This window comes from Pleurodeles waltl, chromosome 6 (genome assembly GCF_031143425.1).
Source record: "Pleurodeles waltl isolate 20211129_DDA chromosome 6, aPleWal1.hap1.20221129, whole genome shotgun sequence".
NCBI lineage: Eukaryota > Metazoa > Chordata > Amphibia > Caudata > Salamandridae > Pleurodeles > Pleurodeles waltl.
In genome coordinates this window covers 989,794,794-989,938,972 of record NC_090445.1, presented here as the reverse complement: position 1 = coordinate 989,938,972, position 144,179 = coordinate 989,794,794, and the positions used below count along the sequence as shown (strand labels likewise).

Below are 144,179 nucleotides of genomic sequence, written 5' to 3'. Positions count from 1 at the left end.
ACAGATTATTTCCTGGACTTTACTTTCATAAATGCCACATTCAAGCCTTTAATGTGTCAGATGCTGATTGATCAAACCACTTTTTCATTCTTTTTAAAATCATGACCTTATGCACATTCCCCATGCTAAAACTGAGAAGAAAATGGTAAAAGCTAAAGCCCTTAAACCCAATGACAATGAGCACTGTAATGCCAACAGGTCTGGCTTTACTGTAGCACGCACAAATGCACAGATAGTATCTGTTCCATGTATCTTTGAAACATGTCTCTTTCTTTGCCACCTATGTCAAAGCCACTATTTTGTATTTTCTAAACTTGCACAGCTGTTGTTTTTCATTACCAAAGCTTGAGGTGCTGGTGCATGCAGTACCACTAGCTTTGGAAAAAAAAGAAAATAAGGCACATACACAGGAGACAAAATGATACAGGTTGCACAGAGACGTGACAAATATTCTGTGTGTATTTATGCAATAGGGCAGTGGTTCTCAAACGTTTGACTACTGTGGACTCCCATATTATCATTATTGGACCCCCACCAAATCATTATTGGAATTCGGGGACCCCTCCTCCACCCTCCACTGAGTTATTATTGGAAGCCAGAAACCCAAGCCTAAACATTGTTGATGATTTGAACAATACTCAGAAAATACAGAAAGAAACATTCAAACATATACACAAATAACACATTTTATTTAATTTGCAAACTAATATACATAAAACACTTAACAGTAGGATTGGAGATTCTCTAAATGTAATAATTGTCCATACTATATTCTGTTTAATGCATCCACACTGCTCTTACCTGCACTACTCCCATAAATCAATCTGAGGACACTAATTTAATTTTTAGTTTCCATTTTCAGATACATTGACATTTACAGTACGTTTTAACATTTTCAGTTGTACATCTAGCCACTTTATTTATATATATTTTAGTAACCTGTTAATATTATTTATTTTTCTAAGCAGTCGTGGATCCCCTGAGGAGGCTTTGTGGACCCCCAGGGGTCCCAAGACCACAAGTTGGGAACCACTGCAATAGGGTGTTTGTAGGCCTAAGAACATTGGAACAAGGCCTACTGGCTTGGCCAGTGGTTGTCCATGGAGTTAGCCATAACTTCTCAACACATTTATTCAGGACAGCCATTTCGTTAACAAAGGACAGCACCTTTCTATAGCCTAGTTGTATGGTACACTACAATAGAAAAATGGCAGCAAATAAAAATATATACACGCACAAATTCCTTATATGTAGACCACCACACTGTCAGATCTGTACGGCGTGTGCTTTAGTATAACACACTTTACATGTAGCTATATCAGGTGAGGCATTGCTTGACTCCATGCTAGTCTATGGTTTCGCTTGTTGTCAGTTCGTGCAGAGAAATTACTACTTTAGTAGTACTTTAGTAGCTCTGGCTTTGCATTAAAAACTATGTTTTTGTACTTTCCTTCCCAAAACATGCCCCTTTTGTATAAATTAAAAGGGGGCTACAGCAAAGCCGTTTTAGCATTGAATGAAGGTATACTTTTGGCCCAAAGCAGCTTATACCTGTGAAAGTTAATTGATGCTGTTGCATGTATCCATGCAAGAACACCAGCGCAATTGTTTAGTAATCTGGGACAAAGCACATACTAAAGTATTGGTAATAATAGGTCTCCTTCACACCTAAAGTCGTTTGATGAAGACCTAAAACCCATGACGTGCTGTGCAAGTGCTTCAGGGGGCTGCAAATTCATTCAATATTTGAGTAGTCAAATTAAGTATCTGCTGACGAAAAACACATGAACAGTACAGGCAGATACACAGTTACTATATTTCAGCACTACATTGAAGCGGTCACTTTCAGTCTTCTGCTGATGAAAACAACTTTGTTGCAAATGCTATAAAACATTCTTCTGAAAGACAAGTTCGGAATTTCAGCCACTGTCCAAATCCAATCTACGCTAAAGACATCAGTGTTCCAGAGAACGGGAAGAATGAAATTAGAACTCTCCCAATGACGAGAAGAATCTTGGCACCTTTGAGCTGACTTCATCGTTCATTGAGTATTCATGCCAAAACTTACAGTAATAGCAGATGTTTTCATTGACACCATACTTTTCAGGAATAGACATGGCAGCTACGGTTTTAAAGGTGAGAAACTGTAACTGATGTCGTTAAGAGCAACATCATCACTGAGATACAGAACGATTCAATGTTTATTTAAAGTTGATTCTTCTGCCTGCTGTCACAGTACTTTTTTTGCTCAGCTCCAGGCAACTTTAGGTGTTTTTTGGCCAGAACTACTATTTCTAATATACAAAGAAGAACTATAGATAAGCCCCTTTCTCTTTAATGCTGGGCTTTGTTGCCTTTTTCGCTTCTGAGCCCTTGGGTCATTTTTTTCTTCTCCAGATTCTTGTGGTTGTCCTGCCAATGAGCTTATCAGGCTCACACTGTTCTGATTGCTTGAATTGTATCCCTCCGCTGCAAATGTTCTTTGTATTCAGGAAACTACTTTTTCTCTTATTTTTAGCACTCCATGGAAGTACACCAGTTATATTGCTTTCTTCCTCTTCTGCTGTTTCCCTCTTAAAATTCCCTTAAAGTCCTCACTAGCTTGAATGTTGCTTCCCCACCCCTAATTGATTTTAATTTTTTAAATTATATATATTTTTAAAATTATGTCACCTCCGTCGTACCCTACATGCTCTTGCTGTTCAGTGGTGTTTACTTCCCAATTCTTTGTCTGCCCTGCCATTCCTCCCCTGGAATATCAGTTGTTACAATACTTCCCTTTATAATGCATGTGTTTATCAAGCATATATTACAACATGTAGATCTTCACATCACATTGTTTTACATCTTTGCATTTTACAATGCATGATCTGTTGTAAGAACTTATATGATATATATTTATGTGTGTGTGTTTATGTAGATATTCTATATCCACATATGTATATATATATATATACATATATATATATATATATAGTTTCATTGAAATACACAAAGGTTAAAGTTGAATTACACGCATGTCTAGTAATAACAAAAAAGCTACTATTTAAAAACCAAAAAAAAGATTGAAATTCACTAGTTATACACAATTGACATAAGTATAACTTGCACCACCGCAGATATCCCTACTATACCTCCTGTCATACCTTTTTTTTTTTTTATCTGTTTATTAACTTTTGTTATATATAGTGCAGTGTTTACAAGTATGATCATGATAGTACAGCAGGCTACATTATTGGCTTTAGTCATTCTGTGTACATCTTAATACTTTGGTAGGTTAATCGCCTTATCAGATTCCAGACGAGTACGAGTAAACATTTTGTTTCTGCACTGCAATAACGACTAGAGGGGAAAAACAGAGAAGGAAGAAAAGGGTCACCTTGAAGATATTTTTGAGGCTCTTTTGGGCATCGGAATGCTAGTCAGCACAGGGAGAGGGGCTGTTGGAGAGAGGTGAAGTATTGATCATTGCTCCTATTGTCCAATAGAGAATGTTAGTGTGGAGTATGGGGGGTCTGTGTAGTTCTGTGCGTTGCAGCTACGGTATTTGTGCATGTTTCGCGCATTTTCCATGTCTGGGTAGGTTTTCTGTTTTTGGTATAATTGTGCTGTTGCTCTTATTAGGTAAGAATCATGCCGTTTAATTTAATGTGTGTGTGTGTAGTTCAGGGGGGCGGGTATCATCTTTCTCTTCCAGTTGTTCTATGAATGCTTCCCATGTTTCCACTCCCTTTACTATTATTCCCCTGTCACAGAGCGCGCAGCGTTTGTATCTCCGCCACCGCCCATCGTAGTAAGTCCGATGCCCAATGGCATACGCTGGGAGCACTCGGCAATTTCCAATGCGTCGCAATAAGTCGTTTTAATATAATGAACGTCAGGTCTGCGCATCTCTGTTTCTGTTTATCTTTTCTGCGTCTTTTGCGTATCCCTAGGATGCAGGACTCGGGGTTGGGGATAGGGGCAGTCCGGTCAGGAGTGCGGATTGTTTGGTTACATCTTGCTATACATGTAGTATTGGTGAGCAATCCCATATCATGTGGTAGAAATCAGCTGGTGAGTGACCGCACCTTGGACAGTCAGACCCTGCTTGCGGAAACATGCATTGTATTCTGGCTGGTGTTAAGTACGTTTGAATTTTGTATAACGGAAGCGGGCATTGCGTGACACCTCGCGTGTAGTTGTGAGAGCCATGGTCCATGCTTGTGTGCTCAGAGGTGTACGTATTGCCTCTTCCCATTTCATCTTGGCCTGTGATTGTGGTACCTCTGGGTTGGCTTGTAGGGTCTTGTATAACCAAAAAATATCTGATTGTGTTCCCAATCCCTGGAGTAGGACTGGTGATGTTTGTGGTTCATTATTACTGCTTCTCCATGTCCTCCTGTCATACTTTTTTTTTTTTTTTTTTCATGACTCACAACTCCCATAATGGCAGCAACAACATTTTTCTTTATGGCAACCAGCCAATAACATCACTCAGTACCATGGATATTCCACAGGATCAGACACTCTTTTTTATCATTTTTTCTGGGAGCGATGCAGCAACGTAAATCACTATTTTTTAAACCATAATTTCTCTAAGAAAAGTTGGGCAGATTCACATCAAATTCCATAAAGTACGCCTTCTGAGTATTTCTATTCAACTGTTTACTTTGTATCACTGTTCAATTTTCACTATGGGAATTGCATGCAGGAAAAAAGGTTTTGAGACCAACCCTCATTTTTCTTTGCCCCGACTTGATGGATTACATGAAGTTTTTGAGGAAGGAGCTGAGGTGGATGAACTTTTGTTCGGAATGTTTTGTGAAGATTTGTCAAACAGTGCCACAGTTATTAGCAAAAAGAAATGTTCTTCCCATTGATATGGAAGCTCTGACTCCCCTATAAGATTTTCAAAACTAGTTTGCCACTCACTTCAGCTGCTGTCTGGAAAGGTTTAGGTCTGGGGAGGGGGGCTGCGTGCCCCACTCCCCCATAAATCCACCAGTGGGGCCCGGAGGATGGGGTCCTTAGGGTAAAAAATGACCAGTGTATCACCCTTCTCTAAAAACAAAAAACGTGCCAGGTCCCAGAGAATGGGGTCCCTAGGGCTGAAATCAGCTGCATGCCTCCCTCCCAGGTTTGCTGTCTTTGGAAGGGGCTGGCCACAGACCAGGCCTTGTGAATAACCCACTACTGTGTACAGGTGAGGGCCATGGGTGGTGTGGGGTTGGCTGCATGCAGGGTGTTGGCCAGGCCCTAAGGCCAAGCCCTCATAGAAGGCCATGTGTGGCGGCGGTTGGATTAACGTGTGGTAACTAAATATTACTTAAAGTTTTTTAAAAACCTAGAACTTCACTGAAAACAAAACAAAGGTTACAGGGACGTTATAGTTATGAAATAGCATTAAAAACATAGAAATTCACTGGAAAAAACAAAGGTTACAGGTATGTTATAGTTAAGAAATAGAATAAAAAAATCTTAAAAATTAATCACAAAAAAATGGGAAATTCAGCAGTTATAGTTATACTTATCTCGAGAAACTATAACTCATGTCCTAAAGTAACTATAACTTGTGCCCTCGCCTTGCACTGTTAATTTTCCCACTTTACATCAGTTCTGACATCTTCTATGACATCTTTGATACTATCAAAATTACTGATGAGAAAACTGTGCATGGTGGGGGCGCAAGTTACAGTTACCTTAGAGCTCTAGACTGCTGAATACTTGAACCTAACTATAACGTCTTTATAACCTATGTTTTTTTAATGAACCTCTACGTTTTTTTTATTTCTATATCCCAACTATAACATCCTTTTAACCTTAGTTTTTTTTTCAGTGAATTTCTACATTTTTTAATGCTATTTCATAACTACAACGTCCTTCAGCCATGTGCGCCGGGGGTTGGCAGCAAGGCCTGGTCTGCGGCCAACCCCTTACCATCTCCTAACACCAGCGCTGTGCACACCCTTTGCCTGTGTGAGGCGGGAATGCAAACACCTTCATCAAGGTTTACAGATAACTTTTAAAGCTCAAAATGGAGAGGAAAAAAACATGGTTTGCCTTCACCATGTGCAAGAAATATGGACGATTAGTACTTTACAGAAGTGGAGCTTTAACCTGAGCACCTGCTGTGTGTAAATAGTTCCCAGTGAGCTTTTTTTCTGTGAAATGAACATTGTGCCACAATGAATCCTGCCCTGCACATTTCTCCAAGAAGAGGCCAGCATTTGTGGAGAATGCCTATCCAACTGCCTACCCAAATGGAGTACTTTCTACTGGCTAATAATAAGCGCTACCTCATTGAGAAAATGTATAGTACATCTCCTACACTACAGCTCAGTAAAAGAAGCAGAGGTAATGTCTCCAGTGAAGCTGTGTGTATGTAAATCTGGCACTGTGATTGTTACTCGAGTGTCTTCATCAGACATGTTTACAGGGCTGAATCACAAGGAAAACATACTTGGAAGATCTGTACTTTACAGAAGCAGATGCTTCCATTTTTCTTTTTAATGGAAGGACCGCAGGGTGAGCCTCAAGGGCCCCACGGTCCCCCTGGATTCCGTCACCTGCGGAAGTCGGCACTGCTCCCACATATAGGGTGCTACTGTAAATAGCAGGTGTGCGAGAGCAAAAATCTCATCTCTTTCCCTGCCCGCATGACAGCAGGCAGGGAAAGAGATGAACCAGTCCACACCTTAGCACTGGTTAACTTTATTGTCACTCTCATATGCTTGCTTCTTGTTTGATGGCTTTCATTCATTCCTTCTTGTGTTTGCCCTTCCATCAGTTCATAGCTTTTTTACTATCGTTTTGTTTTTTTAAAGCATTCGATATGAGTGGAACTGTTTTCCTACTCTCTCCCTTGTGTGCTTCTTCCCCTCTCATAGAATCAATCAATTAGTTTTTTTAAAGTACGGCTACACACCTGTGAGGGTCTCAAGGCGCTCTCCATTACCCTCTTGCGTGGTCTTTTTGCTCCCTCTTCCTCATCCTTTGCTGCTCCCACCCAGTCTAATTTTGTTTTTTGTTTTTGTTTTTCTTTCCCCGCCTCAGGCTTCCTCATTGTTCCCCCACTGACCTCATCACCCATTTCTCAGTTGCTCTAGATCAGTGGTTCCTAACCTTTTGACTTCTGTAGACCCCCACTTTACAATACGGGACCCCGGGTACCCCCTACTGAATCATTATTGGAATCCGGAGACTCCTCTATTGAGTCATTACTGGAGGCCAGGGACCCAGGCCTAAACATTGTTGATGATTTGAAACGCTAAACAATACACAAAAAATACAGAAACAAGTGTTCATCAAAGACATGCACAAATAATAACATATTTTAGTTTTCAAGCAAATATAAATGAAAAACAAAATTCAACAGGAAGGTTGGAGCTTTTCAAAATGCAATTGAAGCCACACATCATACATAATATACTCTGTTTGATGCCCCCATGAATCATTGAGGATACGAATTTCATTTTTGTATCCAATTTTAAAACCTTGAGATTTACAGTACTTTTTAAAATTAGTTGTTCATTTAGCCACTTTATTTATATACACTTTATTAATCTGTTACTATTATTTAATTTTCTAAGCAGTCACGGACCCCCTGAGGAGGCTTTGAGGACCCCAGGGGTGCCTGGACCACAGGTTGGGAACCACTGCTCTAGATGCCCCCTGTCGCTTATAGAAACGTTTTTTAACAGTTTTTTTTATGTCCTGGTAGCAGCTATATACTGCCGGGCCTCTCCATTTTTTAAAAGAACGCCTATTTAATTTTATGTTTTTTAATTTATCACTCCAAGTAGGTCTCGCTGTCTTGGACCAGTAAATAATAAAAGAAACATAAAGGTGGCTGCGCGGACTGTACGTCCGAACCTCCATGGTGACATTGCGCACGTACGCCATCCTGCTATGCTGATAAAGCGTTATAATGCCTCCATGCACTTGAGTGAAAGAGAACACTTCACCAGAACATTTTTTTCTTTTTTGCTGATGCTGTAAAGCAAAAAGCTTTTCTGTTTTTCCCGGTGTTGCACAAGTTCGGCAAACTCAATCAGTTAAAAAGGCGAGACCTATTGGTTATTTTATGCTGGTTTATTTTGACTCATCTATCCACATATTTTTATGTATTCCCTCAAAGGCAGTCCAAGCGTTCCCTTAACAGAGCACTACCAACATTCACTTAGATGCCCTTTAGGTGATGGGGTGAAAGAGGCAGTAGGAGATAATATGTTTTTAGGAGATTTAGACAGAATTGTGGTAGTTGGTAGTACACAATAAAGCATTCATTTGAATCAGGAGAATGGATAGCGTTTGTGAGACCTGGCATGTTTTGTCAGTTGAAAGGCACATTTGGAGAGGGTGGCCGATGTACATTTGTTGGGGAATGAGAAGCAAAGATGTGGGCCACTTTATGTTAGTTAGAGGGAAGCTGGGATGTGGGGTATTAAGCGGGAATGGTGAGGGGGAGAGACAAACATTGTCAGAAAACATGGAATGACCATATATCTATTTTTAAAATAGAATACAAGTACGGTGGGGCGGACAGCCACAGAGCAGAAACTAAAATGGTGCCATGGCAAGTGAATAAATGTTTTTTTCGGATAAAGTAAGTGAGATGTGGCAGGGGAAATTACTTTTCTTCTGACAGCTCAAGAGAAGGCCCCTTTTCATCAGAAGCTTTAGAAGCTGATGAAGATGTGATAATGTAAACGAATTCAACGTTTTTTATACGGCACTTATCTTTTTCGTTTTGTGACGTTGGTTGAATCAGTTCTTACTACAATAATCTCATTCAGATCACATCACAATGATTCATTTTATGTTGCAATGATTTGCATTCCAACTTAAATATTTACCTCATGTTGAAAACACCATCTGTGAAAATATCATTTGACAACCAAAAACAAAAACTCGTGCAGCTCGCTAGGATCCAGGCAGCTGAATATAGAAAGGAAGCAGAGCAGGTTAAGTGGACACTATTCACTCTCTGGTGGGATAAGGGGAGGAGATTTTTAGAGGCTAACTTTGATTTGTTAACCCACGACCCTGCTGACACTCAAAGGTGCCTTCAGATGGCTCTGTCACCAGTCAGCCCATGCCTGAGAGAATAGCTTTGTGGGCCAGAACCCTACCATGAGCTAGAGTCCCAGTCTGGACTCCTGATGGTTTACGGAGCTGAAAGCAATACTACGCGATCTTGATTCAGTCGACATAGAGTGAACCTGGCTATCTTGAGGGCTCCCGTTACTGAGGGAGGGCTAGGAGCCCTCGACTTTGAGGCTTTATATTTAAGTTCTCACCTACAATGGCTGTCTAGGATTTTGTAGCAGCAGGAGCTTCCTGATATAGTTTTAATGTTGGGTAGTTATTACTTTAGAGTATTGTTACCTTTCCTGCTCAAGCACACAATTAAATACTCTCAACGCCATAGGCTTGCCAAGGTGGCAATTAGGTGTTGTAAAAGAGGTGTTTTTAAAACTAAATGTGCCCACCCCTTTCCCCCAGCTATCCTGTAATGTGAGCAGCTAGAAAGAGGTTTCCTTATTTTGAATCTGAGCATGGCACCTGTAAAGGATAAAACTACCAAGAGCACATTGACATAATCGCTTAAAAAACATACAGACAATGGGGCTCTGAGTGGGATTACCAGTTCCAGAAGAAGGTACTGATAGAAATGAAAAATTATTTACAACCAGTGTGGCAAAAGAGACACCTGCTTCTGGTGAAGGAGAGAGCAGTGACAGGAACTGCTAGGCGAAAGACACCCCTCCATCTTCTGCATTACCTCCAGCAAGAAGCCCCACAACTTCTTTAATCTGACTTTCAGGTGATAATTTTAATGATCAGGGAATATGGGTCTCTGAGACAAGAAGGAAAACGAAAAAGACGTTTCCTGAAAGCCCTTTGGTCATAATTGATGCTGCTGGTGGTTTGCTTTGCACAAAAACTCCTCTTGTGAAGCCAAAGAAAAGAAAAGCAAGGCACCCTGACTAGCAAAATATGCTGGGAGATATCTGCACATTGAGCACCATTAAGAGGTGGCATTGAAACGACCCTTGCGTCCCAAGATGCTACTGTGTCCATAGTGGATTCTTCTGGCACGCCTAACACCTAGCAACACACTCATTTCAATCTCTAGTCACAGTATCAGAAAAACATTACTAGTTAAGGATCAGTTTCTTGCTCCTCACAATTTCAGGAAGATCATAGTTGCATTGCAATCTGCATCATTCGCAACAAAAACTGCACTGCAGTAAGCTAGGGTGGTCTTGGCACCATAGGCTAACATGAAAGCTAAACATTGATACAAATATGAAATCCACTTAAAGAAATGGCAAGCTGGGGAAGCTGCTGGTTTAACTTCTTCAGAATTCACAGTACAGATGGTTGGAAATGTTGGCTAAGAAGAAGATAAAGATGGTGCACATGCTGTAACATCACTTTCAGTTATTGGGGCACACACTTTGTGCCAATGGGAGGTACTGGTGGGTATCCCCAATCCATCATGAGCAAACCTTCTCTATTATCTTTTAACTTAAGATCAATGCAGTCCCTAATAGGTCTTCCCTGATCTGTGTCTAATGCCCCTCACACAGCCATCAGATATCCGGCAACCTCATCAACAGTGTTGACCTCTGTCAACTAACCTTTGCAACCAAAAATCCTGAACTATCGACTTAGTAGCATATTGGACTATGATTGCCCATTGAGACATTTGTCCTTGCACGATTGGCCACTGAGTCACCTGTTTCTCAAACTAAACTTGATGCTGTTTAATCCTATGTGGTATCTTTACCCTATTAACTGAAAGTTGTAAACACACTCTTTACGAAAACAGGAGATGCAAACCCTGGCACTGACAATATTGAGCAGTTCTTCCAGTGCACTTACCAAACTCCACTGAATTACTTGTCAGTTTGGGGTCAGTGCCAGAAGGAAGAGTTCTGATGTGATACTGGAACTGTAAAATATTGAATATGAAGGAGAGGGTCCATGAATGGCTTTCCAAATGATCACAGAACTTTAAACGATATGTAGTTTTGCTCTGTCTGTGCTGTTAATTTAGCTCTATATTTTGAAATATGCTCACATATTTTAAGTCCAAATTCGATCCAAAAGGCTCGGTTTTGCAATGCCTGTATCATGATAATATCTTTCTGTGGGACATTCAGATACGTTGCAGCACAATAAACACATTGAAAAGACCACTGTGTGAATCAGCAAGTTAAGGGATCATTTGGCTCAGAAAGGGGCCATTATTTGGATAAATTAATGCTGGAAAAAGGGCACTTCAGTACCAGTGAAAGTACATGCAGGTCAAAGCGAACCTTCGAATTAAAAACAACACACAGACTTGTCACCGATTGAACTGGCATAGGGGGAGTTTCCCACATTGATGGGCTCTCAAATCCTAACGATGTTCTATGATCTATCTCCAAAAGTAGAATTTCTATTTTATGGAGTAGTGTAACAAAGGCCCACGTGGTGCGGGGAGAGGGGGCGAGCTCCAGCGGGCCCCCTCAGCGCAGAACCCTGGCCTGAGAGCTCCTGAGTGAGTTCAGAGGGGGTCCATGTTCTTTGCAGGAGGGTGGAGGGCTCCAGTTTCATTAAGCCACTGATTTTATGCAGTCAGTGAAAGATCATAAGAGGTCACCCAGATCTTCACAACTTGTAAACGGTAAGTAAATAATCCAGTGGTCACATGAAGACTCACTTATATTAACCAGGATCTGGGTATTTTAAAGGTAAATTTAAAAATACAGACAAGGGCTACCATCAACGGAGCCGGGGGGGAGGAGGGGTGGCAAGAAAATGTTATATAGCAAGGGGATAGGACTGATCTCTGAAGGATGCTGCACGTTAAGACTGGAGAGCCAGAAGCAAAAGTACCAATGAGAGCTTTTAGGAAACACACTGCCAAAAAAGACTGAATCCAGTGTCCTATTACCTGACCTTCTTCCACCAATTACACAACAACCCGTGATTCTCATGACAGTAACCGCAGCATACTGTTCAGTGAACCATGATTGCTCCAGGACCCGAAACAAATGCAGCTGTATGTTTGCCATTTAGATTCCATGTGCATTATGTCACTGCTGACCTTTTACCCTGGAAAGCTGTGATCATTGCCAGGCAGCTGTGTTTAACTAGTACCAAAACACGTTCACCAGAAATCATTTTTTTTTAAATGCTACATTTCTAATATATCACGCAGTCTCTTTATCATCACAGTCCTTTCTTCATGATCGTAATCACCTCAATGTGAGAACTTTTCATTTAGATGGAATTAGGCAACAGGTTTTGAAGACCATGGAAATGGGGATTCAGCGATCTATCGAAAAACACAGCAGTGCGAAAAACAAAATCACAATGCTCTATCTGACAGGAAGCTCCTAAAGAAGGCGCAAGATAAAACAGCATAGCACGCGGAACCTCGCCAAAAGTTGTACGAAGCAATAATTCCACTTTTTTGTGTGAAGTGACCACACTTCATGATTAGTAATTTTACAAAGTGTGGAACTGCACACAATAGTATCACCTGCTGGTCACATTGTCTATCTGCTAGAAGCAGACCGTGGGGAAACCATGCGGCAAACGGCAGTAATTATGGAGCCCAGGTGTTATTAATCATTCTATGCCGCAAAGTTGCCAGCAAATAGGATGGGAATAGGTCCTGGTGACGTTAATAAAAGGCTCGGTATGACTACCCTATTTTACAGGGCAAAACCTAATGGCGCCAATAATAGTAGGCCAGGTGAATGGCATAGTAAACTCTTGCATTGCATTTCCAAATGGACGACAACGCACAATGTGTGTGGAGATAAAGACACTACTTTATGCGGGCTGGGTTCTGACCTTCTGATGTCTTTAACATGGTAGCTATGAAATGCCACTGGTGTAGTCTTACGCTTTACAGTTAGGGTCATGGTGCCCTAACTTGTCAACATGCATGCTTCTGCCGCTGATGTAACCTCTTACCGTTAAATAGTAACAAACCAGATGCCCGATTTAGAAGAGAGAGAGCAGAAGCGTGTGGCATACACACGTAGCGAATAATTTTCTTAAATTAGATACTTGCCTTGAAGGGCTGATTTCGTCAAAACAGTACTAACAGTTAAACAACAAACGCAGATCTGTGTTATTCTGAAAATACGTTTTACAGTGCGTGTCAGATTCCGACTGCTGTTTCCCCCGCGTCAGCCATGAAACATACAGTGTAAGCGCCGTTTAACTAAACGTTCCCACTTTGCGCCATGCCTGCAAGGATAAGAATTTCTGTCTAGTTCAAAGGTACAAACGTGGCACGGTGCACAATCATCTTCAAGAGTTGTTTGCTTTTCCGAAGGATCCCCTTTGCCACTAAATTACATAAAGAAAGTACTTCGGCAATGCTCAATATGGTGGAATTTCCACACTCACCAACCAGTTCAAGGTAGAAAGATAGGTGAAAAAAGACAAAACTGTATATCTGTGGGCAGTGGCGCCCTCATGAGACAGAACATGCGGCGTGTGCTGCGCTTGTTTAATGCACAGCCCATTTCATGCGCTCCACCTACGTCTGGGCTCAGAGAGAGGGGGCCAGCACTTTTTCAGTATCTTCATACACATCAGCTGCTAGTGTTGTTCTGATAAATATCTTTTTAACAAGTCCGTTTATTTTTTCTAATTAGTGTTAAAGTTAGCCCATTTGCAGTCATTCGCTAATCTGCATTTCAATTCAATTCAATTCAATGAAGTCTTTATTCGATATTTCATCATAAAAGACATGCTACACATCATAATACTTATAAAATTATCAGTGCTAATGATTATAACAATAAATACAATATTTCATAAAAGCTACTAAAAACGTATTAAAACTATCTAATGCATCATTTGTTAAATATTATGACAAATTAAAAAAAAAGAGAGTACATTACTTTAAAAACTCAGTTCTAAAATTCAAGATAGTTTACTTATCTAAAACATGTAGCTGTTTTAGTAATTCGGAACGGATTATCCATGCCCACCCCAGGAATTTGGCCACCCCTATAGATGTAGTAGGGGAAAGATCAGTTTTAAGGATCCTACAAGCAGTCTCGGCCGATTGTGTGCCCAGACTTTTGCATAGGGGTACCAACCACTTCTTCCTTGGGGCAGCATATAATGGACAGACAAAAAACAAATGGCTCACATTTTCCCGCATTTCTGTACACAATGGGCATTTATCTGGGCCTCCAGTGCCCCAGGTTGAGGTTAAACACCTTAATGGTATTGAGCCCACTCTAACTTGGTGATATAATTTGCGGTCCATAGGTTTTGTGATAACATCCCAGTACTTTTCAATTGCAGAGGCATCTTTCACGTGTACAAATGTTGTTGTAAGGGAACTACCTATAAGGGATGAGTGTCTTATGCCTACCACCCATTCCCAATATAGTTGTTTCAGCTCTTTTTTTGAAGGAAAAGTAACTGAGTCTGGGTTGAGCCAAAGGGCACCTAGACCCATGGCACAAAGGGTGGTTCTAACACCCTTGACCCAACCAATCTTATCGGATCCTAGGGTGTCCCTTACCTCGAGGCATGCTTTTGCATATGATAACAGCTCTGGGGTAGACCACAACCTCCGCCAGAAGGCCAAGGGCCGAAATCTGGCTTGATCTTCCACCGGTTGGAGCCCAAGGTCATAAAGGAGCGGGATACGTGGGGATGATCTCGGAAGACCAACCGCCCCTCTTGTAAATCTGTTTTGGGCCAACGTCAGTCGGTCCAGATTGCTATAACCCCAAAGCTCTGCCCCATACAAGACTGAGGGAAGAATTTTTGACCCATAGATTTCCATGAGTGGGGACATCGGGCGGGTAAATGATCTTTTATGTTCCTTAAGAAGGGCACCGCCTAGTTGAACATGTTTGAGTGCTTGGATATCAATCTGGGGTTTCCAACTAAAATTATCACTAAAATGCACACCCAGATATGTAAATTCATTAGTTTGCTCAAGAATAGCACCACCCATTTTGACCCTTGCCACAGTTTGTGTTCGACCTCTTAGTACCATAAATTTTGTTTTAGAGACATTTATTTCTAGCTCATGCTCGTCACAATCTGCATTTCAAAGGCTCTCAGTGCTCTGTCATGGGGCAGCCTACAAGGAAATTCCGAAAATCAGGGGCTAACGCTGAGTTGCATTTCAGAAGACTGATAATTGGCACCTTGAATTACGCTTTTCTGTTGCTGCAATGTTTTCGGCCTAATTATGGATTTTCCTGTTGTGCCTCATTAACTACTATGTTGCATGATTATTAGATTTCACGAAAATGGACATGTTTTTAAAGTTATTACACAAAAAACACTACATGTAACTCTGAGCAGTGGCAAATCCCTTGCAAAGTTTATCTGGTGACCTTTCAGTTGGTGATTGCTGTATTTTAGGTGGTAAAGTGATACTAATGTTGTGCAGCTTTGCTCACATGCTTTAAATAATTGCAAATTGTCAAAATAAATACAGAAGCAGCTAATGATTGAGTAAGGTTTTGCAGCATAATTTGCCTTTCCTAGCTGTATAATTTAGTCGACCCCAATAATTTGGCTCGCCACTGCTGCATAATCCCAGTTGCCCTGTGTACAAAATTGGGTTACTAGTTGAGAGGTTTGAGAGCGCCCCTCAAATAATAAACATAATCCTTGTCAGGATGAACCACAAAAGTCACTAAATAAATCCATGCAGAACTCTGCTAGTGTGTCTGCAAAGAAGTCAAGATTAATTGAGAGGCATTGTGTAAAGTATCTATGCAGTACTCAAACAGTAATACAGTGAAAGTACAACACAAGAATAATCCCAAGCCAATGCAGACCAATAGAGTACATGTTACTAAAGAAAATGACACAAAAACCACAAAAATCCAATCAGTAGAACTGGATTTAGCAGTTATTCAAATTTTAGGTAAAAATAGCTCAAAAAGGTGCCAAGCGCTAACTGCGAGTAGCTGGTTGTGCTAGATTGGGTCAAAGTCAAAAGTTCCGACCAGCCACAGTGGAGTGGTGGGTCAGATGAAGGGACCAGGTTAGTCCTGGTGGCAGGCTTACCTTCCGACTTGTGGAGGTCATAGATTGCCAGCGATCCCAAGCAGCAGACTGGGTCTGAAAAGGGGCTTGCTGGCGACAGAGAGCTGCTGCACGAGGTCCCAAAGTCACTCAGGGGCTGCTCAGAAGGGTTTGGAGTTGAAGCTGGGGAAGCCAGTGATCAGGTATCAATCAGTGTCAGAGATGATGCAAAAGTTGATCAGGTGCTGCTCAATGTTAGAGTTGGTGAGGCTGTTGATTGGGTGCTGCTCAGCATTGTCTGGTGAAAACCTTCAGGTGGGCAGAATGGAGTACACTGACTCTAGCCAAGGACCCGGGAACTTGGGGGCCAGGACTCCCTTCCTCAGAGGCCACCAGAGGGGGCCCGGTCAGGTCAAATGGGGTCTGGTCAGCTGGAAGCAGGAAAGGCTTCTTGAAGCTCGAGTCTCCACGTGTTCAACAGTGGTCTGCTAAGAGGTTCTAAGCCTGTCACTTTTATACTCATCACACTATGGAAGAGCCATTAACAGTCAATTTACCCTGGAAACCGCCACAGTACATATGTCCTCCGTTTTAAGTACCATTCACCCTGCCCTATTAGCCTTTAGCCCCTTCTTTGGGGGTGGCTTATAAGTATTAAAAGGGTAGATTTAGGCCTGGCAAAAGATTATTTTTTTTACCTGGTCAAAATGGCAACTCAAAACTGCACTACAGGCTGCAGTGGCAGGCCTGAGACATGTTTTACAGTGCTACTTTAGTGAGTGGCACAGTGTGTGCTGCAGCCGTCTTGTAGCATGTAATTTACAGGTCCTGGGAATAAGTAGTACAATTTACTAGGTAAAGTATGAAAATTAAACATGCCAATTAATAAATTGAACATGCAGATTTGGCATATTCAAATTTTACCATGTTTGAAAGGAAGAGTACATGCACTTCACCACTGGTTAGCAGCAGTATAGTGTGCAGAGTCCTAATGTCAACAACAACAGGTTCAGCAAAAATAGGACGAGGGCACAAATATGGGGTAATACCACACAAAAGAAGGCCATTTCCAACACTTTGCATATAACGCCATCTGCCATTCCTGGATTTTCAACCAACAGGATGGTCCATTCTGGTGCTTATAATTTTGCTTTTAATTCTGTCATTATGGGCACAGATCCTCAGCATGCAAAGCGCTATTGACTACAAAATCTGAAATGCCCCAAGATGTCATGCATTGCATTAAACCACTATCAGCTATGTTTTAAATTTTTACAAAGTTATCTGGTCCATTAAAAAAATAATGCTTGTTTCACACATAAGTGATAGCAAACTCTGTTCACTCTTTCATGCATTACCACAAGCATTTTCAAAGCAAATCAGTTTGTCTGTTGTATAATGGAAAGTTTAACGGTGTGCTTCACATCACAACAAAGGTAAACCATGGTCAGCAGCAGAGCTACCTTCCCTAACACACATAATAAGCAAAAACAGATTTCAGGAAGGATTTCACATGGCTTTCTCGCACGTACAGAGGAAGTACAATACAGTTAGCTAGCACACTAAAGGTGGAGTGAGAAGTGTTAAATGACTGTTGTATGCTCTCATAAACAGACAAACCTACTAGTACAGCAATCCTGAAGCAACAGCAAAACCTTTAAAACTACTGTAAGAAATTGGGTTACTGGTTGAGGAGTTCAAACCTTTCTAAAGCAGCAACCACGATTCTTCTCAGGACGAAGTCACAAGCAAACCCTAAATTAACATGCGCTCAACCCTCTGAAAGCTTGGCACAGAGCAGTCAGGCTGAACTCAGAGGCAATGTGTAAATTATGTGTGCAACATTTCCAACAGAAAAACAGTGATAGATGTGGGGAAAATCATTTCTCTGCTGTTCTGGGCTTCCCCCACCTTGTCCCTTCTGTCTCTAAATGTCCTTGTTGTTGCTAGATATTTCTTTCTTTGTTTCACTTTCTATCTTTTATCTCCTTTCCTATCTTTTTTCCAGAACATGGTGCATGGAAATAGCTTCACAACTTACAAAAAAAGCAATAAAAGTAGTTAAAAACTATGATCTTCACTGGAAATGCTCGGAGCCCAGAGGAGGAACAACAGAGGTTGTTGTTAAGACAGTCTACAAATGAAAACAAATGATCGTTACTCTAGAGGGTTCTGCAGTATCCTCACCAGAACAGGCCCAGGTCAAATGCCTCCGACATGGAAAAGCGGAGCTGTTCTCACCCTTAAGCCAGATGAGCAGTATGATGACTGCCCTATCCATTCAATTATGCCCTCCAATATTTTATTAATATAGGTACTGCCCACGCACGCCCACCCATCATCGAAGGATGAAAGTTTGAGCCAGTGGAGAGATGGATGACAATGTATCTTTTGCTCTAAAAGGTTTGCATTGCTAGTTGTACATCACATACATTTTTCGTTCTACTTTTACTTCCCGTACCACCCTCTAATATTAGGTTCTCAGTATAGTGAGAGTAAGAGGGGGACCTGTCCTGGCAAATACCCCTGGCCTAGCTGAGCCTTCACTGCGGGCAGAAACATTTTACTGACTGAAAGCATTCCACAGAACTTTTAGGAAACTTGCTTTAACCATGCAAAGATATGGTGAACTATAAAGTGAATCTTATGAATTATCTCCTCCAGTGCGTTTTTTAAAATCTCAGTTTTTTTTTGTTTGTGGAGTAACACCGTGATGTAGTCTTACCTCACAAAAAAGAATACAATAAATCCTCTACCCCACTAAATAGCCCATACTCACCTGTGCCGTTGGTAGTAGCGAGGAGATGTCGGCGATTTAGGATGCCACCGGAAGTAGGAGAGTAACTGTCCCTTTTAAAGAAATGTCTCGACATGAGGTTTTGTGCGTAACCATCACCATTTAATAATCATCTTTATGTCTATTTGTTTTGGTGGAAGTGAAGACTGTAAGAACCAAGACAATTTGGACTCCCCAATATATTTTTTGTAGTATATAAATATTGGCAGGTAGGATGGGATTATTCACCCAATATTCCCTCTTCCCCCTCTAAATCCGGCTAGAATATGTAACTGTAAATCATTGTCCCACTCACCACAAACCATGCTCTTTTGCTCCCTTTCCCTGGCTCTCTGTTCGTCATCATACCCTAAGCATGCAGTACCCCTAAAAGTGACGTGCACGTCATGTTATGTCCATGTACCTCCACAGATGCAGTGCGTGACAGTTCTCTATCACATATTACACTGGCGTATGCGGTGGACGGCTGTGGTTCTGTTTCCTACCGGTCGCCTTGTCACTTACCTTCGTCTTCTTTGGACATAATCTTTCTGTGCAAGAGTTTAGAGGTGTTCTTTGGCCCATATATCTGTCTTTTGTAGTCAACATTAGGCGGGACTCCACACGGTTTGTCAGGTCCATATATACGTTTAAAATCCTTTCCACAATGTCTTTCCCTTTGCCTAATGATGTAATTTCGACATCTCTTTTGCTCATTGCTTAATTTGTAAATAAAAAGGTGCTGGTGCCCAAAGCCCTCTTCTTAAACATGCAGCTGCTGCAATTAAATATGTGAACACGGAATACTGAGGCAGCGTAATCTTAAAATCATCTCGGGCCTCTTTAATCCATATAAAGCCGCTCCCTGACACTTCAGCTCACTCTAGCAGCTTTCTCCTTTCTCCCTTTGTGACGCTTTTTCGTTTTTCCCTTTCTCCATCTTTCCCATATCTGTCTTTTGCTCGCAGCAAATGCTTGAAGCAGAAGAATAAGCCCCGGCCTTCAAAAATAAGTGTCGGTGCTCAGCACCGGAAACAAGCACAAATTAAGCACTTCTTTTGCTTATATCTGCCTCCTCAATACTTGCCACTCCGAACAATTCTTCCTCCAGACGTATTTTCTTTACCACTTTTCTCATTCATCATTGCCAATGCTTCCCCCTCTTGTTCTGTAACATTCTCGCTCTTTAACAAATCTACCTGCTCCTTTATTTCCCCCCACATGCTCTTTCAAGACTTCAGCCAAACACTAAATCCACCTTTCTTCTCTCTCCCGTTGCCCCTCTCGTTGCTGGCTGACCTTCTCCCACTCGCATGTCAATCTACCTTCACTTCTGTTCCCTCCTCCATTACTACGGGCTACTGTCCTCCTCTTAACTAAATGCATCGCCTCATCTATCATCATCCATTCAAAACCTTTGTCTTCACTCTCAACATCTCTGCATCCTGCTATGAACTCGCCTCTCACTAACCATCCTCTACTCCTGTCCTGGATTCCTTCCTATAAACTTCTCTATCTGTTCCACCATAACAGTGCTTCCCCTTCTGTCTTCTCTTGATCGCCTCCTCAAAAACAAAAAAAGCTTCTAACTCCCCATCTCTTTCTTCCACATACTCTTCTCCTTGCCGAATATCCCTCCAGTAGGTCTAAGGAGCTCACCCCTGGGTCTCTCTGGCCTCTATTCATCTATCTCTATCAAGACCGCCATTCTCCTAGGATGCCAGCTGCACAAACCACTGTTAATCAGTGTTTTTCATCTACTCATTCCCGCTATTCCCTCCTTCTCTATTTCCCTTAATCGATTCTTCTTTAAATTATCTTCTCTCCTGTTGCTCTACTCCACCACCATTCACTCCGTCGACGATACTTCTGTCCTGAACTGTAGACTTTCCCCTGGAGTTGCCATCCCCTGTTCTGCTTTCTCACATTTCCTTCCCCCACTTCTTTGCACCGGTTACCCTCCGACAGAGGCTGTTGTGTAGGATACTGCATTTTTGGAATGCTCCTCAACTAATGTGGATGCTGTGATGTTCAGGTTTGCAGGGTTGCATTATGCGATTAAGCACATTAGTTGATATCCGAATCACCCCAAATTTCCATTTCAGCTATGAGCAATTGCCAGCACGCAGTACCTGTGGCTTCATTGTATCTAGATCAAGGTCCGCAAAAGATATTAATTGAGAAAAATGATCTGACAGATATTTTAGACAAATTAATTCTTGATCTTCTTCAAGGGGGACCAGCTGGAGGATACGGTTTCTTTTAATAAAGCTCTACACTGTTTAAACAATCAGTCGTCTTGTCATAATCTGAAGATGTGGGACAGCAGAGTGGTCAATTGTGCATCGTGGATTAGTCAATCTCTTCAAAGAATTCTGGTACGTCCCTTTATATCTCCCGAGTTAACATCCACTGGCCTACATCAACTAGAAAACAGGTGCACTAGTATAAAGGTGGTCCTACTAAGTTGATTTTATTGGCCTGGCACAAATGTAACAGCCTTCCATTAGTGCCATCTTCCCCAATTTAGGTCACGTCCCATCTTTTTCAAACACCATTGTCTGAACGTCAAATGGGTAACACTCTTTTCCAAGGGATGTGGTGTTAAACACTCTGCTGATCGGAGCATGGGAGGGGTGCTCCGAATCACCCAGCTGGCAGAATGCTGAAGTGCCTGACAAAACTAGTGAGGAAATGATATTAATCTACTCTAAATTTACATTATGAATATATTCGTGCATCTTGGAGGAGAACGAATGACGGGAGGGGTGTGGGGTATATTACATAAGCCCATGAGCTACTGTAGCTCATATTTGTTTAAAAAAAAACAAGCCTATTGATTCAAAGCAATTAGGAAATACTGGACTATCCAGGGAGGTAAATCATATAACCAATGTGAACCTACTGAGAGCAACCATTACTTGTTGATTGCATTCATTACAGAACTATTGATTTACATACTGGAGTGTTGCTGGAAATAAGGGAAAATTATCCGATGACTGTATACATTTTGTAACAATGCTGAGGTTCTGGGCTTTCAGTAAAATGGCTGAAGCAGTGGCCACATGTAGATTGGTTTAAGATGAGTTTAAGCGAATTTTTATTAAATCACATATCAGGCCAAGAGGTCCCCCTCCCCCAAAATTGTTGGGAATCTATATATCATCAACTTTACATTGTGCATGTCCTGTGGTCAAGGCCAACCCAAAAAATCTTTCAGAATGGTTATAGATGTTTGGCCATCAATTTCACAGCAATGTCGCAGCGTAACGAAAAAAATACACACATTAATGAGTATTCAGCTACAAGCCATCTATTGGCTTTAGGCAAATTTCACACCACCAAGAGTGACTTAGCCAAGCTCCTATGGTGCCGCCCAATATCTATAGTATCTTAGCAGACAGTAAAGGTCATGGGCATTAATCAGGCACAGGTGCAAGCTCACTACAAAGCTGCCAGCAGCTAACACGTTAAGTAACCTGTAGGACAGTTCTTTCAGATCTTGAGCAAAAATGTTCACACTGGCAATCATCCTCCGAAAGGTAGGCTTATCTTTAGGAATTCAAGATGCACTTACTTTAAGAAAAAAGAAAAAAACACCTGTTTCTTTAAGTAGGGAATGGACCTTGAAAGAGGTGGGGCTTAATGCGGAGCACAGCCTTGGGCACCTTTATCCAACTCCCCACTGTAGAGAAACAAAAACGTCTTAAGCTTGCCACTGATGTCCTGGGGAGGTTTAACACCCGATGTGGTATGCAGGGTCTCCAAAGAGGAGAAGGAAACCCTGGCTAGGAAGTGATTTTTCAGCTCATCTTTTGTGCCATCAAATATCGTCTATTCACCTGGAGACCGTCTGAAGGGAATAGACAGGTGCTACGTGTTGGCACGATTTGAGTTCTTCTTCTAACGTTAGGTTCTCTTGTTTGCTGGGACATGGCTCGGTGCTGAGATGGGTTCTGTGCTCTTCACGGTTCCAACATTAAAGTCTTCACTAGCGGGTGAAGGATTGGTGGCTGCACTCTCGCTTCTCAGTTGAAAGCAAACAGCGCAGCAGCTCAGGTCAGCAAATGCTCGTCATCGCATGCACAGCTTCTAGGCCATGGGGTAGATCTTACACTATGCAGCGTTGTTGATTATGCAAGTTGCACTGCATGGTGAGGCAGTGGCTGAACAGGTCCCAATGGTTATGCTGCAGGAATGGGAGAGGTCACACTGTTGCTCGAGTTGTAGATACGTTATTTAGTTTATCGCATGATTGACACAGGGAGACGAGGTGACTACTAACAGCTCAGCTTGGCTCCTGCTGCAAGCTGGCAATTCTTGATGCTCCAGTGGCCAGGAATACAGCAGGGCCAGGTACTCTCCTTTCTCAGACTTCTAGGTGCTAAACAGAAAGAAGATCCCTCCCCCCACCGCCGGTCCTTCAGCAAGTTGTACAAAATTAAGGTGATGTGCCCTCACCTCTAGCTGTCATGCAGACACCAGCCCTGGATCATGCAGCTCATTTGAGTACTCCTCAAAGCGCTCCTATCTTTGGTAAATAAGAACTTGCAAATGGCAATTAATTAGATGGTTTGGATTCTGCCTGTTTGCTCATTTTTCAGAAAGAGGACGTTTATCCACTATCTAAAGTCTCAGAACCGGAATGGGTGGTTCCCTTTTAAATGTCTTTCTGGCTGCTGCGCAGATTCAGCCACAGAAAAAAATAAATTGCATAAAATTCATTTAATTGTCCTGCTGTGGTGTACATAAATGCCCTTAATGCTGGTCTAAAACACTTGTCACAGTAAATGTTCATGGAATCCCGTACAAACAATACACACAACATATTCAAGAGGGGCATGAATCTAAATATTTACTGCAAGATTGCGGGGCCAGCTTTCCCGATAGCCTCCTTAACCCCTTTGGTGCGGGCGTCGGCCACTGGCCTATGCCCACACTACCGCCCAGGTGCGGGTCACGACCGGTGGCCGACACCAGGGAGGGGTTAAAAAAAAAAAAAAACGGGAGACACGGAAGATCTTCAGTGTCTCAACCCCCCCCCCTCACCCGCCCCTTTGTTACGGCGGCACGCTGACGTCACAGTTTTGTTTTCCCCACTGGAGCAGGAAGCGGCCACAAGGCCGCTTCCTGCTCCAATAGGGAAAACGGCCCCAAACAGGGAGACTCTCCCCTTTCACATGAGGCCTTCCTGAATGTGTTTCTGCGATCGAGGGCCAGGAAACACCACTAGACACCAGGGATTTCACTTGGGGGGGGTCGCCCCCTCAGAAAACGGGCCACCCCGGGGGCATATTGTTTTTACATAAAGGTAGGTGTCACCTGGGGCTAGATGTAAATAAAATAAAAATGAAAAAAAAAAAATAATTGACAGGCGGTCGCCCGTGGGGGCAATACTTTTTTTTTTGTTGTAGGGTTTCCCTGGGGGGCATTTTGGCCCCCATGGAAACCATACAACTACTAAAAAAAATATATATATATATATATATCTATATATAGATATATATATCACTTTTGTCAATGCATGTGTGGTTTCCCTGGGGGTTGCGATCAGCCCCCAGGAAAACCAGACCCACATATAAAAGTGATATACACCAGTTATCTTGCTGTTGCAGCTTGCATCTTCAAAGCAATGCACATACATCAACTGATGCATTTCAACTGTAGCTTTTAGGCAGCAATAAAAAAAGTCAAGTAAGTCTTGTGATTATATTCCTGTTACAAAAGGTTCAAACTTTTGTCTAGTGGCAGTTTTGGTGCCATAAAAAAGCGCAGAAGTTTTATATACCTACTGCAAAGAGCAAATCTGTATTTTATGTAAATAGCAGTGTACATTAGTAAAGTCAGCAATTACCTGCGCTATAATACAAATGAAATGTGTGTGCGGGGGGCTGCTATGGAGAGATGAAGGACACTTTTGCTGGGTGGTAATGAGGGAATTCAAGGAGGAGGACATGGGAGTGGGAGCACCAATAATGACTATTGGACTGGGCGCTAGAGGTGCTAAAGACTGACGATTGGTATGTGACAAGGTGTTTTTTGAGTGTCTGGAAAGAACGTGCTGATTGAGGGAAGAAGCGCAGGCAAGGTGACCTCTATTGTTGCACCTATCACACACACACCAGCATTTTTGTGATTGTCTACGTAGGTTAGTGTTTTAGAGCAACAGTTTAGCAAGTAGCAGAGGTGGCATTCCATTGGATGACTGCTGCTCATGCCCTCACTCGGGTTATAGAGGACAGCTCTGACATAGGATCAGAGACTGAGACAGCAGATACTGAGGCAGCATCTGAGGGATAGGACAATGGCACAGACTCTGGGAGTGATTTTTCAGTCTTCGGAGTCCCATTCGATAACTCCTCTTCTAGTAATTATGAAGGAGGTGATGAAGACAGTCCTGCTGTCCCTTCGCAAGCAGTCTGTGCAACGGGACAATAGCGAGTTAGCCCAACCCAGAGAGCAGGCGAATGCAGCGGAAAGCACAGAGAGAGAGAGTGCTCTCTTGAGAGCGCCCCAATTTAGTTCAGCCCCAAATTCCACCGCTCAAATTGTAATGTGGAGACATCAAAATTATCTATCACAAAACAAACTGGTTTTGTATGGCAGGCACCTGTGTTTTTGGTCCTGGGCTCGGCGGCCATATAGGGAATCATACTAAGCCCAGACATTTCTGGAAACTAGACATCCGGGGGAGTAGTCCACAGAGGTGTGACTTGTGTGGATTCCCCAAAGTTTCTTACCCAGAATACCCTGCAAAGTTGAAATGTTGAATAAAAACTATTTTGCTTGTATTTCTGTCACACAAACTACAGGACTATGCTGGGATCCACAAACTTCCTACCACCCAGTGATTCCTCACCTGTCCTGCTAAAACACTACCCCACTTGAGTGCCTGTACCTAGTGCCTGCGTCAAGAATGGATCACCCCAGGGTCAACAGTTGCCTCATGTAAGAACCAACATTGACCGTTGTGTGATCTATTCCTGTTGTGGGCACTAGGCCTACCCACACAAGTGAGGTACCATTTTTATTGGGAGACTTGGGGGAACGCTGGGTGGAAGGACATTTGTGGCTCCTCTCAGATTCCAGAACTTTCTGTCACCGAAATGTGAGGGAAAAGTGTTTTTTTAGCCACATTTGGAGGTTTGCAAAGGATTCTGGGTAACAGAACCTGGTGAGAGCCCCACAAGTCACCCCATCTTGGATTCCCCTAGGTGTCTAGATTTAAAAAATGCATAGGTTTGGTAGGTTTCCCTAGGTGCCGGCTGAGCTAGAGGCCAAAATCTACAGCTAGGCACTTTGCAAAAAACAGGTCTGTTTTCTTTAGGAAAATGTGGTGTGTCCACATTGTGTTTTGTGGCACTTCCTGTCGCAGGCGCTAGGCCTACCCACACAAGTGAGGTACAATTTTTCTACACTTATAGATTTGGACAAACATCCATACATTTTCAGTGAAAGTACAACTGCATTTGTATCGCCTACCTGCGTGAAATGTACTAGTCTAAGATCTTTAGGGTGTGATATTTTCACTCTGCTCCTCTTCATAAACTAAATCTGTTTAGAGTACCCACATCAGTGAAAGACACACACAAAGGAGTTTTAAATCTTGGCCTGAACGTTACTTTACTACTGAGAACTAAAATTGTTCATTATCATGAGCACTTGAAGAGGTCTTTCCCTGTTCAAGCATAATGACATATATGCCTTAAGGAACTAATTAAGTCTCCAAGCTTAGGAGCTGAAATGAGATGGAGTACTGTCGCTGGCAAACTCATGGGCCGTCTACCTGAATTAGAAGGCAGGCTGAAATCAAGTTGATTACTGAGCCCACACGGGCTCAGTCGCCAACATACTTCTCTTTCAGCGCTACTACTACTGTTTCAGCTCGACTGAGTTTGGGCTATCAGATGTTAGCCATCCGACTGCATGCTCAATTTACAATGGGCGATCAAATGGCTGTCACCACCAGGTTTTACTTTTTTACATGGCGGTGAGGGGCGGTATAAAAAAAAAAAAGAATAATCCCCACAACATGGCAGAAAACGCTCATGGTGTCCCAGGTCAATAGTTTTTCCTTTTTCAAACACAAACTCCTGCTTTGGGAGCTTATTTTTGAAAAACAGTTCTCTGTAAAAGTTTGACGTACAGCAGTCCTGTTTGCTGGAACCATTCATCAAACGTTTAAAACATTGACAGGACCCGCAGTGATGGCAGCCCCTGGAGTTGTCTGGGGAACTACTGGGCAAGTCTAGATTTGGCAGGCACAGGACTCTTGGAACCTCCCAAACCATCCAGACGAAGTACCCTACGTCCGCCAAAGTCATAATAAGTCCCTATATTTCTGGTACATGCATAATCTTCTCACAATTTCCTCTCAACCATCATTATTCTCCTAGTAGCAGGTACTGTGACTAATTAGGATCTCAAAGTATGCATACATATGTGTTCTATTAGTCACAAATTCTCTCGGTTCATCTATGCATGCCTCAATGGGGTATGGAAATGCACCAGGCATTGATGCTAGCATGCCGGTTGAAAATGAGTACACCGCAATCGCATCGTATCCTGCGGAAGGAGTCACAACCGAAGAACATAGCGCCACCTAGCAATGCTGGAGAGCAGTTGCTGGGGGAAAAGTTTCCAGACCAGCCTGGTATGTGGAAAGCATACCCTAGGTGAGAAATCTGTGAGAGGATGTTTCAATCAGAAAGAAAATTATGGCTTCAAATTTCACACAGAATGGACCAACTGATAGCTCAATAAAAACAAGTTAAGGTAAGTGAGTGGAATGTTTTTTTTAGATTTATTTACTTTTTCACAAAACAAAGTAATAAGAACAATATGTCGAATTGTACAAAACAAATATTTCTTGACATCACTCTGCTTCTGTCTTAGCTCTTTTGCAAACCGGAATACTTTCACCTTTGTCCTGCTCTGGAGTAGGTTTTTTCTTTGTGTACACGATACCAAATGCGGTTTGTCTTGTTTCTGTATCAATGAAAACATTCAAATAACAGCATTAAAATTGGAACGACCCAATATGATAATTAGACATTTTGCAAATCATTTAGAGTAGGCCAATGAAGAGGACACTGTGCTGTGGAGGAACTTGTTTATATTGCGTTTGCCATTTCACTTTCGTAGCACATTCAATAACTTGTCATTACATTAACTTGAGTAGTATTCAACTCATCCACATTTGAAGATTTAAGATTAAGTCAGCTTTGCCAGAATTTACATCTGTGCTTAATTGTGTTCTGAAGTTGGAACAAAGACCAACATTATATTTAAATTAAATAAGAGGCGTCTACTGTAATGCTTTGTAAAGATAAGGACAAAGAAAGGAATGTCCAAAAATGGCACACATCCCGTCCCCTTAGGGGCTGTTCACTGATGTCAATGGCACTCCAAACAGAGCTGATGGGACATCTACCACGTTTTGGCGGATGTCAAGCGTTGCCCAACTCTAAATAAGGCTGATAGTTATTACCAAAGTTTGTTTTGATATATGGCTTTGTGATGGAACAAATACCGCTGACCTAATGGTTAATATGAAATACTGTAATGCAACTGTTGATCTGGGACATTTGTTAAGTGCTGTCAAATATTTAATAGGAATGCAAAGAATGACGTGTTTTTATATTTCGATACTGGAATGCAGATTTTAGGGCCTTCATTTGAATAAGTTACCTTCATATATAGAGGATGAGGTGACCCAAGACGACATATGTGCCCAGAAAAACATTGCTCAGTTAGTGAAACCCCAATAGGTTCCAAGCAGTAATTGCTAAAACAATGCACCGGCAAATGGTTTGGTGAAGATATTATTTCAGTCTAATAACCATTTTTTTATATCTGTAAACAACTGTGCACAGCTGGTGTTTCTGGGTGGAATTCCAAAGAAAATACCCAGTTCTATATAAAGTAACGCAAATCCAAAAAACAGCGCAGGTGCTAATGCAATATTCATAATCCAAAGAGCTTAGATCAAAGCTTGAGACCAATAATACCTCAATAAAATCGCTGAAAGGTGTACAGACACTGCCAAAATGTATGTCAAATTAGGAGGACAAACAGGGTTTCTTAAACAACCAGATAGGATTTGGCTCTGCAGGGTGGAAGCATTTTTGAGTAAAGGCGATGTGTACATCCAGCTCCAAATACTTTGATTATCTACACAAAAAAGGAGTTCAAAAGGAAACCCAAGCAAAACCAAATTGTGCCCGACATTTTACTGCATCATTCATGCGGAACACAATATCCCAAGCAGGTAGAGCAAGGTTGGCGAACTTCAGAATTCTCAGGAGAGGGTGAACTGATCACCATTTGGCATCCAAGAACACACTTCTTAAATCAGCTAGGATTACAGATTGCAACATTAGGATACCACAGATGGCAGATTGCCTGGAAGTTCACTCTGGATTTTGGGATGAAGGCCCCATATAGCTGTTCAGAGGGGATCCACTACAATGTTGAAAGTAAGAGCATAAATGAAAAACAATTAGGTGACACTACAACCTTAACCGAGAGGTAGGGCAAAATGGCTAGTTGCAGTAGTGATCTTGTATGCAGGACCATCTAGCAGAGATATTTTTTTTTTTGCAGCAGTATACATGGTCGGACCTCTGGCGTTACCAAATAACCAGGGTCAATTTTATCAGCCTGAAAATCCAGTGTATAAAATTACAGTAGGATTGGACAGGGGCTGCAGACACAAGGACCATTAGTCCGCATGAAAAAATAGAATTCTGTGCATAATCTGGCTCACATTAAAACGGTTTGCATGGTTATTCCTAATTCCTTGAGGCACGATGGGATGGCTGCAGGACTTATCTTATATACATGACCAGCTGGTGGAGATTTGCTTTAATGGAGCAGTTGACATACTAGCCTCTGGTGTTCCCAAGTAACTGAGATGTAAGAACACCAGGCCCAGTTTTACCAGTCACAAAATCCAGCCTTTAAAACTAAAGTCGGTGGGGAAGGGACTGTGGACACAAATACAGATCGCCCTCTTCACATCTAAACAGCAGGAGCATAGATAACTTCCTTTATTTCTGGCTTCAGTCTTCCCAGTCCCCCATTATCTTTCTACTCCCCACACCCTCCCAGAGGTTTAAATAGGGAAACGTGGAAGGATATACATCCCTGGCCTAGTCTACATGAGTTGATGTCAACACTGTCAGAAGGCATTATTTTTCCATTATAGCTTTGGATAATTGCCAAATCACTGGGTAGATTCAGAGGAGAAATGTAAACATTTGACAACATTTGGGGCTCCTGGAGGGATTCAATTATGTAAAATGCCATTTGGGTTAACAAGTGTGAAGAAAGAGCCCTTGGAAGGACTAAATGGTGCGGTGGGTTTCGAGAACGATATTCTAATATCCAGGAAGGATGTAAATGAGCATAATGAGTATTTAAAAATGTTCCTTAGAATAAAAAGTAGTGGCGCTACAGGAGTCCAAATGCAAATTCAAATGTGATGAGATAGAATATTTGAGACATCACATTACCAAGAGGCAAAAGGCCCAAACAAAACCATGCCCAAGAGATCTTGGACGAGCCTACTCCTCATAATAAGGAATACTTATTATCTTTCCATGCTCGAACGGAGTTTTCATTCTAAATATGTTGACAATTACATGATGAAAGCTGAACTTCGGCTTCATCTGTTAAATGGAAATGGACTGTTTGTATGAGGTATGGAGAACCAGGGGGTATTTACACAGTTTAAGTGTGAATTGGTTAGAGCTCCCGTTTTAAACTTATTTCAGATAGGTAAGGGTGTGTGGTTGCTAAGTTCCCAAGTGTGTAGGATCTTGATGTAGTGTTACTACAGTAACATGGAAGGAAAGAATAGTAATTACTATAGGCTTCAAAGTAGCTGAAAACATTGGAGAGAAATTATTAAGTGATTGAGAAGGCGTTATTAGTGGGTGCATGCAATGTCGATTCAGGTTATTTCTGAGGTGTACTCAATTTGTTCTTAGAAGGGATTACAAACCACTTGTTAATATTTTCTCACCTGGAGGAGGGAGGTCCTTGACAGCTAGATTGGCTTACCTACGTGCTAAATTACAATCCTACCATTTTAAAATGGAATACATATTCCATTGAAGGAATAATATTGCATGCTGATGGCATGTCCTATTTACCTTTGAATTTGGTTTTTATTCTCAGGAAAGAAGAAGATTGTAAGGTGGCATTCACAGTACATGATGCCAATAATTACAGTATACAAAAGAATTCCACCACCACTATATCCAAGGACTTATGGGAAAGAGACGACTGAAGAAATAGACATGGAAAAGGTGCTTGACTATCTAGTTACACAAAAGAGGAAGCTCAGTGGCGATTTGGGAGCTGCTTTTTTTTTTTTAAAGATGAGGAGGAATTAACTGCTGTAGATGGTGTTGTACCTACCTGTGATACATCTGTAGTGAGAGTGATTTGAGGCACAGGGTCTTGAAAGGGACGCCCATTGGAGAGGTTGATGGGATTACACCTTGGAGTCTGGAAGTCCAACAACACTGGATCCTGGAGATGACCCTGTGACTGAGACCATTGACGAGATAGACACTGCTTTAAGGGACGCATGTGTAGTCTGACATGAGATACGATGGCAATGCATGAAGCCATCATTCGTAATAGCTGCATAACTACTCTCACTGTGTAAGTGTGGTTCCCAGCTAATTGAGACAGAATTGTTTGAAAGGCTTGAATACGAGCTGGGTTTGGATATGCCAACCATTGAGCGAGTATTAAGAATTGCTCCCAGATAAGGCTGCATCTGTGAGGGTTGGAGATGGGATTTGAGAACGTTGATTGTAAATCCCAGAGTGGGTAGAAGATTTACTGTGTACGGAGTATGATTCTGACATTTTTGGATGGTATTTTCCTTGATGAGCTACTTGTCCAATATGGGAAGACATGAATATGTTGTCTTTTGAGGAATGCAGCAACTACTGCAAGACATTTTGTGAAAACTCTGGAAGCAGTTGTTACCCCAAATGGTAAAACCTTGAATTGATCGTGTTTTCCCGCAATGACAAATCTGAGGTATTTGCGATGTGGTAGATGAACGGGAAAGTGTAAATATGCATCCTTCAGGTCTAAAGCTGTCATAAAGTCGCTATGCTACATTAGGGGAATGACATCTTGGAGAGTGACCATATGGAAATACTCTGAGAGAATATATAGATTGAGTGGTCTGAGATCTACAGCTTGTCTTAGTGACCCATCTTTCGTTGGGATAAGGAAGTATAGGGAATATACTCCTAACCCTTGCTATGATAAGGGATATAGCCCCTTTGAGGAGAAGGGAATGTTCCTCTTCTTTCAACAGAGTAACATGTGCGTGTGAACGTTTGTGAGTGTGAGGGGGAATATTTGGTGGAATGGAGATGAGGCCTTGAAAGTAACCATGTTGGATAATTAATACTCACGGATCCTTGGTGATATTGTGCCATTGTAGACAGAAATGTCTTAATCGTCCCCCCTACTGGAGAGTTGTGAGCCGGTGGAATGTGTAAGCAGTCACTGGTGTGTATTTGGGGTGGATCCTCTAGAGCTAGACACCCTAACTCTGCCTTTGTTTGCACCTCTGTATGAACATTAAAGAACTTCTGTGATAGAAATGGTTTCCTTGCTTAGTTTGTGAGGTGGAAGGCTCATTAAATTAGGATTTAAAGCATCCCCTGAATTGTGGGTGGTGAAAATTACTCCTTTGTTGTGTAGTGAGCAAGGCCCCCATGGCCTTTGTTGTTTCTGAATCGTTTTTAAAATTTTCTATAGTGGCGTCGACCTTCTGCGCAAACAAATGCTCTTTGTCAAAAGGAATGTTAAGAACTACATTTTGTTTTTCAGGCTTGAAACTTGAACAGCTGAGCCAAGAATACCTCCTGATAATAATGCTGTAATGCTATATTCAGCTGTGTCAGCTGCATCAGTGGCCCACCCAATAGCATTATTGAAAATAGTTCGTCCCTCAGAAACAATTTCTTGTCCCCTTTTACTATGTTCTTCTTGGAGATACTGGAGAAGATCTTCTATCTCGTCCCAGTGGGCCCTCTCGTACTGTGCTAGAAGTGCCTGGGAATTCGCGATACACTAATGACTTGCTGCTCGGGCAGCCACCCATTTTTCTGCGGAATCTAGTTTTTAACATTCTTTGTCAGGGAGAGGTGCATCTCCCATTGACTGACTGTTGGCACATTTACGTGCTGCACTAACAATAGAATCAGGGGGCAATTGTGACCGTATGTATATAAGGTCTGTAGGAGCGGTCTTACATTTTCTTGCCAACCCTTGGTGTAATAACTCAGGATCTAACAGGCTCTTTATTAATGTCGGTAGCATGTCTATGCATACCCTGGCTGCATGGGCAGAAACTGACTCTTTATGGGTGGTAGTCAATGTGTCAAAAAGAATATCTTCCTCAATTGGGTCAGAATGTATTTGCACATTATGATATGTAGCTGCCCTTGATATGATCTGCTGATATGATGTTGCGTCTTCAGGACGTGAAGGACGTGCAGGGTATAAATCAGGGTAATTTGGAAGTATGGGATCTGCATCATATGGGTCCTATAGGTATATGTACTGTGGAATATCCCCAAGTAATTTCTCTGAGGTGTCGGTGAACCTTGTGGAGAGAACGGAGGCTCAAGAATGGATGGAGGAGATTGTGGAGGAGTAAGAGGAAGCACATGAGAGTGTGGTGGAGAAGGCCGAGGTTGAACTGGAGCCTTGCCTTTGTCTCTAGAAACCTTTTTAGTGGAGGAGCAGTGTCTAAGGTTTCTTGGAAAGTAAGTTTCCTCTGATTTTGGAACTGGAGGAGAAGCAATAATTTGTCCTGCTCTCTTTTGAATACGGAGCTGGTACTGACAAGTGTCCATTATTTATTGGATTGGCTCCACTGGTAATGCTGCTCCCGAAGAAAGACTGGAGTCTTTGAAAGTGGAATTTTCAGTTCAAAAGCTTTAGGAGCAGAAGCCTTGTGCCGACTGGAAGCCGTCGGCTCCGAAGCAGACGTAGATGGTTTCTTGCTTGGAGCCGAAACACTTGGGTAGAAGCTTCAACTCGATCCCGGGGCTGATTGAGAAGGTGTCGAGCCAGAGGTCGATGTCAAAGACATTTTAGTCTTGGCTATTTTCGGTGCCGAGCCCGAAGGTGGAGCATCCAAATGTAATTTTTGGATCCCACCATGACCTGAAGGCAGTGGTAGGCAAAAGACATGTTTGTGTTTTTTTTAAAATTTTTTAAATTCTTTACGTGGGAGCTTGGGGTTGATGTACTCACAGGTTATGCCGAAGTAAGAGGCAGACTTTCAATATCCGACTGAACATCTGACTTCAAATCTTCTATGGAGAATGTCTCTTCTTGTTGGATCTACTGCAGCGCATGCTCTTCCCCAATGATATCAGGGGTATCATCCTACGTCTAGGACATCTCCAGTCGATGCATTCTTCAGTCTCAGAGGGTCTTTCTGGATAGAATAGACCAACAGGTGTTTCAGGTTTTCTTCTATGTGGTCCGGGGACAAATAGAGCTTACACACCAGGTGATGATCAGTGTGTGGGAATTTCGAACGGCAATCAAGGGCAAAATCGAAAAGGAGTGCGTTCCATCAGCCCAGCATTTCTCAACACCATGTGGAGTAGTAGGCCTGAAGCAGGCTGTTAACCGACCCTCGATGTCGAAATTCAGGTTGATTGTGTTAGATAGTGAAAACGCGATCGAAATACAATACCGTTGCTGAAAGAAAGACGAAATAGACTGAGCCAAGGAATACCGGAGCGAGAGGAATACACGTCCGAACCCGACGGCGGAGAGAAAACAATCTAACAAAGGACTCAATGCCCATATGCAGTATCACTAAGAGGAGGAGTCATTCGATCTCGCGGCTCAAAAAGACTCTTCGAACAAAAACAACTTGCAACACTCCGAACCCAACACTAGATGCGGACTTATGCAAAGCATGTGTACCTACAGCCACACATGCCATTGAACAAAGAATTTTAATACAAGGCACGGAAGGCATATTAGAATGTCAAGCAGCAAATTTGTTTGGTGGGCAGAAACTTACATACTGGTGGATGCTTGGGTATGTGACTGTAGTGTGTTCTAGCAGTGACAAATCAACCAAACCTTGTGACATCTGTGTTTACCAAAAGTGTGTGCTTCAGGAACTTGGAGAAGAGTGGGAAACTGAAATTCCAGGTCCATTTGAAGTCATTCCCAATAATGAGGCCTATGCTTTGGTTTTAACTGATTTCTCTAGATGACTAGATTTCAGGATGACTAAGAATATTAATACTGAAGCTGTTCTCAGTGGATGTGTTGTGCGGGGAGGAGATACCCGAAGACAGTGGTTTGGTTAATGCCTCTTGATTTGTAAGCAAATAGTTTGAGGCCTAGTTTCTCAGATGTGGTATAAAAAGAACAGCTGATTATTATCCACAATTCAACAGCTAAGTAGGGAAGCTTAATCGGACAGTAAAATAATCCATGCAGCTGGCAGTGGAAAGTGGATTGTCATGGAGGAGGGAGTTACATTGTTAACATTAAGTGCTGTACACCATTTGGTGATTGGATATTCACCTTTGAGCTGCTGAGAGGTAAAAAAACTAGTTTCCAAACTTGCCTCTTGGTGACTTATAAAATAGTAAAGTTAAAGACGAGATGGTTGATTTTGGACAATTCAAGGAAAGGGTGGGGAGATACTGTAGGGAACTGTGTTCCAGGATGAGGGGGTGAAACTCTACTCAGCAGCAACCACAATTCTTGTCAGGTTGAAACACAGGCCCACCCCATGTTAGCCTGTGCTAAACCCTCTAGTGACTTGGCACAAAGCAGTCAGGAATAACTTACATCTAATGTGTAAAGTATTTATGGAGCATGTCAAACAGTAATAAAGGGACAACACAAGACAAGAAAAATCCCACATCAATTTAGAAATACAGAGTAACATTTAATACATTATTTGACACCAGAATGACAAAAATCCATTTAGTAGAACAGGAGATATGCAGTCTTAAAGGTTTTGGAGAAACCAACTGCTAGGAAGCAAAAGGCCCAAACCGTGGTTATCCAGTCACGGCAGACTAGATCAAAGTCACAAGTTCAGACAGACCACGATGGAGCACAGGTTGGATATAAGACTGAATTCAATCTGATGTTATGGCAGGGTGTCGATATGTGAACTGGCATTGAGCTATTAAAGATGATTTGCGATGCAAGGTTCGGCATCATGATGTGTCGCACAGCAAGGGAGACAATGATAGTCGACGAAAAGCTGCAATGGAAGGTCCTGGGCATCGTTGAGGTAAAAAGTTGGGTTTGCGGAGACTACTGCTGCCATGCCTCAGTGCAGGGGACTAAATGCGTTATGCTGGGCAGTGTCAAGGTCCAAGAACCCACCGGGGCTGCGAGATGAATTGCGTAGTGCTGAGCTGGAGCAGATGGCTGGCTGCTTCATGCTGCACTGAGATGCGTCAATGTAAAACAAAAAAAAAAAGTTATGCCCCTGTGGCTTGAACAGGGGTCCAGCTGACTGACCCTTGGAGATTCCTGGAGTCCTGCGGCCACACAGGCAGGCTGGATTCAGCAGGGCAGCTCACAGCAGAAGAGTCCTGGTGTAGCACATCAGTCCTTCAGCAGCAAAGCAATCCTTGGTTAGCAGGGCAGAATTCACAGCTGGGTTGTCCTTCCTCATGGCCGAGTCCACAGTGATCTGAAGAGTTGGCCTGAGGTTCTACTACTTATATCTGGTGCCCACTATGTCTAGAATTTCCTTCCTCACTGCCCTGGCCCCAGCATGTTTAGGGGCACAAAAGGCTAGCGTAAAACCCTTTGTGAGTGTGCTGAGGAAGAGTCTTTGTGATGTGAAATGTGCTGGGTGACTGCTCCTCCAACTCATCCTGACAGAGATGGCCACCTATTCCCGCTTTGTCATATTGACTAGGAGTAATACAAAAAGACCAACTGCTAGTTACGCCTATTTATGTGAACCAGGATACAGGCTGCAGGCACCAACTGGCATGGACAAGAAAATGCCAATTTTCTTGAAATGGCATTTTCAAGATTCTGACTTAAAATCCAACTTTAGCATTAAAGAGAGTTTTAAATTACAATTCTTTAGAAACCAAATTCAACTTTCCTACTTGCTCCAATTGAAAGTTATCAGTCACTACATGTAAAAAAGGTACCCCAGTATTATTCTATAAGAAAGGTAGGCCTTCCTGTAGTGAAAAACAAATTTAAGAGTTTTTCATTACCATGCTATATAAAGGTCAAAAGTACAGGGCCAACTTTTTAAATACACTGCATACTGCCCTATGGGCTGCTTAGGGTCTAGTGTGGGGGTGATGTATGTATTAAAAAGGATATTTTAGGTTTGGCCAAAGGTCTACTTTGCAGGTCAAAATGGCAGCTTAAAACTGAATACACAGGCTGCAATAGCAGGCCTGAGACAAGTTTAAAAGGGCTACTTAAGTGGGTGGCACAATCAGTGCGGCATGCCCACTAGTATCATTTAATTTACAGGCCCTGTGTACATGTACTACCACTTTCCAAGGAACTTAAAAGTAACATGAGGAGAACACAGGCACACAGCTCAAAATACGTTCAGTTGCAGCAACAAATGACTGTCCATCAAATTCACATTTTATGAAAAAGGAATATTCATATACCAACAAAAAGTAAAAGATGGCACTCCCAAACAATACACAAAGTTCTTCGAGGTCAGGGCTCTAGTGTTCTAATAGACAGATTCCTGAGTTCCACTTCCCTCTGGCTAACGGTAGTGGTTATTCCTCATTTACTATTGGCGACATTCACGTAAAGCCTGACTATTAGTCTCAGGACTCCCATGTCAACTCTTATTTAAGTCCACAAAGTCAAAACTGTTCCTGTGCTAAAGTACTACACGGCAGACACGCCTCTACTGAAGTCCCTGAGTACACCCCCTGCGCGAGTGAGGAGGCGGCAGCACCTGTCGCACATGTAGCCCTGTGGGGACACAACCCTGGTGCCATCACTCCTCCAGTGACAGTAAGGTATCCTTGGATCCTCTCCACAGGTGTGGGGGGGGTGCAGGAGGCATGGAGAGGAGGGTATTCAACTCTCCTGATGCAGATCCTCAGTCAGGGCTTGGGGCAGCACGGGTTGCCATGGCTCCTCTACCTCCTGACCACTACCCCGACCAGACCACGCTCATTATACTTTCTCCCAGCAGACCCACCTGTCATACAGGGTCATTGATTTCTCTCCATACATTGGCTTTGACCAATCGGCACAACAGTAATCTTCACGGCAACTCTGTCTGGCATACAGGGTCACAGACTTCCTTCTGCATAGGGGCTACAACCTAATCGGTGCAAAAGCATTCTCCTCACACCTCACTTCAGAGATCCAATCTCAAGGATCTCCCACTGGACCTCTATCCCTCCAGCCCTCTTCCCTGCCTCACAGGATGCACTGGTCTTGGCAAGCAGGGAGGCACAGGTGCTCCAGGAACAGGTGGTCTTGGGTTCCTTGGGTGATGTCCCTCTCACCCAGCAGGGAGACTGACAGGCCTTAGGCCTCAGTCCTGGTAAGAGGCAGAAGTCCTGCAGAACTTCTCCTCGCAGAGCCCGTCCAGCTGATTGACAGTTGACAATTTCTAGGGCTTCAAGCTTCCCTACTTATAGTCCACTTCCAGACACTAGATGTGATTTAGGGTTCAAGTCTTTAAACTTTATGTTGGGAGTCTGCTTCCTTTTTAAGTGCCCTCAGCTCTGCCCTTCCTCTAAAAAGCAGTCCGTCACAGCATCAGTGACTACAAATCTGCAAGCCCCACAACACAGGCCATGGTAATGACTAGAGGTTTACTCCTGATATCAGCCACAGTGATGTGTATCAAAAGGTTATCCCAGGGCCTTAGCCCTACTCTTTGGGATTCTCTTATCAGCCCCATTTCCTTCGTGAGATGTGGCCAGGTCCCTTCCCAGTAACCTCTCTCTGAATCAAAGAGCACCCTCTGAAGTACACAAAGGGGCCTGGCTTTCCCTATTGTGTCCAGCCAGCACACAGGAATGAACCAATCCACAAATCTGTCTGGGGCATTTCTCTACCTGCTCATGCTCCTCCAGTTACGCCTGGGTCTCCCAAATTGGAACCAATAATCTTCCATGTATTCGCAGGCACACATACATCCAGCACATGCAGATAACACACACACTACATACTAACCTGATCCGAGTTAAGCACACAGCAGCAGAACTTTACATGATTGAGTCTGTAGGCCTCACTCCAAATACAGATAAAAAGGCCTGTTTACTTCTACTGATCACTACATGGTATACTGCCACCACTGTGCTGCTTAACTCCTGGCAAAAAGCAGTACCCTTTCACCCCTATGTAGGTATTGCTTTGGGCACCCCTCCCAGTCCTAAAAGACCATGATTCGTGAGACACGTATAGTTAAGGAGCACACAAATTATCAGTTTTTGCCCATGATAAAAAAAAAAAAAAAATCAGCACCAGCGATCAGACATAATTGAAGTTGTGGCAATCAGGGAAGGGGTACACGTCCATCATCATGCCAGGTATATTTCCATCTAAACAATGGCTATTCCACATTATCAAAGGATTTCGAATGTTGGGGTGTTCTGTACTGGGCCGCTGGGAAGGTTTCATCCTGATGCAAGGATGACTGCCCGTTTGCTCCAGGTTGTTTAGAAATACACGATTAAAGCATACTTAATAGTGCGTCCAGCCGCCTCCTGTACCTCACACTTTAGGTCACAGAGAAATGGAGAACAGTTGGCTAAGTGCAGCAGCAACAGTGAGGCACTAAAGATTACGAACTCTAGGGAAAAAAGAAAGAGGAAGATTCAGCACCTTGCAAAAAATCAAGAAGCAAAGCTTGAAAGTGAGTATCAAAGAAAGGCAATTCCAGGCCTTGAGGTGAGGTATGATTTGCCTCCTTTAGGCACTTTGTGAATGGTCGGAATGGAGAGAATAAAGCCTCTAAAATCCCTGAAACGTTGGGATGGGCTGTGTCCCAGAAAGCATGATCTGAGCAGTGTTGCTGAGTCTTTATATTTCACCACTTTAGGAGGCAGGCTTGTGTGGAACAAAGCAGGCTGCAAGTACGAAAATACCAAGGTTTGAAGTTTTCGTGACTAAAAAGGATGCCCTAACCAGTTTGTGGAAATGAAGGAACAATATGACACAGCAGAAGGGAATGCAAGGAAGGCTAAGTCAGGCATGGCGACGCAGACATACCTTTTCCACTTCTGAATGGACGAGGATAGTAGCTAATAGCAACCAGTATTCAAGAATTTCCTCTTCAATTTTCAGATGTTACCTTTCCATAGTCATGAGATGATTGGTTGATAGATTATCAGACTCCCTGTAGAACCACTGCACTCTTTAGGAAGCCACATATCAAAGTCTTACAAGTGCTTCACTGATGTATACTAAGCATTGAATACAAAATAAAATCTGTTCTAGAGATTACTTTGCCCTCAGGGCAATGGAATAGTTGGGTATATTTGTAGTGTTTAAACAACCTGAACTGGTTGTTCTATAAAAAGCGTGCTCTATCACGTTTTTCATTCATGAAGTCACTAGATAGAAGTGCATACATTTTCCAAATCTATCAATTCCCTAAATTACATTGTATACTACATGTCTTACATATGAAAACCTAATCAATATTATTTTCAAAGAACCAATCAAGATAAATTAGGGATTCCATTTAACCCCTTGCGGGCCACGGACGTAATGGTTACGTCCATGGCTGCACCTCTCGGGGGCCGCGGACGTAACCATTACGTCCGATTTCCAGCCCTCGCCGGCCCTCAGGGAAAGTGCTGGCACTCCCCCCGAGGGCCGCTCCCCCAACCCCCTAGGTCAGGGCTGGAAAGGGAATCACTTCCCCTTCCACCCGACCCCACCGTGACATCTGATGACGTCAGCACGCAATAGCGTGCTGACCTCATCAGGTCACCTCCCATTGCACTGGAAGCATGCTTCCAACGCAATGTGGAAGAGAAATGCAAAAGTATTTCTCTTCCGCTCGGGAGGAGGGGGCCAGCAGAAGCATGAAAGGAAAGGCCTTCCCTTACCTTTCTTGTCTCTACAAGCATTTCTGCTGCACAATCGAGATGTGATCGGGCAGCAGAAATGCCCACTAGACACCAGGGACATTTTTTTTGTTGGTGAAAAGGACATGAGGGGTGCGGCCCCTTGGGCAAGGGACGCTTCCTAGGGGGCCAAATAATTTTTAGACCATTTCTGCCCCCCTGGAGGCAGATGGGATCTGCCTCCAGGGGGGGCAGAAAACCCCTAGACACCAGGGATAATTTTTTTTATATGTGGGGAGCAACCCCTTAGGCAAGGGTTGCTGCCCTGGGGGGGGAGGGGGAGGATTATTTTTAGGTCATAACTGCCCCCATGGGGAGGGGGTGGTGGATGGGACAGAAGCCACTAGACACCAGGGATTTGTTTTTTATATACTAACGCAAAAGGGGAGCGGCCCCTTGGGCAAGGGTGGCTCCCCAGGGGGGCCAAGATATTTGTAGGGCTTTTCTGCCACCCCCCCTGGAGGCAGATGGGCCTAATAGAATTAGGCTGATCTACCGCCGGGGAAAGGGGGGGTACAGGGGCGCAGAAACCTCTAGACAGCAGGGATATATATATTTTTATTTTATGTTTTGATGTATGGGGAGCGACCCCTTAGGCAAGGGTCACGCCCCACGGGGCAAATTGTATTTAGGCCATTTTGCCCCCCTTGGAGGCAGATCAGCCTATTTTTGTTAGGCCAATCTGCCCCCAATAACCACTAGACACCTGGGATTAGTGTGTGTTTATGTGTGTGTTTTGTTTGTGGGGGCTGCCTCTTGGGCAAGGGTCACTCCCCATGGGGGCACATTACTGTTGGCCATATCTGCCCCCCCCACCCCCCTTGGGGGCAGATCGGCCCATTTTTGGAAGGCCCATCTGCCCCCAAGGGGGGCAGAAAGCCCACCAGAGGCCATGGAAGACATTTTTTCAAAATAAGTGGATGGGGATATGGCCATACCCACACCACAAATAAACGGGGCCAAAGTTGTTCTGCCCACCAATGGGCAGATGGGGCAATTACCCCAGATACACACCGGCGGGGGGGGGGGGGCAGAAAGTCTACTAGATGGCATGGAATAAAAGTTAAAAAAAAATAAAAAGAAAAATGTGGGGTGGTGGCTACCAACCAGTATGGGCCTGGTTATGCCCACACCCCAACTGAAGGGAGTAACAGTCTTTCAGCTCTCTTGCCGCACACTAAAACATCTTATCCCACAGCAAGCAAGTGGGCATTTGATTATTTTGGGTTTTGGTATTACATTTGGGCCATGAGAGCTTGGTAACTCTCAAAATCGTCCCACTTGGAATGGTTAGGGCTGCACTTTTTTTTTTACTTTGGGATGCTGCCATGCAAAGAAATCCACAAGACCCAGACACATCTGAAAACTAAACATCTGGTTGATTCCAGGGTGGTGTGCTTCACATGCACCCTGCACCATTTTCTTACCAACATTGCCCTGCAAACCTCCAACTTTGCTGGAAATCACACATTTTCCCCACATTTTTGTGATGGAACCTTCCGGAATCTGCAGGAATCCACAAAATTGCTACCACCCAACATTGTCTCATCTATACCGATAAAAATTCTGCTGCACTTGTCAGCCTAAAAATGTTTTTTTTCAAACTGCCCTTTTGGACTCGCTTTGGTTCCCCCTCAATTTCCACATGTTTTTGTCTTTTCCCTGTCACAGGCACTTGGCCCACCTACACAAGTGAGGTATCATTTTTACCGGGAGACTGAGGGGAACATTGGGTGGTAGGAAATTTGTCCCAGTGCGGTGATCCCACTTAGAAATGTGGGGAAAAAGTGATGTTTTTTAAGCTAAATTTGAGGTTTGCTGAGGATTCTGGGTAAGAAAACATTGGGGATCCACACAAGTCACACCTCCCTGGACTCCTTCGGGTGTCTAGTTTTCAGAAATGTCTGGGTTTGGTAAGTTTCCCTAGATGGCTGCTGAGCCCAGGATCAAAAACGCACCCCCCCCAGGAACAGGTAGTTTTGTATTTGATAATTTTGATGTGTTCAGATAGTGTTTTGGGGCATTTCCTTTCGCGAGCACTAGGCCTAACCACACAAGTGAGGTACCATTTTTGTCAGGAGACTTGAGAGAATGCTGGGTGGAAGGAAATTTGTGGCTCCTCTCAGATTCCATGCTGTCACTGAGATATGAGGAAAAAGTGCATTTTGGGCCAAATTTTGAGGATTGCAAAGGATTCTGGGTAACAGAACCTGTTCCACAAGTCACCCAAGCTTGGATTCCCCTAGGTGTCTAGTTTTCAAAAATGCACAGGTTTGTTAGGTTTACCTAGGTGCCGGCTGAGCTAGAGGCCAAAATCTACAGTTAGGCACGTTGCAAAAAACATGTCAGATTTCAATGTAAAAATGTGATGTGTCCATGTGTTTCCTGTCACGAGCACTAGGCCTACCCACGCAAGTGAGGGACCATTTTTATTGGGAGATTTGGGGGAATACAGAAGAGCAAAACAAGTGGTATTGCCCCTTGTCTTTCTCTACATTGTTTCCTACCAAATGTAAGACAGTGTGTAAAAAAGACATGTATTTGAGAAGTGCACTGTAATTCACATGCTAGTACGGGCACCCCGGAATTCAGAGATCTGCAAATAACCACTACTTCTCATCACCTTATCTTGTGCCCATTTGGGAAATACAAAGGTTGTCTTGATAACTATTTTTCACTTTTTATATTTCAGCAAATTAATTGCTATATACACGGTATAGAATGAAAACCCACTGCAAGGTGCAGCTCATTTATTGGCTCTGGGTACCTAGGGTTCTTGATGAACCTACAAGCCCTATATATTCCCGCAACAAGAAGAGTCCAGCAGACGTAACAGTATATTTGTTTCAAAAATCTGACATCGCAGGGAAAAGTTACAGAGTAAAACGTGGAGGAAAATGGCTGTTTTGTTTACCTCAATTTCAATTTTTATTTCAGCTGTTATTTTCTGTAGGAAACACTTGTAGGATCTACACAAATTACCCCTTGCTGAATTCAGAATTTTGTCTACTCTTCAGAAATGTTTAGTTTCTGGGATCCAGCATTGGTTTCACACCCATTTCTATCACTAAGTGGAATTGTAAAAATGGGGCATGTACCAGTATAATGCCAAAATTGTGTTGAAAAATTGGGTTTTCTGATTCAAGTCTGCCTGTTCCTGAAAGCTAGGAAGATGGTGATTTTAGCACCACAACCCCTTTGTTGATGGCATTTTCAGGGGGAAAAAAAACAGAAACCTTCTTCTGCAGCCCCTTTTCCCATTTCTTTTTTTTTTTTTTAAATAAATTTTCGTTGTATTTTGGCAAATTTTTTGGCCTCCTTCAGGGGAACCCACAAAGTTTGGGTACCTCTAAAATCCCTAGGATGTTGGGGGAAAAAAAGACACAAATTTGGGGTGGGTAGCTTATGTGGCCAAAAAGGTGTGAGGGCCTAAGCGCGAACTGCCACAAATAGCCCAAAAAAGGCTTGACACCTGAGGGGGGAAGGCCTGGCTGCAGAGGAGTCAATATCCTGCAATGACAATATGCACGAATTCACATGAAAAACATGCTTACATTGTTCTGAACCTGGTGAAAGATATGCCAAACACAAATTATGTATTTTATTTAATTCCTTCATGTGGATACATGGAATAGATCACAAGGCTCTCTTCCTATTTGACTTAGGAATCTCGCAATGACGGATATATACGGTTAAATCATCAAATGTTAGCTTCCATGATATATCTGGGAACCGTTACAGAAACATATTCTACAACTGTCCTTTGTGGATAAACAGCAAGTACTGTATTTTTTTTTTTAAAGGAAAATGTGCTACTAACAAACGAATATGCAGGAAACATCAAAGTAAGCATCTCCAAGCTCACCTCCGTGAATAAGTGCAGATCGACAGTGAGTAGACACAGCAGCTTTGGCTTCACCATCTGAGAGACCAAACAGCAAACCTCTGAAGCAACTTTATTAAGGATTACACAATAATTTAGGTGATAAAACATGCTCCCTTTTAGTATAGCAATTACCTACTCCAAAGCACATGCAAAACATCAGAAAATCAAATCCAATTGTTGAAGAAGGGAAACTTCAGTCAGTTAAACAAATTTTAAACCTAGATAGCCCCTAATTAACAAATTTCAGTACCTAACTACATTTTGCTGCTTTGAAGACGTTTAGTTAAGTGACGCTTAAGAGTTATTTGACAATCTTGGGTGATCCTGCTTTCGCTGACTAAAACTGTCATTGAAATGTCCATTTTAAATGGGACATTTGTGATGTGTATGGCAGCTCTGAAAGTCACAAATGCACTTCGAAGTACTGCTGGGTTTGAAAAGCCTAAGAAACAAGCATTTACAATTCAACGGGTCTCGCGTTTGCTCATGTTAGAGCTGATCCCGTTGTAAACTCCTAACCCGACTTTTCACCTATCGGGCAAAAGTGCATTTATGTACATAACCCGAAAAAGTGAAATTAACTATGTAAAGCGCTCGACTTCTGCCAAGCGAGATCGCGCTCGTAAATTAGAGAAAACTAAGTCCACGAGCCCGATGGAAAACAGCGAGCCTCGCATGTTTTCTGTACTTGGTAGCTGCGCTTGAGGAGGGCTAGCCACAAAAGGCATGACGTATGCGTGCCTTCGACTAATGAAGGCAAGCAGATTTTATTAGACAAGCCTACGAACCAATAAAAAACACTGACGTGAAATTGACAGGGTTCCGAGCCCTTTTCTAAATACTAAAGCGTCTCGCTGCGATACGCATGCGCGAACGCATGCAACACAGGCTCAACTCTAAAAAGGGAACCACAGGGTCCAAATTACCCAGTTATTTGCATGTATAAATGCAGTTTTCAAGTTCATTTTAAACAGGTTTAAAACCACTTCTGACATTCACGAAAGGTAATTCTGCACCTGTAAAACATGCAATTGAGCAAATGTTTTTGTGCGAGTAAATCAGAAACTAGATATTCAAAGACAGGAAAGCCATGAACGACTGTGCAAAACAACAAACGCAATTTTTTTTCCCTTATATATTTTCACCCTGGAAACGATGGGAGATTTACTTTCAAATGTCCTTTCAGAGTGGTAATCGACAGGAGACACTCCCAAAATGGTGGAAGTGCAAGGGAAGGTGTTTCTTCACTACCACAGAGAGAAATAACATCCCAGTGGAGTGAAAAGCTATCAGACATACAGGTGTGTATTTGTTCATTCCCAATAACATATCATAGCAGTAGGTCGAGAAAATCAGTCACTGCTTCCTAAGAGTACTCTTGGAAACCTTTGATCACCACTATAAATTCCAAATCCCCTCCCCCCCAAAAAAATAATAATAATAATCAATCAGAGTGAAGAAAGCATGGATTACTCAAAACAAAAAAGAAAATCTATGGCAGTAAATTTATGATTTTTGTGAATTTGGTTCCATGTGTGTTTTCATGAACACATAATGTGTCTGTCGATTAAGCATTACAAAAACATTTGTCTGAGATAAAGCTCTATTACATTCTTTATCAAGTGAATAAGGATCAGCATTCCTATTAAAATAGCAAATAACATTAAAAAATAAATAAAACAAGCACTGAAAGCCAATAAGTCTCGCCTACATGTGCCTAGTAAATGACAGGCGTTTTTTAAAAACCTTTTAGTTACCAATCAGAGTTCGGTCCCTAGTACCATATTCCCGTTATCCTGCACTTCCCTTGAATTCTTTAAAGGGATGCTCATCATTGCTAGCACTCTGTCAAAGAGCTGGTCTCAAGTCTAATCTACTCATTAATAAAAATCCTTTCTTGCTATGTATTGCATATACCTAGCTAGTAGACTGCCATGAGCTTACCCAACATAAAGTAATTACAACAGGCGAGAAGATTAGAGGCAGTGTATTAAGAGCCATACAGCTGAATGCAGTTCTGTGCAAAGTGACAGTGAATGTCCTACTCTCCTTTCTCTTTATAAAGAAAGTTGTATTGTATTGTCACATGCGCAAAAACTTTCTATATCTACATCAAACACTAAGCTGACCATTTTCATTGAGTTCAACACCAAGTTCAAAAGATCTTACATTGCATCACTAAAAATCAGCTCCCTGGTCTGCTTTCTAGATGGGTCTCTGCTATATAAATACCAGCACATACATACATTTGGAGAGATGTCTGGATAAAGATAGTGATTTGCAGTGCCATACACCTACCCACATAATAATAATATTGTGGATTGTATTCCAAAGGAAATCCAAGGCTTTTGCCTTTTTTAAATAACGATGCCTCGATCTGTGCCATTCTAAAACTATTTCCAGGAATTGATTTGACAGCTTCTTTGTGTTCTTGGTAGCAGTTTTGCACTGAAAAGCAAATGGCAAAAAGGAAAAACCTAGAGTAAATGCAGAATCTACAGATAAATCATGCATTGACAAATGTGGTAGTAAAAATGCAGTGGATCATTTTACAGGGCAAAAGACAGTCAACAAGTGACAGGGGTGGGGGGCGTGGCCAACATGGCGGCCAGAGCTGTCGCATAAAACTGAGCTCCGCTCTCGGCCCGAATAAAAATCCTTTAAAAGACGCCTGCGGTGCTTAAACACGGTAGGCGCCGAACGTGCTGCCACCGGTACCTTCCGGCGGCCCTGAAACACACCTTGGACGCCACCGAGAAGCGGTATCGTGACTGCGGAGACAGGCGCGATGGCCAATCGTTAAGACGGGCAGCGTGGCCACGCGAGGACCCAGACTACGTGGCCCCAGCTCCCCGGACAGAGGTGGAGCTGAAACGAGGACAGAACCCGCGTGCGGGCTAAAGGAGCTAGCGAGGAGGCAGAAGCGGCAGCACGAGATCCGAGAGACAGGTGAGAGCTCCTGAGATGGCAAGGAGAGACCTCGGAGGCCTCCCGGACAGGCCATGGCGGCCTAAGATGGCGGACCTGTCCCCGACAAGCCAATACACAAGGGGCCTGGCCTAGTCAGAGGCGCATCCAGCCCACGGTTAGCAGCAGCGGCGTAGTGCGAACATAGAGGCAGGCAAGTGAAGCCCGAGCTACGCATCAAATATTTAACGCTTGTAAAAATTCTTCACTCTGAGTACCATAACTGCGTGCCCTATCGGCGGCACTGACCGGGCCGCAGGGCTCCCCAAGGCGCATCAGACACCACACAGGTGACTAGAAGACGCAACAATTATCCCGCAACAGCGCGGTGTCTGTAAAGACACCACATAATGCACCGTGGTTGTTCACATTAAGCTTCGCACCAATATTCAATGCTTGTAAATAACCTACACCTCGAGGAGCACAACGGCGAGCCCCTCCAGCGGCACTGAACGGACCCCAGGGCCCCACAACGTGTATCAGACACCAAACAAGTGCTTAGAAGACGCACTATTGATCGCACAGCAACGGACTGTCCGTTAAGGTACCATACAGCGTACTCCAACAACAACTGCCTGCTACAAAATAAAATGTACACCGTGTGCGCAACATACAAAAGCATCAAAAAATTCTACATAGGGTAGACTCTGAAACGCACCCTCGATGCCCCTGAGAAGCGGTGTCGTGATTGCGGAGACAGGCGCGATGGCCAATCGCTAAGACGGGCAGCGTGACTACACGAGGAGCCAGACTCCGTGGCCCCAGCGCCCCGGATGGAGGTGGAGATGAAACGAGGACAGAACCCGCATGTGGGCTAAGGGATCTGGCGGGGAGGCAGAGGCGATAGGTGAGAGAACCCGGCGAGGAGAGACCTCGGAGGCCGCTCGGACAGGCCATGGCGGCCTGAGACGGTGGAACTGTCCCCAACCACCCAATACATGGTACCAGCGACGTAGCGTAGACATAGAGGCAGGCAAGAGAGGCCCGAGCTACTCATCAAATATTAAACACTTGCAAAAGTTCATCACTCTGCGTACCATAACAGCGTGCCCCATTGGCGGCATTGACCGGGCCGCAAGGTCCCCCAAGGAGCATCAGACACCACACAGCTGACTAGAATAACTATTCCCCAACAGTTCGGTGCCTGTAAGGACACCGCATAACGCACCGCGGCTGCCCACAGTAAGCTACGCACCAAATATTCAACGCCTGTAAATAATTCACACCTAGTAGAATACAACTGCAAGCCCTTTTAGCAGCACTGATTGGACCCCAGGACCAAATAACGTATACCAGACATCACACAAGTGCCTAGACGCACCAACTGTCCCACAGAAACGGGCTCTCCACTAGGGCACCATTCAGCGTACTGCGGCTGCCCACATCAGGCAGCTTCCAACAACTACTGCTCGCTACAGAATAAAAGTACACCGTGTGTGCAACATTCAACAGTACCAAAAACTCTACTAGGGACAGGCCAGATCATCATTACTGAAGTAAAAACCTGAACTTAACGGAACCAGAAAAACATAGACGAATTTGATCAATACTGCTCTCGGACCGACCTATAAGTACCGCGCCAATTCACTAGCAACGAATCAAACTAGACTCGCTCCCTTAATGGGCAAACCAAAGACCCCGCGAGCGCCACCAAACAACATGGAATCAAACAAGCCTAATCCACCGCCGGAGTCCTCGGTCACACACCAGGCACTTCAGAAGCTTGAGACAACCCTACAGTCGCACACTACGCAATTCGAGAAAATATTACAAGCCATCCTAGATACCAAATCTACATTGGAGGCAAAAATTGGAGCGATCACGGAAGATGTTAACCTTCTACGCACGGACCAAAAAGCACTGGCGGAAAGAGTAACAACGATCGAAAAAGAAACGACACGGTTAACGCCATCGATAAATAACCTTCGGCAACACCTAATGACAGTAACAACGGAAGTTGAAGTCCTTAAGCGCAGAGCCGAGGATGCCGAAGGCAGATCACGCCGGAACAATGTCCGATTCGTGGGATTTCCAGAACGGGCCGAAGAACCCAGCGCAGAACTATTTATTGAACAATGGCTAACGAACACAATATTACAAAATAATATTCACATTTTTTTTTCAGTGGAAAGAGCACATAGAGTGCCTGGAAGAACACCCCCTCCAGAGGCCCAGCCCCGTCCGCTTATTGCAAGACTCCTTAACTTCCGTGATAGAGACCTTATCCTGCAACTGTTCCGTAAATCAGGCCCTGTAAGCTTCGAAAATGCAGAGATCACGGCCTACCCAGATTTCACTGCGGAAGTGCAGAAGAAACGCAACTCCTTTTTTAAGGTCAAGGAAAGACTGCGTGAACAAAACATAAAATATGCCCTTCTGTTTCCTGCAAAATTACGTATCCAAAGTGACAATCGCACTCTCTTTTTCAATACTCCTGAGGACGCCTGGACTTGGTTACACGCTAAAGGCCTGGCCGATCAAACGAATTTGGGAAACACAGCGGAAAAATGGTCATCACCTAAGTCTAGGCGCAAGCCACAAAAGAAATAGGATGTTAAACCTTCACCTGAACAATCCCAAGCAGAACGCTCTTCATTATTACAGGCCACAACACGCTTCATCAACACATCCCCAACGTCCCAGTTCATCCAAAACGAAGGCGAGCCAGACCTTGAAAAACAATATGATTCCACAGACTCCAACCGCGGCCCTAGCCTGACCCCGCGCACTGCAGATGATATTTGCTAAACAGGAAAGTCCAAAATAACTTTACAGTCAGGAACAGTTTTCCTCACAGTGTAAAAAACCCACCTAGCCTGATGACTAGCAAGGAAGCAGAGAATTGCCAGGCCTGGACCTGCAGCCGCCAGAGGTGCCCGAAGGAACGCACCAATACAGGGAGCAAAACGGGCCGAGAAGCTCAACAACTCGGATACATTTGTCCACAGCGCCCCCCACTCCATATGGACAGATTCTTTAAGAAGGCAGACACAGGCTTTATTACAGCCGTGTTGTATGCACAGTTACAGTTATATATAGTTGTTGTTTCAAACATTATTAGATGTGATTCACTCAAGGCACATGTCGTAACCCATGATTGTAGCAATAGGCGTGGTAAACAATCATACAAAACAAATATTGTACTCGTTGCTAAAGTCGGTAATATCTTAACTATAAAGCACAGTCCGAAATGCTGGGTAGAGCGCAACGCACAGACAATACATCACCCTAACTTAGCAAAACAACACACATAACATGGCACACCAACACAACTTAAACACTCTACAATATAAAATAATCACATGGAACATCAGGGGCATGGCAGCTATACGTAAACGGCAACAAATTTATGCATACCTTAAGCGACATCGGATACACATAGCCTTGCTGCAAGAGACTCACCTCAACCGGGCCTTACTAGAAAACATGAGCGCAAAATGGCGGAGCCAAATATATGGCACCATTTTTTCATCCTACGCCCGAGTGGTGGCGATATGGATAGCACCAGGGGTCCCGTTTGTAATATCCTGCACGCAGAATGATCCAAACGGAAGGTATGTGATATTGGAGGGGGAACTAGATGGTCAACCATTAGCAATAGTTGCTCTATGCACCCCGAACACAGGCCAACGCGAATTTTTATGGACACTCAACAACAGCAAACTCAGAGACCCATTTGAGCCTAGTATATGGGGTGGGGATTTTAACTCTGTGTTAGACATACACATGGATCGATCAATTCCCCCACTGATCACTGCACCAGCCAGGCGCACAACTGCCGACCTAGTAGAATGGGCTGCAAATAATGGCTTGAAAGAAACATGGAGGGCGGGACATCCCACGCATCGCGAATACTCTTATTACTCATCAGTACATAAAATACACACAAGAATAGACATGCTATTCGCAACACCTGCCATAATTCATAAAATAAATAAATCAGAATACCTAGCTCGCACTATCTCGGACCACAATCCACTGCATGTCACAATAACCTGGGGACGCACACATACCCGTATTCCAACTTGGCGCTTACAATCAGAAGCCCTCACAGACCCCTCCTTCAAAGCAGAGTTATCCAAATGCTTATCAAATTATTTTACGGTAAACAAAGACACCGCCTCAACACGCGCTACTGAATGGGATGCCCATAAAGCTGTGACCCGTGGCCACTGTGGCCACTGTTTAGCGGCCACAGTAGGAGTCAGAAAAGTGCTTACTAAAGAACTACAGGAATTAGAAATTAAAATGCGCAAGGCGGAGATCGAGCTCTCAATAAATCCATCCACACTGCAAACACTGAGTGATCTCAGAGCAAACTATAAAGAAACAGACACCAGACTATGCAAACACGATTACAGACACCTACAGACGAGACAACACGCAGAGGGCGACAGATCAGGAAAATTATTAGCTTGGTTGGTTCGTCAACCAATACAGACAGCACCCATAGGAGCGATTAAACTTCATACAGGCCGTGTCGTCAACACCCAAGTCCAAATTAACACAGCCTTCCATACGTACTACTGCACTCTTTATCAAACCTCTAATCCCCCTCCTAAACAACAGCTTGCTACACTATTAACATTGATTCCCCAAAACCCACACATAATAAGCAACTCAGAAATGCTAGACGGCCCCATCACAATAGAAGAGCTACAAACTGCTGTTTCACAAATGGCAAGCAACAAGGCCCCAGGCCTTGACGGATTGCCAGTAGAATACTATAAATCATACCCTAACCAATTATTACAACCCCTTCTTGAAGTGTTTAATGAAGCACACAACAGAAAGCAACTTCCAGATTCCATGCGAGAAGCATTAATAGCCGTGCTCCCAAAACCAGGCCGTGATCCCTTAGACGTCAGGTCATACAGACCCCTATCGCTTATTAACTCGGATTGTAAACTCCTAGGAAAAATCCTGGCAAATAGACTTCTCCCTTACCTGTCGGAGCTAATACACTCAGATCAATCAGGGTTGATACCAGGTAGAAGCACCTTCTTAAATATTAGAAGACTGATTCGCTTAATGCATGGCACTAACGGGACGGAAGCAGTAGCTATGTCCCTAGACATAGAAAAAGCTTTTGACACACTCAGCTGGGAGTATCTCTACAGTACATTAGAAGCATTCAGATTCCAGGGAGGCTTCATAAACTGGATTAGGACGTTATATCACAAGCCCATAGCAAGAGTCAAAACAGGTCAAATTATATCCGAAGAAATCCCAATAGACAGAGGCACCCGGCAAGGCTGCCCACTGTCCCCCCTATTATTTGCCATTGCAATGGAACCACTGGCAATTAGACTTCGTAAAGACGCTCACAAATGGGGCATACTAGAGGTGGACCAACATCATACTGTGTCACTATACGCCGACGATGCCCTAATCTACCTACACCAACACACAACATCTATCACAGAAATAATGCTAATACTAGATAGCTTTGCACAGGTTTCGGGACTACATATAAATTGGTCCAAATCATGTATCTTTCCCCTAACACCCATACCAAATGAACAGCACAGCAGTTTACCCCAATATCAACTACCCTGGGCAGCCTCCACCTTTAAGTATTTAGGCATACAGATCTATCACTCTATGAAAGACCTAAAGGAGGGTAATCTAGACCGTCTACTTAGATCCACCCGGAGCTCCCTGACATTCTGGATATCGCTCCCACTATCCCCCATGGGCCGTACCGCAATAGCTAAAATACTAATCCTACCTCGTTTTCTGTACTATTTCACAGCCCTCCCGCTGACATTACCACGTACATTCTTCCATAAACTGCATTCCCTGCTAACTGAATTGCTATGGGGCAGAGATAGACGAAGGGTATCACTGGCTATTGCACAACACTCACAAGCGGAAGGTGGTTTGGGTATGCCAAACCTGGAACTGTCTTATGCAGCGGCCCAACTACAGTGGATGGCTTCATGGTTTAACAACCCAACGTCCCCAGAAAGCGTAGCAATGAAGGGATACACAACATCGCAAATGATATTAACAACATTGTTAGCGGTGCTCCCTCTCCACCCAATAGATCCCCAATATTGGAAGCTACTAAATTTTGCTGGAAAAGATATGTTCAGGGCAAGTCCAACCTTCCCTCATATATATATATATATTCACCTACAATACCCCTATCACAGATCCCGAAAATACAGAATTTGGCACTATATCGTGATATACGGGAAACGGCAGCCCTAAATGTGGGCGATCTATACTCAGGCGGAGCTGGGAGTAATGTACACCGGAGCTTTTTTAATGTATGGGGCCATCACCAAACTGATACGTGACCTATGGGGCAATAGTAATAACGAACCTGATGAATCTGGGTTGCTCACAACGCTCCTGACAATAGGCAACACTAAGGGTACTATTTCAAGGATATACAAAGACCGAACAGCAAATGCCCGTGTAGACCTAACACCAGCTAAATCTCGATGGGACACCGCACTAGCTGATCCAATCTCCCAAAAAACATGGGAAATCATTCTAGCCACGGTCAAAACGGTATCACAATACACCAGACTGAGATACACTCAATTGAATTATATTCATCAGACGTATTTATCCCCAGCACGCATCAACAGAATTTACCCCAATGCCAAATCGGAATGTCCTAGATGTGCAGCATCCACTGCCAATTTCTACCACATGGTCTGGGAATGCTCCTCAATAAATGCAAGCTGGCAGAAAATCACAGAAACTACCTCAGAAATTGCTGATCATGTACTCACCCCCTCCCCAGAATCATGTCTCCTAGGAATCCGCCACCGCACCAAAGGTGATAAACACCAACACAAATTCATAGATCTAGCGTTTTTAGCGTACAAACGCCTGATCGCTATACATTGGAAGGCACCCCAAACTCCTCCTTACATAACCTGGCTGCACGATCTATATAACCGTACACAAGCAGAAGCCCATACACTGAAACAAGCACAACAGACGGCCAGCCACAGGAAGGAACCGAAATATGGGACAGCTTTGTGGTTAAAATAGAAACTAGAGATGACTTATTCCCCCCATGACTCCCTACATTTTCTTCACTAATAAGCACCCACAATAGAACATTCAATGGTCACATAACCTAAAGAACTAGCTAGATTCATCAAGACAACATGGCCATAAACTCCCCCAAACGAATATGCATATGCCATGCCCACGCAAGAACATGCACCTTTATTTAAAACCTGTACCCACATCAACTGTGCACCTTCACCCCCCCAGGCAACCCAACGACAATCCTAATGTTCAAACGCCATTATGCACACATGCAAAAAGATATAACCAGAGTGAACACAGTTATATAATGTATAGTTCCTTTTTTTCTTCTCTTTTTTTTAACTTGATGCACATTATTAAAAGCTTCTTATTGTTTGAGCTAAGAAGCTGCATACTCTTTTGAAACAGCTGTATTGCATTGACAGTTTCTATATCTTGCTTAATAAACAGATTTAAAAAAAAAAAAAAAAGTGACAGTGGTGGTAGCTGGTTTGTGGGCTGTTACTGCATTGTGATGGCTTATTCTTTCAAACGGAAAGTATTCTGCGTTTTCCTAAATTATAGAAGGGTTAAGGTCGCCCTAATGAATACAGAAAAAATCGTTCCAAATCCTAGGTGCACAGGTGGAGAAGGCATGTGGCCTTGTTTCTTCTTTTTTGTACTTTGCTGAATCCAATCTGATAGTGTCCTGGCTGCAGATGTGCTGAGAACCACTGGAGATGTTGTGCTTGTCAGCAAGGTAGTCTGGTGTATAGATGGAGTTGATTGTTTTCCCTCAAGCTAATTTAGGAAAACTATTTTAATTTACTTTACTTCCAAGCTATAAGGCAAGAAAATGTGAAACTTTTGAACAGGAGGGAGAAAGTATCTTTTGGACTGATTTATCTTGCATGTCTGGTGAACTTTATTTTGGGCGTTTTCGTTGTAAGAAAAAGGATACAATGTAGCGACATCATATGGTCCCCTCAGGTCCAAAGGCTAAATAATGAAAAGACAATATCAAGTACTGACAAACATATGGAATACAAAGGACATTAAAGTGTAATGGTTATGGTTTTATATTATACAGAGCAGTAGTATGTAATATTACTAGCATTCTTCATGGTTACAAGACATAGGCACAGATTCATACCAATTCTATTTCTGAATATTTATAATTTGGCATTCATTGTTAAACAAAGCATTAAAAAAATAAAAACGCGCCCCACAGTAACCATAAGTTTTGTAAATAGCTATGCTTTCAGTTATTTATAGCATTATGTTGAAAGCAAACATATGCTTAGCCTTTTCTAATCTTTGTGGGGACATGCCGTGTGGATGGTGAGGATAGTGAACCTGCACCCAAAGATTCGTCAGTCTGCGGTGGATCATCCTTATATTTTAGGCTTTTGAATTCAGACATTTACTTCTAGAAACAGGTTTAAATGTATATGTACTTCACTGCTGAAGTTAGTGTGTCTGTATTCACAGGGTATGACTGGGATGCAAGTGTGTGAATAGGGGGGTAGGGGGAAATAGGGGGCTAATGAGTTATCTCAGGAGAATGATAAGGATCAAGAAGTAGGGCAGAGAGATGTACCATCCTGTACTACCTCCCAATTTCCAGCTCTTAATTTGCTCGTTGTTATTGTCAAGAGATGAAATTGTGCAGGTGTGGAAAGGGCTTCTAAGCCCATCCCAGAACATTTCCTTCCTCAGAAGCACAGGTGAGGGTCAGGAAGCGATGCTTGGAAAGGTTTAAATGACTATGACGGCAAAATAATACATCCCATTGGCATGTCCAGTTTATAGATAAGGACACTAATCACAAATGTTCTGAACAGTGCTATTCAAAGTGCTATCCCCTCTTCATGGTTAATGGCAATAATCGTCCCGATCTTCAAAAAGGGTAATAGGCTTGACCCCCTTTGCTATAGACCCATCTCTCTTATTGACTCCACGGCAAAGATCTTGGGGAGTGTCATTTTGACCCGGCTTGAGGATTGGGTTGTAAGGACAAACATTCTATTGCCAATTCAATATGGGTTTAGGCCTGGATTAGGCACAGTGGATCATGCCCTAAATTTACATCTTATCCTTAGTAATGAAAATGTCACTTACCCAGTGTACATCTGTTCGTGGCATCAGTCGCAGTAGATTCGCATGTTCTGCAATAGCTCGCCATCTGGTGTTGGGCCGGAGTGTTTTTCTTCGAAGAAGTCTTTCGAGTCACGGGACCGAGTGACTCCTCCTTTTGTCTCCATTGCGCATGGGCGTCGACTCCATCTTCGATTGTTTTTCCCCGCAGAGGGTGAGGTAGGAGTTGAATTGTAGTAATAGTGCCCATGCAATGGAGTGACTAAGTATGCACCTATTTAAGGTTGAGATGACACATATATAAATAATTGAAGGTAACTTCCAAACTGCTACAGGCTCCCGGGGAGGCGGGTGGGCACATGCGAATCTACTGCGACTGATGCCACGAACAGATGTACACTGGGTAAGTGACATTTTCAGTTCGATGGCATCTGTCGCTGTAGATACGCATGTTCTGCATAGACTAGTAAGCAGTTATTTCCCCAAAAGCGGTGGATCAGCCTGTAGGAGTGGAAGTAGTCTGAAATAATGTTCTTAATACAGCTTGACCTACTGTGGCTTGTTGTGCGGATAACACGTCTACACAGTAGTGCTTGGTGAATGTGTGAGGCGTAGACCATGTGGCTGCCTTACATATTTCTTGCATTGGGATGTTTCCTAGAAAGGCCATGGTAGCACCTTTCTTTCTGGTTGAGTGTGCCCTTGGTGTAATGGGCAGCTGTCGTTTAGCTTTAAGGTAGCAGATTTGGATGCATTTAACTATCCATCTGGCTATACCTTGTTTTGAAATTGGGTTTCCTGCATGAGGTTTTTGAAATGCAATAAAGAGTTGTTTAGTCTTTCTGATGTTCTTTGTTCTGTCAATGTAATACATCAATGCTCTTTTGACATCTAATGTATGTAGTGCCCTTTCAGCTACGGTATCTGGCTGTGGAAAAAACACTGGAAGTTCCACTGTTTGATTTAGATGGAACGGTGAAATAACCTTTGGCAAAAATTTAGGATTGGTCCTTAGGACGACTTTATTTTTGTGTAGTTGTATAAAAGGTTCCTGTATAGTAAACGCCTGAATCTCGCTTACTCTTCTCAGGGAAGTAATGGCGATGAGAAATGCCACCTTCCAGGTTAGGAACTGTATGTCGCAGGAGTGCATGGGTTCAAAAGGTGGACCCATAAGTCTAGTTAGGACAACATTTAGGTTCCATGAAGGAACAGGTAGTGTTCTTGGTGGTATAATTCTCCTAAGGCCCTCCATGAATGCTTTAATGACTGGTATTTTATATAGGGAAGTTGAATAGGTAGTCTGCAGGTATGCAGATATTGCTGCAAGGTGAATCTTAATGGAAGAGAAAGCTAGGTTAGATTTTTGTAAGTGAAGCAAGTAACCCACTACATGTTCTGGAGTTGTGTGTAATGGTTGTATTTGATTAATATGGCAGTAGCAAACAAACCTCTTCCATTTACTTGCATAGCAGTGCCTGGTGGATGGCCTTCTTGCTTGTTTTATGACTTCCATACATTCTTGGGTAAGTTGTAAGTGCCCGAATTCTAGGATTTCAGGAGCCAGATTGCTAGATTCAGCGATGCTGGATCTGGGTGTCTGATCTTTTGGTTGTGCTGTGTCAACAGATCTGGCCTGTTGGGCAATTTGATGCAGGGTACCACTGATAGGTCTAGCAGCGTTGTGTACCAGGGTTGCCTTGCCCAAGTTGGTGCTATCAATATGAGTTTGAGTTTGCTTTGACTGAGTTTGTTTACCAGGTAAGGAAGGAGAGGGAGAGGAGGAAAAGCGTAAGCAAATATCCCTGACCAGTTCATCCATAGGGCATTGCCTTGGGATTGTTTGTGTGGGTATCTGGATGCGAAGTTTTGGCATTTTGCGTTCTCCCTTGTCGCAAACAAGTCTATCCGAGGTGTTCCCCAGAGTTTGAAGTAAGTGTTCAGAATTTGGGGGTGAATTTCCCATTCGTGGACCTGTTGGTGATCTCGAGAGAGATTGTCTGCGAGTTGATTTTGTATCCCTGGTATAAACTGTGCAATTAGGCGAATTTGGTTGTGAATTGCCCAATGCCAAATTTTTTGTGCTAGCAGGCTTAACTACGTGGAGTGCGTCCCCCCCTGCTTGTTTAGATAATACATAGTTGTCATGTTGTCTGTTTTGACGAGAATGTATTTGTGAACTATTATTGGTTGGAAAGCTTTTAGTGCTTGAAAAACTGCTAGAAGTTCTAGGTGATTGATATGCAGTTTTGTTTGATGTACGTTCCATTGTCCTTGTATGCTGTGTTGATCGAGGTGTGCTCCCCACCCTGTCATGGAAGCATCTGTTGTTATTACATATTGTGGCACTGGGTCTTGGAAAGGCCGCCCCTTGTTTAAATTTATGTTGTTCCACCACAGAAGCGAGAGGTAAGTTTGGCGGTCTATTAACACCAGATCTAGAAGGTGACCCTGTGCTTGAGACCACTGTGATGCTAGGCATTGTTGTAAGGGCCTCATGTGCAGTCTTGCGTTTGGGACAATGGCTATGCATGATGACATCATGCCTAGGAGTTGTAATACCATCTTTGCCTGTATCTTTTGTGTTGGATACATGCGTTGTATGATGGTGTTGAAATTTTGAATTCTTTGTGGACTTGGAGTGGCTACTCCTTTTGATGTGTCTATTATGGCTCCCAGGTATTGTTGTACCTTGCGTGGCAGAATTTTGGATTTTGTGAAATTGACGGTGAACCCTAGTTTGAAGAGGGTTTGTATGATATGATTTGTGTGATTTGAGCACTCTATTAACGAATGGGCCTTGATTAGCCAGTCGTCTAGATATGGGAACACATGTATTTGCTGCCTTCTTATGTGTGCTGCGACTACCGCTAGACATTTGGTAAAGACTCTTGGTGCGGTTGTTAATCCGAAAGGCAGTACCTTGAATTGGTAATGTATTCCTTTGAATACAAACCTTAGGTATTTCCTGTGCGATGGGTGTATTGGTATATGGAAATAAGCATCCTTGAGGTCTAAAGTTGCCATGTAGTCGTGCAGTTTTAGCAATGGCAATACTTCTTGTAGTGTGACCATGTGGAAGTGGTCTGATTTGATGAAAGTGTTCACTACTCTGAGGTCTAGGATTGGTCTCAGTGTTTTGTCCTTCTTTGGTATCAGAAAGTACAGTGAGTAAACTCCTGTGTTTATTTGTGTGTTTGGCACTAATTCGATTGCATTCTTTTGCAATAGTGCCTGCACTTCTATCTCCAGGAGATTGGAATGGTGTGTTGTTAAATTTTGTGCTTTTGGTGGTATGTTTGGAGGGAATTGTAGAAATTCTATGCAATAACCATGTTGGATAATTGCTAGAACCCAAGTGTCTGTAGTGATTTCCTCCCATGCATTGTAATAATGACCTATTCTTCCCCCCACTGGTGTTGTGTGGAGGGGGTGAGTGACCTGTGAGTCACTGTTTAGTAGTAGGGGCTTTGGGGCTTTGAAATCTTCCTCTATTTCTAGGGAATTGCCCTCCTCTATATTGTCCCCGAAAACCTCCTCTATACTGTCCCTGGTAACTGGACGGTGTGGCTTGTGAGGTGCTGGCTTGTGTGCTTTGACCTCGAAACCCCCCTCGAAAGGGCGTTTTACGGAATGTGCTGTAATTCCCTCTGCTCTGCGGGGAGTAGAGTGCGCCCATGGCTTTGGCAGTGTCCGTATCTTTTTTGAGTTTCTCAATCGCTGTGTCCACTTCTGGACCGAACAGTTCTTTTTCATTAAAAGGCATATTGAGAACTGCTTGTTGAATCTCTGGTTTAAATCCAGACGTTCGGAGCCATGCATGCCTTCTGATAGTTACGGATGTATTAATTGTCCGTGCAGCTGTATCTGCAGCGTCCATGGAGGAGCGGATCTGGTTGTTGGAAATGGTCTGTCCCTCCTCAACCACTTGTTTTGCCCTATTTTGTAAGTCCTTGGGCAGATGATCAATGAGATGTTGCATCTCGTCCCAGTGGGCTCTGTCATAGCGCGCAAGTAGTGCCTGTGAGTTCGCGATGCGCCACTGGTTTGCAGCTTGTGCTGCGACTCTTTTACCAGCTGCATCGAACTTGCGGCTTTCTTTATCTGGGGGTGGTGCATCTCCAGATGTGTGAGAGTTGGCCCTTTTCCTAGCTGCTCCTACAACGACAGAGTCTGGTGGCAGCTGTGTAGTGATGAAAGCCGGGTCTGTAGGAGGCGCCTTATACTTTTTTTCCACCCTTGGTGTGATTGCCCTACTTTTGACCGGCTCCTTAAAGATGTCTTTTGCGTGCCGGAGCATACCAGGGAGCATAGGCAGGCTTTGGTAGGAGCTGTGGGTGGAGGAGAGTGTGTTAAATAAGAAATCATCCTCGACTTGTTCTGAGTGGAGGCTTACGTTGTGAAATTGTGCTGCTCTAGCCACCACTTGAGAATACGCGGTGCTGTCTTCTGGTGGAGATGGCTTTGTAGGGTATGCCTCCGGACTGTTATCTGACACTGGGGCGTCGTATAGGTCCCATGCGTCCTGATCTTGGTCACCCTGGCTCATGGTGGTGTGAGCTGGGGAGTGTGATGGAGTTTGTGCTGGTGAGACGTTAATCACAGGCGGAGGAGAGGGTGGTGGGGTAACTCTTTTCACCACTTTTGGTTGTGGTGTTTGTTCCGTCTGGAACTCCAACCTTCTCTTTCTCCTAATGGGGGGAAGGGTGCTTATTTTTCCTGTCCCCTGCTGTATGAAGATACGCTTTTGCGTATGGTCCACATCAGTTGCTTGCAGCTCTTCCTCAAACCTATGCTTCTGCATTTGGGAGGTTAGCGAGTGCTCTTCTGTATAAGAGCCTGAAGCTGGGTCGCTTGCAGTTTGTTTCGGCATCGAAACCCTGTCTGCGTGTTTTTTCGGCTCCGAGGTGACTTTTCTTTTTCGGGGCCGAAACCTCTCGGCGTCGATCTGTTTCGGTGCCGCTGTCTCGGCGTCGAGCCGTGTCGGCACCGGCATCTCGGTGTCGAGGCTTGTCTCCAGCACTTTCTCGGTCCCGAGAAGGCTGCGTGCCGGTGTCTCGACCGGAGTCGGACGATCTCGGCACTGTGTGGGCCTTTTTCGGTGCCGACGGGCGGTCACCGAATTTATGGGTGGAGCCATGGCCTGGTGGCAGTGGCGTCCCCTGGGCCTTGTAAATGTTCTTCTGAGTGGATTTCGACGTCTTACTCACGGTTTGTGTATCGTCGAATCCTTCGGAGTCCGAGTCTTGGATCGAGAAGGTACCTTCTTCTTCCTGTTCCTCGAACTCCCGTTGGGCTGTCGGTGCGGACGCCATCTGAAGTCTTCTGGCTCGACGGTCTCGGAGTGTTTTTCGGGACCGGAACGCACGACAGGCCTCGCAGGTGTCTTCGCTGTGCTCAGGTGACAGGCACAGGTTGCAGACCAAGTGTTGGTCTGTGTAAGGGTACTTATTGTGGCATTTGGGGCAGAAACGGAACGGGGTCCGTTCCATCGGCATTCTTCAGCACGCGGTCGGGCCGACCAGGCCCCGACGGAGGATCGAAAAACTACCCCGAAGGGCACCGGAGCTCTTCGATCTTCGATGCGGTGTGGAATCTAAGTACGCCGATCCCGAACGCAACAATACCGACGAAAATCTTCCGAAATTAGCTAATTTTCCGTTCCGAAACTCGGAGCGACAGGAACACGTCCGAACCCGATGGCGGAAAAAAAACAATCGAAGATGGAGTCGACGCCCATGCGCAATGGAGACAAAAGGAGGAGTCACTCGGTCCCGTGACTCGAAAGACTTCTTCGAAGAAAAACAACTTGTAACACTCCGGCCCAACACCAGATGGCGAGCTATTGCAGAACATGCGTATCTACAGCGACAGATGCCATCGAACATATGTTATTGCAAAAAGGGAATCTATCCACTTAGCCTTCATAGATCTGTCCAGTGCATTTGATATGGTGAATAGAGCAAAACTGTGGGATATAATGGATACAATGGGGATTGAGCAAGATTTGTTGGATTTGATCAAACGCTTATACTCTGACCTTTCTATTATAATTCAGTTTGGACAACATGGCGAAAGGTCTTATCCCCTTGCTTCCAATCGGGGTGTTAGACAGGGCTGCACTCTGGCACCTTTTTTATTTCTACTGTATACCAATGGCTTGTATAGTTATTTAGTCCAAAGTGGTAAGGATTTCCCAAGGATGAGTTTTAGACAATTGCCAATTTTATTATATGCCGATGACGCCGTTTTAATTGCCCGTACGGCCAATGGTCTACAGACCCTTTTGGATCTTTTTTTACCACGTACACGTGAGCTTAATTTGAAAGTCAACTTTAAAAAGTAACACGTCATGACTTGCGGTCCTAAAAACACCTGCACCAAATGTTTTACAATGGGGAGGGGGAACACCTTAACAAAGGTAAAAGACTTTTGCTATCTAGGCCTGTATCTAAGCTCCACTCTGTCATGGAAATTCCATTTGAATTTTAAGTTCCAACAACTGGAAAGAAATGTTGAGGCAATCTTCCGCTTTGGCCGTAGATTAGGGCATAGACCGGTCCATCAGATCATCACGCTCTACAATTCTAAATGTGTCTCGGCGGCGAGTTACGGGGGTGGCCTTTGGGGATACACCAGTCCAAGTACTTTACAGCTGGCAGAGAATAAATTCCTTCATCGGTTACTTATGGTACCTAAGAACATAGCGAATATTTTATGCCACAAGGAGCTGGGAATCCGCTATATTACAGATTTGATAGATATTGCCCCCCTTCTGTTATGGATAAAAGTATGGTCAAATCCGGCGGCTACTTTAACACACGATTGCGTAAAAGATTGTATTTCATTAACAAATTGTAACAAAATTCCATGGCTAAATTTTGTTCAGAATGGTTTTCGAAACTTGGAGTTTATGTATTTTAAACCAGAGCTTCTGCCCGCCAGTGCGAAAGAAATTGTTAAACTTCGACATAAAGAGCATGTTAAGAACCTTAGATATCAAGTGGCAGAGAAATTGAGCTCTTTTAATTCATATGTACAAATTTCATCATCGGACTTGTTAGAACCTTATTTTGTGTGGTTCCCGATCCCTTCTTCATATTCTTTACTAGTACTTTTTAGATTTAATATGATCCATTTTAGAGTGGCGTTCCCGACAAAATGCGTGTGGGAAAAAACACTACCGCCATGCCCTTGTGATAACTCTTCAAAACAAAGTACTTGCCACTTTATTTTGTTTTGTACACTTTACTAAGCTCCTAGGAAAACCTTTCTATTACCTATTTTGCGCAATTTGCACACTTTTTCCTATAAAGAAGGATTGACTGGCATTCAAAGCCTCTCGTCCAAACAAATGTGCAGTTCTATTCTTAGTTTTATTAAATCCGCTATCACCACCAGAAACCGATATGAATTGGTAATGTGACTATTTATTAAGAGAAACTAGATATTGTCTTATTGTTATATAAGATGTTATAAGTATTTATTATTTTATACCGATTTAGTAAGCTTAGGTGGTAAGCTTAGATTCCATAGATTTGCGTTTGAATTATGAAATAAGTACTGTATTTTATGATGACTTTTATGTATGTATGTGTACTTTTATGGCAACATGCCGAATAAAGTTATTTTGACTGACTGACTGATAAGGACATAAGTATATTTTAGAAAAAAAAATGTTCTCACCCTGGTGACCAAATCATGTGTTGGTAAGTGAGAGCAGATGCTAAGAATACAGTTAAGAATGCAGAATCAAATTATGTCACCTGTGATCGGCATCATTATATCTTCATGTGTTAAAATGTGCAGAAGCCTGTATTTCACTGTGATTGCTAACCTGATCAGAAAGGCGGATCGCCTACTTCTCTTCCTGAACAGTAGACCGAATTTGGATTTGGTGGCAGGATCAGAAAGACTGAGCGGCATTCCCCTCCAGCACTTTCTCATCCTTCCTGTTTTTGCCTCCCAAACCTGGATTTTATTGCTGGGGTGGTTAGGTTACATGAGGTTCAGTGTAGCTGGTGTAATCCACCCTTTCATTCTTCACAGCAACAAAAAGAGGATCACATGCTGGAGCTAGGGATGGGATAGGTGGCAGGAGTGAAAGGCCAACTTCTTTGTGGCTGCATAAAAAGGGGATGATGAGCAGCCTGGCCAATTTGTCCCTCGCACTCTCTCCCTCTAAGTCCTACAGCCACTACAAACCCATCAGTTGGCATGGCTGGAAGGGGAGAGCTGGAAGCAATGATCACTCCAATTCTTTCATTTTAATCCCATATGAAGAGACACAGAGATAGAGAAGTGGGAGACCTAAGTGACAACAAAGGAAGTTGAGACACATCAGAAACAATGGTTTGAGAAAAGGAATCATCAGGCGTTTTGAAAAAATATTAAAGGATGCGCGTAGATAAATGTGGGGCACAAAGGTGAGAGAAAAAGAGTCCTACCTCAGAGGCACTGAGGGTAAAGAGAAAGTGAGAGGACAGACATCAAAGACAAAGAGATGGAGGTCAACAGGGCTAGAAATACACTCAGTGGCATACGTAGGGGATGGAGAAGGGTATTAGAAACTCCAGGAACCTTTCTCGAGTCTTCTTATACTAATGAGGTAAGTGACATGAGAAAGAAAGGGAAACAACAGGAACGCAGCAGAAAGAATGCGAAGAGACATATGAATGAGAATAAGACCACAGACGAACAAAGAACGACTACAAGGACACAAAAGGAGCCACATCTGAAGTTCAGAGAGAAAGAGTACTCCGATACAAATGGAAGGGAGACAGTCCTCAGCAGCACACAGGTATAAATAGCGCGAGAGCCAGTCAGTGAAAGAAACAGCAAGATCCGTGGTAATACTGTGCAAGTTGATAGTTTGCTGTCTTTACTATCGCAGACCCTAAGCACATAAAATGCAACATGTGATCTAAAAATAAGGGCATGAAAACGTGTCTAATGTTTATTTGATAAAAAGCAGAGCAGTGACCACTTGAGCCTTACATCTTTGATTAAGCAAACATGCCACACTAACTGTTAAACCTCACAGAGAAACAGAAAAATGTTAAACGCCAAGTATACCTCAAAGTCACATGTTTGATCATTAATGTAAAGTACGAGGCCTTTCTGTTATGAATATCAATGCAACATGTGAAACATCGTTCTTAGAGAAATAACTTAGGCTTCACACTGAGTTTAGAAAAAGATTAATAAGTTGACCCTGAAAGTGGAAAGGAAAATGACATCGATTCAATTAAAACACTGCAGTTGGTGTGATGTTAATGATCGACATTATGGACCACGATGAGCAGGTAATAACATACAGATTTCCTTCAAAATATTTTATTAACCTAATGTTAACAATTCATGTGAAATGCCAGCAATAGAAGGGTTCAAATAAACTCTCTAAAAATAAATATCTGCTAAAATTATACAAGCTAAGATGACATTTCAAAATGGTCTTTTTAGCATTATAAAAATGAAATATGAACATGGAAACGAGAGCATACGTTTGTGATGCTGATATTAAAAAACTAGTACGCTTAAAATTAAGACAAAACTGGCCTCTAGTTCAAAATAATTAACGGAAATGAAAACAGACTCATGAAAATAGTCTCACTAAAACAAGCAAATAAAACAAACTTACTTTTTCAGCAGAACTCGATATTATGACGTTCTACAGAATAAAAGATAAATTAGAAAAATCAAAAGAAAACAATCACATAGTTAATCGTGGACTTTCTAAAATGATTTTTAGAATACCAAAATGAGGAAACTAGCATTCCTGCATACTGCCCTGTGGGATAATAGTAGGAATGAAAAAGTAATGATGTGAAGCAGATGGCCATTTGCCACCCCCTTGAATACTTACCTAGGACTTGCCTTTCTCGGAAAAGAGTTCTACTGTAAGCTAGCACCTACAGGACTCTCATCTCTGAAGAAACAGGCTTATAGTATAAGATAGGTGATAGCAAAGCTTTTGAAATTCGTACCCACCATCCGGCTAATTATGATGCTTGGGTGCCGAAGGACGTGACGATATGAGTGTGGTGGTGGATGTGGCCTCTACCCGGGGTCTTAGCTATGCCGGCACAAGGTGAGGTATTCGACCGGTGTTGCTAGCTGGTCATTAACTCTTCTTTGAAACAACATCCCACAAAACGACTCCTGCAAGGGAGAAGGAATGCCTCCAAACACTTAAAACTGCGCTACAGCCCATACTATTACCAGCAGGCTGCGGGAAAGAAACACAAGCTTTCTAGTAGACACCATGGGAATCGTGCGCTTTCCACATGCACTGGAAATTTTGTAAATCAACAAAAAGTTGGAAATTTACACCAATTGTAGGCATGTTTGAACAGGTTTTAAATAGCAGGACAGGCTGCCCAGAGGCAGCTTCAGCTCAGTGACACATATGCTGCCTGCCCAGTTGTCCTCAGATAAACAGTGAGAAGGCTTTTGGATTTATACAGAAATAAAGGAGGATGCTACTTTAGGAGCAACCATTCAGGTGAATGTGCAGTCTTTCTTTACTTTTCATATTCACTGAAATGCCTATAAACCAGGAAGTCCAAGCAATTAAACCCTTTTATCAGTAGATGACATTCTTTACTTGTAGAAGGTCCGGAAAAGATAAAGCAGGTTAACAATGTGAATATTTTTATATGGAAAACAGTGACCCAATTTGGAGCCTGAAGAGGTACAACCCCACTTACCAGTCACACGATTTTACACCCGTTCATTAACTTACCTTTCCTTTGCAGACTTGCATCAAACCAAGTGCATTTGAAATTGTGTATCTTCTCATTGTCGAATCTTTTATAGCAGGTGTGTAAATAAGTTCAAAGAAAAGGCCTCTTTCAATTGCCTAAATGGAAACAAATTCAAACGACAAGTTAAGAAAGCAAATCAAATCAAATAAGTGCTGTAATACATCACAGTACTTGTGATAAGCATCCTTCCACCAGCTTCTGGATTTTATTTCGGTTTTTAATCCCAAGGTGATTAATATTAGAAAGCTAACTTTCTTTATATTCATTTGTTTTTTTTTCATTAATATGATTCTATTAATATATTAGCTTCTGAAACGTGTTTTTATACATATGAAGTTCAACAGCAGATACTGTATTTTGTTTATTTATTGTAGGTGACAATACCACAGCCCCATCCTTTTGTTTTCAGTCATTCGCTTCTTTTTTATCTTTATATTTATTTTGTATATATCTAAATTTGTTTAACAAATATTTATTCATGAGTGTTTTTAACCTACCCTAATCCTTACCTGTTTCCTTCTGCACGTTTTCAAAAATGGTGTGCTCCCATTTTTTTCTTTGGATACTACATTTCTGATGTTATCATCTGATCTGAATACTGCGTACTCACATGTGAAAGCATGAACATTTATATGTAAATAATTAATACCTGAAAGAAATTCTAAGGATGCACATGTGCGGCAAATGGACAGAATAGTTTCTTCCACAGAGCTACGTAACAGTCATTTCTGGTGTTTAGGATCGTAAACATAGAATCACAAATATAACCCTGCAGAATTAAGCAACGGCAACAAAATCAAGTGACTGTTATTAAGAAAGAATATATCTGTCCTGGCCACCAGTCTTTTTGCTTTGTCAGTGCTTGCTTTGTTGGGTTTTTCAAAACATCGTGCCAAGTGGCTGCTATGCCAATCTCCAGGAAAAAAATAGACATTTGCTGAAAGTACAACTATTAATTTGGCTTTGAAAAACACACTTTGCCATGGTACGTCCTACCACGTAACAGAACTACTTAATGTGTAGATGTGTTCCTGTGAAAGGAAAGAATGCCACCACTCACAGTGAAGGTTGCCAATGGCAGAAGCGGGTTAACCTACTCCATCAGGATGTACACAGTAGGGGGCAGAAGAAAAAAAGTGAATGTTACAATAATAGACCAGTGGAGCGAGAGGACAGACACAAGGCCCCTATACGTACATAATACATATAATTCCTGACCTAATAAAAGGAGTCAGTTTGGGAATGAGCTGCTCTGTATAGCAAAAAATTATTTTGTGAACACAAAAGAGGAGAACTTTTCCTCGTTGTAATTGTTACTAGTGGAACAATATTATCATGGTGACACCATACACACCGTTGTTGGCAAATTAAATTAAATTATGCACTATGTGTGATACTGTCACAATGATGACCTGTGCATGTTGTTAAATTAATACAAAAGATATTTGAGAATTTCTTATACGGCCATATCTAATCACTGTTATTGGCAGTTTCTGACATTTTTGGGGGAAGGCCAAAGAAACCGCACTGCACAGCAAACAGATGAATGCAAAATATGAGGAAAAGACCCGTGGGATTCCTTTAAAAACCTTCCTAGAAAATGAAACTTTAGATGCTTTCCCATTGTATGCAACCGTGATTTGAACGCAAAACAAATGAACAGTCAGTACAACAATGGCTTTTAAGACGCTCTCAAAGTAAACGAAAATCTATTTACACCAGATTACTGTTGCACCACTTTGGATGAACTGAGAGATAAATGCCAAATTATTTTATATTTATTCATGCAACATGGCTGGCATTAATTATATGCCAAGGCTGGTAACAAAAATGAAACCATACCATAAAGAGCCAACTTCAGAACTTCCCTTATTTCTGGAGTCCTCAATACCCACCTACCTCCTTTGCAATGCACAGTCTGTAAAAGAGTAAGTGAAGTGGTGCAAGGTTTTGCTCAGAAGCCCCCAGAGTTATTAAATATCCAGGTGTCACAAGCAAACGTTGTGTGCTGATGATTCCAACTCGTGCTTTAATCCACAATCCACTCACTGTCTCCCTTTATCTTGAGGGTTTTTCCACCATCCCTGGTTTCTTCCTTTGTCACTGTTTCTTCCCATCTTTCTCTTCCTCCTCCTTTCCCCGTTTTGTGCGAGGAAAAATAAGAGCTGGTCTTCAAAAAATGAGCACCGGTGGCCCCACCTGCAACCACTGCCTCAAGTTAAGAACTGCACCTCGGGCATTCTTCCAACAAAATCATAAATTTATTTCTGCAAGTCTTTTAAAAACAAACCTTCTCAATCGTCTAGTAGACAATAACAACCCGCACTCCACATTCCTGGCTGAAAAATTCACGGGTGCAGAAAAATCAGAGAAAACATAAAGCCATGACAATGCCAGAATAGAAATAAAAAAAAGTGAACACACCTCCTTAAGCTATGCACCAAGGCCATGCTGCATTTTGCTACAACAGATTAGGCTTTATCCTACCACTCATTTTAACAGGTGCTCAGCAGTACGGAAGGATATTTATACGGAGAACCTGGACTAAGAAATAAATAAAACCAGAACTGTGCACACATTTTGTAATTAATGCTATTATTAAGGAGACCAATTAGGAGAATATAATGATAAAGGGGTTACATGGAATATTGCAAACAGAATAAGCAGGCATTTATACCCGAGTGCTAAAGAAGTATTTAATTTCAATATAAAACCTGCTTGGGTTTGTTGAATATCAACTACAATGGAAATGTCCTTAGGGCTTCATTTGTTATCTACATACTGTAAGTGAGCACACACGTTTCAAAACCATTCTAACAGCTGCACACAAATAAGTATTGAAGTGTTTGTTCCCTAAATGCAGTCAGTATATAGTGTCATTAGGTGAGAGATAAAGAAGCAAATCTGGATTGATGTCATAATGAAGGGCAGGATTTTAGCTTGAAAAGCCGAAATAACAGTTCACACTTGGTATGCTTTTTATAAGGGTGGGCGGTGGGGTGTGCGTTTTTGCTGGAGGGAGAAGCAGTAGAGCAGCGCGTGACACTTAGTTTTTCCTTTATGATGCTCTCTCTTACCGATTTCTATTTTTGTTATGCGTTATTTTTAAATTAATCTGTTAAGGATAGAGAATAAAACAAGAATCGACCTTCTGAAAAGAATATGTGCAATTATAGCTGTGGCAAAAAATAGCATGGTTCTATGTTAAAGATGGCGGCGTTTCCTCTTAATGAAACCTAATTTGAAACCCATTAGAATTAATTTTCATCTACAATACTCGAGATTCTTGGTTTGAAAAAAATAGTAAATAGAATTCAGTGTGAACTAGAAATGAATTACTCAACAGGACAAGAATTTATTTGTGGAAGGCAAAGGGAGTGAACTACTTGGGGAAGCATTTGTTTTCAGTTGATCGCTCCCTTAGTTCTCCAGTTTAGAATGTTACTGGAAACTGACTTGTTGAAGTAGCAACTCATTAACAAGGCCCTCCAGGGTCCTCGAGCCTTAATCCTAAAAATGCAGAAAACTGCCCTCTACTCTCCTGATCCATCCTTCCAATTCAACACGTTAGGGAACACTTGAATTATTCACTCAAATAGAACTAATTACAGCACTCTGTTGCTCTGAGCTGTGCTGAAACTTGATAAATACCAACACATATGTACACTGCATGCTAGGCAGAGTCAGGAACACCAGTGGTTCACCATATTAAAAGAAGGAAGAAGGAGGTACTAGGAGGCTTGGTCAGTTGAAGTTAGAGCAAAACCTGCCAGTTAGGGAGGCAGTATTTTGAACCCATGGTTTTCCCATGAACATAGATATGAATGCCGCAGTGGTTTGGCCCTGGTGTGGGAGGGTGGTGGGTGGGGTGTTGGATGAACATTAACAGAATACAGATTTCCTGCTTGTTTTCAGTACAGTCATTTTGCCAAATACAGTTCACCTTAGTCAAAGGCAAGCCAGACTGAAGAGTAATCCCAAAGCTGCTCGAGGAAGAAGTGCTGAAATTAGTTGAGCACCGGTCTTCAAGTACTGGTGGGGTAATGCTCTTTCTGGCATTGCATGAAAGAAAGGATTTCCCTTTACAAACAAACATGTCTTTCTTTCAATTTTTCTGTACACCAGGTGTCTTCAAGAAACATTAAACTTTAAGACCACTAGAAAGCTCTCAGCTCCCCAATAATTCCATACTAGGGTTTGGATTGGAAAAGAACATTGGTTGCCACACATTTCAACCATTTCCAGTGGTCAGGTCTACTACAAAATATCTGACTAGTCTGTCAGATGATGAAACAAGGTCAGCAGTCCTCAAGCAGTTAAACACATGTTGAGAAATCATTGGTAAAAAGACAACACAACCAATGTAGAAGGTATGACTTCAAACATTGTACAATGATAAACTATAAGACAGTAGGTTTAACAAAAAATAAAATAATTAATATCTGTAAAAAAAAAATAAGAAACTGACTTTTCAATGATAAAATCAAGACAAAAGATTTCTCAGAAGCCGACAAATTTAGAAAAAAAATACACAAAAAAACAAAACAAAAAAAACACTTTCAGTAAACAAAATATACAGACAATACTTTTTTCCAATATGCTTATACTGTCAACTTACTGCATTAATAGGGGGTCTTCGGAAGTAGAATGGCTGTTTCTCCACTGCATTAATGCAAATCAAGTCCACGTCCAGAGCTGTGCAAGCAGTCTTTGTATCACAACGACAAGAACATATAAATAAAACTCAAAGCTTTACCAAATTTACATTTATATAACTATAAAATAGGATTGCTTCAGGTATACCTGCAAATGTAATATTGAAGCAATTGCTGCCTGTGAAATATATTTCCTACCATGTTTAGCAGAAAATGTCTAAATATGCCTTGCTGCCCATCACCTGTAAACAGCGCAAAAGTTCATTCTCCATACAACGAGAATAAAGTGTATCACATCTACATTTTTTAACAAGTAAAATGCTTTATTTATGGTTTTCAAATTAAGTAATACTCTTCATGGAATACCTTTATAGCATAACCACTACAGCTGCTTATCAAAACAACAGGGCGCTGTCGGTACATTGTACTGACAATTGTCTAAGGCACTTAAACCTTCATTCAGAGTTACGGATGCATATAACTGCCTAATGCGGAGCTTCCAATGGTGCAGCCAGGATTGGGCAATATGTGCGTTAAAACACATGCATAATCACTGATTAAGATTAATGTAGTAATAAAGTATTTGTGTATTGCGCATTTTCAAATCATCATTTCCACCTTGTAGATATATGGAACATGTATTTCCATGCAGCTTTTGTGCTTGCAGTAAAGTGCATAGGGTATTATCTCTCATGGGTATATCTTAAGCAAAATGTGCATATATCTTGAAGGCTTGATTCTGATGGAATTCAATGAAAGCTTTCTCCATAGCTTTTAAAATGCAGAACATTAAATAAATCAGTCACGTCCTCAATCGAGGTGAAGGATAAGGAATAAGGTTTACGCTTCTCCATTACCACAGCGCAGTAAAGTGTAGTTCCAACTTTGCGAGCCAGTGAGAGAAGGCACATACTATCAGGTCTGCAGGCATTCTGAATTACGGCTGGCAATTAAACAAGCCAATTGGACAAGAGTAGGTTTAATCAAGAACGTTTATATCCATTTCCACTACTAAAGTTGTGTTGATGAGCCACCTGCTTTCTGAAATCCATAAAAAACATAGTTCTAAGGTGAGTCTTTGGAATAAATATCGATCCTCCTCACTCCACTGGTATGCTAGAGTGGGAGAGGGGTAGAGAGAGGACAAAGCACCTGGGTGGCCCAGGGCTTGTCGGACTTGAACTCATGGGTATACTTAGAGCAACTCTTAGACCCATAATTCATCATTAAACATTATAAATACCTTAGAGCGTTCTCAACTGCGGGACAGAACAGCACACAGCTGTTTTCCACTGATCGAAACTGGACTCAAGATTCCTTTAATTCCTCCTTATCCTCCCCGACGCATTCTTCTCCTGTGCTTGATGTCACGTCCTTTTTACTTGGTTGTATACATCCTCAGGGTAAACTGTTCAATTGACTCATATCTACAGCATTATATCAGTTCACAGCAGTTCTACACATTTAGGGGCATATTTATACCACATTTACGTCATTTCTTTTTAACGCAAATTCGGCGCAACACTAGCTCCATATCTGTATTTTGACGTTAGACCAGTCTAACTTCCAAATACTGGAGTTTGCTCCATTTGTTTGGATGGGTGCACCTACCTGGAGTCAATGAGATGCAAGGTAGGCATTCCCATCTAAAAAATGGTGCTAACCCCATATTTACCCCCGTACTAAAATGAAGCACAGGTGGGAGGAGGGGCTAATAATGGTGCAAAGCTTGCTTTGCACCATTATTTAATGCCTGGATCAGACCACGCGTTAAGGTACCTGTGGACCCATTTCCATGGCTAAACACCATGGAATGGGTCCACAGGTGCCCTCCTCAAGCACCAGGAACACCCCCACCCACACCACAAGGACACTGGAGGATGGGGGACCGCATCCCAGGTAAGTATAGGTAAGTATTTTTTTTTCTTTAATTAAAATGCCATTGGGGCCCAACTTGGGGCCCCCTGCATGGCACAGGGTGCAATGGCCATGCCCAGGGGGCACTGGTCCCCTGTGCTGGCCAGTGGGGTGGTAGACATGGCTCCTGTCTTTTCTAAGACAGGAGTCATGTGGTATGGATGGTTTTGCGTCAGAAAAAGACGCAAGGCTGGTTAGAATCATCTTTTTTTTTTTTACTCTAACCAGCCTAACGTCATTTTTTTGGTGCAAAACCCCATTCTCCCATACGGCAAGCCCAACCCGGATAACGTCATTTTTTTTATACGTTAGCCCACCCTTTGCACCGGCTTGCACCATTCCATAAATATAACGCCCGGCTGGTGCTCAGGAATGGTGCAAGCCAGTGCGAAACGTTTTGGTGCAAAACTGCGTTATTTCAGTTTTGCACCAAAAAGTATAAATATGTCCCTTAGTTCCGGAGTGGCTGCCACACAGCTAGAATGCTAACCCTCTCTTTTGTTATGTGGGTGGAGAACCTCTAGATTGCCATTGCAGCTTAATTGGGCAGTTGTTTACTGTGGTAACTGCTTTGTTTACTGATGACTGTTTTGTTGAATTCGTTTTTGTTGGCCTTAGGACTGCTAACCAGTGTTAAAATGCTTACGCTCACTCCCTAAAATATGGTAAAATTGTCTGACACCCGATCGCCATATTCAATTTAATTATACGTCCTGAGTAAAGTGGTGTACGATACATGCAGGAAAGGTAAATTAAATGCTACTTGTGGACCGGCAGCGCTCATTGTGCCACCTGCTTAAGAAGCCCTTCTCAGGCCTGCCATTGCAGCCTGTGTACAGTTTCGGGATGCCAATTTGACCTGGTAAAATAAATCTCCTGCCAGGCCTTAAACTCCCATTTTAGTACATGTAAGTCACCCCTACAGTAAGCCCAAAACATCCCATAGACCATGGCGCAATATATATACAAAGTTGGCCATGGTTTTTTAAGTTGTACATGCCCTAGTAGTGGAAAAACTCCCTTCAATGTGTTTGTACTCTACTATGAGGCCTACAGTTCTGACAGAATAACACTGGGTTACCTTATTACCTTTAATAAGTGACAACATTGGACTGGGAGCAGACAGACACACACTGTTTACACCGCAATTGTAATTTAAAATCTACTTTACTGCTAAAGTTTGATCTTAAGTCACAATTCTAAAAATGCCACTTTAGAAAGTTGGCATTTTCTTGTCAAAACCATTTGGTGACAGCAGCCTGGGTCACAAGACTAGGTATAGTTGGCAGATGGCCTTTGTATGTTCCTCCCAGACAGTCACACAAAAGGGGCACTGGGTGCTGACAGGTTGGAAGAGGTGGAGCTGTGCAGAGCCCCACTTGCGCCTCCAAAACTCTGCCTCGGCCCACACACAAAGAACTTCACACTAGCCTTTTATGTCTCCTGATCTGATGTACCAGGGTTGGGAAACAGGAAATGCTAGACACTACTTTGGGGTGAGGGGGAGGAACCTGATTACTACAGTGTTATTTCTTTCAACAGGGTAGCTAGGATATGTTTTGTCTATATGAATTGGGTAATTATTTATTTTATCAGAACATTAATGGATTAATTTCTATAATATTTATTATGGATGGTTATATACAGGAAAACGTGTTGAAAATAAACAGTAGAGCAAAATCATGTTGTATTTTCATTCTGGTGTATGTTATGTTGTCGCTCCTTTTGTATATCGTTGCTGTCTATGAGCTTAGAAGTGTATTTTTAGAGGAAGATGAGCACATGGAAAGGACCTTGAAAGGCTTCTGTGAAGAGAAACATGTCGGAACGGAGTACTGTCAAAAGGTGGTGAAACCTGGATAGGTGTGCTGCTTTTCTGTTTGCTGTGTACTGCATGGAACAACAGCTTGGTACTTATAGTTATACTTATCTGAAGAAACTATAACTTGTGCTGTAAAGCAGTGGTTCCCAACCTTTTGATTTCTGTGGACCCCCACTTTAACATTAATGTAACTCAGGGACCCCCCACTGAATCATCATGGGAATCCGGGGGACCCCCGCCTGAGTCATTACTGGAAGCTGGGGACCTAATTTGTCAATATTTAATGATATTTTTTAATTTTCTAGGCTCTCGCGGACCCCCTGAGAAGGCTTCGCGGACCCCCAGGGGTCCCCCGACCACAGGTTAGGAACCACTGCTGTAAAGTAACGCTAGGCCACGAGTTATAGTTTCTTAACACAGGTATAACTATAAGTATAATTATAACTGCTGAATTTCAATGCTTTTGTGTGGGTAATACGTCACCCTTACTATAACGTCCCTGTAACCTTTGTTTTTTCATATATATATAGTCTTTCTCTGGTGGAATCATTTATTTACAGCTGCAATTGCTATAGACAGATTATCCTTAAATAACTGAGAGGGTATGGCTTCAGAAACAAATGCAACAAGTACTCAGGCTATTCACAGAAATTATACCTCAAAGATAAACATCTGTGGTGGAAAATGAGTGCCCACAAACCATAACAGCCCGCCTTCTGATCTCAGTCTTGCCAGTAAACATCTTTTTAAAGTTGATGTGCTCAGATTACTATTATTTCAGCTCAGTCCATAGCACAATCACTTCCATGGATTCTCCAATATTATGATGGGAAACCTCGTTACCGATATTGCTGTAAACTAGATATAAATGTTTATCTAGCACTCCTGTATCAATAGAGTTTTTGGGTGCATAAAAAAAATATTTCACCATGTAAAAGTGAAAAAAGCAGATATACTTGAAACCACAAGCAATACAACCATGAAAAGATATGGTGACAAAAGTGAATAACATGGAATACCATGTTTTCTTTAACAATAATCTTTTCACCTGTGTCAAATACCCAGAAGATGACCTTCCCTATTTGTGGGATGGGGTTAAGACCCCTGCCCAAAGCTTGCAGTCTGAGATCCAGTGCACCCAGCATTACATCGAAGGAGATAATGCATTCCACTGAGAATGGTTTCAGTGCGGTTTACGAGTAGCACAACATGAGCTGGTATCTTTCTTCACTCATTAAAATTAGAATTATGCTTACTGATGAAGTAAGCACTGTATTTCCATAATCATGTTGAACATACGATGATCCAAATGTATTTATGTTTAAGGACCGCAGGCAAATGATTATTAGTCGCCCATTAATTACATTTCAACCTAAGGGTTGGCTGCAGCTGTGGCTATGGAAGGAAAATGGATTATGCCAGGAAAGAGGTTAAAAGCAACCACTGGAAGTTCCTGCACTGGTGAAATAAGAGTGTGTCTTTTACATTTTTTAAACACATTAACAAGAAAGAAATGCCAGCAGAAGTTAGTCCTCATTGACTCCTAAAAATTGGTCACACTATTTTATTGAGTAAAACTTGACTGCTTAATACACAAATACGTTTGTAATCATTTGAAAATGTTCAAATACAAGGTAGAATTCCAGTTGCAGCCCCAAATGAATCTAGCAATTGAAAAAACCTGTGCACTTGATTTTTGTGTTTTCAAAAATACTTTTATCTTTCCGTAGGGTGGGATTGTAACTGTATTTATATAGCGTTTGCTACCCCTGACGAGGCGTCAAAGCGCTTTTCTGCGAGTAGCATGCTACTCCGGAACCCAAGAGGAATTAGCGGTGGATTAATATAGGGAAATATATTAGTACAGTATTAGTATGAGTTATTTCGAGTGAAGGATATGTAAGCTTGTTAGTTGGATTGACTAAAGTAACGAGAGGAGGGAAGAATCCAGAAGTGTTAATTGCGAGTTTATAGTAAAAGAATGAGGCTTGGGATGAGTAAAGGAGAGATGGAGGAGGGTGGAGTCTGTGGAAAGGGGTTAGGGAGATCATAGTAGAAGAAGGGGTTTTGAATGAGTCAAAAGGTGAGATAAATGAGGGAGATTTTAGTATGGTTGTATGGGAGATCATAGTAGTAAACTGAGGTTTGGGGTGAGCTAGATGCGGTAGAGGAGGGAAGAGCTTAGGCAGGGTTATTTTGGAGATCAAAGAAGTAGAATGGGGTTGGGATGAGTCAGAGTGGGGATGGAGAAAAGATTGATAGGATGATGGGGAGACAGAGTAAAGCTTACGAGAGTGTGAATTTTATTTTATTATTTATTTTTTAAATTGTATTTATTTATTTTTCTCTAGTACAGTAGAACTAGAGTGATAGATATGTAAATACACAATAAGGGAATATATGTGCAAAGAATATAATAATGGGTATAACAATAGAAGTAAAGTTGTATTGCGTAAACACAGACGTTCAAGATTTGTAATATTTAATGTTAAAAATGTAATTTTCTAACATTTATTTATATTTCCTCAACTTTTCAATAGCAAAATGCTTGTTAAATAGTTAAGCCAACATTCGCTCCTGGTGCTAAAAAGAAAGCAGGGATTCATAAGTATCTAACATATCAATAATCGACTAGGTGGTGCACCGCAATCAACACAAAAAATATTATATGATAAAACAAAGAGATATTCAATCTTCTGAAGCAAAACTTATCGGTCTTGTCCTTTTAATGTTTTATCATGAGTCCAAAGAAATTATGATTCCACACAGTTCCATAAATGAAAGTAAAGTAAGGAATCAAGGGAAAGTGGAGTGAAGTAGCCACATTGTCTTGCAATCCACTGGTCAAAAGGAATGTACAGGATGAACAGTTGCCAACACATTTCGCCCAAAAAAACGGGCTTCTTCAGGGCTGTAATATAATCATAATCTTCTAGAAAAGCATCTGAGAATGTTGAATTGCTAGGTGGAGGTCTGCAAAGGAGGAGAAGGTTACAGGAGGACATTGCTGTAGGGTTGCGTCTGGTGAGGAGGGCCTCACCTTGTATGGAAACGATGTCTGTTTTACTGAGATCTTTTGCTTGTTTGAGTATAATAGCTAGTCCACCTCCTCTCTTGCCTATACGGTTTTGTGTGATTTGCAAATGCAAAAAACTAAATCAAACACAAGAGTTTCTTGTTGCAATTAACAGGATTAAAGTAATACTGAAACTTTTAACTAATCATCATTAAACTGGTGCAGAAATGCTAGAATCGATAAAATGCAGCTACAAGTATGCATAAAAGGGTAGTAATACTGAATTACGTCAACATCTTTATAGATATATGAGCACTTCACACTTTTTGTTAGGTAAAACTTACATGAAACAATTTCTCTGTCTTTGGAAACACTGCCACTAGATCATAGAGTTTGATCACGCCTGATGAGACTCTCTGTTAGGAAACAAAAATGATTACGGACAGCTGTAATATATGTGCTGAAAATGCTCAATAACATAAAACATTTTAATTAACAGTCAAAATGGTGAAATCAGCAACGTACACGTCTGCAATTAAGCACATAAAACTGATTGCCATATTAATTTTTATACCTCCTGAAGAGTAACACTTGCTGTCATTGTGCGGTCTCAGCGAAACAACAGTAACTGTTTTAGATTATGTAACTATGTACAATAGAAAAACAGGAAAACTTACTAATGCGTTGATATGAGAAGGGTCGGTAGCTATAATCGTCAATCTGCTAACAATTTTAATTGGCTTGGATTTCCCCTACAAGAAAATAAATCAAAATGAAATCTCCACTTTTTACAGAATACATTATTAAACGGGACATCAATCCCTTTTGCTCCTATAGCTCCATTGCATCTGCTTGCAGCAACTGAAGGCCAGCTGCAAAAGAGGACATCAAGGGCCAAGCAGGATAAAGAGAACCGTATTTTATAATCATCAAGTCAAAACCAGGATAAAAATCATAAACTCCGACCCCTAATAACGGTGAACTGTGGAGCTTGAGCTCAGGGGATTGTGATGGAGATTTCAAACATTGTGGCATCTGCCTTCTTGGTCCATCAAAATCAGTAGCTGTTTATTTTTTAATGTACAAGTGTCGGCTGGGTTTTCAATTCTGTGCTTATTTTCTTTCAAGCAGTGCCACCCATGTACACAACCGACCAACCCACAAGTGAGCCAAGAAAGGCTAGTGCTCTGTTATATTTCAGAGAATATTGCTCTTCAACAGGCAATGCCCCTAAGTAACACAAACATTTAAGAGTGAACTTTTAAATGGAGAAATGGCTTTAAGCATCTCCCCACCGGGTACGGGTGATGACTTTGAATTGAAGTCCCAGCATACTCTGAGCTCTACATATGGCACCTCCATGTGCCATCTTACCGTGGACCTATGTGCAAAATCACAATTGCACAACACACTATTTCTGTCCTGCAGTTCGATCCTGCTTCTACACATACACAATGCCATTTGTCAAACTTTGCCCTTCCCACATCACTGCAGGTCAGGTGGTATTGCTTCCAATACCAATCCCACACACGTACTGAGTTAGGAAAGAGCAAATCTGGGCAGAGTCAAAGAAAAAGAACAAATGACAGTATTAGGCATGATGGAAAAATCAAAAAGAATGACTGTGCAAGGTCGAGGCAGCAGACAGACCAAATTAATTAAACAATAGCAAAGCCAAAAGGTCTGGCTTTAGTGTACTAATACATGTAAACCAAGCTGGTGGTCATTTATAAAGCATTGGCAAGAACCACTGACGCAGTCAATGCTTTTCACTGATTGGTGCAGGGGTCGGGCTACATGATAGAGCCTTTCATCAAATAGTTGTCTTTTTTACTTTCAAAAATTAAAAATTCCAAGACAGGATTTTCTTTTTAATTATAAAAAAGAAAACACTCCCTTGCCAAGGGAGTCATCTCCCATGGCGAGAGGGGCATTATTCCTTTTTTTTTTTTCCAACTGTCCCTTAAAGCCACGGTTTCCCTGGTAGTAACAGACAGTAAAGAAATGGCTCACCCATTTTAATTGGGTGTGTAGACATATAGCCATTTCTCCAAGGTTTGGCAATGGCGGTGACTGAGTAGTCACTGCCGTAGCCAAACCTATGGTCCAACCGCATCTAAATTGGCAGGGGAACGATCTTGGCAGTAAGCGTACTCATACACAAAATGAATCACACCCTTAGTGTTGTGCGCTCAAGCAACCATTTCATGCACTCAATCCAGTTTCTTTATGGTAGATTAAATAGGAGTTGTGTAAAATTTATTGGGGTGTGACAGTTCATGCAGTTGGTTGTTGGGAATAGTAGATGAGCTTGAGGACAATTTCTAGAAATACATTCACAGATACACAGGCACTAAGGAAGGGACGGAGAGAGCTATTTGACAGAAAAAAGTAGAGAAGACAATCAGATACTTTAAGTAAAGGTTAGTTTTGCATACTGAATTTAGAAATCTACAGGATGCTTTCTGAGATAGTGTGTAATTTGAGGTTGCAAGCTGTAGAAAGAAACAGCATAATTTGTATGCAAAGATAGTGGTAAATCAGGAACTTTTGATATGTACTTGAATAAGGTGTTCAGTCTGACCACTGCTAAGCTACCCCTAGACCACTACTCTATCAAGGTGGGTTTATCAGCTCAAGGACTGAGAGTGTGAAGTGTGACTGGGCACATATGTAGGGAAATACCAAGAGCTTAAGGCTGCACGCTTAGGAGGCAGCCCCATCCTAATTATTGCAATACGAGCTAAATATATGGGGTAAATAATGGAAACACTGAAAAGGAGATTCTGCAAATGCTGGAGTGTATGTCCTGTGATATTCATCCTCAAGTTCAGCGTACAGTATAATAAAAGCAAGTGATATCGTTTGGGTGCCTAGTTGTAGCATAGCACAAGATTGGGGCGGGAGGAAGACAGAGGAAGTGTATTGTCTACTTTGATCTGGCTGGAGAGTGAACATAAAGGCAGAGAAGTGAGAAGGATGGTGACTGGGGGCCCCTCTACTAACGAGTGGCTCCTGAATGAAATTCCTGACACTAAACTATATAAATAAGTGATAGATGGAATGTTTGAACTAATCACAGCAACCTGTAATTACTTGGACCACATGCCAGGCCATTTTTTTTGCACGCCATACCACAAAGTTGGGACCCAGCCACATACAAATTAGTCTTGTCCCGCTCCAATGGCAACAGCCCAGAACCAATCTGCCAGTCAGGTCCTCCATGAACTTGAAACCCAGGGCAGGTTTCACCCTTGCTATGTGCTCATCAACCAGGTGTAGCCTGGTTTCACTGGCTCAATGTGCACGGGACCCACCTCGGGGCATTCCCGAGCCCACCTGTGCATCACACTGAAATATACAAATAAAATGATGGACGGAATGATTGAATTCATCTCTTCCTGAAGCACTGCCTTTTGGTAAATGGAGGGGAGGGACTGCAGCGTCTGTTTGAAGAGGTGAAGGAGATCCTTTGGGTGAGGCCCAGTCTTTTGTTTTACTTGATCAAAGGCAAATGCAGAATCCTCGTGTCTCTGTGTGTTCTAGGCCAGAGACTAGCCTACAGTGAAGAGCATAACTACACAAAGATGGTGTCTGGAAAGCGGCCTGGAAAGGACATTTACATTCTGGTGCAGACCGAGTCACTTTGGCAGTTATAAATTAAGGCTTTAAGATGCAGGACAAAGAGAAACAACTACACTGTAGAGTAAAAAGATAACATCTTGATGGTTACATTGCAATAATCTGTGAAACACAAAGCTGCATCCCTCCTGGCACAGGGGTTAAGAAAGCCTTGTAAAAATCTGTTAGAGAATATGCATATCTGACGCTTCGTTGTGGTTTAGGATGTCCCCCTCAAGTAACTTGTTTCATTTATATCCAGTATAAAACATTCTACAGTTCTCACATTATCACAAATTCAGAGCCCTGAAAAATACAAACCTTTGCATTAAGCAAACAGCAGGCAGCATCACATTTCAGCAATTTCAAACGATATATGTATAACTAACATGCTAACACCTGAAATGAAATGTGAAGAGCAGCTGTGGAGAAATACATTGACATGGTTACAGAGGATGAATACCAGTTCTGGCATGATACCATCAGGTCGAACTATAATTTATGGCCCATCACCAAATGGTGTACTCTTCCCTCAGTCTATCAGTCGACTGTCGTCATTAACCAAAAAAAGGCAACGGCAAAGCCATACGAAGGGATATGAAATTCCTATAGCCCGATACCCGGGACATATTGTTTGGGGTCAAGGGCAACAAGTTTTCATGTTTATTTTGTCCTTGGACAAGTAGGCCCAACCTCCTGCAGTACAAACCCTTTGGCTGCCAGTTTACATAGAAGGGAATTGTCTGCAGTTGAGGTAATATGTGTGTCCATGTGTTAATGCTGTTCGAACTTGTATTTATGTTTCATTAATTAAAAGGTTTTATTATTAGGGTGAGGGCCCCAAATGAACGTTTTAAGGTCACACTGCACTACTGACAATAGATCCAGTAAAAAAACAAAAGTGTGCACAGATGTTTGAAAAGTTTAACAATATGAGGCAAAGTATTATGCTCCCAGAATGCTCTCTGATTGAATGCAAATGTTTGCAGAAGCTTGTAAGCAAGAGTGATGAATCTTGGTTTTCAAAATAAGATGTTCAGAAAAAAATGCAAGTAGGAAAAAACAAACATATCACTACTATTACATTTTAGGTGCTATTTCTCTGCACTGTCATTTAGTAAAATGTGTTGCATGCAGGTATTTCCCAAAAATATTCCTAACGGAAAAATCAGTGTAACCATTTTCAACAAGATTATGGGAAGCATGAAAATAAACAAGTACTGGCAAAGCCAACTGATCTGTAATTATTTGCGAGTCTTTTGGTTTCGTCAATGCTTGTCTTGTTTTGACATGGCTTCTGTAACACTTTATTGTTGTGGGAGCTGCCAGGCCCTCACCATTGTAACAAACAGTGGCAAAAAGAAAAAAATGTTTTTGGTCTCAAAAAGCACACATTGCCCCCAGTGGCATAACAAAGGTCCAGGGTGCCAGCTCAGCACAACACCTGCCCTGAGCAAGTCTTTGGGGGGGGGGGGGGGGACACACACTTCATGTTCTGTACAGGGGCATCCCCACCAGTTTAGTTACACAGCTGATTGCCACAGTAGTTCCTGGCACTGAACAAAACTACTTTATGTGCCAATATTTTCCTTGTAGAAGAGCAGAATGTGATCACTCACAGTAAAGCAAGGCTATAGATGGAGAGAGAAACAGAAGTTTAATAAAAACAAAACGTCTTTGTTAACGCCAGACCTAATTAGGGACCAAATTCTTAAAGGAAGTCACAAAAGTGCACTCATGATATACGTCTTTGAATTGGTGGCTTTCATGAATTCATGAGAACGTTCAGAAGTAGAACAGGAAATCGTACTCCTAAGAAATATTTGTGAACTGTATTTTAGCACAAGCAAATATGCATATGTAGATTTGCTCATGTGACAATCTATTGAGCATCTACAAGTTCACTTTCTGTCCAAACAATTGTTTCCCAACCCTGGAAGAACATCTACTTCTGCCATTGTCAGGAGTAAATTTCCAACCTTTCTCATTATGGGAAAAGATTAGAGAAGAGCTGGTGAAAATCCTTAAAGCATGCAAGTTAGCAGGTCTGTAGACTCAAAGGCATTCCTGCCCTGGAACTATTGCTTACTGCTTCCTCCAGCCACAGTATGTAGATCTGTGGAAAGGTGGCAAAATAAGACAATTGCTATAGTAGGGACTGAAATTGCAAGTAACCAAGCCCTACTATAGTAGTCACCCTGGCTTAATCATATAGACTATTATCAGAGCTCTTGCATAATGAGACTGCTACCACATTTTGTCGCAGCCCTACATGGCACCAAAGGGACAAGTAGATTTTGTTAACAGGGCAAGTAGATTTAAGAAGCAACCTGTCCCACAAACAAGTAGATATTTTATAAAATTTCACACCCCTGCATACATCTGGCCTAAGTGTGTGTGTATACATATACATATATATATATATACACACACACACACACACACACACACATATATATATATATATACATACACACACACCAGGTGTATGCAGGGGTGTGATATATATATATATATATATATACATACACACACACACACACAAGCAAGCAATGACAGAACAATCGTTTTTATTAAGTGTTCACCTAGTGGAGTGCAATAGGGTCATGCAAATGTTTACTCCTATTAGGGAACAACAGCTGTTGTAAGGCTACAAATTACAATATACATCTCACCTCCTTATTTATCTGCCATGGTTATCTACCCTCTTTGGATTTTGTTTCCAAGTTAACTGAATGAATAGATTAGAAGTTTAAAAAATGGTGCAGTGTTTAATGTGTGGGTATATAACTACCTTTATGAGTGCAAGGCCTTAAGGCCTAATCCATAATTGCAATTAAACTGGAGAGGAAACCGTTTTTTATCCAGGCATTTCCCTGGTACGCTGGCTTGACATTGCAGGTGTCTCCAGACAATTAAGTGAGAACCACTAGGAGAGGGGCTTTAGTTCCGCCCACTGGTTAGGAGCCAGGAGTACATATTTTAATTGGGAAGAAGGTGTGTGCTTCCACAAAAAAGTGATTGCCCTCCACCAGCTGTGATAATTTTGTTATTTTTCCAGCTACCCGAGTGCAAACTTTCAGGAGCATACACATACTATTGTAATGCTATTAACATGTCTTAGATAACCAGAAAAGTTATGGGGATTTTCTCTGGCAGCAGACCAGACGGGAGGAGGCAGTCATTAATGTACACTGATTTTTTTGGTTTGTGTTAGCAACTGGGTCTATAGCTGGCAGAGGTATGCACCCTGTCCAAGTAGGTACCACAATCCCGGTCAGGGTAAGTCACAACATACACTAAATTATCCTGTGCTCACCCTCTGGTATCTTGGGACAGAGAAGTCAGGCTTAACGTATGAGGCAAAGTGTAAAGTATTTGTGAAATACGTAAACAATAACACAGAGCAAACATCAGTGCAAACATCACAAAAAGACTCCACACCAGGTCACAAAACTAGATTAAGATTTAAAAAATAATACAAGCCCAAAAGAACAGAAAGCCATCCAGTAGAAGTTGAAATATGCACTTTTAAAGATTAAAAGCAAACTATAGTGCTGAGAAAGCAAGTCGCTCCTAAAGACAAAGACTGCGCTGGACCGGGACAAAGTCAACATCTCAGGCCGCGTGCGATGGAGCATAGGCTGGATACAGGACCTACCTAGGCCACAGCCAAAAAGTACCTTGTTCCTGGTCATAACAGCGAGATGCATTGTTGATCCTCAGACAGGTGAGGTGTGGCGACAAATTTCTTCATGCAATCGCATCGATGCGTCGGGTCCGTGAGTGAAACGTCAGTTCCAAAGTGCACTGGTTCAAAATGCGATGCACAGAGTCTCTCCATGCTGTAGAGGTGATGCATCGATCTTCTCCACGCAGTGGCAATGATGCACTGGTTCTGGAGCAGTGGTTCTGAATGCGATGCAGCAGTTCTGTGCGTGGTGCGCCGATCTGGTTCCCACAACAGCTGTGGTGCTCTCGCAGCAGAGGATGCCGATTCTACTGAAGCTAATCCCTAGGTCCACTTCCAAGAGTCCAGGTTGGGGTGGCACCACATGGCAGTATAATCTCACAAGCAGAGGAGCCCAAGGGTTGGAACAGAAGGGTTCTAAGCCTTTTGTGTCCCTGAAACCTCAGCAACAGGAGGCAAGCCAGCAAGCCCCTGGAGACACTCTGGGGTCAAGTGATGCAGGTCCAGTCCTGCTAATCCAGGAAGGCTAACAGCAGGCAGCAGGGCAACTCTGTAAGGCAAGAGCACAGCAAACCAGCAGTTCAGCACAATAGCAGTCTTTTCAGCACAGCAGTTCTTCACCCTGGACAATCAGTCACAGGTCCAGAAGTGTACTGATTTGGTGGGGTCAGAGAACCAGTACTTATACCCAGTTGTGCCTCTGAAGTGGATGTGTCTTCAAAGAAGGGTGTCTGATGTGCTGAGAGGTCCTTTCTTCACAGCCCTGGTTCCAGACTATTAGGAGAGGGGCAATCAGCCCTTTGTGTGGGGACAGACACTGCCTACTCAGGTTTAAGTGTCAACTGTCCCTTCCTTTCCTGCCCATGAAGAGACATCAGAATGCAGTTGAGTGTTCAGAGACACCTAATTTTCCAGCGAGTATGGCTGCCTAGAAGAAATGCACAAATTGTAGCGGTCACCCACTCCAGACATATATTAGAGTATTAGAGACAGACTGCAGGCACACAGAGTGACATTTCTAAAATAGTAATGTTAAATCCAACGTCACCAGTAAACAGGATTTATAATTAACATTCAACCATTATGAAACATCATATAACTACTCCTTCTCAATCAGGAACTACAGCCAAAAGTGTAGTAAGGAATTCCCAATGTTTATCTATGAGAGAGGTAAGCCTCGCAGTAGTGAAAAACGAATGTTGGGTTTCACTATCAGGACATGCAAAACTTAAAAGTACATGTCCTACCTTTTACTTACACAGCACTCTGCCCTATGGGCTACCTAGGGCCTACCTTAGGTGTGACAGGAGCAATACAAGGGGAGTTCAAGGCTTGGTAAAGGGTTTTAAATGCCAAGTCGAAGGGGCAGTAAAACTGCACACACAGGTTCTATAAAGGCAGGCCTGAGCCATAGTTAGGGGGCTACCCAAGTGTGGCACAATGGTGGTGCAGGGCCCTTAGTAGCATTTAATTTACAGGCCACATGTAGTGCATTTTACTATGGACTTATAAGTAAATTAGATATGCCAATTAGGGTTAGGCCAATGTTACCATGATATAGGGGGGAGACACAAGAACGTTAGCACTGGTAAGGTGCACAGAGTCCTAAAACCAGTAAATACGAGGTCAGAAAGTGGAGGGAGGACAGGAAAAAAGTGTGGGGGGGGGGAGGGGCACCCTAAAGCTGTCAGATCTAACAGTCTGGCTTGACAGTACAATCATAAGCCAGACCTATTGGCATTGCCAAGGGTGCTAGGGCAGGGGGCCGCTGCTAGACCTTGTTTTTTTCCAGCTTTCACATGTAATGACAGGACACACAGTGGGCTTCAGCAAAGAGACATAAGAGGGGGAGGTGGAAGGGAGTAGGGCTGGCTTGGGCATGTTTGACAAGATGTAATGGTCAATCAGGACACACACAAATGCACAATAACATATGCATGCAGTCATACATGTTCTGAGACAAGCATGCACATTGTCTTACAGCACTTCGAGATACATTTATGGAGCAAAATGTCTTATGATAAAAACAAAATGTACACATTGCAATATAGTAAATATTCGTAGTATAGTCATTAAGATTTTGCAAAAGAGCACCTATCCGATTTGGTTCAGCTTTGGAACAGTGAGTCAATAAAAGGCAACACCTACTCATGCTGCAGAATTTTTTAAAAGTCACATTTAAGGTGTGTGTGTGTGGGGTGGGGGGTAAGAAAGCAGCCCAACTATGCTGCTGAGTATATCATGCGGTCCTTCAAGCTGGCGCAAACATCTAAAAAATCTAGCCATCACCAACATCGGTAAAGGAGTGGTGTGGCCTATCTCCAGGAAACCAAAGGGTCGGCGATACAAAGGATAACACATCAACACATGTCCATGGGGACGATATGTTTTACTTAACCTCTAGTTTGTATAACCTGCTCAAAAGGCACCATCTTCAAACAACAGCTTGTCTTATGTATTTTAACTGTAACTCCAGTCTGTAAAAATAGCATTCCAATTCTAACAATTTAATTGTAACTTGTTAGAATTTTTTAATGATGATAATTAGTTAAGATTTGACGACTACAATACATTTTCTTCATCTGCGTCCTTACAATTTAATTTTGGGCTCACCTGCGTAAATGACACAACTTTTGTTAAAGTGAGTGAATAAAAGCATTGTTGCAGTACACTCACTCTAAAGCCACAAAGGCTTCCTAAGCTCAGTTATGAGTCAATTGAAATTATGTGCACATGCGCACCACAGGTTCAATCATCAGCAGTAAAACAAGGCACTGGTATGAAGTTTGTGACTAAATCCTACTTGTCCTGCCACAGATGCACCGATTTGGAGTTGTAAGTAACAGAAAAAGAAAGCAAGTCCTTTTTGAAGTCATTTTTTTTTAACAAGGTGGACAATTTCTTGCATTCTTCAAATTTGTAACATAGCCCTTTATTTTTAAGACATTAAAATGGAATAAACTTCTTTTGTTGGAACTTGAGCAAATATATTTGCTACTTTGCAGAATATTGTGCTCAATTCATACTGATGGTATGGGTTTCATTTAAAGGGATGAAAAAAAGAAATTAAAAAGAAGTTCTGCAATATGGAGGAACTCAAAGACCATGAATTTCAAAGCAGTGATCCGACGCCCAAGGCAGTATTTGTGCATGTACATTACTAGTCCATTGTCAAGCAAAGAATCAGGCAGCATTTTACATGATTTTCTATTCCTTCAGCTAGAAGTACCATTGAATGGGAGTGGACAGAAGCAAATGGCAGAAAAGGGGTTACAGATGTTGCTTGTGTTGGCAAAAAGTGAGTGGCTGCCAGACAAGCCATGGACAAAGAAGACTGGCTGAAAGCCCCTATATGTATATTTATGCATTTTTAAGGATTTTTGTGAAAAACAAAAAGGTTTTGGCTAACGTCAGACATGACAGGTATGCCCAGAATCACACAGTTTAAGAAATAATGATTCCAGTCTCTCCCTCTAGCACTTCCTCAGATCTTACAGTTTTTATTCAGCCTGGCTGAAACTTTAAAAGGTCTTAGACAGTGTCTCTGTATTGGAGGTGCATTACATTTTCAAATGTTATGGATCACTCTCTCCTCTTTCCCAGATTGCTTTGAAATTATGCTGTGTTCAACAGGAAAGCTTCTGGCGGGAGACGTGGCCATGGCAGCAAAAGAGACAGACATGTAGCCCAGAGGACCGCACTGCTGGCTGGCTCGGGCAGAGATCCTGTGCTGCCTGACCTCTGCCTGGTGCTCAGTGGAGCAGTACAGGTCACTGAGGGCGTGTTGAGGTGGTCAGAGGGTCATTTTGGTCCCAGAGAAGACTACAGCTGGGGAGCATCAGGTGCCAGTGGCCGTGCGGCAGCTCATCAAGATGCAGTCGTGCTCAGGATGGCAAGCTAGGCTGCAAGGAGGTACCCACGGAATTTGAAACTGTTCAGAGCAACATTTCAAAGGCATTGTATTTACTGCACATATGGAATGAGGAGTGCAATAAGCAGTAATATCATCTCAAAACGTAATTATTTGTACTTGTGCCTAACATTAAGTGCATCATGTGGAGGCTTACATTTAAAAAAATGCCCCTCAAAGCTTGCTCGTGCGACTCAAGGAAACTCTGCTGCATATTACCTACGTATACCATACGGTGTGACACGCCTCAGCGCTATGACGTGGCATGCTCTCCAGCACTATATCCTTGCCACACAGCAAATCATCCTTGAAGGCAGCTCACCGGGCTAGTCTGCTGCTGTTAACTCTACATTGTGTCACTGTACAATAGACAATGTAGAAGGACTATTACCATATGGTAGCATAGACATTGGAAAATGACTACTAGTTGTGTGGACTGGCCACAAAAAAAACAAAAAAAAAGGACCACCTCATTGTTATTAAAGAAACATTAATTCAACAAAGTACATTACAAAATACTTAAGCTTTACAATTACCCTCAAGTTTCTGTTCGTACAACAACTGTATAATATTTGTTATCCTAATTGTACAAATGGATCAGTGTGTTTTTGCCAGGGATAGGAACACCACCAATTGAATGGGAAAGAGGAGTTGATATTTTAGAAAATTACTTAGAGGCACTGGATAGTCAAGGTTTCTGGCCAGCACATAAAAAAGTATTGTTTTTTTTTAGCACACAAGGCAAGGAGGGACAGCAGTGTTTAACTACTTACTTGTCGCTACAACCCAAGATGGGACTGAAATCACTGAGGTTGATAAGGAAGCAAAATTTAGACTGCAAAAGAGATTTGCCAAAGCCACAAATTTAGTGATGCACAGATATAAATTTTACAATCTATTGATTAATTTGTATCCAGATTGAGAGAATTATCTTTAAAATGTCAGTTAGGGAGAATGACTGACTAAATCAACTAACAGATCATTGCAAAAGCAAGAAAATATAGGAGAGGTTATGGGCAGCGAAAAAAACAATACTTAAAGATGCTTTTGAAATAGCCAAGATGGTGGAGTAATCAGAATTCCGCATGGAGGAAATGAAAAAAAAAAAAAAAAAAGATGGGAAGCAGTGACGTCACATTTCTGAAAAAGAATGAATCTACAGAAATACCAGCAGCTACAAGTCAGAATTCTATGAACAAGACAACAAACAGGTACAAAACCAATAGTAGAACATGTATTAGATGTTGAAGTATCACAGGATGATGAACTGAACCAAAAGCAGATGTTGTGATCTACGGGAAAATTGTGCAACCTATGGTTGATTCAGGATCACTATATACTGTTACACCTAAAACCTCGTTTATGCGTGAATGACCAAATGTTTGTATGTTACTCAAAGACACAAATCCTGGAGGGTACCAAGGTGCAAAAAATTACACAATGGGTTACATGATGCCAAAAATAGAATTCCATACAGGTCTGTGGAAGGCAAAGTATAAGTAGCGGAATCAGGACCCCCAATTTTAGGATGGCAATATCCGTATGATCTCCATATCATTATTATACCCCAAGGGCTCCCAACCAGATCATGAATGTAGATGATATGGCTATCGAGATCCTTGATGTGACACAAACGTGTATTTTCTGAAAGTCTGGTTGAATTGAAAGGTTAAGTGCAATAGATTGTACTAAAGAAAGATGGGGTGCCTGTGCAACACTCTAAGGAGAGTACTGGTGGTGGTGAGGGAGGAGGTAAAAAAGAAATAAAAAAAAAATGAAGACATGGTGGTCCAGGGGATCACTGAATTGGTAGAGAGCTCCGAATGGGTCTCACCTAACGTGATCACAAAACAAATTAAAAAAAAAAAAAATCAGATGGCAGTTTGAGATTTTGCGTAGACATCCGTAGTGTCAAGCAAAATATTGTGACTGACAATTTTCCTTTGTCTAATATTGAGTTGGTATTGTTGCTCAAAGGGGGGTATTTTCTCAGCAAACTTGATCTGAAAAACGTTTATCATCAGATCAAGTTACATCAAGAATCCCAAAAACTCAAGAACTCACGTCCTTCATAACCACGGAAGGCATCTTTCAATTCAACAGGATGCCGTTTGGGTTATCGGCCACAGGTGTCTTTCAGAGTATGATGGCAGAAACTTTTGAAGGAATAAACAATGTTATTTTCTTTAAAGACGATATCTAAGTATTTAGGGAGCCCATAGGAAGTCATATTATCACACTCAAACAGGTGCTCTGTGCAACAGGCTTGACACTCAAAACACAGAAATGCAAATTCTTAGTGGAAGAAATCGAGTACCTAGGGTACACACTTTTGAGAGGGGGTAAAGCCAAAAAAAGATCTGTTGAGAGCCATCAAAGATCCCCCAGTTCCAATCAATAAGGACTAATTAGGGTGTTTATGGGCCTCATAGAATATTACTCTAAATTCAGAATTTTGCAAAAAGGTTTAAGAAACTTGCTGAAGAAAAGGAGTAATAATGTGTGGGAAGAGGAACTGCAGATGGCCTTCGGTGGCACTAAAAATATGGTGTGCAAAGCTAATGCATTAGGTTCATTTGACACAGGATGAAAAACCATTAAGGTGGATGCAATTGTAGTGGGAATAGGGGCAGTATTGACCCACACCCATACTGGGAGAGAGAGAATAGTAGCATCTGCATCAAGATCTCACTCCCAGTGAGAGAAATCACTAATCGATAGAGGCTTTGGCTGTAGCATGGGGACCTGAAGTACTTCTGCATACATTTAGGGTTTACCCATAATACTGCGCACAGATCAAAAACTATTGGTCAATGTACTGATACCAGATTGGGGGGGGAGGGGGTTCTGCAAGGTTGGCAAGGTTAGCATCCCGTATCCAACAGTCCATGTGTACAGTGGAACATATTCCAGGATGGAACAATGTCCAAGTGGATTGTTTGTCACGCTTACCTGTGGAGTGGCAAATGGTGAATAAAGCAAATGTAGAAAAATGTGAGAAGGAGGGTGTGGTAGCAAGTATAGAAGATGTACCTGAATGTGTTCAAGATGTGATATCAAGAGAAGAGTGGCACCGAGGCATGGTGGAAGATATTACTCTGACATAGGTGTAGTCATTGGTTAAGAATGAAAGCAAGAGAGGAAGTTGGATGAGTGTACTAGTACGTCTGTATTTAAAGGTGTTGAATAAGTTGTCTGTGGTGGGGAGTGAGGTATTAATGAGAGGTGCAAATTCATATCGCCACGTAATTTGACTTTGAGATTGTTCAAGCTAACACAATCGAGGGACATTTGCGACAGACTTGAACGAAGACAAGAATGAGAGAAAACGTTTGGTGGCTGGGAATGGACGATGATGTTGAGGCATGGGTAGAGAGCTGCAGATAATGTAAGGACAGTGAAAAAAGATTGAAGGTGGGAAATCAGGCATGTGGGGGGGGGGGGCAGTGAATATTCAGGATAGGTATGGTATAGCGTGTGCATGGATTTGATAGGTCCATTAGAGAGTCTGATTGGATATTTAAGGTGTGCCCTAGTTATGGTAGATGTTCACTCCGAATGGCTGGTGGTGAAGTTTCCTAGAGAAATCACCACTAGATCAACCATAAAAACCATGGAAGAAATTTTTAAGGAGGAAGGGTATCCTAATAAAATTATAACCGATAATGAGACACAATTAGTGTCTGAAGAAATGAAGAAATACCTGGAAAAGGCTGGTATCAAAATTCCCGCACCAGTCTGTATATCCCATAGGCTAATGGAATTGTTGAGATGTAAGTGCATGATGAAAGGTGCCATACAGATGGCAGTGACAAACAGAAATAATATTAAGTCAATGGTAATGGATTTAGTATGGGCTTACCATACAACCAAGAGTGGTGTAACAGGGAAAGTGCCCTTTGAATTAATAAAGAGAAGAAAACAGGTACCAAGATACTCCCAGCATAGATGAAATGTCTATTGGATACAGGGATGGAAGTTGATAGGGAGATTGATGACAGTATAAGTACTTGGGAAAGTAGTAGGAGACTATGTGAAGGTGAAGTAAGGCAGAATTTTAGGGGACTGGAAAAAAATTATAGACCTTTCAAAGTAGAGGAGGTGCGTTGTTTTTGTATCGTACTGGAAAACGGGAATTAGTGGAACTGGCAAGATGTTTGGGGAAGAGAATGTGAGAGGAAGAGCAAAAGTGGAGCAAATGGAGACGGCACCTGAAAAAGAATCATTGAAGCCAAGGAGAACACAGAGAATCTACAAGGCTCCAGAATATTTGAGAGATGTTGGTAGGTAATTATAATCTGTTCAGATTCACAGAGTACTAGGTGTTAATTTTGTGTTTATGGATGTTCTCTTTGCAACCTAACATTTCTCATTCACTATATAATTTTTAGTTTATAAGAAATGAGATGTGTTATATCCTGAGGGGAAGAGCTTTTCAATCAGGAATGTTCTACATGTCATAGAAAGAATGTTAAAGTGGGTTCCACGCAGGAATACCACACCAAGTCAGTTGAAGCAGCTGGTGTGTGGGGAAGGACTGTGTGATGCAGTCTTATCAATAATAAAAACGCATTTCAAGTGAGAAGCATTTTTGGAGATTTATTCACAACTAAGCCCCATTTGACTGTTGCTGTGAGGGGGACGCATGGGACCTGGGAAGGCTGTAGAAGGCCCTGAGGAGACTGCATGTGGCCCGGGAGCCCCAAAGGTGAAGCCTGCGATCCCGGAGGGAGCAGGGAGAGTCGGCTCCAATAATAGAAGTCCAGATCTCTAGGACTGAGTTGAAACAATGGTGGGGCTGTTGCAGCTGACATCCCTGAGGACCCTGAAAAGTGATGGAGAAACCTAGAAGAGGCCTATGTGACTGGTGACTTGGAAGGGCATGATGACGGGAGCAGTGAGACCTACTGTCCTGCTGGAGGTGTGAGGGCAGGGCAGGGATCTGGTGAAGTGGCAGGCAGGGCCTCAGAGGTGACGGCTATGCCGGGTTCTGCAGAGGTTCAGGGGGGCCCTGGGTGATGGGGCCACCCCTCTGGCTGGATGCAATGACCATCAAAGAACGGGGGCTGATTGGGTGTGGCTTGTGAAGATTTAGAAAGGAGTGGAGCAGAGGTATCCAGCGACAGGGGTAACTGCCCGCAGGGTTGATAAACGAGTATGGACCTGCGGCGTCTGACCCCCATGATGGTGCGCAACAAGCAGGGAGGTGCCTGGGCAGGCCACGAGTGAAGTGACTGCAGAGGATCGACCTCTGATAGGGTCAGAGAAAGAGTTGGAGAGTCACACAGCCAACATCCTGGCAGCAGTCTGTGATACCAAGAAGACTTTGGAACAAAAGAATGAGGCTGTTGTAATAGATGTGTGCCCTTTGAGGGCAAACTACGCCAAACTGGCAGCTATAGTCACAGAAACAGAACAAACCGTGGCTCAGCTCGAGCTGGATGTGGCCAGGCACAAGGCCAGATTATCTCAGTTACAGTGGGAAAGAGAGGTCTTGTCAGCTAGAGTGGAGGATGGAAGGGTCGGTCTCGTCGTAACAATGTAAGATTGGTGGGAGTGCAGGAGAGGGTGAAGGGATCCTTGGCAGAGCTGTTTGTGGAGCAGTGGATTGTCTTGGAGGTGCTGGGAGGTAAGGAGTCAATGTTTTTTCATGTAGAAAGGGTGCACAGGGCCCCAGGGAGGCGCCCAGCCCCTGGGACGCCTCCTTGACCTATTGTGGCTAACCAGCTCTACTTCAGAGACAAAGACAAGATTTTGCACCTGGCACGCTCACAGGCTTTGGGGGATTGTTGACAGCCAGGTGGGCATTTAACCGGACTAAACCATGCTGGTTTAGTGCCAGTGGGAGACTTTCCTGGCAGACAAAAGGAACTTGCGGCAGTTCAACCTGAAATATACCCTGCTGTTCCTGGCTCACCTCATCAGTCACAGCGGAAAATGATACTCACTTCTTTATGGAGGCAAAGGAGGTTAAGAACTGGTTGGAGCATCAGGGCCATCCGATGCCACAGGACCGGGGAGGCAGCGCTCCTTGGACTGGCAAACCCAGTGGTCATGGCCGCATAAGTGCCGCAGGCCCAGGACAACACCTACCAAACCTGGGGCACAGGCGGGAGGGACATGGTGGTCTCAAAGCTGCAGGAGGGGATGTTGCAGCCTTTCAGGAACCGGTGGGAACTCCTTGGCAGTGATGTCAAGGAGACGGTGGGGGAAAATCAGTGGAGGCAGAAGTGGACACACAGAGCCCAACCTTCCAAGGGTCACCCTCATGATGGCTGACAAGATAGTTTGAGGAGACCCTGCCAGGGATACTTATGGTTAGACACAGGCTGGATCAGGGGGGGAGGGATCATGACATGTGATTATGGCTACAGGGCTCGATTTGGGCCAAACCAGCCTCACTGAGCACATTAAGACCACCCATTCAATGTGTGAGACATAATGGTAGGCAATACACAAAGTTGAGGGAGGGGCAACAGGTGCCTTGAGCATTGGGGTGGTGGGTGGTTGTATACTTGCAGAACAAGACAGGGAGGTGGGGTGGGGAGGGATAGTTGACAGAAGCTGCAGTGCTTGAAGCTGGTTGTGAGGTACACAGGTGGTTAGACATACATACATAAATACATACATTTTTTAGGTACAAATATTACATATTAGGTGGGGGCCCCTCCCTTACAGTCCTTTCATGGAATGTGAATGGGTTAGGGAATAAGCTAAAGAAAGGGTGGTCCATTGCTACTTGATGCAGTACTCTCCGAGTTTGATCCGGTTGCAAGAAACACCATCTTTGGGCAGTTCACCAATATATTTATTAACTAGGGTAAATCTATTATAGTTCCGTTATCCTCATGGATATCATGAAGTGTGTGGCCTGAGCTGCTCGTATGGACCGACGTTGGCTTCACTTACTGGATATATATGTGAGCAGGGTTTGCAAACTGTTTCAGAACAATAATGTGGAACACATTACAAAAGAACTTGCACAGGAATGCCTAATACTCGTGTTGGCTACCTCTCTCAGTGATGAGTAGAGTGGCTTACACAACATGATCTACCTCCCAAAATGGCTCAGTGTGCTGCAGAATTTCCTATTTGAGATCCCCGATAGATTCTTTCGGGCTGTGGAGGCAGGAGTTTGGTCCATTTTGCAGGATGGGGGTGCTCCCTGGTCTGCCCTCCGGCGTTGGTGAGGCAATGGATGGAGGAGTTGCCCAGTTTTTGTTGCGCTCTTAGTCATCGCTCGCTTCCCAGGTCTGCCAGTCCTCATATGGACCTCGCAATTGTTTCTGCCCTCCATTGATACTCCTGCGCATGCATTATAATGGCAAACCTCTTTGTTGTTTATGTTTTGGTTATAGACCTTAAGGGTATTGTGTTCTTTGCCTTCCCTGCCCCCCTTTCCTATACCACTGTTAAAATAAACATATTATGTGCTTATGATTTAAAGGCCCTGGTACCCACTGGTGGAGCGAGATTTGGTCAAAACACTTTGTATGGCAGCCATTTGTTTACTGGGGGAGGTATAAATACTGCACCCTGACTGCATGCACATGCTTGACTTCGTAACACCTCTTCAAAGAAGACGCCCTCGTAGAAGTCAGCGCTCCTTACTCCCCATTCCTGCTTTCCAGACTGGAGTCTGTTGGATCCTTCCCTTTAGTGGGTATATCTCCAGGGATACGTCGCAGAGCAATAAAGCAGCTGTATCATGGGTAATGTAGAGGAAACACAAAACGGCAAAGGTTAGTGGACTCAGCAAGACTCTACATGAGACCAGGTGCCAAAACGTTTCCCTGAGTGTGTTAATAACAACTGGGTGGAAGAGGACAGACGATACATTAGGCCTGGTTTTAGAGGGTGGGCCAGGCCCTCCCAAGGCACCTGCGTGGCCCACCCAAGGCCTATTACAATTAGAAAACCAGCTTTTTCTCAACGAGTCACTTGGGGAGCCTGTAGCCTCACTTTCTCAGTATAATTGTTTAGCTTTCATGGATAGCACCAATGCCCTGGGATACTTGAATAGCACGGGAATCTGTGACTCCTGCTATCCACATATGCATGATAACAGCCACCATTGCGATTGACATTACACCATGCTTAACCTTCGGAAAAGCTGTAAATGACACACGTTTTGATTGTCCTGTTGTGAAAATATTTAAGCCAGGCTTCTCAGACATTGAACAGAAGAGCTGGCTCTCTTGTGGCAGGACTGGAAACGTGCTGCTGTTGTCCTGCCTACTCCCAATATCCCTGGTCTACTAATATCAAAAGAACCTGGAGACACAGATAACACACTTTGGGGCCCCTGGGACTGTGGATTTATTCACTACCAAAACATTCTATTTTGTCTATTTCAGTGGCTACAAATGGATGATAGCACTGCTTTAAACGGGCTGATAAGATAATTTAGTGAGCTAATGCACTTGCTACTGAGATGTTCCTACAATCTGTGGTTTCACAAGTTTGAATCTCGCTACTCAGCGTTTTATTTCCGACCTAAAAGTGGGAAAGTAAGCACTGTAAGTAACTTTTATACCCAGTCAACCATAAAAGAAATCTGAGCTGTCACGTGTCCCTAAACTCGATAAACAGTTGTGTTTCACATAACAGAGATGTTTTGGGGCATTTTGAAAGGTACAGTGCATACCTGACTCAGATCTCTAAATGTTATTAGCTGTGGAGTACCTAGCAGCTCTGGACGTGGCAATGTCCTGTCATTAGAAGTTTTGAAAAATACAGGGCCACAGTTTTGACAGCTATGATGCAAAAGGGTTGAGAGCATGATCAAATATTCTAGAATCTGATCAAAAGGAAAAGGTGAAGGGGCACAGATGAGAGACGGGGGTGTCATTAAAGGAGAGCCATAAGACAGAAAAGATGAGAGTAAGGGAAAGGTAGTATATAAGACAAAAGAATGGCAAGGAAAGAGCTGGGTGAAATAAAAGGAAAAGAGTGGTAGGGAAAAGAAAAAAAATTATCATGACAGAGAAGACTGCTTAATTAGTGGTGCTGTTTGCCGGTTCGCGGCATTGGCACTTATTTATGCAGGCCGCCATCTGGTGGCGCTGTTAGTCTATTTTTAAAAGAGCACAGGGGTTTATATCTGTAATAATAACACTAGTGTGCACAGGCTATTCTTAAACTTTTAGGTTACTTGGCAAAGCCCAAATTGTCACATTTGTAGGAGTGTGATGGTAAGTAGGTGGCATTAGTGTTGATATTTGGCAGCTTTGGACGGCCTAAACGTTTGTGCAAGCTGCATTGGCCTCTTGAGTAATATTTTGGGATGTGGCACTTATCTTCTGACAAATTATGCACCGACACGGTTGAGAATGTGATAAAGATAATGTGAGAGGTGGTTGAAGGAGTATGAAAGAGATGGCTGATGAAGTAGGGTGATGGAGTGGGGCAAGGCGGAGCAGGAGAATGATAAGCAAAGTGTTTGATGGGAATTTGGTAATAGGTAGGCATTTACTGAGAGGGGAATAATGAGAGGTGAGTAGAGGGAGAGCAGTAGGGAAAAGTGAAGACAAAGGATGACACTATTGAAGGATGAATATGATGAGAAAGAAATGTGTTCAGAAAGAAGGGTGATGAGTAAATGATCAGCAGTGGAGGAGGGACCAGAGAAGGAGGATTAAAAGACTGGAGGAGATTGATTGAACAAAAGCGACAAGTGGGGAGAGAGATGGAGAAAGAAACAGGGTAGTGAGACTAGGAACGCCTAGTGGGAAAAAGGAAGAGAACATGAAAGAGGCAGCAATTTGCAGGTCACAATTTAGGAGAAAGTGTTTAGATTTGAGGCAATCACATGAGCTCTAATTTCCACCTAGTTCCCTTTAATATACATTCCACTCAAGAAACTGACAACCAAATGTTCTTTGAGAAAATAGCCACTCAATGATTAGTCCAGTCTTCAATTTCAGAAGCTCTACTCAGTGGGTAGCTAAGAGTAGAAACAAGCACACCTTTGATGTTTGGGTGGTTCTCCTCAGGTTGCTAACTCCCTCCATTTGTTATCACACTTTTTTTGGAGTACATTTGCAACAGTAGCCACTATTCACAAATTTAAAAGTTGCCCTCCTCCTTACCATCTCTTTGAGAAGCAAATGGGGAACAGATCTTGTAGATCTTGTGCATGCTCATGAGACTGACTGATATAATACAGGCCTCACTGCTGCTAATGTTCAAATGTTGAGAGCGACCAGTGAAAAACACATCCAGGGAAGCAGGAGTGTAAGGTCTGATTACACACACCTGCACACCAACACAAGTATAGTCACACACTCTTGTACAGTACCAGATCAAGCTCCCTTCCTTCCAATTTCTACCTCCTATGCAGCAACAGTGAAGGTGATGCTGACAGAAGACAGTGAAGTGGAGGGAGAGGAATGTGGAGAGGATAGGTATGGAGATGAAAAGGTGAAGCAAAGTAAGGAGAGACTGATGGGTAGGAGTTAGGGGGACAGAGAGGTGTGCAAGTCAGAGGGAGGATATTGAGGAAGAAGGGCACGATGGTGGGTTGGAAAGAGAGGAGGATGGGGCACAGATTGGGAGGAAGGGAGGCCAAGAGATAAAGTGGGGGGAGTTGGAGACAGAAGGATGTGTTTGAGAAAGAGGAGGTTGATGCATAGTAAGAGGATGGAGAGGTGGAGTGAAAGCGGAAGTTGAGGTGGAAAGAGAAGGGTAAGGAGGGGGGTAAGGCAGACAGAAATGAGGGCATGGCAAGGAGAAATTGGGATGAGGTGGGGAGAAAGGGCGAGGCAAGGAAAGAGGGTGAGGTGCAGAGAGAAGAGGAAGTGAGGGGAGGAATCAGAGAAAGAGGTGGGCTAGAAAGCATGGAGTGCCAGGCAAAGAGGGCAGAAGATGACTTAGGTACAAAGGCCCAAAAATACAGAATAAAACTAGTTGGCACAACCAGTACAGTGGCTACAGTATGTTCTTCATCCCCCTACCACTGCACGCCCACAGCGAGAAATCAAACACCTATAAAATGCATGGCCCTCCAAGATTCTGAATCCTGGAACCGGGCCTACAATACACTGTGGTGACTTGCTGCGAAGCCCTGATTACTGATAGTTGTAGCGCTTCCATGCACTTTCATGAGTGCTGTGATGTGTTGCTAAAGACTCAAGCAGAATTGATCCCTCTGCACTAGTGTCTTACAATTCTCTGGCTTACAGTAAGCAAATCAAGCATATAACATCATCATGATTATAAACATTCACATTATTTGTAACGTTGCACAGTTTTCCAATGGCTCCTTAGCTGTTCGAAGGGACTACAATATCAAGGGTATTATCAGTAATAACCCCACAGTTCACAGGATAATACAAGGTGCCCTGGCATGTTTCTAACTTTAAATGTCTAGATGAAATAATCTCAGAAGCAAGACAGTCTGGGAGACTTTAGTCAAAGATTTTGCAGTCCTGCTTGAGTCTTTAGCAACACATCACAGCACTCATGAAAATGCATGGAAGAGGTGGAACAAACTCAGGGGGCAAGGTCAGTTTCCTGGTTTCTAGGCACCGGCTGCAGGCCAAGAAGACTAGTGGTGGTCCTCCCAGTGCTCCATTACATCTCTTTCTCTGGGAGGAGAAGGTCTTGGCCATCCTGCATCCTTGGGGCTTGACAGGACTACCTGGGTGAGTGGAGTCTGGTAAGTCACAACACTAAAAATGTCATGCATGCTCATAGCTCACCTTTTCCCTCATTTACTGTAACTTAACTCCCCAGCCAAATGTTCACCTGTCTAAAGACCTCTATTGTGCAAATCACATTTGAAGTGTACTCATTTGGGAAGATGGCATTTGTATAGTGTGTGTAATACAGGGACTGACATGAGTACAACTCCCAGTAGGCATTGTTCTATAACTCACATAACCAGATCAGTGGTCATGTCTCCAAATACACTAGTTGTGTATGTATCAATTTAGGGGGGGACACCTAGGGAGATAACATGCATAGTGTGTGTAGTACAGGTACTGACATGACCACAACACCCAGCAGGCACAAGTCCTGTAACTACAAACACTAGCACAGTGGTCACATGCTGCAATACATCTGTTAGTGAACTCTCAATTGAAGTGTACTCACCTGAGGAAAGAACATTGGTCAAGTGTGTGTACCAGAAAGAGTGACCTGGCTGCAACTCACAGGAGGCACTGTTTCAGCAACTCCAAACACCAGAACAATGGTCACTTGTCTAAAGACCACTGCCTGGCAACTCACTATTTAAATTTACTCAGCTGGGAGGATACCATTTGTCAAATGTGGGAAGTAGAGGGAGTGACATGACTAGTGAGGCCAGGAAGGCCCTGTGTCTGTAAAACCAACCACCAGCCCAGTATTCTCCTGCCCAAATACCATTGTTTGGTAACTCTCACCTGAAGTGGACTCACCTTAGAGGACACCATTTGTATAGTGTGTGTAGTAGAGGGAGTTACACGACTGCAACACACAGGAGGCTCTCTTACTCTCACTCCAACCACCAGTCCAGTGTCCTCTTCTCCAAACACTCCTGTTTGGTAACTCATACATGAAGTGTACTCACCTGTGGGGGATAATATTTGTACAGAGTGAGTACTAGAGAGTAACATGACTGCAACTCCCAGGAGGCCCTGTTCTGTAACTCCAAACACCAGCACAGTGTTCTCTTGTCCAAAGACCCCTGTTTGGCAACTCACTTCCAAATGACGTTTACTCACCTGGGGGATACAATCTGTCAAGTATTGGAGAGTAGGGCGAGTGGCCCGACTGCAAATACCAGCAGGCCCTGTTTCAGTAACTCCAACCACCAGCCCAGTGTTCTCTTCTCCAAAGACCCTGTGTCTTAACTCTCTATAGAAGTCTACTCACCTGGGAGGATGATATTTGTATAGTGTGTGTAGTACGGGGAATTACATGACCGCTTAGGCCAGAAGGCACTGTTTCACTAACTCAAAACACCAGTCCAGTGTTGAGTTCTCCAAATTCCACTTTTTCGAATCTCACAAATGAAGTGTACTCACCTGTGGGAATGACATTTATCAAGTTTATGAAGCAGAGGGAGTGGCATGACTGCTAAGGCCAGGAGTCTCCGTCTCTCCAACTTCTAACACAAGTCCAGTGTTCTCATGCACAAATACCTGTGTCTTAACTCTCAAATTAAGTTTACTCAACTGGGAGGATAACATTTGTATGGTGGTGGGAAGTAGGTGAGAGTGACTGGAATGCAAACCCAATATGCCCTGTGTCCCTAACTCCAACCACACTTGCCCAAATATATTTATGAACTCTCAACTGAAGTTTACTCACCTGGGAGGATACGATTTGTCAAGAGTGACCTGATGGCAACTCCCAAGATGCACTGTTTTTGTAACTCCAAACACCAGAACAGTGGTCACTTGTCCAAATACCCTTGCCTGCTAACTCTCAACTGACTTTTAATCACCTGGGAGGGACCAAGATAAAGATCATCCTCAATGCAATTCTGTCTGGCCACCTAGCTCCATCTAACCCAAGATAAAACTATTATGGACAGGAAGGACACCTTACCCAGTGTGTAAAACAATGATCCCGAAAGCCTCAAGATGCATCAATAGAATGGTATCAGCAGCAGACACAGTCTCAATGCCTGACCACAAGACAACTCCAGTCACATATACTACAAAGCCTTGGTTCTGTCTGCATAACAATCAACTATGCCTCAAAATGGTCAAAGACATATCTTGCCTTGCCACGGTTTACCTGCTCTGGTGGCAAGATGGCATTCTCAGGTCATCCTCCCAAGGGCAAATGATATGCACATTTTAGCAGCTGCTTCACTTAGATGGAATTGGCATGGTTCAGAAATGTCAGGTCAAGACAACCAATATCATGGCTACCTGTCACAATAATATTAACTGCATAATAACTTTGTACAAGGTCTACGCGTAATGCAACACTAAACTACTGGAGGCAGATGTCACAATGCAACCAGTAACATTGTATCTCACTTCTGCAGGTCGAGCTGCCACTAAGCAGACAGAGGACACAGAAGAGATTGCCACTACGCCTCTGGATGAAGTCCTCCATGGAGACGACACTTCTGGATGTCTGGACGTGGAGGACGCCTCTGGCCTATCTAGGATTCCTGGTCAGGCAAAAACTGTTCCCCCATCACCACCTCCCAACCCAGCTGCCTCAACATCACAGGAAACCATTCGCCCCGCAACCTGTGTTCCGAGCACAGTGTCTACCATCTCCTGCCCCTGTCCTGGACCACAAAGTTGCAAATCAACACTTCCAAGAATGAGGGCCAAGCCCAGTGGGAGAGGGCACACTGTAGCAAGGGCCTAAGGCCGTGGGGGTAGGGTGCATGGGAGGGTTGCGGTGGGGCAGCGGGGTGAGGCCACTGGTGCCATTCCTGCCCAGGATGATATCAGCCACGTCTTGGGGTCTATCAGGAGTCCCACGGCGTGACTGGCCAGGTCTTGACCGAACTCCCGGAAATAAAGCAACTACAGAGGAGTATCCATAGGTATATGCATGAACAGAGGGAGGCTCACAATACCAACATAACCTACCTAAACGGGGTAATGAGGGACATTAACACCATCCTGAGCAGGGCTCTACAACACCATCAGTGCCAGCCACTGAAAGGGAGGCCCTGCCAGATGAACAAACCCAAGAAACCCCTGCCTCTGTAGCAGCTGATTACTGCCCCCCTCCCTTACCACCACGCAAGCAGGGATGTCCAGAGAAGAATCCAGGAGGTGCGGATGGCAAGACACCCACCACTGCCAGCAACTGACCACTTCCTAAAGGAACTCCTTTGTGTGCCACACATTCACTCTGTTGACTGATCCTTAACTACTCACCAGTTCCAATGGGAGGAGTACTCAGGACTTTGGACTCCCAATGGTGTGGCATCTACTCCAATGATTTCATTCGCCATGAATGACATCTTCACTTTATTTTTATTTTCTTCTTGTCTGTGCAAATGTTATTTACTGCATCAGCACTGTAATAAATTCACCCATCACAACCTCATTGTCTGCTTGCTTAATTAAAAAAATTTGCTACGTAGAGATGTAAGACTATGTGAACGATATGATGAAGAAATAACTTACTTGTGCAAGGAGGGATATGATACAGGTACACATTGTCCTGCTCAGGAATACAACCATTACACACAAACACATCAGTACAAGTGCCTAATCACAAACATTTTATTCCAGTGTACAGCACGTAGGCTGTCCATATGTCTGGACCTTTGTAACATAAGAATGTGTGACTCATATGGAGTCAAAGTACATATTCTTGATTTCGAGCAGTGACATTTGTGCGAAGTCAAGCCAAACTTCGATGGCGAACATGCTGGCGCCATACCTCCTCTCGATGTCGACCTCCTCAACCATGACCGAAAGTGTTTTCTGGAAGAAAAACACCTCTCACACCTTCCAAGTCCACTGGAGGCTGAGGGAACAACTCTGGGGGAAGACTGACCTTTCCCTTGCTCAGAGGTCCCACTGGCTTCTTGCTGGCGTCATCTCTCAGCTCTCCACTGAAGGCGAATCTTCTCCCTGCCACGCGGGGTACGTCTGGAAAATGACTTGCAGATGTTACAGGAGGCAGAAAGGTGTGAAGACAGCAGGCAAATGATACAAACATCATGTGAGTCTGTTTTGGCCTTTTTCCTGCCACATCTTGGGCATTTTTCAAACAGAGAGGGTATTTTTTCTGGAAAAAATGCCTTAATTTCTATAAAAAAAATAAAAAAAAAGACAAATCAAGAAAGACAGACAACGACGTCGAGTGAAACAGTTGTCACTGTCATTTTATTCAAATTTTGAAAAAAAATAAAAAAATAAAAATAAAAAAAAAGGTCGAGCTCAAGGCTCCAAAGTCCTGTCAGCAGGAGCTGGAAAAAAGAACTGAGGTAACTGCCTCTCTCTAGACATGATGGAATACTGGAGGATTGGCTGTTCTCAAAGTCACAGTCTCCTTTTCTTCATTTATATTGGTTGCCTATGAGCTACACTGTCCTGCACTATATCATTGTTTTGCATTACAAAAAGTTTTGTGAAGGATTTTTTCTGCTAAATTTTCAACTCATTAGTGCATGCTTTGTCCTTTATAAAGAAACTGGATGAAGAATTTTGGACACTGTAGCCTTTCCTTTAGATTGCATATTGACATTCTTAAGTAACTTTGCAGGCCTTCCTGGGGTAAGGCGAACATAAACACTTAGGAAGTTTTATTTGAAAACGTGCTCCGGGGTCCCCACAGGCGGGTGGAACTATTCAACGCTTATGCCTATACATGGAAATCCTCTACCAGAGAACTATTGCTTACCGCTACCTCCAGCCCACGTATGTAAAGGTGGCTAAATAAGAAATTTGCTAGTATTCAAGCCTTACTATAGAATCAGTCCTGGCATACTCAGAGAGGTTATTATCAGAACTCTTACATAATGAAAATGCTGCCATTATTTGATGCTGCATTACATGGCACAAAAGAGACAAGTAAAATTATTTTTTGCAGGACAATTAGATTTATGAAGCAACCAGTTCCATGGACAAGTAGATATTTTATTAAATTCCACACCCCTGCAGATACCTGCCAATGTCACAACTCTGAAATGCCCACATGAGGATGCCATGGTAGAGGGTACCAGGACAAAGACAAAACAGGAAGTATAGGTTTGAAAACATACCTATTACACAAATCACATAGCAAGCTACTGGAAATGTAATTACATTGCAATGGGACTAACACAAACAAAGCATCATCATCATGGTGGGGACATGTCAAAAGGTAACTCTTCAAGCAGCCTTTGGCTGAATACTGAGGAGTATCAGCTTCCTAGTTGTTGTTAAAACACTCTAACTCCACACATTCTCACAACTACAATTCACTCTACAGTCACAGTCATTACATCACGACATATACTTACACTCGTGAAAAGTAGCTGTTGATGAGATCTTCCCACAAGCCAGCTCCTTCCTCTTGAACACCGTCATCCTCACTGTGCATTTCTGGATTCCCACACGGTGGCACTACAGGCTATACCTCCTCAGGGATGTACGGGATATTCCTCCACAGGGCAATGTTGTAGAGCATGCAGCATATCACAGTGATCTGATGCACTTTTCCCGGTGAGTAGAGGTGGGCCTCACCAGTCTTGTCAAGACACCTAAATCTGGCCTTAAGGAGCCCAAATGTCTGCTCCACTATCCGCGTTGTTCTTCTGTGGGCCTCATTGAAGCAGACTTCCCCTGGCGTAGTTAGATTCCTTAGTGTCATCAACAACCAAGGATGATTTGGATATGTGGACTCTCCTGCTAAGGAATGGGACATATGTGCAACAATGAGTCACTCACTTCATGATTGTAGCAGACATTGCACACACACACACACACACACACACACACACACACACACACACACACACACACACACACACACACACAGGGCAGATGTGATTTACCAAACCAAGCAGCCACGCCCTCTCTGGGTACAGTTGTGACATCAGCTGGAGTATGGTGTTGTTCTGCATTATGAAGGAATCCTGAACTAAACCCGGATAATGGGTGCACACATGCAAAATGTAGAGATCCACCAAACAGACAACTTACACGTTGATGGAATGGAAGCTCTTTCTATTGCAGTATACTTGTTCATAGGCCTCCGTGGGACCAAGCCAAAAGGTGTGCCATGAATGGCCCCCACCACTTTTGAATGCATACAAAACCATACAAAAGTCAGCCTTCACATGGGCTAAATCCTCACATCTGGAAAACTGGATAAAGCTGCCCAGGTGTTTCAACATTGTGGAGGGCATCCTTCAACACCAGCTGAACATAGGTTGGGACATACCAGCAGATAGGGCCACTGTATGTTGGAAGGACCCTGTGGCTATGAAGTGCAATACTGACATGACTTGTAAAATGGGTGGTATGCTGGTTGGATAACTAATAGCTGGCATTGGATCTGGCTCTCACTGACAACATAAGTCCTTTATTGTTTGCCTACTCAGACAGTAGATGCAGTATGATGTGGCATTCCTCCATGGGCTGACGGTCTGGCAGTGGACGGTAGAGAGGACGTTGTTGCATCCTTCCTCTCTCCGGGTATCTATGTATGACAGGATACGATTTTTAACATTAATCAGTGTGTCCAAAATACTGAACAGATAGACATGGCAACCAGTACACATCACAACTGCAAATAACACAAGGGTCACACGTGTCACCCATGGTTTTCCACAAATGTGGTCACAACATGTATATGGACCAAACTCAAAGATGTGAAATACAATTGCTCCTTGAAATGTGACTGGATATCCCAACCGCCATAATGACAGTAGGCACTGGTGGACTGTGCCCCACTTAAATGCCATCTGTGCCCTGCAGCATATACTACAATGGTGTTTGAGTAGTAGGACTTACATAACAAGACAGGATAAGCATGTTTGTGGGGTCAAACATCCTTTTTCGCACGTTTGATGCAGTTTACATAGCCCAATACAGCATTTCAGGCTGCCAAAATGGCAGCTGCCTGTCCTACTCCACTGGACATTAGGAACCGCCTGTGACTGCTGGCAGAAGTCATCATGGAGGTAGGCGGCTGCAACCGTGGCTGACACAGCCACAGGCTAACACTGTTGCCAGTGGCTGTTGTGGGCCAATGGCTGTGTTTACCGGTGGTGACGACTGTGTATGTGGCGGCCATGACAGCTATGTTCTGCAGAATCACTCACTTGACTTCTGACATGCTGCCAGCAACATCGCCTTGAGCTGAGCTGCTGTGTGCCGCCTCTGGGAGTAATCATGCCACTTCCAGCAGGTGATAGGGCTCATGCCTTCTCTCCATAGGAGCTGGACAGGCTAGATAAAGAGGTCCTACCCCTGTATTGACAGCTCTATGGCTCACCAGAGGAGCATGTATGTGCCTCATGTGCACTTTTTCTCTGTACTTCATCATCGTTTGCCTCCTCACAGACTAGAATGTGCCCATGTGTGCCAGTTAGACTACTCATGTGCCTGTTGTTGCAGTCTGTCTAGCATCAATGTGAGGGACAATGTACAGGTATTGGTGGCCAGCGCCATATACTAAGTTTAGTCACATTGTGTTGTGTGAGTTTTCTGGGGTCCTAGATCCTCCTTGTGTTGAATGCACATATCTAGGTAAAGACGCATTACTGCCATCCATCAACATCTCTTTCCTCATGATTGTTGCAAATGTCAGACAACATATATGTGCATGACAGCATGAGCTGTGTATGCATGTTGTATGAGTCAGTTGAGTCATGTGAGTAATGTGTAGTGCCACAGATCTTTCAAACCATGTCTGCCCTTGCTAAACTGTTGTGTGGAAGAAGGTAGATCATGAGTCACTCTACCCTTCAGGTTGCTACACACACACACACACACACACACAACATGACAATTGCTGTTGGCTACATGATGTACTGTCTTGCATGGAAGTGATGGGAGCTGAGTGTCATGCAGGTTCTGCCAGCTCAGCCTGCAGAGACCAGTGCCTGTCAAATGTATCTCCCATTATGGGACCCAGTCAAGGCTGTGGGAGAGTCAATGTGACTATGCAACTGTGGCACTGTGCCCACTCCCTATACCCCAACAGATCCTGTCATGTGGCCAATATTAGGCTCTGGTGGCAAAACCTGCCCTGAATGCCTCATTCCTTTGACTAGATTAGGAATGGGGAAGAGGTAAATCACAAATCTAGTCCATGTGTGCATTTAGCATCATTGGGAATGTGTGTCAGACTCATGACGCGTCCCTTAGCCCCACAGCTCTGTTGTCACCTTCACACAGGTCATAATTGTCCTATACAGGCGCAATGCATAACTGACAGTAACACAATGTAGACAGTGTGTAGATTCCTGGGAGGCCATGATATGTGACTCAGTAGTTTAGTCACATAGCATAAATTGTACAATGCAGCTTGGAAGGATGGACACATGTCAAAAGGAGTGTTCTGTGGTACAGGTATATAGCACAGAACCCCACCCCCTGAAGTGGCATGAGTCTGCATTTGATAGGCCATATGTCTACACATGGACAAGGAAGACATTTTCTGTACCCACCATACCAGCCCTTTGTTTGTTACTCATGTGTAATGTTGAAGTTTGTAGTCTGGCAGTTGTCTGTAGGGACTGCACGCAGTAAGTCATTCTCACAGAGTGTGAACGTATTGGTCCATTCATGCCTAAGGAGTTTACCCTTCAGAAGCCACATAGGTCTGTAGTGTTTCATTGTGGCTCACATCACAGTACAGATTGCTAGATCGTGGGCTACCTGATATCAGTAAGCATGCTTAATCATTGTAGGCCCCAAGCAGGGTAGTGGGTTAGTCTGCAGATGGAAATATATATGTCTGTAGTCATCCCCCTGTACTTACTGGCTTGTGTTTTTCACACTTGGGGAGTATTGACAAATAGAAAAATCTTACCTTTATGTTACTGACATGTATGTGGCTCAACCGTTTGTGATGAAACTTGTGATTATAATCTCTTGATTTGTTTTTTGCAACCATGTGGATCAACACCCTTCAAAAGAAGGAGCTATGGAGAGCCGTCGCCAAGAAGGTGCAGACCGTGGGGGTCCAAAGCCTGGGGAGAGCACACTGCAGGAAAAGGTGGGAGGACTGGAGAAGTTGGGCCCAGAAAATCACAAGGTCCAGCTGGGGCTGTCCCCCCCCCCAACATGGGTGGAGTGTCCATCGGACCTTGACCCCCCCCTAATGGCGCATTCTAACGGTGGCCTATCCAGACCTTGATGGGCATTTGAGGACAGCACAGCAGCCACAAGGGGGTGAGTACAGGGCATATTCCTGCCTGTCACATTGCCAAGTGAATGTGTTAGGCTCTGACAGCTCCCTCTGACAATTAGCCATGTGTAACACAGTAGATGAGTAATTGTTTGTGTGGACATGTCATGTGTTCTATACTGATGTGCCCTGCCTATTGCCTCAGGGACCTAGGACACATCTGTGTACAATCCACAAACAACATACGACTGTGTACAGTAATCAATGAAGTATTGTTTGTTGTTGTAGTGTGTAAATTCTATGCAACAGACCACTACACCTCTATGTTACAGGCCCAAGGTAAGTAGGTGATGGATCGCTGTCCTCAGGCATGTGTCTGGATAAATGAGTATATGAGTATATTGCATCTGCCACCCATAGACTACTTGTCTTCAGCGTATGAAGGGTGCTAGCACCACACTGCAGTATGAAAGGTGAAGCTGGCCATCATACATGTGACAGAGAATTAACTGTAGTTTGGGTGCAGCTACAGATCAATACTTTCCCTTGGTATATGGGGAATGTTCATTGACATGATTTATGTGCCATCACTGTTGCCAACGTTCCTTGTGCCTACATGTCAGCATGTTTCCCTTTCTCATTAGCAAAACATTTGTAAGCTGTTGTTTCATGCATGGTATACTTGTGTTGATCAGATGTTGTCTGTAAACCCTCACATATGTGTGCATGGCTACCTGTGTGTGGAATAAGCCATTTACAATGAGGGTACATTTCATGTTGTCTTACATACAGGAGTGTGTCACCAATGTTTATTGGTGACAAATTCCCTCATGCGTCATAGCATGTCATTTGGCATGTACAACTGCAGTAGCACTGAGACATGACAGGTAGGCCCAGTATTTTGAGCCACAATGTGCATTACTATGCCACCGATGTAGCAAAGTACACTGCACATGTGTAATGTGTAAGGTCTGTAACCTGACTGTTGGCATGAATCATGGAGTGACTTTCAGTTGCCAAAGCATATGGACTGGCCAATGGCCTTGGACTTTACCAAATTTATATTTCATAAACCCAAACAGTTGTTTTTTTAGGTATACATTTATCCTGCAATTCCTTTCCTATCTTGATGTTGTTCCTGAGTGACTTGGGTTGTCTGCCTACAGTTGTGTGTGTTTCAGCCTGCTTGCCGATCCATTTGCTGTTATTTGCAGTATCTGACTTTGTGGGCAGTGCTGGTGTTTCCCAAGACAAGGCTATATGCTGACTGCTTGGATACGTGGGTGTAAATGCAATGGTGGAGTCATGGAATTGTATACTGTTTGGTATGATAAGAATTTAATCTTGTGTTGTCTAATGTGAGCGTGTATGATGTTAGACTTGTCCCCCTGATATGGATTATAGATACATCTAATGTGTGGCAGCTTGGGTTTTGTTTGTGCAGACATGGAGTGTGTTCAATTGTGCTACCTTCCTTTGCATTTGACTGTGCATGTGTCCATTTAGCTGTGTGTACATTGAAGCTACTTCAGATACACCTGAAGGGCCAGTTCCTGTGCACATGTTTTATGGACATGTGCAAAGTGTAATGTGTCCCAGCGCAGCCTCCTTCCCCGAGTGTTCCTGATGGCCCCATCCCTATTGTGAAGGTATTGTTTGCATACTGATCTTTATATATTTGTCTCTGTCTATTGTGCAACTCATTGCCATTCCATTGTGTTGCAATGTGGGTGATGTGTGTGCCCACTGCAGGGCTGTTTACTGGGAGTAATGTTTGTGTTCCATGCCACATCCATACATGTGTATTGAATGTGAAAACAGTCCATGGCCTGTGAGGAATGTGAGTGTGTGAGTTGTATTTGTAGATGTGATGTTGGTGTTCAATGAGACAATGTTGTGTACACTTCACTGTCCTTGTGCCCGAGGTGAGCAGATGTGTGTTTTTCTGCAGTGTTGCGGTGCAATGTGAGTGGCTTCCCAAAGGGGGCATACAGTGACTGTGCATGTGTCCTTCTTTGTGTCTGATTCTGACGCGGGACACAATGACAAGTGTACTTGGTGCCCGTGGCGTCACCCCAATGTGATGTGGCTGACGGCGCAGTGAACAACTGTTGAGTGTAATGACACAGGTAGGTGTATGGTTGGTTGCACCCACGAAGGCGTAGTTTTTGTGCTCCATTGATCAACAGCATCACAAAACAAGAATTGGCGGGTAGAGAAAGATTTAACCTAAGTTATAAGCACAGTCTTGAATTCTGTTACTATTGAGTTTATTTCTTACTCAGAATTATTTCAAAACCAATTATAGTGGTCAAAAAACGACAGGGAAATTAGAAAAGTGAAAAAGCTTGTATGCAATACAATAACTGAAAACACATAACAAATTGTACTTTACTAGGTATAACAATCGACCTACACAAACACAGGACTTATACAATCACAATTAATGGTATTACAGGAGGACAGAAACACAAACATAAGCCCTATACATTTAAATAGTGGTCACCGTTAACATTTCACATGTGATCCACTTCTGCATGCTAAGGTACTGGGCTTCTGCGTGCACTTACTAATCTAGTGTTAAATATTGCTTTCACACTAGTATGTTCTAGTGCACCTACACTCTTTATATTCTCATCAATTATTTAATGAACCCAGTGCTCTTGCACTCTATAAAGTCAACGCGTTTCGGCCTTTCAATTTAAGGCCTCATCAGGACTGGAAAAGGGCAGAAGGAATTCTTAGTTCTTATAGCCCACATCTGGGGAACCGCACTTGTTTAAAATCAATTCCTGTTCAGAGCCGACTGAAGATGCTTCTAGTCGCCTTTCTCGTGACCGGCGTCTCAATTGGGAACGCTCGCGTTTAGGAACACGTGCAATTTTGAAGCCGTGTTCCGTACAGCACTCGCTACTCGGCGGCAGGCTGCTCGCGTCCTTAACTGGCGTCTTTCCGGATACTGTCTGGTTACCACTATTTAAATGTATAGGGCTTATGTTTGTGTTTCTGTCCTCCTGTAATACCATTAATTGTGATTGTATAAGTCCTGTGTTTGTGTAGGTCGATTGTTATACCTAGTAAAGTACAATTTGTTATGTGTTTTCAGTTATTGTATTGCATACAAGCTTTTTCACTTTTCTAATTTCCCTGTCGTTTTTGGACCACTATAATTGGTTTTGAAATAATTCTGAGTAAGAAATAAACTCAATAGTAACAGAATTCAAGACTGTGCTTATAACTTAGGTTAAATCTGTCTCTACCCGCCAATTCTTGTTTTGTGATGCTTTATTTACCCTAGGCTGGGTTGAGTTAAAGGGTTCCCCTTTTGGTTAATTGTACCATTGATCAACAGCAGCAGGATGTGCGTGATGGGCTCCATTGAGGCACCGGATGTGCGAGGCTGCCTGCAGGTGAGTCTCTCCCTTTTTACTCCCCAATTCCGCCTGCTGAGACGTGGTGGTTGGATCGCCACTGTCACATTGGTGGTGTGCAACCTCATAATGTGTCCAGCGGAGACACTGTCTCTGCTGGCCTGTTTGTGCTGCCTTGTGACTGCGGCGGTCTGTGCTGCCTGCCGGGTGGTTGTGGACTGCTGCAGTCTTTGCTCCATAGGCCCCATTGACTCGTAATCCTGCGGTCGGACTGCCAACGCTGCCATGGTGGTCCATGGGCTGCCAAACTTGTAATGAGGCCTTAAGTGTCTTGCGGAAACATACTGGTGTAAGATGTGACACCTGGACACACTCAGTAGACATGCACCTCAAAGTGCTTTTAGAGGTAAACCCACTTTCATCAAGGGGAAAGAGCAGGTAAAGACGAAAGTAATATCCATAAAAACAAACAACAATTTAGAGTTAAGCACAAGCTGAAACACGTCTTTAAACAAAAAAGGTATAATTGAAGATGGTGAGACAAAAGACAAAACCCACATCCTCACAATCACCCCAGAAGAGAAAAAAGAAATCTAATATTGAACACTGATAGACCTGGCCAATCATTAAAATGCACTGTTTGACCATTGTTCTGACCAGATATTTGACTGCTGCTCCTTTGAACGGTTTGGAGAAACCTCTGCCTGAGCCACTCAATCAAGAAACAATTCAAAAAGCTTATTGAAAAAAAATATTAAAAACAAAACACTTTGATTCACAGCCTCCTCTATCCAGTAAACTGCTGGACAGACCATAATTCCACTCTTCCCAGTCAAAAGCAGTGAACTAATGAAATGATATATCTCCCATCTCCAACAGGTTCAGGGTGCTGCAACGTGACGTTTGGGAAGAAACATGCAACACAAACATGTCTAAACCAAGCAGACTAACAAGTTTCTTTTAAATGCCGAAAGACCATCTGTCTAACTAATAGATCAAAAAACAAAGTGCGCTAAATGTCAAAATACATTAATTTGGCTTCATGAGCTGCTGCAATTACCACCATTTACATTATCAAAATGTATGGAGTCTCAAAAAATTAAAATCTGTTTTGCAGTCTATGGTAAACAGAATATGGGATGAACCCCATACCCATAGTAAGACGTTCGATTTGGTGTTTGGATTAACAAAAAAAAACACAAGGGAATGTGCACCTCAAGCCACCAGTAAGTAGCTAGAAGGGATTTAGTTTGCTTAGCTGCAGTATATATGATCATCACTGTGCCATGTGAAGCTTGATCAATAACACAACTGGGGCCATAATTTCGCAGTTTACATGCTCCAAAAAGTTCACCTCAATGTGTCCAATGACTGCGCACTCAGACGATGTTTCGAGTCTTAACTACAAAAAACAGTAAAGCGGTCTGTACATACCTGTACAATAGGCAAAGATGTAAAGATTTCTGATGAAGATAACGGTTTACTAATTTCCTGAAAGAGAAAATATAAGTCTGAGTATTTTATCCGTACACTGGTAAGCAAAATCCAATTTGGTTTTATGTTTGCTATCAGGGTACAATATTTATTTCTCTGCAGAAACCAAAATAGATTTTACATTTCTGCACACGTTGAACCAATGAAATGCTTGCATGCTCAGAATGGATAACATGGCAAAAACTCTTCACAATTTAAACTTAATGTTCAACTTAGACATCCATTTCAAGACCAGAGGATACCCATTACAGGTTTAACACTCTAACAGCTATGACCAAGTCAGTGAACTTAAAATAATATTGTATGGGAGCTATTTGTTTTGTTCTATACATTAGCGCCTTGTGAAGAGTTGTAAATGATACTGATGAGACATACCACTTTCTTGTCTTGGAAATCAGCAACATGATTGATGGCAACTGTTGAATATCCAACTATGGAATAAAACAGAGCGACATTCAGATTAAACTCGTGAGTATACATACAAGAATGATTAAGCTACATTATTGAATTTTTATTTAGGTTAGTTTCAAAGTTCTGAACTTCGGTTCTACCTAACCTGATTTAACAGCATTATTAATAGTGATGTAATCACAACTTCATTAACATCTGTCGCAGGCTTACATGTTCACAAAGATGCGGCACACCAATAAATGCTCCAACGCCTTGTTGGACGTGACTACCTCACCCTACTCCCAAAGTATACTTCCCACTAGTTACGCAAGTCCAGATAATTTTGTTGAACTGCCTCAATACACCAGAATCACTTAGCGTTAACAGTGTAGTGCACTTAAACCAAAATGTAAACATGAACGGGACAAACTGCTAAATATGTTTTAAAGTTAAAAACGTTATACCAGGATATCGGTCACAACATGCAGACAGATTTGTTGTTGTAGGGCATACTTTCTCATCTTGGTCTCCAAGCTGCACAAGCGCCTTCTGACAGCTAGCGCAACTGTGGGACTCTGATCGAGAACCATGCTTCAGTCACTGTGGGCGCTCTGAACTGGAGACATGGCTGAACAGGCTTCAGACCAAATCTTATCGCCCATCCATGGATTTGGACTGTTTTGAGCCTCTTGCTTGACTTGTCTGCTAGTTTAGCTATCATCCAGCTTAAATATGCGCGCTAGAAGTCTGTTTCCATTCAGGTCCACACATACCAACTTTAGTGATCTATGGTTTTATGGACTTATAAAAGAGTTGACTGTGCCTCAAGTGCCCTTTCCACTGGGAGAATAAATCATGTTCAAGAGGGGTGCAAATCATTGTGTTAGAAGGATTGCACACAAAGTAAACTCATTCAAGATTGTAATATGCTTTTGAAAAATAATTTTAACTAAAATGTTTACAGTTCCAGTTACGTTTTAATTCACCTTTCAATATTTTGTATTGTTATATCTCAGATGAAAATTTCAATGTCAGCAGAAAGAGATGAGTGACGGAAAGATGGAACAAAGGACGAGGCGCTGTAGATGGAACAGAGCTAAAGACAATCCTTGCCCTACAAATGATGAGAGCAAAAATTCTTACTTAACACCAGAGACATGTACATCGAAATCAGTACAAACGAGGAGAAGAATACATTCTTCGCTCAGGACAGTCAGTAATGATCTGATGCCATCTAGGTCAAGAACAACTTGTTAGAGGAAAACCAAACATGGTATCTTCATTTAAAAGTGGGCCAGGTGCACACTCCAATAGTTTAAAAAAACTGAAGTAAGAGAACACTCCGGGGTTAAACAATGTCCCTGTTTAGGCAAATGCAGTGTGAGCTGCGTTCACCACAGGGTTTGTCATGCTACTTGTAATCCAGCTTCCAGGGTGAACCACAATGGGAAAGAGAGAATCAGAAGTTCCAGCTGGCCCCACTGAAGTAGAAGGGAGTCCACCTGTGTGTCCTACACTTTGGCTGGCCACCCCTCTGGACATGGATTTCTGGACAGCTGGTTTTCCAACAGTGTCTTATCTTCAGATCCTGCGGAGTACAGGCTGCCAAATATACTCCCACCATCTCACATTCATTACCTTTCTTGCTCTCTCATCTAAAGCAATATTACTCCATCTAAATCTTAACTGCCTCATACAAACACACACACACAATATCTACATGCACTGCTTCCTATCACACCTTGTGTTAATTCAGAAGCATGCCAGGTGTTATATTAAACACGCCAACCAATTATACACACTTAATGATCATGTGGGCTGTCATGTGCCCCACAAGGGCAATTTAAGGTGAACTCTCACTCTTTAACAGATTGTGCAACCACTTTTTCAAGGCCCCTCAAGTCCAGCACGGGACATTTGGGAGCCACATACAAAGCTAGTCCCAACAAAGGCAATATGGCTCTAGATAACGAGTGCCTAGCTCAACCTATTAAGAATCTTTTATGTCCTGTGTTAGACCTGGCATCCTTGGTGTGGTCTCCCCTGTCTTTTTGCCTCTACTTCCCATGTTTTGATTGTGTGCTGGATTCTGTTTTTGCCTTTTTTGGTACTCTGGGCACTTTACCACTGCTGACCAGTGCTAAAGTGCAAGTGCTCCCTGTGTAAATTTTATGTGCAATTGGCTTTTCCATGATCAGCATATTTGATTTACTAGTAAGTCCCTAGTAGTGTGCACTAGAGGTGCCAAGGGCCTGCATATCAAATGCTACTAGTGAGGCTGCAGCACTGGTTGTGTAGCCCTGTAAACATGGCCCAGACTTGCCACTGCAGTGTCTGTGTGTGCAGTGTTTACCTGCCAATTCAACCTTGCAAGTGTACCCAAACCTTCCCTATTTATACACGTAAGGCAACCCTAAAGTAGGCCCTAGGTAGCCCCAAGGGCAGGGTGCAGTGTATGTTAATGATGGGACATGTACTGATGTGTTTTACATGTCCTAACAGTGAAATACTGCCAACTTTGTTTTTCACTGTTGGAAGGCCTGTCTGTCTCATAGGTTGACATGGGGGCTGCCTTTAAATAACTTTTAAGTGTAGTTTCCTTTTGGGGGCAGATAGAGATGTGGAGTTTAGGGTCTCTGTACTCACAATTTAACAATACATCTTTTGGTAAAGTTGTTTTTTAAATTGTCAGTTTGAAACTGCCACTTTTAGAAAGTGGGCACTTTCTTGCTTAACCAATTCTGTGACTCAGCCTGCTTGTGTATTGCCTGTCTGGGTCAGACTGACAGTTGGTCTGTTTGTGAATCTCCACTAGACAGTGACACAATGAGAGCTGGGGTATAGCTTGTATATCCTGATAGGCCATCTGGGTTGGAGTGGGAGGGAGGAGTGGTCACTTACATCTGAATGGTCTATGCCTGCCCTCACACAATGCAGTCACCAATCCTCTGGTGCGGGTCTAGAGCCAGGCCTGGGCAAGTTGAATGATATTTGTGTTTTGACCTCTGACTCCACGTTGCACTTAGCCTAGCAGCACCGTTAGTGACCACCACCTTCATTTTGCCTACTACCTTTATTTTAGGATTAGCCACCACCATGTTAAAAGCTGCAAGTGATTTTCCATGATACAATGCGCTTCTTGTTCATGTTTATTCTGCGTGATTGCGTTTTCTTTCTCACCAAGGGCTTAGGCTGATAAGAATGTACTAGGACGGCGGGGAATGGTTTTGTTTTGACAGAGCGCACCTTGGGATTTTGGCCAATTCCCGAAATGTTCTTTTCAAAGCTGACCTAAAGTAACCAGCATTTTTTAAATAATAATCTTATGGAGTGGGAAGGAGTTTCTAGAATTCTCCTCTCTTGTTTGTTCAAAGTATATAAGAGGCCGAGACCAGATGGACCGGGGAGTGACTCAGATCTCGGACATGCTCTGGATGCTGAGATGTGTCATCCTTCCTGTGAGGATAATTGATCTCTCTCTCTCTCCATGAGCGATTCTGGAATCTGGCGGTCTGATGCAGATAAGGAGGGAGATGACGCATATTACCAATGCCTCAGGGAGATGTCTTTTTAATTATTTGCTTTGCATTGTAATATAGATACATAGATTTGATGTGTATATGGCTGTGGAGAATCCTTTGTACATGTTTTCATTTCATTGCTATGACCATTTTCAAACTTGTGCTTTTCAGCATGCTAATCTCCACTTCGAACCTTGCAGAGTGAATTAATAAATGTCTTCTTTAATCTAAGAAGTGCATTCCAGAAATTTGTCAGTGCGTGAGTGTTTCATCTCCGTCATTAGTGAAGCAAAACAGCAAGGCAGGATGTTGTGAACAACAGAGACTTTCCTTTGAAGTTTGCCTACAACAAAGGCAGAAAGGGGTATAAGTAGTGGACCCAAAACCCCCAGATTTTGAGATTACTTCTGGAACCAAGAGGAACCTCTGCCAAGGAGAAGGGCTGGAGGAGGAGTACTGCCCCGTTGCCTGTGACGGAGTTGCTGCTTCTGCCTGCAGTTGCTGCTTCTGCCTGAAAGAGGACAAAGACTGGGCTGTGTGGTATATTCCTGCTTGCGAAGAATCGCCAAGGGCTTGGACTGAGCTTGCTTCCTGTTTTGAAGTCTCAGGACCATCTAAGACTTCCTCTGCCAGCACCTTGACTCTCTGCGGAGACTCCTGCTCTGCAAAGTGGTGCCCTTTCTAGTCCCTGGGCCCTTGAAAGGTGAAGCTGGTAGAACAAGGACTCAAATCCGGGCACAGGGAGCCATGCAGGAACATTTTGGCGCACCACTTGCATCGCGGCTGGGAAATTGACTCTTCACCAGCATAGCGGCTGAGGTAATGATGCAACACCCACTTACGGCTGCTGAAAGTGACACAAACCCCACGCAGCGCAGTTGATCACCGTGCGACCAGATTTCTCACACATCATCGCTGGGTGTCAAAAATCAATGTAAACCTACACGGACCTGAGGTGACCCGTCTGAAAAACGATGCATGGCCTCACTTGCGGGTGAGAAAACAACACATTGCTGACTTTTTCAATGCACGCTTTCCCGGTATCTTTATTTTTGACGCAAACCAGGTACTTTGTCTAACAACAACGTTATCATTGTTTTCTATGGAGTAAGCATCTATTTTTTTAAAATTCATAGCTTACTTGTGTATGTTGGATTTTTTGTTATTTTGGTCTTGTCTGAATTAGATCAATATTGCCTATTTTTCTAAACTGGTGTGGTGTCCATTTTGTAGTGTTTTCACTGTATTACTGTGTGTGTTGCTATAAATACTTTAGACATTGCCTTTGAGATAAGCCTGACTGTTTGTGCCAAGCTACCAAGATGGGGGTAAGGGGCGAGCAGGGGGTTATCTTAAGTGTATATCTCTATTGCCCAGACCAGAATGAGGAGCCCTGCTTGGACAGAGTGCAAACTGACTGCCAACCAGAGATCCCATTTCTAACATCCTGGCCTAAAAACTACTGGGCAAAAAACACAGATTGATAAAAGTACACACATACCAGGATGAGAGACTCATGCAGTGCATAGAGTATAAGTTATACATAAATAATCATGTAATGTTCTTCAATATCTAAAGTTGAAACACAAATGTTATTTTAAGTCGATTCTATCACACAGTGCAAGCTGTATGGTAACGAAAGATGTTGTAGGCTTACCAAAAACATTTCTGGGCTTGGAGCCCATTAATTACTTACCACTGGTTAGCCTCCATGTCACTCTCATTGAGCGATTTCCTATTTGATGGCTTTTTTGTCAAACTCATGTTGTTCTCCTCCACGGAGCACAGCCTCTTTACAACCTCACTCATTAGCAGGCTTCTATAGTTCCTTTGCTCACTTTTAGAGAACTACTTGTTTCTTTTTGTGTAACTGTTCCATGACAGTGTATATGTTTTCCAGCTGTCTCCCTTGTGAGCGTTTTCCCTTTCCCCTTGTTCTCTTTGCCCATATGTTTCTTTCGCCCACACACACTTGTGGTGCTCTCTTGCCCATGTGCTTCCACCCTCCACAATCCTTTTTGCTTTTTCTTCTCTATTATCTTCTGTTGCTTTTTCACCCGCCGACTATGGTGCTTCTCCCACTGTCTACCATGTAGCCTCACCATTATGTCCCCTTCCCAATCAAACCAAATTATCTGTTCATTTTTCAAAGTGCTGTCGTGCTACATTTTAAAAACAGCACTTTTGCACTACTTTTTAAAAATGTAACAATCTATCTTGGATTGGTAAATAAATTAAAAGTGTCCTTTAGTAGAAGCTTGCATGCGTGTTAAACACATGTTGGTGCCTACAAAATGGCTAGAAAAACATTAGCAAAGATGGTTCTGATTCTCACCTTGAGGGTGGAGTAGTGTAAGCCTGTACCTACTGTGGTTGTGTTATGGCCAGGTAATTGTGGATTCCTCTGTTTTGCTGTTATCTGTTCTTTGACATATCTTGCTACCAGTAACTCATGCCTCTAATATATTCCACACTCACAATCTTTAATCAACTATGCTAACATTAAGTTTAGCCTGCTTGCGAATGTGCTATCCTATGTGAAACCATTGTGGATTACACTCTGAGGCAATGTTTTATGGTTTATTACATGCTAAAAACTTTAATAAACAGATTTCTAGTAAAAAACAACATTAGCAAAGCCAATAGATCCTTAAGGTGAGACCGATTGGATTTTGTCAATGCTTGTTGCACTCTGTGTGTGAAGCAGCATGGAGTGACTCAAGTTGATGTGGGCAATAACAGACGTTTTGAATAAGGTGAGATTACTCATTGGTGTAAAGGGAGACAGGCACTCAATGGGGTATAATGCTGTTACTAAATAGTTACTTGTGAACATTAATTTTATTTTATGTCCTGGTAGGAAAGAAATAGACTTGTCCAACATGGCAAGAACCCTGTTCAGTGTATCCGGTGTTATAATGCCATGGCTGAGCTATATTACTCTTTTACCATAACGTACCATAGCAGCTAGCCCTTTTGGGCAGGGGCAACTAGGTGTAGTTGATCCAAGGCAGAACACAAATATTCAAAAGAAAACTTAAGTACTAAAGATTACAGTTCATACTCACTGCAAACATTGTATATTTGCACGCTGAATACCCAGTGGCAGAAGCACTAATTTGGCTCAGGGACTGAGTGTAAGTTAGTAAATGATTCTGCCAAAGTTGATGCAGTAAAAAGGGAGTAGTTATGGGTACCCTGTACACCCATCTGGGCGGTACATAATTCAACTGTTTTTTAATGCCTTTATTACGCATCATTGGTAAGAACACTGGAAAGCCTACGACAGTCAAGCCAATCGTGTTCCCTCTATGTTCCATGCACGAGTAGGCGATCAGCATCTGTCATAATACCATGTACACACAAGCATGAAGCTTGCACACTACATCTAGGAACTCCCTACAAGTAACAAACAAACTCAATATGAAAAAAGCAGGTTTCTGACCCCTGAGGTGCACTGCAATGCCTCAATTGGCACCTCTCTTTAATAATGAGCCTTAGTAAATGCCTGTGAGGAGCAGCATTAGTGTACATGGTGAAGGGGCGAGGCTTGAAGCTGTGTCACAAAGAAGGTGTAAAGTAGGGGTGGGCGGGATTGGAGGAATTTGATTCCGCTGAATTCTGCGGCACGGTGGAGTGGGCATTCAGCACTATTTTCTTGACATAAAATGCACACTCGCATTCAAAAATGGATGCAGGGATGCATTTTGTGCTAAGAAAATACTGCAAACAAACGCCACTCAGTGATTACTGAAGAGTATGTAAGGGCACTGCCACCAAGTGGTTTCTAAACTTTTGAAACCACTGTATATCACTTTGCAGTGCATACCTCTTAATGCATTTACATACTCTGCGGTAATTACTGCAGAGTATGTAAAGGCAGCGAGGGGTATACACTGCAGTGATCTTTAAACATGGTGAGAAGACGAAGCAGTCAGTCTATGTTTAAAAACCACTACAGTGGAATCTCCGCTCATGCAATGACAAATAACACCAATTTTAACAAAAATGCAAATTACCCACTATCTTTATGACCTACAAAAAACATTCCACATGTACAACCCAAAAAACGATTGATACCTACGTATATAACAAACCTAATTCTGTTAGTTCTGTTAACAAACTAAGAGTTCTCTCCCACTCATTGGTGCACGCAAGACCACAATCTGGCTCCTTGTAAACCATGCATGCTATGTGCTGGTCTCCTGTCGCTCCTGGATGACAAATTACTTACAAACTATGACAACTGTGTGACAAACAGCATGGCTAACTGTAATTCAATACTTATGATAAATGAATCTAGGTTTTAAGTATCCAACGAAATAGCGTGCTACCCATCCACAAAGCACTTCAGCAATGGTAGAAGGAGCAATATAAATTACAACGCATTAAAATAAAAACATAAGTGCAAAAGTTCCTAATACTGTGAGGCATCCAATTTAACTAAAAATACACAACTTTAATCTCAAGATATAGAGAAATTGCAAAATAAATTTCTATGAATTACGTATTTCGAAAAGCATGACAGTATAACAAACTGTACGCCTTGGGCATGACTAAATAACTACATTGAGCTCTCATGGAGAAACGTGCTACCTATCCCCTAAGTGCTTCTGCACCTCATAAGGAATAGTAATCACAATACATCACACCATACCGTGATCCTTCCAGTGTCTCAGTAAATGCTACCACAACGTTTCAGGGGTGTAGGGCGCACAATGTCAGAGTTGTTTTACTCTCTGAAGGTACCCATTTAGAAGACAAATTACTTCATTTTATGACTGACCACCTGTCTGTATATTTCATGGACTGTCCGTTATTTGGGCCTCACGTCTGTTGTTCATGATGATCCCTTTTACGGATGCCTTTTGTCTGCAATTGTGGGGATTGAAATGAGCTCCTTGCCTGGGAGAAGCCTTCAAGTTCTGCACTGGGGCCAGGTTGCACTCCACATCTGCAGTCAAGGGGATGAAGCACCCCCTCCCTGACCTAGCACTGAGATGGGCCCATTGTCATTCTGTCTGCTGGATGATTGTCACATACAGAATGACAATAGGCCAAACTGGGAAGTTACAGACTATGGTGCCTCCTCCTGCTGCTGCCTAGAGCACAGCATTCTGCTTTTCCCCAGGGGGGCTGTGCCACCCCGGCTTTGCAGCGCTGTGTTTTGAAATTAACAGGTTAAAGGTACAGACTGCAAATTCCTTGTGTGCCACCACACCAATTTTAAGACTAATAAAAATGACAGTTTAACTCTAGTGATTAAAGTATCTATTGGAAAGATCTGAGTTTGCCTTGTCCCAGTCATGACTAAAGTAGCTCAGAATGATAATATGACTCCTGAAAAGTAACATGTAGATTAAATAATTATTTCTATGTGGATAGCTCAGTGGGTTATTGCTGTTATCACAGAGTTCCTTTTGTTACTTGCAGTTCATACATTATAATCCTAATATGGCATAGTTAGCTGAAGTAACATTTCCTACAGAATGATGTACACACTTAAATGAGTCACTCTCTCTGTATATTATGTTTGACATGTAACGCACTGACACTCTACATACTTGGGAGGAGCAGCACTGAAAAAAAAACACACAAAAATACCAGAGAGAGTATCCTGTGTAGAGCTCGACAAGGAATATCTGACCCAGCAGAAAATTTCCAAATTACAAAAGGATATTACTAAAGTCAGCAAAGAGAAAGTTTATCCATACATCAGAGAAGATTTTGAGATAGATACTGCATCACGATCCTCAGAAGAATCACTACCGCAGATTCAGCAATAGCTCCTCTTCAGATGGTTGGAGCACAGATGAAGGGATGCCACACGCGTACTAGACCTTTCCTCACTTTCCAATACAGCAAACTCCTACTTGGCAATCTCCATATCCTTTTTTCCAACCACACCTGATGATTCCCTATGTACCTTTTTTAGGTTGAGGCCGGGGCAGAGGAAGGGGCAGGCGGAGAGGAAGAGGAAGACACGTCCATTGGGCACAACAAGAACTGCAGATGATAACCCGCAGTCAAGGGAAGAATCCTCCAGTGAGAATTTAGTTGTCAATTTGTCCACGAGACAACTTACTGCAGATGAAAACACAGTTCTGAATAAAGGCTTGGGCTTTGTCCCCACCCCGACTGATGACTTTTTCTGATTAATTGCGAATTGTCTTGTCTTTTCAGGAAAATCAGACTACATTTCTTCTTTAAAGACAAACCTACTGAGTCACAAAAAGACGACACAGGACTAAGGACTCCATCTACTTTTTTTCCTCCTCTAGCATCTGTGCCTTGTGAAGTACTTGCCTTTGAAAAAGCAGTCATGATGGATGTACAACAACTACAACCTAAACGTGCCTTTTGCAACATTACCATTAGAGAGAGAGCAGCTCTGAAAGCTCTCCGTCAAGACCAGACCATAGTCATCAAACTGGCAGATAAGGGCAGAGAGATTGTGATTCTAGACTCTTACATATAGACCAGAATGCCTTCGGTTATTGAGTGATTCTACTTATTATACCCCTATTTCACGTGATCCAACTAAAAGATTACAGCTACAGATTCAAGCTTTGATCCATGAAGCTGTATCTAATTGATGGATATCCCAGAGGGAGGCAGATTTTTGGGATACTATAAGTCCGTGTATCGCTTATTTCTATTGCCTCCCTAAAATCTACAAGGGTATTACACCTTCCCCTGGACATCTGATTGTCTTGGACATTGGGTCAGTACTAAGACCTCTCTCCACCTTTGTGATTTCTTTTTACAACCAATCGTAAGAGAATCATCTACCTTTTTGAAGGACACAAAGGAGGTCCTCAATTTGATCCAGTCAATTAATGAGACGGATACAGTACAAGCCCTAATCACCCTCGATGTTTAGTCTCTCTATACTAACATCCAACAAAAAGAGACACCACAGGTGATCGAGACCGGTCTTTTGAGCAGACCATTAAGTACACCCAAACCTGTACATTTTATTATACAGTGTGCTGCACTAGCACTTACTGAAAACTTTTTCCAATTTGAAGACCAACTGCACCATCAGACTCGCGGGACTTCCATGGGGAGCACCTTTGCCCCCAGTCTAGCTGGTTTGCATGTGTACAATTTTGAACATCTTTGTATTCTTAGTGCCACCAATCCTTTTACTGATAATATCAGACTTTGGTGACGATACACTGACGATATCCTCATCGTATGGCAGGGAGAGACACAATTAGTTCCCTCCTTTACGGATTGGATTCACAGCCTGGACCCCTTTTTAAGGTTCACTTCAACAGTATCCACTGAAAGTATTTCCTTCTTGGATCTTACTATCACTATCAACTGTGGCAAGTTACAATCCTGTACATATCATAAAAAGACTGATCATAATAGTTTACTCTTATATAACAATTATCACCCTAAAGCCCTATGAGATAACCTATCGTATGGCCAATTCTTGAGACTACATCGCAACTGCAGTAAATATATCCTTTTACGATCAACAAGCTGCGAAACTACTTGAGCGACATTATCCAGCTAGAACTATCAACACAGCACGTAAACAAGCCCGGAACAACAACAGAGAGGCATTATTGTCTGCAACAGCGAAAAATTCCATATCCCGTTTAACCTGGGTCTCTACTTTCTCACCAGCTTCAACTCTCTCAAAAACCTGATCAATAAACGTTGGTCAATCCACACCAGTGGGGGAGTCAACATACCCAAACCTTTATTTGCTTTCAAAAGATCTCCCAATATCAAGGATTCTGTGGTACATACTAGACCACTACTGTACAACAAGGACTCAGATCAAAAGACATTTTGGGCCCTACCATCTGTGAAGGGCCATTTCCCTTGAGGCAATTGTAATGTATGCCCCCTGACCAAACGCATGCAAACAGTCCACTCGGAACCTATTGGTCCTTGGAAACTTCACAAACATACGAATTGTAACACCCGCAACTGTATCTACATGATTTGTTGTCCCTGTGGCCTACGATATGTAGGAATGAGTATGAGACCAGTAAATATTAGTCAGATGTGGATGTCTCACGATAAAATTGAGTATCCACTACCGTGATGCACGACATACTCCAGATGATTTATGGTGGATTGTACTTGAAGTTGTTCAATCACCCATGAGAGCGCTCCAAGAAGTAGTACAACGCTGGGTGTACAAGCTAAGAACTCATATCCATGGATTGAACGGCGATATACCATGGATGAGTGTGCAGCATGTATGAGATAATTACTTCTCACATTACATTCTGACAATAACTGCTACTAAATTTTGGAGTTTTGATTTTTGACACTCCCACTATTGTGTACTTTATAAATGTCTTTGCTTGAGAAGCCACAAACTATAACAACTTCATAGGGGACTCATTTCAGTCCCTTTCCTTCCCCCGGTTTTGTTTAATCTCTTTCTTAATTTTTTTTGCTTTTGTATTCACCTTTACAATAACACTGAATCAAGTAGTGCCTTTCCATAGAATTCATTGCGATTAATATTTTTGCTAATTGTCCAGCTTTCACCATAGCACTTCAATTAGTAGTACTTCATCACTTATTCCAGTGTGATGAGCGTCATGGCTAATTGCCCTGCTTTTCGCTCTGTCACATTCTGAGTACCGGCGCAAGTCTCTAGAATATTCCCATGGTGGTTGTTATAAACACTGCAAGGAAGGGACTGTTATAGTTCTTCCTTTGTGTTTATGACTCCTTTCAGTAGGATGTCATCTGACATCTACTTACTTCTGATTGGGTGCCTAGTTTCCAGCGTCATTTATCCCCCGGTGACCGTGCTTCCCTTGTAGTTCGGCGGGAAGGCGGCACCCGGAATAGACTGAATCCGGTCCTGGAGGATTTTTCAAGTAAGTTGCTCTCTTTTATCGGCTTCACCAAGCGCAATGTCATGCCGACTTCTTTACCGCGTTCCCATTTAGTCTATTGGGAACGCGGCTTGATGTTCTTATCTGACCAGATACACGCACCACACCAAAGTACTTCGGGGAGGCGGTACCCAGATTAGATAGTTCCTGTTCTGGTACGACTTTTTTGAAACTTTAGCATCACCTTCCAATGATGCTAAACGTAGTCCCTGTCCGCGTTTCACCGTAGTCTATGGGAACGCGGTCCCCGGCATTTCTTGCCTTTTTTCAGATTGAGGTATTACGATTGTAATCCTCAATAGAGTTTTTGTTTTCTTTTCTTCTTGGCAGCCCTCACGGTCCGCTCCCCTCACATTTGACATTGATTGTTTTCTGACTACTGAGCATGTTCTAAGTGGTCATAATATATATCTCCAGACAAGCATCAGATTATGCTTCTTCTGGGTTTCCACTCATTGCCTATTTACCTTATGTGATAACATGGGTTTCCCGACATTTGACAAATTTTGCCCTTTGAAACTCTTTTGATATACTGTTTGATAATAGCTGTCACTTTGATGAGTATACTATGCAAGTTCTGTTTCTAACATGTTAGTATAGAAACAATGAGTGATTGTGAGTTTGCGCTTCATATGAAAACTGTCCCTAAGTCAAGGATGGTAAGCAGACCTTTACTTTTTTGACATATCTTCCTTTTGTAACATTGTCAGTATGGCCATGATCACTAAATTCTTTTTAATTGATCACCACTAATTGTGTAATTCCCCCGAAGAGAGTTGGGAAATGTGTTATTTTACTTTGTTTTTCGTTCTTCTACAGGTATGTCTCAGTTCCTCTAAATCAATGTGAACTGTTGTGAGTATAGTCTCACTGTTATTAACTTTCATAAGTTTTGAACACAGTGTATGTTTTTTCTACAATTTCTGAACAAGATTTCACTTAGTCCTGATAAAGCGCCAAGTGATCCGTTTGGACGTTGGAAGGCGCGAAACATGTTGACTTTCTAAAGTGGAAAAAGTAATGGCTTTTTGGCCGCTCATACCTTAAAGGACCATTATCTCCATAACTCTATTTGTGTTTTTAATCTTGACCAGCACTTCCTAATACTAATAGAATTGGTCTTTAAGGGAGTATCAGAGCCAATTTTAACATTTTTTCTTTCTCTCCAGCCTTTTTCTACCCTTTATGCTTTCTCGAAATTCTGGCAAAGAGGCCCCCACAAGGGTCCCGTCAGACACTGCAGTGTCAGTCTGACATGGACCAAGCCCAACGATGATACATGAGGGCCTTTGCTTCTGAATTTACTCATATCTGAGACACCTAAAGTTTTTCTGTGTTGTCTTGTCTTTTTTTTTGGAACAGTGTACTCTGTTGATTGATTGAGATAAGGGGCACCATTGGAAAACTGGAGGGTGGTAGTGAAGGAATCCATGGAGAACAAAGTATTTGGATTGTGAGGAAAATGTCATCAAAGGATGTCACACCGACTACCAACACCACTAAAGCTTGCGCTGTCAGGGACGTAGCTAAAGGTGAAACAACCACTGAAAGCTCAAGCCAGCCTCAAGCCTGAAGTTTGACTCTGGCTCAGCTCAAAGTCCAATTGGAACTTCAAGCCCACAAACAGTTGAGCTTTCATATGGGCAGCACCTGCTCTACCAAAGCATTAACATCAGAGTTAAAAAGGAGAGGCAAATGGAGACCCATTTAGTGAACTGTTTGTACAAAGTGAAACCACAAATACTGGTTTAATCACGGCTTCCCTCTTCACCAAATTGTATGATATTAGGTAAATTAGGCAAATATTTTATTTTACTGAGCCTCCTTTTTCTTCACTTTTACACATGATGGAACCTTCAAAAACAGGAGATCATAATAACACTGTACAAAAACCTATTGTGTTTGATTTAGTAGACTATAATATTGCTCTTTCTATAATAACCTGCGTGATATACAGGGTTCACAATGCTGCTGTCTTTTCTTTTAATTCACTAATGCCACTGTCATCAGAGTGGGGTGGGTGTAGAAGTTGATATTTTACAACTACCACTTTTAAAAATTACTTTTCAGTGCAGTGCTAAAACGTGACGTTTTAGTGCCAGTGCTTCTACAAGTTAAGGAAATACAATTTTTAAATTATGAAGCACTACCATATATTACATGACATCTGTTGTATAGTTTACATGTTAAACATTTTTAGGGCTTGGCTTGTGCACAGGCTCCAAGAGCTGAGCCAGACCCATGTCAGCACTGTCGCAGCTTGTCCTGTTACGTTGTTGCCTCGCCCACCTCTTGGCTCATTCCTGCAGCCTGTGCAGTGCTTTAGGCCCGGAGGCAAAAGCACTTCTGGCGCTGTCTGTAGGATGGACCGGTAGGAAGGCATAGCCATAGAACGGAGGGATTTAATCTTATTGTAATCTCTGTTTCTGCAAAGTTTTTGCTTCAATATTTCCAGTTAATGGAGCAAGAAAAGCATGATTACAAATGCCTACCATAACAACACTGGTAGGCACTAATCTCACAACTTTGTAATGCCAAACTGTAACCTGCCAGACAAATGTGTTGTACATATATAAAGGCAGCTAATGACAATCTCAGTTGCACATCCCTATCCAATTGTCGGATTCTAATGTTATTACATATGGCGCTCTACAAACTAGATCATACCTGCTGCCAAAGTGTGTGAAACTGGACCTGAAGGGGACCAGTAATTTGAAACAGAAAAAAAAAAACAGTGAGGCACGCAAATGTAAATACCTATAAGCCCAACTCAATCCATTTGTAAATATATCTAATCATCTATTCAAAATTATTTCTAGATCCTATGGGTATGATTCGCTAGTAACTATGTATCAAAAGACAATCTCAAACATTTGGTAAACTAATTCATTTTTAAACATTCACCTCTTTAATTCACATTATTTATCATTTCCAACTTGACAATACATCATCATATGTACAAAAAACAACTCTAGTTACTAAAAAACAATGTTTTCAACCACAAAATATATCAATTCCAGTCCAAGTATTGTGGACTATGATCCACTAAAACATAGAATGGATTGTCAGCTTATCTGATCACGCAATTGAGGCCAGTCAAAAGTGCTAAAAAAAATATAGTCCCATTTTCCAGACAAACATATGTAGCTTAATGGATTTGAAACTTTGGTCCAATACGTTGCGGATTGAATCCTCAGCACACTAAATTAAAACTTGTGGCCAAATCTTGGGTCCAATACGTTGTAGATTAAATCCTCAGCCCACTAGTTTGAAACTTAGCCAACACGTGTTTCGTCCTACAACAGGACTTCTTCAGGGCTGGTTGGGTGTCAATGTAAAAAAAAAAAAACATTTAAAATTATATCTTATCTTTTGTTTCGACCCCACTTAAAATTGTGCTGTTATTCCAGTATAGGCATGCATCCACCCTTAGGTGCAGGCTTACAACACAAACACCTAACCGTCTCTTCTTTAAAGAGATACCACACCAAAAACTGTGTCCCTGCATATTTATCTAAGTTAATGTTTTAAAATCTCAAATCAGTGGTAAACAAGTTGGGGATTCCCAATATATCCCCATAAGTGCCATGTAAGTGATTGTCTGCCAATGTGACTCATGCAATATTCATGCAACAAAAGAAATTCTATTGATAAAATACCCTATACGTCCAATACTGTGTTGTATATTAGCAATTCTTTATTACTTATACGCTGTCTCAGATAGTTAATTTATTAGTAATTACCTTGAATCTGGTATCAAGTATTTCATAAATCAATAAGTACAATCACTAGAAGTAGAAATGCCAGATATATAAACAACTCCACCTAGATACACACTTATATATCCGATTTGTTATAGATATATATATATATATATATATATATATATATATATATATATATATAGATATATATATAGATATATATATATACCATGTGTATTGAAAATCTCCTAAAGATCTTATTGCAAAATCACTTTTATCATCAATGTTGTCAGAGTTAATAAATATGTCTAATCGACAAAATCTTACAATCTTATTTTATCAACGGTCCAAACTTATAACACTCACAAAAATAATTGTCTGTTCCTAACAAAACGTTTGATAATAATCCTATTCAAATCTTATTAACACAGCAGTATACTAAATCCATATTCAGATGTGTACTAAGTATTAACACGCTATGGCACATATAATAGCCAGATTCAGCTCACATCCTAGCGTAGTCCTATTCTCACCTATTTGTTCCCAAATCTTCAAAGGAACAACCGCTGAGCCACCCTCGTGTGCAGCGTCTCCTCAATTCATCGGCAAACTTGGCCCGCCTCCATCGGCTCACTTTTGTATCGTCAGGTATCCAATACTGTGCTAGTCTCGTCAGGAAACGAATAAAGATCCCCGAACAGATATAGGGGGTCATTCTGACCCTGGCGGTCCAAGACCGCCAGGGCCACGGACGACTGAAGCACCGCCAAAAGGCTGGCGGTGCTTCATTGCCCATTCCGACCGCGGCTGTAAAGCCGCGGTCGGAAAACCGGGTCCAGCGGTTTCCCGCCGGATTTCCCCCGGCTGGGCGAATCCTCCATGGCGGCGCTGCAAGCAGCGCCGCCATGGGGATTCTGACCCCCTTCCCGCCAGCCTGTTTCTGGCGTTTTTTAACGCCAGGAACAGGCTGGTGGGAACGGTTGTCCTGGGGCCCCTGGAGGCCACTGCACTGCCCATGCCACCGGCATGGGCAGTACAGGGGCCCCCTAACAGGGCCCCAGTATGCTTTTCACTGTCTGCCTGTGAAAACAGTGCAAACAATGTATAGTCACAATAGAATGCAATGGGGGCACATAGGGATAGGGGCAACACAAACCATATACTATAGAAGTGGAATGCGAACCACAAATGGACCCCAAACCTATGTGACCGTGTAGAGGGTCGCTGGGACTGTAAGAAAACAGTGAGGGTTAGAAAAATAGCCCACCCCAAGACCCTGAAAAGTGGGTGCAAAGTGCACCTAAGTTCCCCAGAGAGCACAGAAGTCGTGATGGGGAAATCTGCAAGGAAGACCAACACCAGCAATGCAACAACAATGGATTTCCTGACGAGAGTACCTGTGGAACAAGGGGACCAAGTCCAAAAGTCACGATCAAGTCGGGAGTGGGCAGATGCCCAGGAAATGCCAGCTGTGGGTGCAAAGAAGCTGCCACCGGATGGTAGAAGCTGTGGATTCTGCAAGAACGACAAGGGCTAGAAACTTCCTCTTTGGAGGATGGATGTCCCACGTCGTGAAGAGTCGTGCAGAGGTGTTTCCGTGCAGAAAGACCGCAAACAAGCCTTGCTAGCTGCAAGGGTCGCGGTTAGGGTTTTTGGATGCTGCTGTGGCCCAGGAGGGACCAGGATGTCACCAATTGCGTGAGGAGACAGAGGGGGCGCCCAGCAAGACAAGGAGCCCTCTCAGAAGCAAGCAGCACCCGCAGAAGTGCCGGAACAGGCACTACGAAGTGGAGTGAACCGGAGCTCACCCGAAGTCACAAAAGAGGGTCCCACGACGCCGGAGGACAACTCAGGAGGTTGTGCACTGCAGGTTAGAGTGCCGGGGACCCAGGCTTGGCTGTGCACAAAGGAAATCCTGGAAGAGTGCACAGGAGCTGGAGTAGCTGCAAAACACGTGGTTCCCAGCAATGCAGTCTAGCGTGGGGAGGCAAGGACTTACCTCCACCAAACTTGGACTGAAGAGTCACTGGACTGTGGGAGTCACTTGGACAGAGTTGCTGAGTTCAAGGGACCTTGCTTGTCGTGCTGAGAGGAGACCCAGAGGACCGGTGATGCAGTTCTTTGGTGCCTGCGGTTGCAGGGGGAAGATTCCGTCGACCCACGGGAGATTTCTTCGGAGCTTCTAGTGCAGAGAGGAGGCAGACTACCCCCACAGCATGCACCACCAGGAAAACAGTTGAGAAGGTGGCAGGATCAGCATTACAAGGTCGCAGTAGTCGTCTTTGCTACTTTGTTGCAGTTTTGCAGGCTTCCAGCGAGGTCAGCAGTCGATTCCTGGGCAGAAGGTGAAGAGAGAGATGCAGAGGAACTCTGATGAGCTTTTGCATTCGATATCTAAAGAATTCCCCACAGCAGAGACCCTAAATAGCCAGAAAAGGAGGTTTGGCTACTTAGGAGAGAGGATAGGCTAGCAACACCTGAAGGAGCCTATCAGAAGGAGTCTCTGACGTCACCTGCTGGCACTGGCCACTCAGAGCAGTCCAGTGTGCCAGCAGCACCTCTGTTTCCAAGATGGCAGAGGTCTGCAGCACACTGGAGGAGCTCTGGGCACCTCCCAGGGGAGGTGCAGGTCAGGGGAGTGGTCACTCCCCTTTCCTTTGTCCAGTTTCGCGCCAGAGCAGGGCTGGGGGATCCCTGAACCGGTGTAGACTGGCTTATGCAGAGATGGGCACCATCTGTGCCCATCAAAGCATTTCCAGAGGCTGGGGGTGGCTACTCCTCCCCAGCCCTGACACCTTTTTCCAAAGGGAGGGGGTGTAACACCCTCTCTCTGAGGAAGTCCTTAGTTCTGCCTTCCTGGGCCAAGCCTGGCTGGACCCCAGGAGGGCAGAAACCTGTCTGAGGGGTTGGCAGCAGCAGCAGCTGCAGTGAAACCCCGGGAAAGGTAGTTTGGCAGTACCCGGGTCTGAGCTAGAGACTCTGGGGATCATGGAATTGTCTCCCCAATGCCAGAATGGCATTGGGGTGACAATTCCATGATCTTAGACATGTTACATGGCCATGTTCGGAGTTACCATTGTGGCACTATACATATGTCGTGACATATGTATAGTGCACGCGTGTAATGGTATCCCCGCACTCACAAAGTCCGGGGAATTTGCCCTGGACAATGTGGGAGCACCTTGGCTAGTGCCAGCGTGCCCACACACTAAGTAACTTAGCACCCAACCTTTACCAGGTAAAGGTTCGACATATAGGTGACTTATAAGTTACTTAAGTGCAGTGGTAAATGGCTGTGAAATAAGGTGGACGTTATTTCACTCAGGCTGCAAGGGCAGGCCTGTGTAAGAATTGTCAGAGCTCCCTATGGGTGGCAAAAGAAATGCTGCAGCCCATAGGGATCTCCTGGAACCCCAATACCCTGGGTACCTCAGTACCATATACTAGGGAATTATAAGGGTGTTCCAGTATGCCAATGTAAATTGGTGAAATTGGTCACTAGCCTGTTAGTGACAATTTGGAAAGAAAATGAGAGAGCATAACCACCGAGGTTCTGGATAGCAGAGCCTCAGTGAGACAGTTAGTCATAACACAGGTAACACATACAGGGCACACTTATGAGCACTGGGGCCCTGGCTGGCAGGGTCCCAGTGACACATACAACTAAAACAACATATATACAGTGAAATATGGGGGTAACATGCCAGGCAAGATGGTACTTTCCTACATGGCCACTATCTTGTAATGGCAAAATATATATTTTCTTACCCCACCTTTCATACATTCATTGTCCAACAACTTGCCACGCTGTACTATCATGGTTAGCATAACCCAATCAAATTTGATGATTAAATTCCTAAACGTTACCACGCGGTCCTATATACAATTGCAATGGCCGTATGGCCCGGTGTGTTCCTAATCCTATACCTCTGTTCTAAAAAACACCTGATGTCAGCCGCTACCAACCTCATGTATAGCGTAACCTCATCCACACACTATCATTCATCTAAGATCCATCTCAAATTTCTCAAAGAAAAAAAACAGTAAGGAACTTAAATGTAGATGAAGAATATGTGTAGCCGCCATCTTGTAATGAGTCTGCACAACTTCCTTCCAATTTCTGCGAATATGTCACTAATACGAATTAGCATTATATATCCCAATTTACAAAGATTATCATTCCTATCAGACACTGCTCCAGAAAGTGTCAGATACACATAAATGGCCATACTTGTAACATCCCATTATAAGAATTATTAAGATGTTAAAAGACTTTCAAACGATAACTCATTTGAACAAAATGATATTAACCTAGTGCACCAAACATGCATAATGTAAACGATGGGACAAACATCAGACATTAGTGTTAAGATATTAGAAACGTTCAAACGATAAACTCATTTGAGTAGAATGGTGTTAACCCTGAATGCCATTCATGCAGAATGTAAAAATTGGAACAGCCAACAAACATTGGTGTTGAGGTTAGTATTGAAAACTCATCAGAGGATATAGTGTATGTGACATATAAATAATAGAAATGAACCCATGTCATATGTTGTATCTGAGTCATAAAAAAACATTTCATGAATCAACAGTATATTCAAAACTGTAATATCAAAAATCATTGTTATATGCTATTTAAATAGATGGTGTCTCAACACAAATGCCTTGTGCTGGAGCTTTAATTGAATTCCACCCCTCCCCCCCTTCTTTGAAAAATAGTATTTTCTTGGGGCACAGTGATTTCCGGTCTGCCTGTATGTATGTATGTATATATATGCTGTTTCAAATACATGACCCTACCTAAAAGTCAGCAGAACACCGTACATGGTCCAATACAAAATGTATGTCTTGACACCTGTGCCAAATTATTGAAGGGCGTAATTACCAACACTTCACACAATACACCACAGTAACTGAGGTTGCTGCACTGCACGAAAGGGAAAGAGCAGAAAAGCACCAGGCTTCCAAAGAAATGGTGCACTGGAATTGTGAAAACCTCCCCCATATGTCAGCTGTCAAATTCAGCAGAAGTGCATATGCATGCTAGTTTTTTTTTCATCTTTAAGTTCATCCAGCTAGCTGTAAATGTCCCCTTAATACTCCAATATGATATGTAAACATTATTAACCTATTTTGGTCCGTACTTTTGGCAACTGTTTATTTTACAATCGTGCAACGTCCTCAGGTGTGTCAGTAAAAATAACCTTTTGTCCCGAGTTTAGAACCGTTGTCCTGAACTTTTACAGTCACTGTTCAGAATTTGCAGTCCTGACAGGCGGTCACCCTTCGAGTGACATTCAGTCAATCTTTTCTTGTTTCAATTTTACCTTTAGAGATAAGAACCAGGGTGTAAAACATCTGTTGTATCTGGGGCTTAGACATTTAAGGCGGATCCTGTTATCTAAACAGCCAGGACTAGTAGAGAGTGGTATCGAACAGCTTGGGTGTAGGCGCACAAGAAGGACTATAATAAATCAAGTGCTGCCTGGTAGACACTTTCAGAAGAACTTTGGTATACCAAAATCTTCAGATGGTCGCCAGGATGCCAGAGAAATCCAGCACACCTGTTTTCACTCAAGGTGTGCTGAACTGTAATTTCGTTTATATAGGGTTTACTACCCCCAAAGAAGCGCCGATTCAAACTCCCGAAAAAGAAAAAGCCTCGATAGACGTCTTTATGGTCACCGTCTTTTCCAGACCATATATCACCATCCAAACAGGGCTCACCACCATCCATACACTGCTCATTCTCCAGGTAATTTTAATGGGATCCCCTAAAACGTCCCATTTCACCTGCATTGGCCAGTTCACTGGTTGAAGGGACACTGGACAGGTCCCGTGAGGAGCCCAAGACTGTACCACAGACAATTTCACAATTTAGCCGACGAACAGGCACATATGCCAAAAGGAGGTAATTTTAGGAGCAAATAAAGCAACAGAACTGTGCAAAACCATTCTGTTCACTGCGAAAGGAATACCTCCTAATTTGGAAGATATATACACGAACACCACTAAGTGCCCGGTGACCCTGTGGAACACGGTTATGCAGTAACTCGGGCTCTATACTCACGGTGCGCCGCCGTCTCCACCATTTGTTGGAGACACTTCGTATCAGACACGCGAAAAATATTAAAATCCGCAAACACAGCCATGCTGATCTACAAAGAATCCAACCACAACCCCCAGAATGCCCAGCGCTACGCTTGCAATTTTCTGTTGGAACTAATCCCCAATGACTTCCTGGTGATCTGCAGCTGCGCTGTTGAAAGGGACACCCCCCACCCCCCTGAAACCTCAAGTAAAACGAGTATTTGGGTAGCCATCTTGGAAAATGTTCTATACGTTGCAGAAATTAATGAAGGTAGAACCATTACGGGGAAAATAAGAACGTGAATGCGTTCTATAATGATTTTTCTATGAGATAAATGACTAGATACACATATGTGAAATATAATTGATCCAACATTTTACACCGTAAAGCAGCTTAACCATTTACAATCAAATTTACGAGAATGACTTTCGCTTTTTTGCCACGATTATCTGTCATGAAAGTTAAGGCATTTTATCCTTTTGTATACTGGATGCGATTAAATACACACAAAATGGAGCATGCTCGAGGAAACGGGATGACGTTTGCGGGGTGAGGGGGCGGGGACGGGAGCGGTGTCATGGTGGTGCGCATCGAGAATACAATGCCCTTTTTGTATCACCGTACCTTCACGAGACTCCATGTAGAATGATAATATCCACTGCCTCCTCTGTATTTCTTGGTTGCAAGACAGTAATGGGATTTGAAGAGGTTACAGATTGCAGCCTATATGAATTATGAACCCACCTTGAAATTCGTTACATAGACTCACATAACTTGATGTAGTCATGTCGCAAAGATCATCAAAATGTAACAGCTTATTTCGTATGTTGATCAAAGTATTAATAGTGAACTGTAGAAACTAGACTGACATGCAATTTAAATGTGCATTTGCTTGTATTTCAGGGTTCGACTTATGTGGTATTTGGATTAAATCACCTGATAGATGGATACAATTGATATTATAATGTAATTTAAACTAACACTGCACATTAAAACAATATTGAATTACTAATGAATAATGAATTTAAAATGTTTGCAAAAATAAGAGAAATGCATCAGTTATACTTAATGAAATGCGTTAGCAAAGCCCTTTTGTCTGAAACAAATTGTATTATTCATGTTAATGTAGCGTTATCAGTGTTGAATTCATAAGCTTGCATATTACATGTGTTTTATCAAAACATTATTTCAATGTAATTTCATGATTTAATTTCTTAGCATTAGTGAGGCATGCAGAGTTTGCATTTTTTGTGATCGCGCTAGAATATTGATTCACTTCTTAATATGAACTTTCTTTTAGGTTTCAACAAGGAAAGTCATGTAGCGGCATAGCATGAAAGATGATGGAAGAATATTTACATACCGTTCTAATATGGTATATAGCAGGTGTCTCCAACGAGTACCTGGTGAACAATGTGTGCGTAGCATACTTGTGTGAAGCCTAGCCGACTAAAATAGAAGCTTTTGTTTGTTTGAAATATTATGTGTATACCAAAACTGAAAAACATGTATTGAAGAAAAATGTGTACCGTATTTTCCGGCGTATAAGACGACTGGGCGTATAAGACGACCCCCTACTTTTTCCTGTTAAAATATAGGGTTTGGGCTATACTCGCCATATAAGACTACCCCTCTTCCAACGCACACCAAATAAAAATTAAAAAACATCAGGTTTGATTTTAATATGGTAATTTTAATTCAAATGCTTATGACATGCAGGTACGTAGTAGGAAAACTGTCACTTATAAACATAAGGTTGTTTGTCATCAAACATGTAAACATAAAACAGTGCAAGTGGATTAAACTTTTCCTAATTCACTCTAAAGCTGAAAGGAAGGATAAGACAATAAACCCATGGGAACTGCCATGCTGTTTGTTCTCTAAGCTGTCAACCAAACTGGAACTGAAGATGATAGGAGGAAGATAACAAACAAACAGAGAGAGAGAGCAAGTGCCGGGCAAGATCCTGGGGAGTCAGCAACGCCCATCATAACTCCAAGCTATTTTTACAGGACTTGCTGGCTTGACAGTTTCTCTTTAAAAGCCTTCAAAATCCTCCTGTTCGTCATCTGATATCATAAGTAAATCAATTACATCTTGTGGTACATTTGTAAGGCAGTCATCGTATGGATCTAATTCCGTATCAGATGGTGTGGTCTCAGCTTCGGGTTTCTCTTCATCTTGCCACAAGTAGTCGTCCTCCATACCATCTAATGAATTTGATATGCCACACTTCTTGAAAGACTTGATTACTGTTTCTGCATCAATATCATTCCAGGCTTTTATGACAAACTTGCACAAAACATCCAACTGTGGAGCACGCATGTTTCCTCCTTTTGTGAATGACTTTTCGCCGCTAACCATCCACTCATTCCACTGTTCTCGAATGCGATCTTTAAATGGCTTGTTTAGGCACACATCCAGTGGCTGTACCAACGATGTCAATCCTGCAGGAATAACTGCCGCATCTGTGTTTATTCTTGCCAGCCTTTGCTTGGTGCTGGGAGTTAAATGAGCCCTGAACATATCCCACACCAGTAGACTACGTTTTTGAATAAGTCCACCTGGTCGCCTGCTCCATACATTATCAAGCCATAGCTTTACCCCTTCTTCATCCATCCAGCCTTTTTCATGTACATGTACAAAACAACCAACAGGAAACTTGAGTTTCGGCATTGTTTTTCTTTTAAAAATAATCATTGGTCTCAGTTTGGCACCATCAGCTGTGCATGCTAGTACCACTGTAAAACTGGACTTCTCATGTCCTGTTGTTTTAATTAAAATTGTTTTTGCACCTTTTGGATGGACAGTTCTATTTCCAACCATATCAAAATTCATTGGAGTTTCATCCATATTTCCGATACTACTTAACGCATAGCCATGTTTATTGCGCTGTTGTATTACATATCGATGGAAACTATTTACTTTGGCTTCAAGATCTGCAGGTAATTTTTGTGCAATTTTCGTCTTTTGCCTCAGTACCAGATTATGCCTTTCAAAGAATCTAGTACACCAGGATACAGTGGCTTTAAATCTGTTGCTGTGATCTGGGTTAGATTTGGCCCACTGAGGGGCAAACAAACGTATTTGATTTCGTGTCACTATATAACCACTTTGGCGATGCTCATTCACCATGTCTGCTACATGTTTTTCGAGTTCTGGCCAATGTGGGGTGCCTCTTCTTAATGCACACTTACCCCTTGGCATACTCCTTAATGCTTTTTCATTTGCTTTCCAGTCCCGAACCATCTTTTCTGTTACTCCATATTGTCTTGCAGCAGCACAGTTATTATGTTCCATGGCAAAGTTTACAACTTTAAGTTTGAAACTGGCTTCATATTTCTTTCTTCTTGCTGGTGGAGCCAGGATGGGGTCTTGTCTGTTAGCCATTTTTATACTGTACTGTATGTACTGGTGCTGTACTGTATGAACTGGTACAGATACTGGTACTGGTACTGGTGCTGTGCTGTACTGTATTCACCACCACATGTATCTGCTCACCAGATTGCCTTCCCTCAGAATCACCAACAATACAACAACCAGCCAATCACGGAGAATGAATATTACATTTAAGATTGTTGAAACTGCAGTACAACCAAAGTTAAATGCGGTCAAAATATATATTTTTTTATAATATTGTCATATCCCAATCCAAAATGGCCGTTACTATATGGTAATCTCCTAACATGTGCCATGCGCGAGAAGAAAGAAACAGAAAACAGAAAACAAATGTTGTTTCTATGGTACCGTAATAGCGCGCTTCGAATAGCCTGGGGCACGCGCAGGAACACATGCCTGCCCAGACAACTGCCAGCGAGGACGCGGAACCCATCGTACGCTTGGAATTCATTTCCAAATGCAGCATACGGTGGTTCAGCTACAGGGCGCCTGCCCCTGAAGTTTCGGCACGCCGTATACCGGCGTATAAGACGACCCCCGACTTTTGAGGAGATTTTCAGGGGTTAAAAAGTCGTCTTATACGCCGGAAAATACGGTATATATTTTCAGAACTGATAATCTGGTGTATGGAGAAACATATTTGAATGTTCAAAATGTATTTAAAGCTATCATTTGAGTTTGAGAGATTTATTACTCCTATTATTACCTTGGCACCAGGAGGAATACAGCTTAGGGTTCTATGCACTACCAATGCACAGTTCTTTCAAATTGTCAGAACATTTTTATATTACTGCTGAATCTCTGATTAGTGCACTGATGTGATCACAACCAACACTTTTGAAAGGGGTGTGTGAGAGGCGTCAGAAAATGGAGGGACGCAAAAGTATCTTTATAGATAGTTTATTGATGTAATATATGGTAATATCAGTCTCTTATACTGTTGTCTTTGATGGTCGTTAGTCCTTTTCCTTCTCTCTGCCTTCTATCTGGGTCTTCATGCTTGTCCTCTTGATCTTCTTTCTTTTCCCCAGGGTCAACTCAGGAGGAGCATGTGAAGGAAAGAAGAACACAGGCAGTGGGTAAGTAGGTTCTTCCTTATTCTCTCCCTCTCCAGCCCCCCCACTTCTCCTTTCTACTGTTGTTTTCTGGGTGGGATTTTTCCTCGTCCTCGCTCTCTTTCTCTTTTTTCTGCTGTTAGCCTCTCCTTATGGTTTTTCTTACTGTCACTCTCTCTCTCTGCCCTTCCACTATTTTCTCTCGTTTTTCCTTTCTTACTTTTTATTTTCTCTCTCTTTCTCTCTCCGGTTATAGGTGTTCTTTCTTCTCTGTCTGTCTTTACTGCGTTTTCTATTTCTTGCTCTTTTCTTCTGTATATCTTTAAATAAAGAATATTGTTACAACTATCGTTTCTTGTGTTTTATGTTCCAATAAAAAAAATGTGGAACAAAATTAAACAGTGGGCTTCCTGCTGCTGAGGTCGGGTTCGGGGTTCTTTGGAATGTGGGCAACAATAAAGATAAAGGTTGTTGTGGAAAGAACCCAAAAAAAAGATTCTATTGGAGCTTGCCACAATAAAGAAACGTAAATCCTCAGACCCACTAATCCCCACAAAACGTAAACACTACAAAATAACCTGTTCCCAACTCCCTACCTCCCCTCCCGTCCCGTACCTGGTGTGGCCACGCTCTCCGGAGCATGGCCGGCCTCAGCACGGTGCGTCCTCCTGATTCCTGGCTCCCCGGTTCAGCAGCCAGCAAGGGTCATTCTCCTGGGTGACGACATCGTCAGGGCTCCCGGACTCGTCTCCCTCCTCCGGTCGTTGTCGCCTTCCCTGGCGGTGTGGGCTTTTAAAAACCCCCGCCGCTGCATCCTCGTCCGTCCTGCTGGGAGATGGCAAAAGTACTTCCTGGGCGGGAAGCCTCCCTGGTGCCTTCCTTACTCCAGATCGTACTCCCGGGTTACCGAGGGGCGTCTTCCTCGAGGACACTCCGCCACAGTCACTCCCCTTGAACAGTGGATGTTGGGCCACAGGTCACCCGGATAGTGGGAGAGGAAATCAGCATTGGCAAGCAGATGGCCGGGTGAGTGACGAACCTGAAAGGAAAACGATTGGAAGGATAAGAATCAACGGAGAACTCGCGCATTAGAGTCGTTATGCTTCGCCAACCAGGTCAAGGGGGCATGGTCGGTAAACAAGGTAAAGTTACGACCCGCCAAATAATAGTGCAGAGATTCGCCGGCCCACTTGATCGCCAAGCACTCCTTTTTCAGGGTAGGATAATGCCACTCCCGGGGCGAAAGCTTGCGGC

At 42.8% G+C, this 144,179-nt stretch overlaps 1 protein-coding gene across 2 annotated transcripts; it reads right to left on the bottom strand.

Moving 5' to 3' along the window:
- Positions 1-27,565: 27,565 nt before the first annotated feature.
- On the bottom strand, positions 27,566-138,612 carry RPP30 (ribonuclease P/MRP subunit p30). 2 transcript variants are annotated; one of them, XM_069239867.1, is made up of 11 exons: positions 138,451-138,612; positions 116,259-116,314; positions 115,824-115,880; positions 79,717-79,791; positions 79,384-79,455; positions 72,248-72,337; positions 67,608-67,724; positions 66,504-66,533; positions 55,728-55,765; positions 44,783-44,862; positions 27,566-27,769 (listed from the first exon to the last, which is right to left on the bottom strand). In XM_069239867.1, exons 1-11 carry the CDS (start codon positions 138,530-138,532, stop codon positions 27,657-27,659), a joined length of 810 nt encoding a protein of 269 aa, XP_069095968.1. In that variant the 5' UTR covers positions 138,533-138,612; the 3' UTR covers positions 27,566-27,656. The 2 variants fall into 2 exon arrangements, with proteins under 2 accessions (XP_069095968.1, XP_069095969.1); XM_069239868.1 differs by lacking the exon at positions 138,451-138,612 and adding an exon at positions 102,663-102,814.
- Positions 138,613-144,179: the final 5,567 nt, after the last annotated feature.

Excerpts from the sequence above, each read along its gene's own strand:
- RPP30 (XM_069239867.1), bottom strand. The coding sequence starts at position 138,532 with ATGGCTGTGTTTGCGGATTTTAATATTTTTCGCGTGTCTGATACGAAG. Across the intron at positions 79,792-115,823 it reads CATCTTTGCCTATTGTACAG|GGGAAATCCAAGCCAATTAA; the intron begins GTATGTACAGAC and ends ATTTTCTTGTAG. Across the intron at positions 72,338-79,383 it reads AGACAGAGAAATTGTTTCAT|ACTGCTTGCACAGCTCTGGA; the intron begins GTAAGTTTTACC and ends TGTGATACAAAG.